At 39.7% G+C, this 144,179-nt stretch overlaps 1 protein-coding gene across 2 annotated transcripts; it reads right to left on the bottom strand.

The window, feature by feature from the left end:
* Window positions 1–12,485: 12,485 nt before the first annotated feature.
* Window positions 12,486–87,906, bottom strand: KLHL4 (kelch like family member 4). Of its 2 annotated transcripts, XM_077826593.1 has the most exons (12): window positions 87,488–87,906; window positions 60,224–60,240; window positions 42,605–42,767; window positions 42,035–42,171; window positions 37,532–37,728; window positions 31,427–31,639; window positions 27,383–27,569; window positions 21,067–21,291; window positions 19,079–19,241; window positions 15,878–16,090; window positions 14,102–14,273; window positions 12,486–12,614 (listed from the first exon to the last, which is right to left on the bottom strand). In XM_077826593.1, the coding sequence occupies exons 1-12, from the start codon at window positions 87,904–87,906 to the stop codon at window positions 12,555–12,557; spliced, it is 2,166 nt and encodes a 721-aa protein (XP_077682719.1). In that variant the 3' UTR covers window positions 12,486–12,554. The 2 variants fall into 2 exon arrangements, with proteins under 2 accessions (XP_077682719.1, XP_077682718.1); XM_077826592.1 differs by lacking the exon at window positions 60,224–60,240 and having other exon boundaries at window positions 42,605–42,778.
* Between the last annotated feature and the right edge of the window lie 56,273 nt (window positions 87,907–144,179).

Consider the following 144,179-nt stretch of genomic DNA (forward strand, 5'->3'; position numbering starts at 1 on the left):
GGGACTGATTGTTGGCATCACATCTTGCAAATTTTTACAGGAAAGGAATGCCAAACAGCAGCTGTAGGTATATTAAAAATTAGAAGTGGGAGGATGAGCGAGTCAGGGCATCGGGGTTGGGGCATGGCATTGGTTGAGTTAGAGGAACAAACTGTGGAAGCAGAAAAGTAAGAAAATTAGGTGGGTCTGAGGGCAGATGTCTTTACTAATTGAGGAATTGAGCAAAAGAAAACCCTAACCCTAACAACCCAAGAGTTGTAAGAGATGCTGGTACCATTGCTTTTAGTTGATAAGGATGGAATGCTGACTTAAGCGAAACCTTGAGATAAGGTAGGATCTGGAGGGAATTTGTATAAACAAAGGATAACCGTTAGCCGTTGATGTATGTAACGGGAAAGTAAATCCTTATCTTATACTTCTTGTAGGGGGAAGATCTGCCTAAGGTCAGGGGAGCCCCTGTCCGACTGCAGTCTTCCCTTGCAATTGCTCATAATAAACTCTCTGGCTTGTCGCTAACAAACGCAGAGTGAGGACTTGTTTTCTTCCACAAAACCTTTGAGGATTGGAGAGTTGGTGATAGCTGGGGTAGTGTAGGGAAAATGGGGCTTTCAGGTTTTGGAGAAAATTGGGGGAGAGGTCAAAGGAGGAACAGGTGGAGCTATCTCTTTATTGGGCAGTCTGATAAGGGACTCCTAGAGGAAGGAAGGCGTGAGCAGGAGAAATGATTACAAGTTTAATATACTCTTTAATATTTAAACTGCCGTGAAAGGTTTATGTACCGAGAGAAGCCATGCTGTAGCTTTCATGCTGTTTGTTCGTTGTTCTGAGATCTAGGGAATTCTAGTGTCTCAGGATCTAGTCTCAGAAAAAGAGAAACGCATGTGAAGGGCTGCAACTGAGGAAAGGAGCTTCTTTTCTCTCTCTCACATGCACATTTAGTTATTTATAATACACTTTTTTCTTCCTACCTTAACAGTTCCCTTTTCACCTAGAAACATCAGTTGATTTTGAATGAATAAGCACTCTAGAAACACAAGATATTGTACCATTTTCATTCAGTTTCTTAAAATGGTCCTTTTTTGAAAGATGTCTGTTTACATTATACTTTAATGAATGCAGTGGATTCTTCTTCACCATCTGTAAAATGCTGTACATCTTAGTTTCTTAAGTTATACTGAATATGATTGAAATGTTGATTTTTTTTGGTGTTGAATTGAAAGGGAAATCTTGTGTTTCCAAACCAATTTCCTTCAGAAATCAAGGGCTTGCAGTGATGTTTTTGCCAGTTTTGCTTGACCCAGGTGTGTGTTTTCAGTATCTTCTGAAAATACAAATGTGGACTGTGCCATAGAAACCTAGTAGTATATGACAGGACTTTTATATATTTAGCTATGATTTTTAAACAGATCTAGGTAAAATATAGGTCATGTACTTCAAGCATAGTACTGTCTAAATTTCAAGCATTGAAGGTAAGAACGTAAGAATGGCCATACTGGGTCAAATCAATTGTCCAACTAGCCCAGTATCCTGTCTTCCAACAGTGGCCAGTGCCAGATGATTCAGAGGGAGTGAACAGAACAGGGAAGCTTATCAAGTGATCCATCCCATCATCCAATCCCATCTTATAGCTTTTTTAATGTAAGCAAAGCCAATAATGTTGTCCTTGAATAATAATTTTTTGCATTTTTAGTATTGTATTAAGGCTGAATAAATAGTTGTATTCAGAGACGACCCTTCATAAAAAATAGCATAACTATTATCATCACTGAAAAACTTTATGATGTCCATTTGGCCTCTGCTTTTTGAGAGGAATGTATTCCTGCATAAGCTGTATTGTTTTATGTTCAAATACTTTCTGAATTTAATCAGCATTCATGTTCAGTACTCAAATAGGCATGTATGTTGTTGTTAATGAATGCTGTGAAGATACCCTAAGTGCGCGTATGAGCAAATCCTGCTTCTGTGCACGTAGGGGTTACCTGATGTACCAGAGCCAATATGGTGGTTTATGTAGGGATGAGATGGCAGTATTTGGGAAGTCTATGCACAACCATTCTGTAAGTGGTGTCTTTGCTAATTTGCTGTAAAATTTCAAAGCTTATTGTCATCTTTTGTACTTGTAAAGGTCAGATTTAAAATGTAGACTAAATGTAAGAAGTAAGGCTGATCAAGGAAGGACAGAAAGTTTTCTTTGCCTTGTTTTCAGAACTAGCCAAGTTGCCCAAAACAACTTTCCAGTGTTTCCTCCAGGCATGGTGGTCATTAGAGGGAAGAGCAAAGCATCCAAGTTGTCTGTTATGTTTTAGAGGAAACTGACCAGTAGATGTGAGCCTCTCTGGATGTCCTAAACAGTGAAACATAAGTAGTGATTGTGTTTTCTGTACAAATGGTGTTGTGGGATCTGGAAGCAATGGAGACAGAGGTCAAACAAATTAACATGACAGTATGGGAGAAATTCAGATAACAAGAAGAATAACGGCAACAAATATTCCATGAATGGGCCTCTGTGTTAAAAGAAACTGTTGGAGGATTGAAGTCAAAAAGTTTCCATAATATAGACCTGATTAACCACTGAAAACTCCTCTCTTGCCTACCCTTGTCTGTATATAATATGCTGAATGAATCATACGTTTTTGGAAGTATTTGATTTAAAGAACAAATTAAATGTGTTCAACTATCAACCAACAGTTTGTGTGCTTGGTATTCAGGATTGTTATACATTATGTAGTTATCACCTTGTTCATTCTGATGATTTTTATTATGATTAGCCAAACTCGGGCAACCCCCCCCCCCTTTTGGGAAGAGTTCTTTTTACCCTTTCAATTCACAATTTTTGTAACCCTTATAGACTAGTAAAAGGAAAAACTCAAACATTAATTTGCTGAATGTATCATGAAATTTGTATCGAATCATCCATGTTTACTGTCACATTAAGACAATCATGGGAAAAATAGGAGGGTAGTACGAACTTCAGCAGAGCTTGGCATTGTGTCCAAAGTTGTTTGTAAAAATTCAACAACATACCTATGCCAAATATAGAGAAATGGAGGAGATGGCTTTGACAAGAAGGCAGTAGACGATAGTAAAGTATTATAAAATGGGGAAGATAGTTTGTCCATTTATTCACACTTTAAAATAACTTATTACAATACTATATTTTCATGGTAAAAGGAGATTTCATAAAAAACCTTATCATATAGCACCATCTTCTGAGCAAACTTCATATTGCAAAATGTATGACTAAGTTAAAGATCATCTAGTTAAAATATTCTTACAGACATTTTAAACTGCAAAGTTTGGATCGAATCCAAACATGACAAAGTTGCAGGATTTTAGTTTGGGCCCCTCCCTAATGTTTGTGACATATTGAGCTTAAATATCTGTTATTCAGAAAACCTCTAGAACTTATATGTGAAAAGTAAGGTTTATTCTCCATTCATTCATTCATTCATTCATTCATTCGCTTTGTGATAAGTGCAGTATATGAGCACATTCTGAGAGCAGTGCGGAATTTAATCTTGTCTCTTGTACCCTTCCTCCTTTTTTCCTTCATGGTAAGAAAACATTTTATTTTTAAAAAAGCATCCTGATTACACTTGTATAGATTGTTGGACTCATTGGCAGCCACTGGGACATTTTATGAACTTCTGTCCTTTTCTATTTTAACTCCCTGAGAAGCAGTCACATTAATATTAGGGACCAGAAATGGACTGAATCGCTGCAGAAAGTCTTATAGTCTGTTACCTGACATTTCTTTAAAGTCCAAGCAGAGGAAAGGGACCGTGGTCAGTGAGAAAGCTTCTCAATTTGCTCAAGCCATTGTTGGCCATCTTAAAATGGGTACAAATCTTCTCAGGGAACTAACAGCTGAGAGAGAGTATAGAAGGAAAATAAATGGGATCTATTGTGAGCATCTTTAGTAACCAGTCTGCAGGCTCAAAACCAGTAACCTGCTTATCCAATCCCATAGTCTTGAGTATGGGTTCATAGTGGGGTGAGAATATGACCACTGATGGAGAAATATCCCACTATTATCTTGGAGAATGAGTCTCAGACACGTACAATTTCACTTGATACCAACAGTATTTTAGAACAGAAAATATGACCAGAACAAAATGATTCTACCCATTCAGGTGTAACTAAAGACCTACAAGCACGACAGTGGCAGCTAGCATTTTTAGGTGCTGACAGCTACATGTGAGAACACAAAAGCAAAGCATTTTTAACTCCTGTTAAAATCATTGCATGAGCTGAGTTCAAAGATAAACTAATGCTTTAGGTCAACAAACAGGCTCTGTTATTTGCTATGACTGGATAAAAAGCAGAAAAATAGTTGTTGAATCAATTATTTGAATTTTGAAATGGTTAAATAATTTCTTCTACAAATACTGCTCACCCAAGAAGATTTGGCTGAACACCACAAAATTATGTGTTGAATAAAATACCTAATGAAAAGCAGAAAAATTCACAGAATATAGTATTCAGCCAAGTCTGTTTATACTATTTAACTTTCATCCATGTATATTGTCAGTGCCTGAGATTGGGAAACCTCCCAAAAAACATCTTACAGTTCTAACCTTTCCTTTAACCCAATTTTCTAATTAATAGGTGTTAGGGGGCTTATTCCTTCACCCACTTACTTCCCTGGTCCTTCTCGCATGAACAGAGAGCAACAATACCCGAAGTCCAAAGGTGCAAACAATTCAATGTTTATTGGGGTGAACTTCCAGCAAGCATGATTCCAGTTTCCTTCCTTAGTATCCTCCTTCCCAGCTCTGACACCACAGAGCCTTACACTTGTGTCCCTGTTCCCATTCCTACCCTTAGCCAAACATGATTCCAACTTCCTTACTCCCATTCCCTGTTCCCATTTCACCCTTTAGCAAAACATGATTCCAATTTTCTTACCCCCATTCCCTGTTCCCATCTCACACACCCACATGCCCACCCCCACCCACACCCAGTCACTTCCTCATTGACTACAGATTATATAGTAAAACTTGAGTTCTGCTTAGCTATACCTTAACCAATCATTTTCCTGAAATTTAACTAACCAATCCTAACATATTGTAACATGATTATGTAACCAATTATATCCCACCACCTCAATTAGTTTACACCCAGCAAAATTAATTATACAGCAGACAGGAACAATCACAGAACCAGACAGAGATTATACAGACAAACAATAGCGAAGTGGGAACTATAATGACAAAACAATACAGAAGCGAGGATTTCACATCCCAGCTATTGATAAGTGAGTTCTTGCCAGACAGGATGCTATCAAACTAAGTTTCCTTTTACATTTTCTAGGCACTTCCCTTTCTCTGGAGGTGATAGGAACTATCAGGACAGGATTGTAATTCCTAACAGCCGAATAGCACCTTATTTCAGTGTGACTAGTTTGGAATGTGAGGATGTGACCGGTCGCTTCCCAGCTTATGGCTGCCTCTGCTGCTTAGCCAAAGGCCTGAGCCTAAGCACAGGGCCACAAACTGTCACAGTAAGAGAAGGCCCTTACACCAGCAGACAGTGATTTTGATTCTTTCTTTTATACCTCTATCACTAGCCAAGTGATAAGAATACACCTAAATTCTTAGAGTACAGGCCTTTGCAGACAGGCCTGAATATCTATATCCTAACAATAGGTAATACTTGAATGAAGTAATCTTTAATCCTTTGATATTGTTGAAGTAATCAAGTGGTGGAATTCCCCCTTATTTAAGTTAGGCTGGACAAAACTTGAGATGATACAGTTAAGAACTATCTAGTCCATCTAGAATCTTATACCAAGCTCATCATTGTGCTGTGTATTCAGTATAGGAACAACTGATGTAGTAATGGCCCAGACCTCACAAATGGTTGATTCAGTATCTAATTTCTCAAAAAGAAAAGGAGTACTTGTGGCACCTTAGAGACTAACCAATTTATTTGCGCATGAGCTTTCGTGAGCCACAGCTCACTTCGTCAGATGCATACCGTGGAAACTGCTAACACGGCTGTTACTCTGAAACCTATCTAATTTCTGTAATTCTAGAATATTTGGTACTGTTTAACTGGCCTTGGACTTGGAGGAGGTTCTTAAGCTACTGCTCCCTCTCCAGCCACATCACTGTTTTATTTTCACTGTTTAAAGTATAAATTAAAATCACTTTTCTTTTTGGATTATGAATGACTCTGTTAAACATTTTGTGATGCTGCATATTAAGGACATTACATAAAATATCAAGTGTTGTGTATTGTATCTCCTAGGAAGTAGAATTCTTAGACTGAGGGAGGGGAGATTCAAATACCAAACTTCACATGCACCTGCAGTGTGAAAATCTGTGTAGCATCAAAAATTAGCGATCACATATGCATGTTAGCCTCGATCACTCCTGGACTCAGTTCCCTATCAGTAAAATATGGATATTCTTTCCCTTCTTCAGAGGGGTGCTATTTTTTGTTTGGCACACAGTTATGAGGGTGATGAGGGCCTAGAAAGGTCCATGAGAAAATTTATAATTCTGTATTTAGTGCAGGGCTTGGATGATGAGCAATAAATAAAGTATGAGGCCCACTCATTGAAAGATGGGGTTAAAAAACAATATTGAACTGAGGCCTCACATAGAATTGTCCATCATGACACCTAGGGAGCCAGAGGTTATGTGGAAACAAAATAGTTTGTGATCACATAATAAAAATCTGCACCATAATGCAGTGAGGAGGGGGGAAGAATTTAGATTTATTGGTTTCCTCTCCCCACCCAGTTCTAACCTATTAATAAATAACATTCACACTAACTCTTTGCAGAAGCATCTTTGCCCTTTTTGAGAGGGCTGAAGTTAATGAGCATCTGGAACGTTCTTCCTTTCTTAATGTTACACTGGACAAAGCCTTTGAGACTATAAATGTAGTTGCAGACCCTCTAGCTGCTAACACTCTATGACTTTAAATCATGGTGAGTCTCAAGACACGCTCCTATCAGGGCCCTAGACACCCTATCTCTGTTACCCATTCTTCCCAACTTTCAGCAACTAATCATAAGAAGAAAAGAGAAGCAGCAGATAAACCGTCTGTGCTCAGCCAATCCATCACATTCTGTAGAGAACTATCTGTTCTATTTAGGTTCCTTTGCCAAGCCCATTATGGGCATCTAAACAACAGAGAAACAATCTTATACAACATGGTGGGGGAGTGAACCAGTTGAACCAATCGTTCTCTTATGTCTCTAATTACTCTGATTCTGTGACCAGTGTTACTGCTGGTCTGCCAATGGAAGGCCTGACATGGGGAGATACTGTCTTTTTGAGAAATGGTGTATTACACATACTGTACACTGAATTTTATATAACATTCTTAATATGCATGATCACAAACTGCTTTACAAAGAGGTTCACTCAAAATCCAAAGAGAAAGGGGAATTTTCAAGACAAGTCTTAGAGAGGAAAGAAACTCAGTGATTTGGACAAAGAAGGAGGGACAGCATAAGTAGCAGTCACTACAGTGGCGAGAATCAGGTTGAAGGGGGATAATGCAGTACTGGGTCAGAGAGGTAAGAGAAGATCACTTTCTGTAGAACCTGACTCCAGAAAAAGAGTTTGCAGATGGAGTAGCAGGTATGAGCATTGTATGGGCTGCTGCCATATAGTAGTTTGTAAACGATGAAAGCCAATCGTCACTTCTGCCATCATTGTAGATTCCACTCGTGCTTTTAAAATGGGAAATCTGAAGTGAAGAAGCCTCATTGTAGGGGATATCTATGTTCTCCTCTCACCTTAGGATGGTTTATAGTCTTCTTCACGCTCCCCACTTTACATTTTTCTCATTTCTGTCTTCCTTTTTCTGGATTTGGGGTCTCAGTACAACCTCTTCCCAATAGACCCTAGCGCTTATGTTTTCCTTGATAATGGTCCTTAATTCTCCAACATTTATCAAATATTGTTAGTTACAAATATTGTAGAACAACAGAAGACAAATATCTTCAGTCTGAGAGAAAATGGTGATTAATGTTCAATCCGTTCCATCTGTTACATACTTTTATAATTTTAATTATACCATTTTAATATTGGAATCCAGGCTTGACCTCACTGCCCTTTTTGATTGTCAAGACTTCTAGATCTAGATTTACAGTAGACTCTTTCATCCCATCACCTTAAAAAAAAATCCTAAAAAATAAATCAGGATACAAGTGTAACCATGATTTCATCCTTAAACATTCATTTCAGTAGTCTCTCAATCCTTCTTTTTTTTAAAGAGGTCAATATTTTCTTTATCTTGAAGAGGCATTTTTAAAAATCCATTTTTACTGTTTACTGTCTGAGCATGCTAGAGATTTAAAGGAGTAGGCCCGGGGAAATCTGATTTTGTTTGATTAGAGTACACATCCGTGCCAGTAATATGTGGCTTGGGAAGAGGGAGAATTCATGTTTCCATTTTAAAATTTACCGGCCAGTGGCATTCATTTAGTTCCTTTGTAGTGCTTACATGTTATCAAGAGACAGAGCATGTTATATGTAGAGGCACTTGTGGCAACTCTCATAGTTAAGGTTGTGTTAAGATTTTCAGTTAGAACAGGAATTCTGCCACTTTTTTTTGGAAGAGGAACACAACATGTGCACTTTGAGTAATATTAGAATTTTTTGAGGATTTTCAAGAATTAATAATCGGTCCTATTAATAAACTTGTCCTGGTGAGCCTCACCTTGTTTAGTATCCCTTTCGCAAAAAAACTTTTCAAAATCAGATTTTAAAGATATATATTTAAACAAGTTATTTCCCCTCACTTACCATGTTTCTTTCTCCATTGTGCTTTTTGTCAATGAATATAGACCAAATTTCCCCATCTCCTCTCAGCCATCCTCACCCTTATGCTCTTTTCTCCACAACCAGGCTCATCCTTCATCCCCATATTATGTTGTCCCAGTTTAAAGTGAACTGGCAAGCAGGGTTTTCCTCTGGATGGGCATGGGGAGAGAAGGTCTTGGAGTCTGAATGCCATCTGGAATGATATGTTAACCTTTGTGAAACTGGAATAATGCCCTAGTAGGACTATAGCAGCTGGCATCTAATGCAGCTGTAGAATTGGAAAAATCATAAAATCCATGATGGGGATTTTGGTCAATAGATACTGTTAGAATAGAATGGAACTTGCCAGAATCCACTAGCTGCATTTAGTATTGAGAATAACAAATTAGAGTTTTCTCCTTTGGAAAAAATATACCTTTCCCTCTCTGTGTCTGTATTGAGAGCTTTGCTTCATGGAGAGTGCCTTCTAGTACCTTTTTCAACCCCCTCTTAACTGGCTTACTTTAGTTAGTTTAATTTAAAGATATATCAGTATCACAATACCATCCTACTTTTTGTTTTTTTCTTTCTAAATATACAGTGTATTAATAGCTGGAACAGTGGTATCTTGAAATGAGGAAGAATGAAAAAGAGTGCACTTCTCAATGGTTATGTAGTTCCTAACAAAACTGGGAATTGGAGGAGGAGGGGAAAGAATATGCAGAAAGACTGGAGAATTGCCCTTGATAAATTCTTACTATTTTATTCCTAGGATTATGTCATCTGTACTCTTTGAATTCCCTCAGTGGCTTCCCTGGTCTTCTACATTAACCTTTCACATTTCCCTTTTCAAAGGTCTTTATAATTATCCTCATCTTCACCTCTGCCTTAATTTCCAGAAAAAAACATAGGTTTTGGCATTGACCCTATATTCCTGTATTCATCCTCACTTCTCTCTAAGGACTTTTTTAGATCCTCCAATTTGCTGCTTTGTGCCTTCTTTAACCCCATTCTATATTCTTGGAACATCTTCCCATTCCTCGTAGGAACCTTCCTCTCCATCTGAGCCCCATTTATTTTGCTAAAAGTAGTGATTTCATCAATGTCTCCCAACCTCCCTTCTTGCACCGGAGCCCTTGTTGCGTGTCCCACATTTGACTTAGTTTTTAAATTGTGGAGAGAGTTTATCCTTGGTTGTTGGGGTTTTTTTGTTTATATAAAGCTACGTAAATATACATGTAAAAGAAATACTCCATGAATAGTAATAAAACATAAAATGTGGAAAAATACAGATTTCTCTTTTGTTGCTTGGATACTAGCCAGATGATTGATTGATTGATTGATTGAATAACTCCAAAGTGATTTGGATTTAGAAACCCAAAAGACTTGAAGTCTGTTCAAAACTGGTAATTAGTAAGTGAGATTCCATGTGCTTCATGGACTGTACTGTACAGTGGCCCCTCTAAGTAAACTTGTCAAATAGCAACCCTCAGCACTTTGCAAGTGAGCCATCTGGTCTTTCTGTAGAAGGATTGGGAGCACCTGAGTCTTTCTGCATCCATAGAAAGGGGATTCTCATGTGACTGCATTAGCATTGTAATAACCTTCTTAGAGGTCACACAGAATAGAGAGGTAAGATGCTGAAAGGATTTGGACATTGAGGGCAGGGGAGTAGATCTTGGTTTATTACCTGAACCTGTTATGTCAAGAGAGTGAGATTAGCTCAAGAGAAGAGCAGGATGAACAGCACAGATATCTGGTGGAGAGATGGGTCTAGTGTGCTGAGGGCTAGGTAAGATTTTCTATTCCTCTTAAAAATGTCATTTCTCAGCTATTGGAAGGAACACATGACCTATATTGATGCAGCATCACCAAGAAAGGAGAGAGACTTGCTACTATGAGCAACACTGGGTCTTTTATATAAAACTACTTTAGGAAGAAAATGTCTTTTTGTCACTAGTACTGTTGGAAATACATACAAGTTAGGAATCACACAATTCTTGAAATACTGTTTAAAATTGCATAGAGACTTTCTTAGCAGAGAAAGTAAAATTTATTTTAATTCAGCATGCCATACTATAAACATAATTTGTGTGAATTGATTTGCAAGTTTAAAAACATTTTATTTTTATAAATAATCCCATGGTTGCTGAGTCTTAGAACTTTTCTACACAATATATAGTATAAAGCCTGTTAAAACAGCATATTGAAGAGTTCTGAAAATGCAACATTCCATTCCCAAAGTTGTCTACATATTCATAAAGCACATTTGTTACTATTTTACCCTGATTTTTTCTCAGAATGAAATGATGATGAGTTTTAAAGGCTAACATAGACACTATCCAAATATCATGTTTTACGGTATAGAACATTTTACATATATGATAACATTCCCTAATGTATAATTCCAGCACACAAAATTATCAGAAATGAAAAAAAAAATCCTTCATATAAACTGGCACATGAAAGAGATGTAATGCAGTTGAATATTATGTGCTGTTTTTCAAGTGATCCTTTGATTCAGTGAAGTTTATCTTCATTCTTAGCATTCTAGCTGGTTTCAGATAAAATGTAAACATGCTTATTTTAATGGTACATAATGTTACACAGTACACATGTTCTTTGACTACATTATTTTATACTGTACATGTGAGGAAGCTGGCACTCTTCAGCTGAGGTCATAGATTGTCATATCAATATGATATACATTTTTCCATTATGTAAGCTATATTTGATGAATGTAATTACACTAACATTTTACCAGTGATAAGTCTAATGCATGCTGATTGTTCCAAAAAAGCCAAATTTCTTTAAAATATTTTGACAGATGGTTAGTGGGCAATAAACTGACTGTGTGATCAGGGTGCTACTCGTGCATATCAATACATTATCAAATTACCAATTTTTAGATACTGCAAGTTACATTAGCAATCTTTTTTTTATAAATGAGATTTCATTTCAGTGGCAGAAACTTAATAAAAGAATGATTTGTTCAGACTCGGGCAGATATTTTAAAATGTTAGAGAATTTAATCGTCTGTATTGCTAAAAATGATTATTCTGTCATAGTGTTTAATAATAAAAGGTTAGACAGTATCACACTTATTATTAGTAACTAGGTTTTGTAATTTGGCATAGAATCAGTTCCACAATTTTCTGATATAATTTGCTTCTATATGCTTTTTAAAAATCCACTAAATATTCTCATTTGTGAAATTAGATGTCATTAAATGTAAACTTACATTAAAGGAACTTTTACTGTGATTTTCAGTTGCCAGTGTTAGTTCTCAAACAGCCTTTTGCACAGTTACCTATCATTGAAGATTTATTTTATCCAGTGTCTGCTTTTCACTTACTTAAACACAAATTTCTTGTTTTCGAAACATATAAACATTGCTGCTGATACGGACAAGAAAATGTCTATTATGTCTTATTCAGTGACACACATCTATCACTTTAGCTGCTGTTGTATATTATTAACAACAACAAGTAAAGTTTTATAATAGACTTGAACCATTTAAACATTATTATTGTATTACTGTGTATCAGGTGTAACAAAATATTGATATTTGCATATGATTCATGTTTTGCAAAAACCTGTCTGTGCAATGGAGATAAACTTCAGTTTTGTGCTCAAACCACGTAATGGCTCAGATCTGAGTCTTCCTCCAGTAGAGAGCTGCAAGAATGTATGTAGTTTGTAGTATGTTCTGGAACTTGTCTCTTCTCCTCCTGTCACATGGTTTTTATGGAACTGTACTCAGGGTTTATTTCACACCAGGGACATCCGTCATGGCAATTTCACCACAACAACACAAGCTCCAGCTCTTCCAATATTGACAGGGACTTCCTAAAAGGAGGAAACACATTTCTCTGTTTAGTTAACTTCATGTAATCTGTCACTTACGGACTCAAAGGAAAGCAGGGTTTTTTTTTCTAGTATGTAAAATCATTAAATATGTTTAAATAGAACTATGCAAAAGAGTAATTTAAAAAAAATGCAATGTTTGCTGTTAGCAGAATTTTAATGAACGCTGTCATGATTTCGTGGCCATATGGGGCTTTTCAGTTAGTGGAGAGAAAACTCAGTTTCTTGTGCTCCAGGAGCATGGGTCATGCTACCTACAGGAGAATCTCTGACAACTATAAGTAATAGGAGGTGGTCCAGAACACTGGTTCTCAACCCCTTGGGGGGGTCACAGAGGTTTTCCAGGGGGTACATCAACTCATCTAGATATTTGATTAGTTTTACAACAGGCTACATAAATTCAGTACAAACTCAAATTTCATACAGATAATGACTTGTTTATACTGCTCTATATATTAAACACTGAAATGAAATAAATCAATTGGAATGTAAACATTATACTTACATAACTATATGGTAAAAATAAGATAGCATGCTATTACATAAAGTTGAGCAGATCTTAAAATACCTGCCAGTAGAGGGCGGTGGTGACAAACATTAGTCAAGGCAATACCAAATCTATGCAAATATCAGTATTTTGATCAACATGTAAAATTCCACAGAACGGGATCAATCTATGTGAAACTTTATTTTTAGGCAGAAAGAGAGAACCAAAAGAATCGGTAGGTTCATTATAAAGTGAAAGTATTTGCTTTGACCTTTCACTTCTACTTTCACTGTGGTTGACACATTATAGTAGGAGCAAATAGTCTTCATTGATTAGAGCTGCCTTTTTATTCGCGTTATCAAATTTTTACCTTTTTCTTGTATGTTGCAAAATCTTGTAGATTATTACAGCACATTAGAATTGCATAAAGAACTGCATAGCTACAGTACACCATATGTAGTGGTGCAATACAGCTAAATGGTCAATTGCAACTGCAATCAAACAACTATATACTATCTACTTCAGGTGTTCTGCTCGTCAGACTCTGAAAGTGGCTGTGCATCCACTAGGGGAAGCGGGGATTGTGGCGTTTAACATTTGATCAAATACATCTCCGTAATAGTCTTATGCTCAACAGAGCATATCCTGGCCTTGGCATTATAAGTGTGATCAGAGCCCACGGTTGAGGACATTTTGCAAAATTGCTGAAGCTTAAAGTGTGTTACTGTAAATTATTAACATATGCTCTCAGTGTTAATTCCATCTTAATATAGTTTTTGTTTGGGAATTAAGTTGATGTCATATATGAGGCACTACCAATATTTTATACATACGCAAAATAGTATCTTGATTTTATATGTCCCAGTGTACAGCATATATAAATTATTTGTTTTTAATGTACTCACCTCTACTGTACTCACCTCTACTGTCCCTGTAATAATTAGTGTAGTGTCAAGTTTTTAATTTATTTATATGACATTACCTCTGTCCATTCATTATTTTGTGCATCATATGACTCCACAGTGTCCAGGTAACTGTGTCCATCATAGCCTCCTATTGCATATAATCTGTCCCCCAGAGGACAGACGCCAACAGCATCACGTGGTACGCTTAAAGGTGCCACTGTTGTCCAGGTGTCAGTTTTAGGATCATATCTAGGATATTTTATGACCATGATTAGAAAAATAATTGGTCACAGGTAAGATAATGATTATAGCATTTTTAAATTCTAAACAACTCAGATTAGATGAACTACAGTACAGAAGAAAATGAACCAATTCATGGACAATTACAGTTAACAGCAGAGAGAGACAGAAGTAAAATGGTTTAATATTTTATTTAGCCACTAGAGGACTCTTCAAGCACACGCACAAAAAATCTTCTCATTTTACAGGATATAGTCACTGCCTATCATCTTAGATACAATTATTTCATGCTGTATAATGTGAAGTGTGCAGCAATAATATTGTGACAGTAGCTTAATCAGATAAATTGCTGCAGATTTCAATGCATTCTTCTTCCCCTTTGCTCATAAAGCATGCAGCCACTATTTCAAGCCAGAGTTAACATTTAAAGTAAACTTCATTGCAAACGTGAAACATTTCTCATGTAGGTAATATTTATTTTGATTAAAATATTTATCTTTATAAAAGTCAACTCAAAATATATACAGTAAATTTAACATGGGTTTTCAGTTTGCTTCTGCCTATACAATCGCTTCAGGATACACTGGTATAAATCTCAATTCCCGTGGAGTTAAGTTATTCCAGATTTACATCAATATAACAGAAAGCAGAATTTAACCATCCTGTCTATCCCCTCTGGTGTTTTGCATGTTCACCAGTGTTTCCCTTGCCTTTCTCAAAGCACCGCACTGCAGGAGACACCCATCAGTTCTCTCTGTACATACTGCCAATACTGCTAATTAAATGTCCAGACAAGTCACTGTTTAAGCAGGTTATGAGCATACTCTTTTCCTAGTTCATATTGCAAACTGGGATGGTGTGGGGGGCAGCACATAATATAACAATATTATTGTCCTTAAAAAGATGTGTCCAGTGTCTGCATTTTTCTGAGACTCTGTACGTCTGCTGGTAGCATCTCATATGCAAATATGCTTCAATAAGGTTCATTTAAAAATCTTTGCATAAAAGGGTTAATATGAAAGCTTTTCTTCAATAAATGCATACAAACCCAGCAACTATCTTGTAATATCTTGTTGCTGTTCATACTTAGCTCATGGCTTTGAGGGTTTAAGTGGGACTTAAATGGTGCATAGGCCTCGTGTTGTTGGGTATCTGGATAGAGATGAAGCTCACCTTTGAAGAACAGTAATTTAGGGAGGGAATATGCCACATGAGATCAACTTAATGTGCTTCTGAAACAGCTTTGTAAAGGGATGAACAAGTCCTCCATTAGCCATGATAGTTTATACATGCAACCTAGGGGTCTGGTGAAAACATAATTCGTTCAATTGACCTTCTAGAAGAAACACATTAATAGGGCTGATAAAACCTTGCCGGAGTCTACTGCTGCTGGGTACGGAAACCCAAACTTTCAGGTTCTGTTGATTTGTGTTCTATATGAACCCCAGCCTTCAAAAAAATCTATTTAAATTCAGCAGACCCTTAGCATTTTTATAATTTTACTTTTGTAATATATTTTGCAAATGTAATGTTCCAAGCTAAGGGATTTCCATTGTTGTACTGTAAGTAAATTTGTTTCCAGAGATTTTAAAAAAATAAATAAAAATCCTTACCTTTCCACACAATCAGAAAGTCTAGAACAGTGGTTGGAAGCAGGTGCGTCATGACCTCCCACTGCATATAAAAATCCATTGTACGTTGCAACACCAACACCGCCTCGCCTCTTAGACATTGAAGCACACATACTCCATTTGTTAGTATGAGGATCAAAGCATTCCATGGATTTTAAGCAGGAGCTACCGTCCCGTCCACCAACAGCATATAATCTACAATAATCCACATAAGGATAAACCAGTGCTGTAAACATATGTTCTGTCTTCACTCATTCATTTTAATAGAGATCTTATTTGTTTATTTTAAAGCATTTTAAGTGAGGCTAATCTCACAGACTGAAATTTGGAACTAACTATGCTCTAGGGTTCTTTTCCATAATGCTTTTTGGAGAATATGATTCTAATCTCAAAGGGAAAGAATGCTACCATATTTTTGCATGTCTCACTATTAAGTATTATCAGTAGTATAGAAAAGAAAAATAAGATTAAAGAGCCTTTTCACATATGAGCTATTCATTAAACATAATCTGAAGAGACAAAACAGGAAACAGGTAATCTTAAAAATAATATTGTTTTCCTACAGATGCTACAAATGTTTATTTTTGGATGGTTGACTTGTTAAACAAGGTATTGTTAAACAATGTTATTATTCCATTAATAATTTAAAACTTTATTAAACTGAATCTTATATCAGTTAAATTATTTGACACATCATTCCCTGTGTCTGAAAGACCTCAAGGTAGATTTCAGCAGGGACCTGTTATATCATCCTTTCTATTAAACTTGTGTGAAGCTACTGGAGGACACAGTGATGTAGTTTGCACTGTCTTGCCATTAGTATTAAAAAGGCATTTTACTTTCGGTAGTATGGTCTTTTTTGTTTTTTCCAGTGCCTGGCTAATATTAGGACCTTGTTTAAAATGACCTGACTGAAGTTCAATCCAGGTAAGACACAAATGATGCTGACTGGTTGGGAGCAGAGAGAATATGGTGGGGATGGTGCTTGCTCTGTGACTCAGGATATTTTTCAGCCTTTTGTCAATAACTTTTATAAATCCTGGGACCCTTCTGGATTTCCCAATGTTTCTTGGGGGTTGCTCCCAGGCAGCTGCAGTGGCTTGATGGTGATTAGTGTGAGAATTTATTTCAGATCTGAACCTTATCTGTTATCCATGCCTCTTTCGGTTCCAGATTAGACTTGTACAATTTCTACTTGCAGATTACTCAGACATTAAATCCGGTGCAGAAGGGGGCAGTGTATTAAATGGTACCTGAATGGGGAAAATTGAATGTGTTCTTGAAAGACTTCATGAGAGTCCTATTCTCTTTTAGATGTAGTTCTTCAAGGTCACGTTGATCTTTCAAACCTTGCATGATGTTTATCCTACACACCAGAGAAATCATCATCTATCTCCATGAAAACCATCTTTACAGGTGAAATCAGATGATATATTCCCACTAGAGCTGGTTAGGAAATGTTTGTTCAAACCAAACTTCTTACTCTCAGCCCCTAAATTTTAACATTTTGTATGCTCATGGCAGTTTCTTTGACTCTGGCACACTCTTCATGGGTTGGACCCTACGAAGCTCGAGTTTTTGAATTCAGGGCAATGGATAAAGCTCACTTCCCTGCACAGTTGTTTGGCTGAGGAGGTATATACCTGAATGATATTTTTTCTTAATGTAAGAATATATACCCAGGCGCAATGTGATGGGCATGTTTTAGAAATTAAATATAAGATGTACCTCTCCCTTTCTCTGAAGGAGAAAGACCAAATACCACTACAAACTGGTATTGTTCCTACATGTTTCCTTGGGCAAAACACATTGTATGTACTGAAACTCAATTAAAAAGTTTTCTGGTGTAGTTAATAATTGATGGATAAATATTCTAATTTCAGTACCACTGCTTTAAAAAAAAATAGATCCTGGGGAAACAAGGGAGAAAGTCTTTAAAAGTCTACATGGAAGCTTTTCACCAAGTTGAAGGGCAGTAGTAGGAGCTAAATGAATCACACCTGATCTCATCATATCCCCTGTTGTGTAGTAGATTACCTCACAAAACTAACAGACATAATTTAGGTCAGGTTGGAGCCAGGCAGCCTGTTTCAAGAGTGCTTGAGGCCTGAGACACCATGGGGCTGGATTTCCTCTTTAGCAAAGGGATTTCCTGCATATCAATGTAGAAGACACTAAGAGGAGTTTCTTGTAAAATTTATACTGAGGATGTCTGCAAGGTATTTCCTCTGTGATAAAATGGGCTTGAATAGCTAGTTCTGCTTCTCTAAATGTTTTGAGTAAACATATACATGAAACTCTTTTCTTAAGGTCATTTGCCAGCTTCATTCTGCCATTGCATATTTTGGGTTATAATTTGCTTGAATCTGAAAGTTTTATATAAATGGATTTGGCAGCATGGGATGCAGAGGGGTGTGAGCCAGGGGACCTTGTCATGCTCATCCATGCCCCACAAAACATCATACCGAGAGGCTTCCAAAAGCAGCTGTGCCATTTCACCTGGTTTTCCAATTTTCTTCCTGACTGGTGTGTGGGGAATGGAGGATAAAATTGATCCAACCATATACCAATTTAGGAATTGCTCCACTAATAGCTGAAATACTGCAGCCCCTTATTAAATTGGAAAATAGAAGAAAATAAAATGTGCCTCACTACACAACACTGGGAGGAGGGGCAATTTTTAGCCAAAGATGCATGGATGGAATGTCTACTTTTGTGCAAAGTTCCTGGGGATCTGTAGTGTCTCTGAAACGTACACAGAACATCCATTTTAAATTCTCATCAGAAAGATCCAGGAACAATAAACTGCCTGGAACTCAATTTGTCTAGATTAGATGGAAGAAAAGACTATATAAACCCTGACAAGACTAAAAACTATGGCTCTGGGGAGATAAATTATTTCAAACCTGTGGTATCATTTCAAATTAGCATAACTATAAATAGCTAAAATACCATAAAGATACAATTTATGAAGGGAAAATTTGAAAGGCTATTTACCACAATAATTTTTTGAGGTTGTGTGGTCTGTGATGATGTCTTTTTGCTATTCTATAATCTTAAATTCTCTTCAGAGAAGACGTTATTAAATATTGGAAGTAAATGGTCACACATACATAGCTGAGCAAAAGTAAGTAAACAACCCTCCAACCCACCCCCAGTCCTTCAGCTTGTCTGTTTACATACTTGCTATTTAATGGGGCAACCCCCACTGTGCTTCTAGGAGTTGACATGCTAGCAACATAATTCCATTGCCGTGCCTGGGGGTCCCATCTTTCTACTGTATTAAGATAACTCCATCCATCATGACCGCCAACAGCATACATTGGTCCTTCAAGCATTGCTACGCCTTTGAAAAATAGAATTAGGGACAAAATTAGATAGGTCTGACATCAGAACATTTCAGTAACTAATATTCATTGCCTGCTATAGTTATGGCTTTTCATTTCTCTAAAAATGTCTTTACAGAAAAATCATCTCATATAAATCTATATAAAATCTGCATGACACTGAGCAGAATGTAAGTCACAAACACTTAACATGAATACAGTATTTCTGCTGGGAAAACACTGACTTTCACTCAAAGATAAACAGGGAAGCAGTTTTAACATGGACGCTCCCCGCTCCAGGGTTTGGCCATTTCCATTTGTACTGAACCCTTCAGGTTAGTAGTAGTAGTATTTATTAATATGTTTAGGAGTTGCACATAAACTCATTGACGCTATGCATTTAGGTACAGGAACAAGATCATTCAGCTACTATGGAGCCTTTGAGTTTTCTCATTTCCTTTTAGGGATGGATGGCCCTTCATATTGTTTAGTATACTTTATATTATGTTTAGTTTTTGTTGGTTTTGTTTGAATCTGGATGCCTAAAGTTAGGCTTTTAAACCCATATTTACAGGCCTAAATATAAATAGCCTGATTTTCAAAGACCCAAAATCTAATTGAAGCTAATAGGAGCCATAGGTTCAAGACAGCTTTGAAAATCAAGCTGATTTAGGAACCGAACTATAAACATTCAGGTTTTAAAGTTATAGTTTATATATTGGGTGAATCCTCCCCATTGAAGTCAGTAGTAAAACTGTTATTGATTTAATTGTGGCTAGGATTTCACCTGTTTATGTAAGATATATAGAGCTCCTACTTGTCTTATCAAAGCAAATAGTTGCAAAGTTGACAGACCTGGAAGAGCACTAAGCTGTGATGTCAGTACAGAGTACTTGGTGGAAAGGTATTACATGCCATGGGACTGGGGTGATTGAATGGTTATGAATCTAATTTCATCAGTCATTTGACTTTTTAAATTATTATTCTTATTTTGTTTACTGTAACGATTATCTTTGTGAACAGCTTGAAGATTTTCATGAAATACTTGTTTCTAGAATTGTGTCCTTCTCAATTCACATGCTACAATTTATCCCAAAGAAGGATTTTCAGCCTTTTAAAATCCCGCTTATATTGAGCCACCCAGCCTTAAATTTGTCCCTGTTTTTTTTGTTCTGTAATGGGAACACACAATTGTATGTTTACGGTTGATTTCACATAGTTATTAAAGATGTATAGAGGGATATAGTCCAAAGGTACATTAAGTTGTATGAGCTTTCTCTCAGTGGGATAATTGGTAAAGTAGAAGAATATTTTTCTAAATAGAATTGAAAGGACAAATTCATTGAATGTTGTAAAGTGTGTTGATTATAGGATGTAGGTGTTTGTAAATATATTATTCTTTGCACACTTATATTTAATTATATTTACCAGTGTTATAGGTCCTTATTTTCAGACATGCTGAGCACTCCCAATGCTAATTGAAGTCAATGGCACCTGCAAGGTCCATCGTGTATTGCAAACGGATCCCTTAGATAGTCAATGGGATTTTAGAATTTCCTAATAATTTGTTACTTTTACCTTTGTATATATTTTTGCAAATGTTCAGAGCAAAATTAGCATTGAAAGGCCAGTGCAAGTTTGTTAGGATAATAACAAGGCAGGATTTTATAGCAGTGGGAAAGTAGCTGGATTTGAAAAATATCCTGTATAAACATTGCTTTGTATTGGTAAATATTTAAAAAAATTATGGCAACACTTAACTTTTACATTTATCATTCTTAAAATCAGTAGTATTAATCTGTAAATGTGGTGCAATATGTATTGTACAGTAACTCTAACTCTTACCTAAGCCGTGTCTGTGAGTTGACATAGGAGGCATTATAGTCCAAACTTTGGTAGTTGGATTGAAACATTCAACTGTATTAGAGGTTTTCAGGCCATCTCTTCCTCCCACAATATAGAGCTTGTTGTCTATTACTGCTACTCCAAACTGCAATCGTCTACCATTCATGGTACCAATTTGTATCCAACTGTTTGTCCGAAGGTCATATTTCTCAATTGTAGTGGTACCTGTTAAAAGCATAATTATAAAAACTTTAAACTACATCAGAAGGTCCTTAGTGTTTAACATTCAGTAGTTTCTATTCCAAACACATCCAACCACACACCCAACACACACCCAACACATCCCACACCCAACACACCCAACCACACACCCAACACATCCCCGTCATGGATACCATTACTAAATTTGAAGGCTTTGACAATGCTGTGCATGGACTCTTATTGAGATCTAGTTCTTAGGTTGAAAATTGGGGACTTACTGAGACAGCTGCATTAAATGCATTGGTATAGCATCGTCAGGCATATAAAAGTAAACCAAGCACTAGAGACTGCAGAATTAGATGTAAACAAATGTTTTGGCTATAGTTAATTTTGCAAAGTTGTTAAATTCATGAGTTATTTAGGTACTGTGAGGTTCTCTTCTCTTCATTTCCTTATGAATATGGTATCTGGGGGCACTGTGGTGCCTAGCAATATTCGTACTTAAATTGTTGCAACCATAAGAAAAATTGCAGATGCCATGTTTAAATATCTGCCCTTTAATATATTTATGAATGTATATGAGTCCTGCATGTGCATCCAAAACAACGTTTGATATACTTTTTATTTTATTAAAAACAGACAAGGTAAAATTGTGTGGTTACCATGAATTCCAGCCATGTCATGGGCTTGAAATAATCCTATATCTGCAATAATACATGATCTGTATTTTCACTTTTCTTTTTACATTGCTGTGTTTTTTGTAATGCTTTGAGTGAAAGGGTCATTTCTACCTCTATTATTAGAACCCTGACTCCATGCCACTCAAAATTTACACTTTTCAAAGCAATGGCTCCTGTCAGTCATTCAGTAGTTGCTGTTGCTTCCATAATTGTTGATTTAACACATCGGGGAGGCGACTGCCCAGTAACTAAGGTAGGCAGGCGGCGATTGTTAATCATACCTATGAGTCCGAAGATTCTTTCTAGCATGATTGGGTGGTTTCATTCATGTGGTCCTGAAGGCAACCATATGGAAAAACAAATTGATTTTCTGCCTGTCCCCTAATGTGAATAAAATCTACTAATTTTGATAGAAGTGAAGGCAAGTACCACAAGCCCTATAATTAGCAATTAAAGTATGGTTTATGGCACCAACACAACAGCAGGAAGAAACTGGAATGAAGGTTTAGAATTTACTGCATAGTACTCTCACAAATCCAGTCAGGAGTGACTCCACACTATGTTTAAGTATATTGAAATAACCAGAACAATATCTAATGTTCTCTTTTTATCTCCTTCTGGTGGCTGTTGCATGCTTTTCAAAATCTAATGACTCTTGAAATTAATCTGACTAATCCCTACTGCTCTGACTAACACCATGGAACACATCGCTGCCTACCAGACCCTGTTTGGATATACCATTCCAGATACATTGGAGGAATAATGGGGCAATGGAACTAAAGAAATCGAGAAGTTTAAAATAACATTTTAAAATGGTTTGTCTTTTTATATTTTGGCCGCCTCCCCCCCCCCCCCCCCCGCTGATCTTGTCCCTTTTCCTAGTTTTAAACTTTCTTCCTCTTCCCTATTCTCTCCTTTTATTCTGAATTTGTATATCCCTTTCACTACCTCTTTCAATGCTCTCCATTTTGTTTGCCTATTTGCTACTCATTCCTTTGACCCCTCCCCATTTGCTCTGCTCTCCTAATGCGTGAGCTTTCCCAAAATCCTCCAGTCTGATTATTTCAAAAGATTTAAAGAAACATTCAACCCACTAATTTTAAAAGTAGGTGAAATTACATTAACTCTGTAGGGTGACACTAGTCAGCTCTGTGTTTTTGGGGAACCAGGGCGCAGTATCTAGCCTGTTTGACTCATGAAAGACACACCACCCCACAAGTCTCTGATTGAACCAAACTGATCAGAGAAAAGGCTTGCAGAAAGCAGTGAAGGGCGTTGGGAGACATGGCTAGACCTCTTCTGACAAGGGTGACAAGATTAAGAAATCTCCATTAGTATACAGATTGAAGAACAGAGACCACTCCTCTAGCCTCATCTGCTTGAAAGATGGGACAGGGAGACATCTCCATTTGCATACAGAATGGAGAACAGAGAAGCGCACTGAACTCTGGTACCTGAAAAGCAGGGAAGAATTGCATCATGGGGGATCTCTGTTGCAGACGTTAATGAACCTACACCTGCACACACCCAGATCAGCAGTTATCAGGCCAATTCTAGTAATGAATCCTTGATTGATATCCAAAATACTGAAGCAGCCAAGTTGCACTGTGAGTTCCCCGGAAGAAAACACCACCCATAGCCAAGAGTGATCAGCTCCTATAGTCTAGCCTAAAGAAAACCCTTGAGTCATCAGTTTACCCATAAACAAAGCTAATGTTCTCCTTGAACCCTTGTTGTTTCTCTACAAAAACCCCTACCTATGCCCAAGTAAGTGTTCTGATGCATGGGCCCAAACTCTGCATCAGTTCCACTGGGACTCCATCTCCTGACTGATAGTGCTGGGGGCTCTGCCTTTCTCCAGCACTCAGGACACTGAGCTACCACCATCACCTGGGAACCCCGACCAGTTCAAGCCTCATGGAATGGGTGAGATCTCCTTTCCTTTTCCTTTTCCTTTTTCTTTTCTACCTCAGGTATTAACCTTTAATAATATAACTGTTATGTTGGTTTAGGCTCTCCTTGTGTAGTTATCACTATTATTGAATAAGTAACTTTTATGGCTAAGCTGGTTGATTCTCTCTCTCTCTCTCTCTCTCTCTCTCTCTCTCTCACACAACTTTACTCTTTTGTGTTTTTAGCTTCCCCCATTTACTCTGCAGCAACGCTTCTTTTACCTAAGCTAAAGATCCCTACAGTGCCCAAAATACTGTGTGGTTTGCTCATCAAGTGGGTTACTACCAGTACAATTGTGACGTGAAAGTGGGGATAGGGACATGTTAAACCTATGGCACATAAGAGTGGCAGCTGAAAGTGCTGCTTGGCCCAGCCTGATGAGACCAGGGGCATATAAGGATGACAGCTTGAAAATGCTGCTTGACCCAACCCATTGAGTATAGGGACATATAAGGGGGTCAGCTTGAGAGTGCTGATTGATCTGGTCTGCTCAGACTTGCTCTGTGTGTGTGTGTGTGTTCATCTGGTTCTAGGGCTGGAGGATCCCAGTCCTGGGGAACCTAGGTCCTGCAAGATAGCTCCATTGGGAGGGGACTTGCAGAAGGAAGGAGTAGAGCTCCATATGAACACACAAGTGACATAAGCAGTACATTAATAGAATTACAGACCCCCCCCACCCCAGAAGAGTAACCCTAATAAATGAGCATACCCCAAAGGAACGGGCACATCTGGTAACAGTGTATCTGTGCATACCAGCTGTAATTTTCAGAGAAGCCTACAGGAGTCAGGCACCTAGCACCCATTCAAATTCAATGGGATTTGGGAACCTAGACGCCTCTGAAAATTTCAGCAAATAAGCCTAGTTTTGATCTTCCTTTGAGCTGTTTCACAATATCCTCTGATAAATACGAATGGTACCATAGGTGGTTGTGGAGGTTTTTTGGTGGTTTTTTTTGTTTTTTTTGGCGGGGGGTGTTTTTTTTTTGGCGGGGGGAGTGGGGGTTTTTTGTTCTCCTCACAGAATTGCATTATTGGTAGAGGTGATAATTTACTCCCATTCCCCATGTTGTTGTACTAGTGTACAGTAGTTAGGTGTTGATTGATTTTATCTTACAAATCCAATGCAGGCTCAAGATGTGAGTCAGAGTGGTTATGGGAAAGTGGGGAAGTGAGGAAATACTGACTTCCTAACCATCAAAAGGCGAAAGTTCAAACAAATGGACTCTTTCCAAGATAATGAGTAAAAAGAGTCACTGATGGGAAGTACACATGTTCATAAAAAAAGTCCTTTCTTTTTATAGTCCTTGCTTGGAAAACAAATTGCCTTTTTTTTCTTTTGATGGGGGAAAAAAACCCTAGTTTATCTTTAAGCTTACAGTTCTTGGTAGCAGATGATTTACAACAATATCATTTAGTTTGATGAAACTAACTTCAGGAAAGAGGCTCAGTTTCTTTCCTTTATCTAGTGATAGGTGTCATCACGTGTGTTTCACTTTTAAAAGATTGTAGAGTTGCAATTATTTCAGACTCTTCAGGGAACACAAATCAATCATGCTAACCATTTTTCTTGCTCTTCATAACACTGGCTGTTATGGATATTTGATGTTTAGGAGGTGAGCTGTAATTTTTAAAGGAACTCAGTATTTGTAATACTTTTAAAACCTAAAAGTGGAATGGGCAACTGTCTTGAAATGCTATTAATATTCATTACATACAGCAAAATGTAACAAAGGAGCGAATCACTAGTCTTAAACCTAATTATAACATCCTATCTTGCTGCTTATTTTCTGAAGAGCAGGAGCTCTGTGACGTAACCCTATGACATTTTGGAATAATTGTATTTCCAGGCTCACATACTGTAGGTATGAGGGTAAGGTTCCTGCAGAACATTAATTAGTATGTTCCTTAATGTATGAACTATTCCATTTTTAAAGTGACATACATAAAAGTATTACAGTCCATATGAACTTGTACTTCCGGTCTCTTTTTAGTAATTTGAAAGGGCTTAATCACAGAGTGCTGTTGAATGACATTTCTATGTATAATTCTTAGTAAATCATTAAAGAATAGGATGCGGACTGTGAAAAGAAACTGCTAAGTGATATTTCCTTGATTTTTTGGTTGTGTACATGCCATTGTGACTGAACATGACTTCAGGTGTGAGAATGTGCTCACCACACTGTATGCTTTGGGTTCTTGTCCAGCTGGTTGGAAGAAAAGGGTTTGTTGCATCTTGAGGGGATCCTTCCACATCTGGTAGCAGAGGTAGAGGAAGGGGGGAAAGTTTACTTGTGCAGAGCAACGAGGAGCAGGAAATAGCTGGAACAAATTGGGGGAAGTGGAAGGTGGTGGTATTTATATTTCATGCAGTCGCAGAGAAAGCTCTGCTTCACTTGGATCATTGAGAGGCTGAGAGCACTTCCCCCTCTGCCCCATAGAATCTAGAAAAAAGGAACAGTGTCCCTTCGTGATCCATTGTGAGTATCACACTAGTTGCCCTTTCCTCTCAGGGGCTATGATGGATTTTTTCCCTCACTGTCAGTATTGGCTTTTTCACCTTCTCCACAGCAGGTTTGGGACCCATTAGGGTGGGGCCAAGGGGGTTAGGTTGTAATGTTGCAATTTAGTAAGTAAAATTGTGGCATATGTCAAATGAAGGTTCCTGTTATGGAAAGGCTATAGTTAGTTATTGGATAAAATGGATTGGACAAGGTTGTAAAGGAAATCAGCCCTTATGGGAGCTGAGGAAGGGAAATTCATGGCACCTACATCTGTTACACCAGGGAACCAACTTCCTTCCTCCTCTAGCCCCCTTAATCCTCTTATAAGGGGAAGGCAGTGGAGTTCCAACAATGGGATGGCTGGGAAATGTAGAACACCACTGTAACAATTAGTCTTCAGGGACAAGCTGTAGGAATTTTCTTTGCAGTACTGAAAAATGTTATGTATTGTTGCAAGAGTGAAAAAAACCCAAGACTCTAACGAAAGGTTCTCTTTTTTAAAATATGTGATTAGCTTTGTTTAGAAGCGATAATAAATGATACTCTTAAAATGGTCCAATAATATTGAGTTAATTTTTTTACTTTTCTATATTTTCCCTCTCACCTTTCAGGATTTGGTTGAGACTGGTGTTCAAAGTTCTAAAACAATATGCAAAAGATCGTTTCACAGTATTTCCAAACTGGCCACACGTAGGTAATAATATAATTTTCTTCTCATCATTTTTTCAGAAAAATTCTGCTGTAAACCTCTAAATTTTTGAGTGCTCTTCTGAATTGAACCTGAAGTCTAAACTTTGAGAAGTTAATCTATTACTTACAACTGTGGGTCTTCCTGCTAGAAGGCATAGCACAGAGTAAGAGGATCATTTATTCTTTCATCCCTAAATTTCTGTGTTTAGAAACTTTCTAATAACCCAATAACTGCTTTGTCACTTATTATCTGGGTGTTCCTAAAATAACTGAAAAAACTTCCAAACTTGCCTTTAGTAGCATCCATGCCTCCCACAGCATAAAGTGCACCCACTGTAGACTTCCTAGGTTTAGTTCGAGGACTCTGCAGCATGGACCTTCTTTCTGGTAGGAGATGATACTTCATAGCTTCCATAAGAAGTTTCTGACACTCAAGGTCATGTGTGAACATTGGGCTATTTTCAAGATCTGCTAGTAACTGAGAAATCAAACAGATTGATCTATACTCATTTAAATAATAAAAGATAGGATAAAGCTTAATATCTGAAACAAAATCACAAATCTAATTATCTTGGGCCCATCTTTCATGTGAGGTTTGTCATAGTCCAAATAAATTATCTGATGCAAACTAATGTAAATATAAGAAAATAAAATCTTGAAAAGGTTTTTATTTACTGTTATGAACAGCCACAATCTTGCTCCCATTGAAGTCAATGGCAAAACTCCCTTTGGCTTGATTAGAAGCAGAAGCTCATCCAATATAATAAAGGAGGCAACTTTACTAATAGAGAAACTAATTAGAAGTCCTATGTCCAGTGATGAGCTGCCAGAAGCTCAAGAACCAGTTCCTTCACTCGCTCCAGGTCTTTGGCAGCACTGAAGGACTCGCCGCCGAAATGCCGCCGAAAACCCAGAGCGAGTGAAGGACCCGCAGTCGAAGTGCTGCCGAAGGCTTGGAGCGCCGCCGGGTCAGTAAAAATTCTCGTGGGAGCCTCCCCAGCTGAGAGCTCAGGCAGGACAGACAGGACGGTCCCGTGGGCCACATCCTGTCCATCCCGCCTGAGCTTCCCCACCCCTTTAACAACCAGTTCTAAACCGGCTTCAAAATTTAACAACCGGTTTGCCTGAACCAGTGCAAACTGGCTCCAGCTCACCACTGCTTGTCTTTTATTTTTTAAATGAAATATGTGTAATATCGATATCCAGCCTGCAACTGTAGAAGCTTATGCACTTTGGGAACCCACATGCAGTGTTGGAGTCTAGGTTTGATCAGCACTTCATATTCTGACATGCGTACCAGACTGACTAGGGTCCCTCTCATACCCTTTAAAAAAACTAGGAAGGAAAGAGGAATGACCTCCGATTCTGACCAACTAGCATGGTTGAAATGCATAGAGTAAAAATATTAAAGAGAATCAGAAAGCCATAAAATAATTATGAAGTGATATCTAACAATGCATGTCATATAATGCATTGCAACACATTACATTCTGTTTTGATGTTGGGTTGCATTGACAGTCTCATACCACAAATATCACAAAGCTGTAATAAGATGTCAACTCACTACAGAACTGTAAAGCTGTCTCTGTGACTCCCTTTGATAAAGTGTCCATTTCAATGTTAAAGGTTGAGTAATGATGCATGTAATGAAATGTACATTGCTGGTTTCTATGTTGTGTGGTATGCTGCTAAAATTCAAGACAATAAAAGTTTTGGATGTTTTTTAAAAATTATTCAGTCTTCGGACTGATTTGCAATTTAAATTAGTGAGTTTGTAGGATATCCAAGTTTCTGTTACTAGATGAGAAAATACAGCAAAGCACTCACTACATTTCAGATAGATACGCTGTAGACTGGTATTTTAAAAATGGGCAGATTTTCAGCACGAATAACCATATTGGCCTTATGATATCCTTTTTATCTGTTTATTGGATCTTTGCAAATCAATAATATTTACTTGACCATTTACCAAAATATCAAATCTTTTTAGTATAGAAATATGTTCTTTACCAAACTGAAAATACGTACGTCTGTGTGTGTGTGTGTGTGTGAGACAGAATACGCCCCTGTATTAGCACCCAACACATGATTGTAATAATCTTTGTACAAAATATGTCTTTTCAGGTATCATTTAAAAACTCATAATTAGCTGGTCAGTATCATCCTGATAAAATATTTGTGGCAACATTTTATGTAAAGTTATAAGATTTACTTGTATATTGTTGTTAACACATATTTCAAACACCACAGCCCTGCCAAAACAGAAATCAGCAAATAGGAATGTTCTAGACAGAGGAATGTGTACTTACCTTAATTTGCACTTAAGCAATAAACAGAGTCATCAAGCTGGGAGGGAAACAAAGAAGGCTCAACCAGGTGAGAAAAAGCCATCAGGGAACATCCTTCCAAACAGACTCTTTGTCTCTTAGTGCCCAACTTGAAATATTTTTTTCAAGAGGGGGACTGAATCTATAAAAAGGAGGGACAAACACCCCCTGGGGCCTCTTTTTCTCCCTCTGCCTATCGCATTCACTGCACGTGAAGAGAAAAAGGAATCAGGTGCTGGACTCTGGGTGAGGGGTCCTGATCTCAGAGTTTGCTGAGTTTGCAATAATTTGCTGGAGAAACTTTTCTTGAATCTAATATAGTTGTTTGGGCATTAATAAATATCTGTATTTTCTGGTAACCATTTCTGATTTTTATGCCTAATTACTTATACTCAAATCAATTTCTTTGTAGTTAATAAACTTTTTACTGCTTTATCTAATTGTGACATTCCCCTGGTGTTATCTGGACCGATGATCTGCTAGGTCAATCCTTGACTCTGGGATCCAGCCTTATCCTGCTTCGTTATGAGAACCCCCCCTCCCAGGCTGTTCACTCACAGCCTCTGGCATGTAAGCTGCTGCCAGCTACGTGAGTGAGCACTTTTGGCCAGCAGCTGCTTGGATTGTACAACTGAATGACACTAGCCAATATCTCCAATCCCAGACACAACCCTAGGAACCCCCATCTTTCAGCGTCCAGTTATGCCCACTGGATGCTGCAAGCTTATACGAGTTCATCAATTTAACAAAGAAATTGATATGTACAAGGCTTATCATCCCAAGGGGAGTCTCTGACATACTTCAAACCAAACACACTGCTTCAGATAGAATAAACAAACAAAATTATTAACTACAAAAGATAGATTTTAAGTGTTTATAAATCCAAGCACCAGAAGTCAGATTTGGTCAAATGAAATAAAAGCGGAATGCATTCTAAGCTGATCTTAACATTTTCAGTGCCCTTGCAAACTTAGATGCTTCTCACCACAGGCTGGCTGGTTGCCCTTCAGCCAGGCTCTCCTCTTTGATCAGTGCTTCAGTTGCTTGATGGTGTCTGTAGATGGAAGTGGAAGAGAGACTGCACGGCAAATGTCTCTCCCTTTTATCATGTTCTTTCTTCCCTCTTGGCTTTGCTTCCCCACCCCTTCAGACTCAGGTGAGCATTACCTTATTGTAGTCCCAAACTGACCAAGGGAAGGGGGGTGACTCACTCGAGAGTCCAACAGATCCTTTGTTGCTGCCTAGGCCAGTGTCCTTTGTTCCTGTGAGGCTGGGCTGGGTTTGTCCCATACATGCCCTGATGAGATGTGAACTGCCCCTCTGCTCCTGGAGAGTTTTGCCTGGGCTTGTTTTAAGCCATGAGGACACATTTTGAGCCTCAAACTATATACATGAAATTACAACCTATAAGATTACTATAACAACAATGCTCAGTGCATCATGAGCCTTCCAAAGACATCCGACAGGACAAATTTGCATTGGATACCACACAATCATATTTTAAGGATGAACAAGGGGGTGCAGGGTGTTCCCTTAAGGTTCAGAGCATCACACTAATCTAATGTGTTTAAACTGAGGAGTCTGAATAACTATTTGAGATAATAAACTGGGATACAGTTCCCTTAAAGGAATAACAAATTTAAAATATGTGTACTGTCCCAGAGAGGGCTGAGTAGGACAAACATGTCTGTGGAAAAATCTGAGACTGGGGTGTGTGTTAGGGTCACTCTGCAGAATAACCGAGGGTGGTGAGTGCCACAGTGTAACCCAAAGATGGCTGGCAGGTAGCAGTTGCATACAGACCTTCAAGGTGTGGCTTGAAAACTGGAAAGGCTGTTTCTGAGTGGCCCAGGTGGGAGCTACTTCAGCAAGTCATTGCAAGGCTCCCAAGATTGTAAGGCAGGAGTGACACAGACCCCTACTGAGCTGAATTGTACCCTGGCAGCGAGGAAAGGTTTTGAGCAGGTAGTGATTTAAAGCTATTACCCCTTACTATACATTCATATACCTGTGGCGGGAGTAGCGGCAGCCTAATGTAAGAGAGGAGCATTCCTAGGTCTTGTTGCCTGCTTTGCAAATCATGTCTCACCCACATCATTAAAGCCTGGAATATAGCTTCTTCATCTGGTACATTGATGTCATCGCTAGACAGGAGTTTTGCAATTTCACTAGCAGGAAGCAAAAGAAATTCCTGATTCTTTATTACTTCTGTGAAGTGTTCCTAGAAAGGAATAGATTTCAATGAACTCATGTTATTGACACCCTGATACAGTATATGAACAGAGAATGCATCTTTTGCATAGATTGTATGCCTGCTTCCCAATAGAATCTAGACAAATGTTCTACAGATTACTGAATCTAACATGGTTTCTTAAGTACACCCAAAATTAATTTCTTTAAGAAATTGTTTTCCATGCCTAAAAAGAAATAGATAACTTGAAATGTAGAATGCAATTGAAAACCACATAGAAAAGATCTAGAGGATTTGTACTGAGTTTCTATGCCAACCTTTCATTTGTGAATTCCAGAGAGTGACTTATGACTTAAGTGAGATATCAAAGTGAGTTTTGTGGCTTTAGCCTTCTTTAGAGATAGTGTATGAACAGGATAGATCTAGAGGCCAGGAACTGTTTCAGAGCAAAGCACAATGAGCCCCCAATCCAAACTGGGCCTCTGGACACTGCTGTAATACATAAATAATAGTACACCACTACTAACAAGATAGGTTAGAATTCCTCCGGATCTTACATCTTTGTTCTTGGAGACGCTGGCAGTTGGGTATGAGCCATGTGTTCCATTCTAATTACTGTTGCCTCAGCTCCTTCTAGAATCTTCTGTCAGTCGGTCTCTTTATGGTTAGCAAAGGAGCTCCCGCACAGGAACCGTGCACTTGATTTTTTTCCCCCATGACTACTCCAGTTGTTTTGAGGAAACTAACTATTTTTAGGCAGCTCCATCTCTTTCAAGCCATTGGTCACTCCCTCATCAGAGGCATGGAGGGCTAACATGCATGAGAGGTTCGAAACATCATCATAGTTGCCTTGGCATTTCAATACTAGGTAGAAGAAGAACTATATTTTTTCTGCCTTAGCACACTAGCACCTAGCAGGCTCAGGGGTCCTCCTGTGATACATCAGCAGTGGCAAGGAAAGGCAACCTGGTGAGTTGGCAATTTTAGGGGTGCTCCCTCAGGAGTGTATTTAGAAGGTTCTGGCGGGGGAAGAGGCAGAGGTGAGACGGAGCTCAGGGGAGAAGCTCATACCCAACTGTCCGTGTCAACAATCTAATACCTTGGAGATCTCGAACCAGTTTGGCACTAGAAAGCTGAGGCCCCAGGATAAGAATCTTGGGTGGTAACATCTTCAAAGAAACAGAATTACAGGGTAGTGATTTTTTTTTAACATTGTGCTATGTTGTGAACAAACTTTCGAAACACTTTGGCTTAGTTGTCATACTCTGCCCAAAGAGAGGCCCAGGAACAGAAGCACAATGGTGGTGAAGTTCATTAACAACAGTATGGAGAAGATTGTATGCCATATGCCTAGAGAGCACCCAGGTCCAGAGAGAGAAAAATTCCTCACTTTTTTGAGCATTAAACACTCAGATTGAATGATTTATTCTTAATTTATAGAGGGATTATTAAAGATTGTTTTACTATTAATATGATATTTCATCCAAGATTAGAAGTAAAACAACTCTCTAGGTCTCTCAAAACCCCTGAAAGTTGCACCCATTTTATAGAGATTAATGACCTGAGTTTCAGCTGCATGAGGAGCATGGTTACTAAGTACTTCTGAAAATGATTCTGTAAGTGATTTGTCCAAAGTTTACAGTGAATCAGTGACAAAATCAGGAATAGAATCCAGGATTTTTGACTCCATCTTATGCTCTGAATCAAGATGGAGTGATTTAAATCCAGGTTATTTAAATGACTTATTTTTAAAAATTGTATGTGAGCACACGCGCGCGCTTTTCATGAACAAGCTGTTCTATCTTGATTTAACATGAGACTTTCTCTCTGTAATCCATTACTCTATTGTCAAGTACATGTAAAAGAAGGAGGAAATTACCCAGTTTTGGAGGCCTGATGCTGCCCCAGTTTCAGAAGAGGAAGCAGCACTGGCTAGCCCCTACACTCCAGCACAGTCTCTACACAACGACTATATGTTGTTCTAAAACAATTTAAGATTGAAAATCAGAGCTAAATTATACTAATAAACCTGGAATAGAATACATACAATCAGTTTGAATGTCCAATTTATTGCTGGTTAGATATTGATGAATGCAAATGTCTTAAATACACCAAGTTCTTACCTCAGCATTCTTTTGCAGTAAACTGTGACAAGTCTTGACCACATATTTGTACTACTAAGGGCAGAAAAGATAGCAAGAGAAAATACATTTTCTCTTTAACAATACCTTTTGTTAGACAATGGAAATTCAGTCCTGGTTATACATTTCTCCCGCTAAAATCTCAAATACTTGGGGACCCAGGCCTGCAGTTTTTACTCCGGTACAGTTCTCCATGGACTGCAGAATTTTGCCATGAATCTTGGTGTCCTAAAATCTTTCATTCAAAGCAATATTTTTATTTTCCCAAAAAACACTACTTCTGGAAGTCTAATTACAAGTCAGTAGTAAGGAAAATACATTAAAGATGATATTTGTTGTACACATGTAGCCAGGTATGTTTGCATTCAGTGGATGTGCTTGAAATATAAATTAATATCTACAATTACATTAAAGTAGTATATCATATTTGAAAATATAATGCAACCTGGAACAAGGAGATGGAGACATTTTCAAAGTTGAAAATATCATGCGTTTTGTTTGTAGGCAGTAATATGTTATAGACTTCATTATAGTAATGTTAGAGACTTTATTACTATTTAACTTGAAAAGAGTTATTGTATTTAAAATAGATATAAAAATAACAGTATTGGGGGTTTAAAGGAGATGTTCACTTTGGTCCTTAATACACATCCTGCTCTAATGTTGTGATATTCCAGGGAATAGGAACAGGAAGAGAAATCCACTTTAAGTTACAAAAATAGTACAAGCTGTTTATCAGAACAGGCTTCATCTGCATGAGAGAGATACCAGGCAGGAAACTGTTAATACTTTGCATCAATAACTAAAGTAATTGAATAGAAGTTCTCAGGTTTGCTTTTTTGTGGCTGATTTTCTAATCTGTTTACTATTAGCTCATATTGCAAGCAATCTCTCTATCTGCAATATGCCTTTGTAAATTGCTCCCTTAATTTGGATATTTTTACATGTTTGAACTGGTGATGGGCCAAAATCATAATCTTTTATTCAGTTCACTCCCCTGAAGTTCAGGGTGTGTGCAGTATTACCTGACCTTCCCCCAAAACATTTTGTAAGACAGGTTCAATCTACTTTAAAACAAATTTTCTTTTAAATTTATTCCTCAACTGATTCCAGAAGGTGCAGATTTCCTTTCTTGTCCCTAAGCACTTAGTGATTGGGTGATATAAGGCCCCCTTCTGGGACTTGCAGTGTTCTTCTCTGCCTCACTTCGCCAGCACCATGCTTCATTTTGTAAACAAGAACAGGAGCCAGTTCTGGAGGCTGGGATTTGCTCCATCTGGGTAGCAGGAAAAAGGGGGAGTGGGAGTAACATCTGTGCAGTGTGACCAAATCTCATGACTTTACCCTGAGTCTTGATATATTTTATATTCTTCTGAAAGCCTCAGCTCCTGGATACATGTGAGTATTTAAGATGTTAAGGAGAAAAATTTTTCTCAATGCTCCTTGTAACAATCTTTTATGTACGTGGAAACTGTTATCATGTCCCTCCCTCAGTCTTCTCTGCTCCAGACTAAACAAACCCAATTTTTTTCAATCTTTCCGCATAGGTCATGTTTTCTAGACCTTTAATCAGTTTTGTTGCTCTTCTCTGGACTTTCTCCAATTTGTCCACATCTTTCCTGTAATGTGGCACCCAGAACTGGACACAATACTCCTGAGGCCTAATGAGTGCAGAGTAGAGTGGAAGAATTACTTCTTGTGTCTTGCTTACAGCACTTCTGGTAATGCATACAAGAATGAAGTTTGCTTTTTGCGACAGTGTTACACTGACTCACAGTTAGCTTGTGATCCACTATGACCCCAGATCCCTTTCTGCAGTGCTTCTTCCTAGGCAGTCATTTCCCAGTTTGTATGTGTGCAACTGATTGTTCCTTCCTAAGTGGAGTATTTTGCACTTGTCCTTATTGAATTTCATCCTATTTACTTCAGACCATTTCTCCACTTTGTCCTGATCATTTTGAATTTTAATCCTATCCTCCAGAGCACTTTCATCCCCTCCCAGCTTGGTATTGTCCACAAACTCTATAAGAGTATATATGTATTCTAGTAATATTATAGGAAGGGACACAAAAAGTGCCGTCAATCTGTTCATGCTACTTGCCCACCTTAATGGGTGAAAAACTGGATGGGGCCATCAGTGATTGGGAGATCCCAGTAGAAATGAGAAGGCGAACACATACTGGGGGATGCAGAGGTGACCTCTCCAAGTGCTTAGTCTCCAGCCACTCATTGGCCAGATGGGAGAGCGGGGGTAGTGATTGGTCCCTAACACATCCCTTTCATTAACTTAAACCCTAGCCAAGGCCATGTGGAGCCTCATTTTGACCCATTTCAACAGCCCCACCCTTCCCACATTAAACTGGTAGCTTCAGAGCTGTGTTATTGCAGATGCAGTGGGGTTGACCTGTTTTGGGGTCAGGAAGGATTTTTTTCTTCCCATAGGGGCCAAACTAGCTAAGGCCCAGTGGGTATTTTTGCATTCCTCAGGGCATCCTGGAGGAGTTAAATAAGAATAGGATGTAGTGTTTGGTAGGGATGTAAGTTTGTCACCACTTGTAGCTAGTTTCCAATCTTAAAAGGAAAAAAGCAAGAGTTCCCAGAAGTGTTTTAAAAAAAAAAAAAAAAAAAAAACCAACCTGACATTTTGCTGATGGGCCTTGTGCCTTTGGGGGCCAAGGTTCCCCCTTTAGTACCCTCTGTCCCCCTGTCAGAGAAACTGATGCAGTGATAGGATTCAGAAGAGTGATCTGAGTCCTAGGGTTAGGCTGAGGAGAGTCTGTGGGTTATGTGGTAGGAGCCATGTAACCCTGCAGTGAAACCATTTAAAATGCCTGATATCTGAGAGTATAGTTGGCAAGGAGGGTAATACCTCTCTGCTGTGTTAAATTTAGTAAATTTGTAACCTATGACTTCAGATTCATCCCAGCGTTTGTCCTCATTTGCCACAATGTCCAAATTAATTTACTTCTATCTCTGGAATGGCTTTTAGAATTGTGAAGCCTTTACGCTGCTACTAAATTAGTTGATATCTTGTGCTCATAGTTTGAGAATAAAATTGCTATTTGTTTCCTCAGAATGTTTCCTCTTACATTAATTTTGCTATACTTGCCACTTTTTTGTATTTTTTTCTAAATCTCATCTACTTTTTCTTTTTTGCCTTTCTTCCTGTTTGCCTACACCTTGAAAGCAGTGTTTGACTTCTCTTTGCACTACCATTAGTCAATAAAGATGAACTGTTGTCCTTCCTTGACGGCCGCTAGACCAGAATCCTGTTGACTTTTCAAAGGATACAATATAGCTTGCATACAGTATCTTCAAATATAACAAGATGGCTGTTCATACTTTTTCTTTTTAATAACAGCAAGTTATTAAATAACAAGTCAAAAATATAAACAACAAAATCAAATGTTTCTTTCTAATGTTTTTATCAGCTCCCAATTTCATCCCAGTAATTACACCTATTACATTTTCCTTTTGAGGATGGATTGTGGCACATATTTCTTGTTAGGCATTGTGCAGGATACTCCTGCACTGGGAGTTCCTGGACGCATGGTACCTTAGCAAGGCTCAGTGTCTCTGGATCTCAGGTGTGCAAATGGAGAGCACAGCCTCTGCATCAGTCTGTGAAATTACAGCATCAATACATCTCTGCACTCAGCTAGTTCTGCTGCAATAACCCCTGGCCATCTTTCCATCACCCCATTGATTTTACAGATCCAATATAGTATTCATGCCTGCTCTTCATACTGTCATTTCAAAATAGTTGGATTAATAATCTTACCATAGTGTACAGATGTGCCACCTTCAAGAGTTCCATGCAACCCTGTGCGTCTCCAAAGGATCGAATCCCTAAACAGTTTGAAGGATGGAGCTGCTTCATGAGAAAGTTGCAACACACTTCAATGACTTGAGACAGCTGGAGAAGACAAGCTGCAGCCAGCAAACTTTCTATAGTGTCTTCCTTTAACTCTAAAACTCCTATAGTGTGGTTTAGATCAAGAAAATTATGCATTAATTGGTTTAATTAATTGGCACGGGCTTGCCACCCCAAGCATATACCTACAGGGTTCAAAGGGTTTTGTATTTGGCCCAGCTCGCCTGTACTGCCACTGCCTGTGCTACCATGGCTACGCTACTATTTTTGGTGTGTTAGCTCAGATGAGAGCTCGTCCAAGTATGTGTATGCCATAGCTTGTATGTAGATGTACCCCACGGGTCTATTTGTATTTTTTTTCCCCATGAGTCTTTCCTCGTGGGAGAAAAATCTTTGGAAAATCTGGGCAAGCCTTCAGGTTGTATCACCACCCCTTTTCCACTGAATGCATCCAATGAAGGGAGCTGCTTACGAAAAGCTTATGCTCGAATAAATTTGTTAGTCTCTAAGGTGCCACAGGTACTCCTTTTCTTTTTGTGGACACAGACTAACATGGCTGCTACTCTGAAACCACCCTTTTATAGCCACTGTTTCAGTCTAGGTTGCAAATGAGTCTGCTGTCGTCCTATATCCCTTCTGTGTGCATTTGTCAGCAACTGGATCTTATCTAATTGTCAGCCCCTACCGCAACCCACTTCTGATATACCATTCCATGCTAATGACTGCACAACAACTAACGGTGGGGCAAAATTTGTCTGGGCTTACCCAAAGAAAGGCAGCTCTGCTTTGTGGTTCGGGGGCGGGGAGAGAGGAGGAAGGTCAGAAATTGCTGCAAAAGGTGCTTTGTAGCAGTGACTCACCCCTGCCCCCCAGGAATGTGCATAAAGGTACGAAATCTGGGGGAGGGGCAAGTCTCTATGTCCAAGCAGTGAGGAAGCCAGCACCCACCCAATCTCCGCTAGTGAAGGTGAATGGCAGGCTGGTTTAGGACCTGCTGTGGGCATTACGCTAGTAGCCTTTTTAAAGCGGGGCTGGGAAGGAATTTTTCCCACACCACAACAATTGGCTTCAGTGGAGTGTGGTTTTTCAACTTCCTCACAGCAGGTGTGAGGATGGACCTTTTCTGGTGAATAGAAAAGGTGGTAGGCGATTTGTCACAACTTATTTTGTAATATTGGGTGGATGTTCAGTGAATGTATTCCATAGGGAGGGCAGCCAGTGACCAGATAAATGGCCCGGTAAAGGACTTAAAAGGAGGTCCTGGATAAAGGAACAGAACAGTGGAGGGGGTTCGGGGACTCCTATGATTGGTATGGCTGGGAGCCAACCCCCTCCATTCTCATAGCCCTCCTTAACCCTCTTACGAGGCTGGTGGATGGTTAGGTCCAAGCCATGGGTCGGCTGGGGGACCTGGATGGAAACAAATAGGGGCTGGTGGAAGTCCTGGAGAATTGAGTTTAATAAGCATGGATTTGCCTGCACTGTATACTTTATCTGCTGGGTAGGCCCAGACATCTATAGAATAAGGTTGTGGCTTGATTAAAACCCATAACAAGTCTCCTGTCCTTCTTGCGGTATACCCAGACAATTCTGAGTCAAGATACAGAAGGATGTTTGTTGATCATTCTTAGGTTGGGTCAGTACTGCTAACCGGGATATAAAGTGTATCTCTGTAAATAGGAATCAAGCGATTGGGATGGAGGAGGACCTGCAGGGAAAATCTAGAAACAGCCAGTCTGGGGAGAAATCTTAGGCTGAAATTCACGGCATCTTGTTTGAGTTACCCACTAACCCAAACCCCAGAAAATTGGTAATTTTGTACTAGGTAGGGGGTTGGTAGACTCTGTTTAATGTAACATAGTATTGAAGGGGTCAACTAATATTAACAACATGGAACGTTTATTTCATGCTTATATGTTATGCATTTATTTTCAAATAAAATACTATGCCTGTAGATTAATTTAAATTCTGATGTTAATTATGAATTACACTTTTCCCATATCTCATTTTTAAAAGACTTTTACAGTTAATTTATATTAATCATATTTTTCTTTTAATTTTACCAACTAAAATGTGTTAAACTTTTATAAAATTGCATTCATCCATTTTCTTGAATTACACTTACATATTTTGTTCCATAATATCATTGTTGTGAGGTTTATTCGAATATTAGTGTAAAATCTATAGTTGTAGGTTGCACTTTTACATAATACCTGATATTTCTACAGGTTCTAAGACCATCAAAGTGGAAACAGTCTTCTATATTTTTAGCACTTTAATGTAAATATCAAAACACAGTAAATGAAATGAGCACTTGGAAAACATTTTAAATGCCAAGTTCTTGCACAGTAACCTTTTTAAAATTTAATTTTACTTTATATTTGCCATGAAATAATTTTTTACTCTCTTTGAAATGATGCATGGAAAGGTTGGACCCACTCAACAGGTATGAGCCACAGTTTCTCATGTCCCGTTCTGGAGGTGATGCATGTAGAAAATTGTCTTATTCAAAGCAAACCAATGAGTGCATGTATGAGAAAGGGAGAATGGAAGATCAGTCCGAGATAGTTCATCTCTGTACCATAGACTGTGCAAGGGTGTTGTTCTGGTAATTTGTGTGCTGCTACATTCTGGGAGACTGTTTTTTCCCCCTTCTCAAGATTCAGGCATGGGAGAAGGAGCTCCTTTAGCACCTATGGCAGAGTGACCTTTATTCTGAGTTGAATAATCTCCCAAAGAGCTAGTATCTGCAGCCTTTCAGTGCTTGCATAACTTCGAATGCTGTGGATATTTTTAATTGGATTGTACACTAGAGTAACAGAAATCTGTTCTACAACATTTTTTCTCCACAGATTACAGAGCAGCAAGAAAAAGACAATTCACGCTTCTCTGGTTTGGTCTGTTTGGCTATTGACTAAGTTCTCAGAATCAAATTAGTAATTAATGTAAACATTGGGGTGCAATTGTACTGAAAAGAGTGGGGAGAGTAGAATAGAAAAGCTGAAAATACTCTGCTACTAACATAAAATATCTTAGACCAATTTTTTTCAAGTAAACATCAGTGGTTAATTTTTCAAATTTGTGTCTAGTTCATGACATTAAGGAGTACATCTTATTCCCCTTGATCCAGTTCCAAGGACGGGCCTGTGCCTCTCCCCCTGAAGGAGATGAGTTGCTGAAGTTGAACCTGGCCATTTGGTGGGGCATCCGAAGGGCAAAGGTTCTCAGCATGCTCTTCCCATATAACTTCATGAACAAAGCAACAGGCAGAATCTGGCCTTTATTCATTTAAATTACTATTCCTCTTCTTTGTGCCTGAATTAAAAATAGCAGATATTCTAATCATGTATAGAGTAACAGAATATTTTGACATTCGTATATCTGTTGGAATAAGTACTTGCAGTGTTGATATAGCCATGTTGGTCCCAGGATGTTAGAGAGACAAGGTGAGTGAGATGATGTTTTATTGGACCAGCTTCTGTTGGTGAAAGAGACAAGTTTTCAAGTTACACAGAGCTCTTCCTCAGCTTCAGAAACTTATCTCTTTCACCACAGACATTGGTCCAATAAAAGAATAAGCTATTTGTCATACAAGATGTGGAGTGTGAGGGAGTTGTCTATTTTTATATATATCACGTGCACCTCAGTTTATTTATTTGATATTATCCTGCCTGACTGCAAAGAAGTGAATCAAAGGAGGCTTTTTAGAGATGGGGGAGGAGAGAAACAGGAAACAAAACAATGGCAAAGAGAAAGTACAGTCTGAGAAAATATCATGAGGTTCCTTGAGGAAACAATGGGGGTAGTTAATAACCCCCTCACCCTCTGCCTCATTCCAGTGAGGTTTGTTCTTCCCAAAGCCAAACCTAGGATCTAAGTGGATTCTGAAACCTTAAAGATGCTGGCACGGGTAAGAAAAGGGATTGAGTTGGTTGTCAGAAGCTGCCTGAGATGGAGATGCCAATGCAGACCCATGGAAGGAGGGAAAGAATGCAGCAAGGCAGTCTGCTTCTCCCAGCTGAGATGGAAGTAACTGGACTGAATTGAACTTACCACCCAGAGGTCCAGTCCCAGAGGGGTTGAACCATGTTGTTCCACCCTTCAGAGAGATGAATGAAGCCAGAACTTTCACCTTAGGGGTGCACTCAAAGGACACAAAAGGGTCTAAAGCACAGCTTACCCTGTAACTATGACATATTCTTATTTTTCCTCACAATAAGAGCTAGCTAGGGTTGTTTGTGGCTTATTTTTATTTTGTCATCATATTTAGTAAATAGCATTCTACACAAATATATTTTCCAGTATTGGGTATGTATCTAAGCACTAATATAAAATGGATGAGGTGAAAAATTTTGCATGTGGACAGTGTTCACCTTTCTTTACAGAATTAGAGAATAGATTAGGAATTACCTGTATAGGCATAGTGCACCAAAGCTTTCAGTGCATCTGGGTCCACTCCTTCCATTTTGATCTCTTCTTCTTTTGCTTCACGCACATCATTAGTAAACATTGCAGCAAAATAATCAGACACAGCGCTAAGAACCAATCTTGAAATGGAAACAGCCCATTATTATGCAATTCATTTGTGTGTTTAGGAGAAACATATTGGCTGCCTTTAAAAGACTTTATCCTTACAGTGGTTAACAGTGAAGTTAAAAGGGAATTAAGTAATCTAAAGTAATCTAGTAAATTAGAATCTGAACTTTTCTTTCAGAGGGTGTCTTTGTGCTGTTTGCTTCACTCATCTCTCTAAAGTTTGACTGTAGCAAAATAGAAAAAACTGGTTCATACTTGAATTTCTTTCTATTTACAATAATGAATTTAAAGCTGTGATCATATCATTTAACTGTCTTCAGCTGATGTGCTAATTATTGTAACCATTCATTCATAACTAATCAGGGACAAGGTGGGAACTCACATTGTCTGAGCTCTTGGAACTGTCAGGCTATAAAGGCTAGTAAACAATAAGGAAAATTCCACCTGTGAGCTGGAATCTTGTGATTTCCAGCAATGAGAAGAACATCACACAGCTGCTTCTGCTGGAGATAGTTCTCCATCTTGCGAAATGTCTGCTCTGCATGATTTGTAGATTGGAAGTATTCATCTGAGCCATTGGTGTTCATTCCAGTGGGTGAACAGCTAGCTATTGATAATCTGTTAAAGAAAGAGAAAACGAGGTTACTGTAGCATTATCAAACCCGAGAATGCTTTTAACTTCATCTTTAATTGAGCTGTGGAAATTGCAGTATAACTGGAAGTCTTTAAATATATTGATCTGGTGGGAGTGGACTTAATGTGTCATTTTCCATTTGATTCTTTTAATTATACTTCAGACCTTTTGTAAACTATTTTAAAACTTATTGTAACTATAATAAACATTTTATAAGAGAAAAACAAATTAAAAAGAAAGGGTTCATATCTGGCAAATATAAATAATGTTAAGGATATATTACACTATTTTAGTGAGTTCTATGAAGTCAGGCAGAGGATTCTAGATTTGAGTAAAAGAGATTATGAATCAGGACTAGGTGGCGCTGTTTTTTTCCTCCAGATACTACTTCCTTCTCATTTACTGCGCTGATTTTATTAAATCATACAGTAAATATAATTTGGGTATTTCCAATTATTTTAAGTAGTTTTTGCTGCTCAGATGTGTGCTTTAGGCAATTGTCATAAGTATGTCTACCAATTTATTAATATGAATGCAATACTGATAGTTAAAAAACTTGATTTTAGAATTATTTCCTGTGGGTCTGATCCTGCAAAGACAACTAAGTCCACCAATTTCTACCAAGAGCAGTTCTATGGGCATCAATTAGAGGACTATTGATGCTAGTAAAGGTTTACATGGGTAGAGCCTATGAAGATAAAGTGTCATGGTCTAAAAGGTTCATGGCAAATCCCAGACTTCAATACAAAAATAACGCATTATATTACACTCCTAAAAATACACAAAAAACCCGCTGGTTTTTGACCAAACATTTGATTGATAATTCATATTAATTAATCAGCAAGCACATGAGTGTCAATAAATGTAATGTGAAAAGTCTCAATGAATTCATGATTGGACCTCTCCTCTTCTTGCTGAATACCATATTACTCAGTGCATGATTTTTAATTTTTTTAACAAGTAGGTACCTAATCTGCAGGCCATTTCTATGGACTTTAATGGTCTGATATGCATATTATTTTTCCCAGCTCCTTTCATCACCTCTTCAAATGATGTTTTTGTTTTTATTTTTTTGTCAACTTTTAATGGATGTTTACTTTTTCCGAACTCTTCTTGAGTTAAGATGAATCATTTCTTTGGCCATTTATCATGTTGATGAAATCTAGTTTGCTATATTTTTTTCCTGATACTTGGTACATTTAAACTGGAAAATTATCTTTACAGTTATATTTGGATTTACAGTGGGCCTGAAGATGTCAAGAAGCAGCAGCAAACCTTAGTTCTTTTGGGTTCATGCATTGTGCATGTGAAAACTCAAGTGAAAGAAACAAGCAACTTTCATGATGTTAAGGTCTTTCAGCAACATGTTCTGGATTTGTAGAATCAAAGCTTCCATTTTAAAGAAATTTCTCACTTTCACTGTTTTCAAAGGTAGTCTTCATAATATAACACTTTGGTCCTGTAGGGTTGCTGCCATTGTGTGTGTGCATTGGCCAGGTCTGGAGTAGAAGAGGTTTTCAGATATAGCTATACCAGCATGCCTGCGTAGTATAAATGCACATTATGCAGGCAAGAGTTCTGTTGCTGATATAGCATCTACCAGTTCTCTTAGTGAAACTAGCTACACTGACAAAAGCATTTTCATGTTAGTATAACTGTGTCTACATTTGTGATTTTGCCTCTATAGATGTGTTGTTCAAAAGTTACATCCTTCACCGACATTACTATACCAGCAAAGTTTTCTAGTGTAGATCTGGACACTTTGTGTTTTTATTTTGGCACTATCTCAACATTGTGTAAAACCTATTTACTTAGGGGAAGTCTACACTTAAAATGCTGCAGCAGTTGCTCCGCTCTAATGCTTTAATGAAGATGCTCTAAGCCAATGGGAGAGAGGTCTCCGGTGGGCCTAGTTAATCCACCTCCCCGAGAGGCAGTTGCTATGTCAGTGAGAGACACTCTCCCACTGACATAGCACTGTCTTTATGGTGGGGAGAGGGTTAGGTCAGTATAACTGTCACTTGGGGTATGGATTTTTCAGACCCCTAAGCGACCGTAGTTATACTGACATAGGTCTGAAGAGTAAACCAGATATTTGAGAAAGTGTAACTTCAAAGTCTACTTGAGACCATTAATTTTGCACCTAATTCAACTTCTGTTGAAATGAATGGCAGGACTTAAAAGAGAGCAGCCCCTAAAACAACAACAAAATAAAGATTCTACTGGAGTGAGGCAGCATTTTCATGTGCCCTTTAGCTCTTCCCCCTTCCCACCTCCCGCCCGCCCAAACAGAATGAACTCTTTTCTTATTCTTTAAAGTGAGGTTTCCTTGTCACATTAAATAGTTTGGAATGAAATTCAGATTTTCCTTGCCCATTCATCTTTGGAATTTCTTCACTTTATTTCTCATTCTTTCCTTCTTTATAACAACTGCAATTATTCAGTTTGTTTGTGCAATGGGACTGGATACGGTGTGTCTGATTCTGCTTGTTAACCATACAGAATGTGCAAGCCATTATTACATTTAGGAAATAATAAGTTGAGGTAATAAGAAATTCCAGAAGCTTTCACGTAGTTCTTGTTGCTAAGAAACGTCTTCTGTTATCCATGTGTCCACAATGTCTGTATCCTTCACAGTCTAGCTGTCTAGAGTGCAGACCAATTTTTGTGACCCCAAAGGTGAAAACAGAATAATTCTATCATAAACATACTACTCAGATTGAAACAACGAGAAGTCCTTGTTGGACCTTAGAGACTAACATATTTATTTGGGCATAAGCTTTTGTGGGCTAAAACCCGATGCATGGAATGAAAAATACAGTAAGCAGAATATATATTATAGCACATGAAAAGATGGGAGTTGCCTTACCAAGTGGCCGGGGGGGGGGACGACAGTAATGAGCCAATTGAATATATTTTTGTAGATGTTTGGGGATTATGGGAGTATAGATTGTTTTCTGGTTAAGAAATTGGATATATTCCTTATTTATTCCCGTCAAGGTTTTTCTGTAGTTTTTTTCATTTTGTTACACAAAGGAAAATGCCAGTGCTGTAAGTCATTCAAAAAGTATTCGATATCAAACCTGTGTGTCACAAACAATCTTGTAATTTGGGTGCATCATGCCAGATCCAGAAAGCTGATGATAGAGCTTTAATTCCATATGATAGATGTTATCTAGTATGCAATGAAGCAGGTTTAAATTTCACTTGATACATGAAGTGAAACTGAATAAAAATTAAGCTGGTTTACCATGAAGTAGTAACAAGTAAAATTCTAGCAAGATGATGACAAAACAACTAATGACTCGCAATCTGACCAACTAAGGGCCTCTACCTGATGTCAATCAAATAATAGAATCGCAAAAATATGGGGCTGGAAGGGACCTCGAGAGGTCATCTAGTCCAGCCTCCTGTGCTGAGGCAGGACCAACTATACCTAGACCATTCCTGATAAGTGTTTGTGTAACCTGTTCCTGAAAACTTCCAATGACTGGGAATCCACAACGTCCACTAGAAACCTATTTCAGTACTTGACTGTCCTTAAAATTAATGTTTTCCCCCAAAATATTTAGCCTAAATCATTCTTGCTACACATTAAGCTGATTACTTCTTGACCTATACTCATAGGACATGGAGAAAAATTGGTGACTGTCCTCTTTATAACAGCTCTTAACATATTTGAAGACTGTTATCAGGTTACTCTTCAGTCTTCTTTTCTCAAAATTAAACATGCCCTCTTTTTTTAACCTTTCCTCAAAGGTCATATTTTCTAAACCTTTTTCATTTTTGTTGCTCTCCTCTGGACTCTCTCCAATTTGTCCACATCTTTCCTGAAGTGTGGCACGCAGAACTGGACACAGTACTCCAGCTGAGGCCTCACCGGTGCCAGGTAGAGCGGGACAGTTACCTCCCTTGTCTTACATACAACATCCTCACTAATACACCCCAGCCTTAGCCTTATATTAGTCTTATTTGCAACTGCAACACATTGTTGATTCATAATCTGTTTGTGATACTCTCTAACGCCCAGATCTTTTTCCCAATCATTCCCCATTTTGTACTTGTGCAGTTGATGATGTTCTTCCTAAGTATAGTATTTTGCACTTGTCTTTATTAAATATATTTCATCTTCTTGATTACAGACCAATCCTCCAATTTGTCAAGGTCATTTTGCATTCTAATCCTGTCCTCCAAAGTGCTTGCAACCCCTTCCAGCTTGGTGTCACCTGCAAATTTTATTAAGTATATTCTCCACTGCATTATCCAAGTCATTAATGAAAATATTGAATGGTACCAGACCCAGGACAGAGCCCCGAGGGACTCTACACAATCTGTTTGACAGCAAACCATTGATAATTAACTGCTCTTTTAGTACAGTCTTTCATACATTTTACTCCCACCTTATAGTAATGACTAGGGTATATACCCTAGATCAGGGGTCGGCAACCTATGGCACGCGTGCCAAAGACGGCACACACAAGCCAATTTTTAATGGCACGCTGCTGTCTGCTGACCCCAGCAGACAGCAGCATGTCATTAAAAATCCTGCCTGGCCCGGACCACTCTTCTCCGCCCCCCGCCCACCGCTCTCTCCTTGCAGGGCAGGCAAGCTTCCCCCTTCCCCCGCCTCTTCCCCCAGCGTGTTGGGTTCCTGTCCCTCCTTCTCTCCCTCCCTGCAGCCTATCAGCTGATGGCCCTTGCTATGGAAGGGGAGAGGGAAAAGCGGAGCCTCAGCGCGCTCTTTGCTCCCGCTTTCTGCTCCGGGGACCTTGGGGAAGGGGGTGGATTCAGGGCATACCCCTCCAGCCCCCTGCCATGAGCCGCTCATGGCAGGGGGCTGGGAGCACCCCCATGACCCCAGCCCTCTTCTCTGACCTCATGAACCCGCCCATACCCCTCAGCCCTGGCCCCTGCACCCCCCTCACACACCTCCAGCCCTGACTCCGGCACCCCCCACACATACCCAGCCCCCCCTCCACACCCCATGCCCTGACTCTTGCAGCCCCCACATTCTCACCTGCACCCCTCGCACCAAACGGGAGCTGCCCAGGTAAGCGCTCCACACCCAAACCTCCTGCCCCAACTCTGAGCCCTCATTCTAGCTCCTGGCCAGACCCTGCACCCCAGCCCCCAGCCTGCTCCTTCATCCCCAGCCCTGTTCTCAGCACACTCCCACCCTCATCTCAGTGCAGAGAGAGGAAGAGAATGGCTAGAACCGGGGAGAAGGTAGGTACTTACTCTATGTGGACAGGGCCGGGACCCCAGACTGGCAACGGGCTGAGCGGGGCTGGCGGATGGAACCCCGGCTTGCAGGAGCTGGTGGACGGAACCCCAGACTGGCAGCGGGCTGAGCCACTCAGCCCACTGCTGGTCTGGGGTCCCGGCCGCTGGCCCCACTGAGCCCACTGCCGGTCTGGGGTTCTGGCTGCCTGCCTCTTGCCAGCTAGGGTCCCGGCCGCAGGCCCCGCTCAGCCCACTGTTGGCCTAGGTGAACGGAACCCCAGGCCGGCAACGGGCTAAGCGGGCTGGCGGCGCAAGGTGAGCATTTTAATTTAATTTTAAATGAAGCTTCTTAAACATTTTGAAAACCTTGTTACATACGACAATAGTTTAGTTATATAATATATAGACTTATAGAGAGAGACCTTCTAAAAAACGTTAAAATGTATTATTGGCGCGTGAAACCTTATATTAAAGTGTGTCTTCGGCACACCACTTCTAAAAGGTTGCCAACCCCTGCCCTAGATGGTGCTCTCTACACCCAAGCAGTGCATCCCATGTCTACAGTGTAGTGTCCCACTCCCTCCCTATTGCCAGAGCCTCTCCCCACTTCCGTGAAAGACTCCAACAATAGAGAGATGCTCTGGCAGCTCCTCTGTGCTGGAATCTTTCCCCGCTGCCTCCCTCTTGCCAGAGCTTTTTGCTACTGTGTGTAGCTACACGCTGCATTGTGCACACAGCTTGCCTTTCACTGCAGCATGTAGCTACATGTACCCTAAACACCACCACCAGTGTAAATAAGGCCTGGGCTCTTCCAGAATCACAAATTTGTTCTGCTTGGCTATGATTAGGGGGAAATATTTCTGTCTTGATTTGCACGAGTGAAAAGCATCAAAGGTATTATGTGCCCAAAGAAGGGGGATAGCAAGGAGGCAAATGAGTTTGCATCCTCAAATGCTTAGCCTGTGAACACCTGCCAGACACTAGTTTTTAAATAGAACTGAAAACAAATATTTCCCCTTTTTCTCCCAGATGTGCAGAAGTCATGATAAAAATGCATAGAAATGCTATATTTGGTTATTTTTATCATTTTTAAAAATGTATTCATTATAGTTTCCCTGTCCTTCCAAGATCTATACAGACTTGGACACAGTACAATAAAATAACACATCAGAGAGGGAATCTGACACGGACAATAGGGTAATGCTAGTCTCTCACTGAGGAGCAGAGAAGAAAGCCAAGGGACAGGCTGCAGACAGAGTTGGCTGGCTGTTACAAAAATTAAGTCTATGTTGAAGTGGCTCCAGTCTTATTCCTTCTTCCCCTCCCCCATACTAAACCCCACTCCTGTATGCCATTACACTTTTACATTATTCTGACCACTATTACTAAGTAAAGAACATTTCTGCTGTAACTAGAAGTAGTGATTGAAATGCCTTAATTGGTATTTAAGTTGTGTGATAAGTTCTTTTTTTAAACCCTTGGGTCTTTAATATTTTAGCACCTGAGAATGCACATACAGTGATATTTCTCCACCGAATAAATTTCTGCTAACAGAATAGTAATACTGCTGAAGGAATTTAGAAGTGTTTTCCATTTAGCCACTTGTTTTATCCTTTTACCTAAACAATAATCTGGCTATTCTGTCAAATAGCTATGTGAGCAAAAAGATTTGTAAAGCATTACAGTGTTATCGTTCCTGCCATCTCTGAAGCTATGGTGAGCTCTCAGGAATTCATTATGTGTATTGTTTCTGGCTAAAGGAAAAATTAGCTAGTAGTGTTATATGTATGTTCATATTATATAATATAAATGAAATCATTAGGCCTAGTAAATTTTAGATTAGGATGATATGGATCACAAATATCGCAGTCTAATTAGTCTAATTAGTTTTGTTAGAAAATGCATCATAGCTTTAGAAGTGGTGCACGATAAAGAATACGTGACAAATAAGTTGGAAAGTTTTGTAACTCTTTTGAAGTGGCATAATTCATGGAGGATGTATGTACAGAAACCCATTGCGGTGTTGATCTTGAAATGCACACACAAATAAGGGGGAAGGTTACTGGGGCTTGAGAGGGTGGTTGCTGTTATGCATGTTTTCTTAGAAAAATGCAGAGGAGCCTTTCCCCTTTTTAAAGGTGATATGGAAAGTATTCCTTCCTTTTTGGTGTCTCATGAGCTCAAGCCAGCTCTATATTACAAAGTTTTGTTGGGGTAGTTATATTGGCCAGAGTGTGTGTGAAAAAGCTACACCCTTTGCCGATGTAGCTATACTGGCAAAAACACCCATAAGAGTGCTCGTGTCGACATAGTTAATGTGGGTCAGGGAGGTGGTGTTATGATGCTGACTGAAAAACTCCTTCCATTGTCACAAGCTGCATCTGCAATATGGGCACTGCTGGTATAGTTAGTGCTATAGCTATACCAGCAAAGCCTTTGTCGTGTAGACATGCCCTCATTGTACACCATTCTATAAACATTCTTGGATTTATGTCATTTAATGATTTGTTGGGATTTTCTTTGAGAAAATCTGAGAAGATTTTGACAACTCTGTTCTTACAGACATTCTAGTTATATTAGATGACCGTGATTGAAGACAAGAGAAACTTCTAGGTATGGTTATACAAAATATTTTAATTGACACACAAAGACAGAAATGGAGAAAGGTAGACAGGAGGAAAACAACATCAAAATTGTTTGAATTTGTCCCACCCCCTGATTATCTGGTATTGTTTTGTAATCATATAGTAGAAAGCTTCACTGTTTCATAATTTTACATATGGTTGGTTTTGGAATTGGATGCTATAAAATGTTTTTGTTTCATGCAGTAATCCATGACTGCCTAGCAGCTTGTGCGACAATTTGCTTTTGTAAATTGGTATGACACCTACTTCAAGTGCCTTTCCCTCATTTTGCATTTTCGTTCACCTGTATAGAAGAATACAGTAAAAATTCTCCTCTTATGTTTCCAAGAAAATCTTTAGCAAACATATTCTTGTGCATGAATTTCCACTTATCATTTCACTTGGTGGTTTTGTGAGTGTATATACATGTAGGTGTTTCCAGCAGACAGTGTAGACCACAGAGCTACTTAGGTGCTTTAAAAACCCACATTGAAAAATCCAGTTTCTGAAGAGTTTAGTGGCTAAACTGCCTAATCTCTGCAAGACTAGAGCTTCTTTGGATCTGCACTTACACCACACCTTGGAAAAAACACACTGAGACGGAGGAAAAAACTTAGAGAAAATAGAGAAATGCTTCCAAAGAAAGATTTCACGTCACTGTGAATTGCACACAACTTTCCACTTAATTAGGCCCCATCCCACAAAAAGCTATATTTACAAAAATTATATTTTCACACAGTAGAAGCTGTACATTTTTGACACTCCATAATGTGTGCAAAAAATGGCCACACTGCAACTTGGTTGGGGTTTTTTCATTGGTTGTTTTTTTTTTTTGTTTTCTTTTGGTATTTTGTTTGTTCATTATGGAATAATTTGGACCCTCCTGGAATCTTGCTTAAACCATTAAGACCAACAATTTCAACAGCGGCCAATGATTGTCTCCACTTTGTGGTGCAGAGTGCCCTGTGGATCTGCAGATAAAAGTGCAACCATTACTCCTTGTTCTGTGATCCCTTTCAGTTCACTCAAACTACTGTAACAAGCATTCGGGTAGTCAACAGTGAGAGATGCAAGACTGCCAAGTAGGGTGATCAGATAGCAAGTGGGAAAAATCGGGACGGGGGTGGAGGGTAATAGGTGCCTATATAAGAAAAAGCCCCCAAAATCAGGACTGTCCCTATAAATCAGGAAATCTGGTCGCTCTACCAGTGCCAAGTGACTCTTAAACATGCTTATAGCAAAACAATATTATAATTAGAGCTAGTCAAAAATTTTCAGAATGCTGATGAATAATGTAGGCAGATGCAGACAAAACAGTTTTTTTCACAACTCTCTTCACATTTGAGACCAGCGGTGCTAATACTTAATTGTATTCTTACTGAGTGTTAGAGAATTCAATGAGTTCCAGTCTTGCGTCCTAACATTCTACTCATTACATAACCATCACACTGATACTTTTTTCTCAGACTTTTCAGAATAAGGTATAAATTATATTCTGCTTTTCTGATTTGTTAAACCCTCTCCAAAATGAGTCGCTCTCTTCCTAGGGAAACAAATTGCAATAGAGGAGGGGAAAATGAGGGAGTTACACAAGTATCCTACTTCAGTAATCAAAATACAGGTAATTCAAAATGGAGGAGTTTTTTTGAGGAAAATTCAAACGGCTGAATGTGAACTATTGGGGCGGGGACCATGTCATCTTTGTATTTGTATAGCATCCAGTATGCTATGGGCCAGATTTTGCCACCTTTATTCATGTTGAGTAGTCTTTTATTCCTTGAAGAATCCCACTGAAATGACTAAGGTACAACCCATGAAGAAGGGTGGCAGAATCTGGCCATATGGCTGCTACTGGAAACAAACAAAAAAAAATACCTATGCTGATGGCCCAGTGTAACGTGTGCAGATTCAGGAAAATAGAATTCTGCTACTCAGTTCAATAACAATGAATGATTACCTTATCAAACGTGCTGTCACAGACTTACCCCCATACTCCCACTGAGTAGGAGATATTCTGATACGCTGAGATAAAATATTTAATATCTCTATCTCTTTTCTCATAAAGTGTTTGTAACAAACAAAAGGAGAAATAAAACAGTCCAGCAGAATAACATGAGAGTGACATTCGATGTCATGCTTAACAGAAATTAAGAAATGACTCACAGGAAAATATTCTGTCCTTTCCCATTCCTTTGCCCTTTAAACCAACCTCTAGTACTAATCAGCAACATATTCAGCTTTCTTCTGTCTTCTTTATTCTGTCCCTAATTATGCTTTAGACTTGCTTTTCAATCATCTTTTCAATACAGCACATTTAACAAATGTTGCACTATTGGATTTATTATTCACCATTGATGTGGCATACACGTTATATTGCTAATGGCACATAGAACTGGGTGCCCCTCTTCCATTGCTTGTGCCTCAAGCTTCAAATATGCATATCACATTCAACTTCACCTCCGAATTCTAACTTTAAACATTATAGTATGCACTCATCATTTATTCTCTTCTATGTATTTGGATTAGCTTCCACGAAGGGCTTCTAGAAGAAATTGCTCTTAAAAAATGTAAGTGACATTATCACAGAAGAAAATCATTAGAAGAATGATTAATTAGAAAGCTAGTGTGTAATATTTTCTCCAAAAGCATGCTGTGTATTTAGTTAACAAACAGCTGAGGAAATAATTGCTTTACGGGGGTGGGGGAGATTTATAAGTTAGAAACCATCATTTTGTTGTCAAATACTTTTTTGATACAATGATCTCTTTTAACAGTAATGATACCGATTTTCACTGATTGACAGATCAGCTCAGTATCACTTGCATTTGTGTAATATTATAGGAAATTAAAGGAGATAGTCTATGTGTATTAGTATTGTAGGTGGTTTATTACCATCAGTATCAGCTGTTCTCCTTTCTAGTCCTGGAGGAATATCTCACCCTGTTTCCCCCACCACCACCACCACCCCATTTCTCCCAATATAGAAAGAGTATCATTTACTAGTAGATGGCTATATAATTTCAAATTTAATGTTGTCTTTATTTACAATGGTAATCTGTTTAAATTAAAAAAAACCTCAAATAGGTAAACATTTCTGTTAGCAAATCAACAGCTAATATGTGTTGATTAATGCAGTGAGCAAGTTAAATTGCTTTACCAGTGCATCTAGAAATGTAGCTAGGCAAACATATTGAAATATGAGCTGTAAAACACTTACAGATTGATACAAGCATTAAATATTCTTTTTTACAACTAACATTGCTATATAAAAATTTAGATAGCAGTGGATCTAGATTGATGCTTCATGTCTCTTTCTACTGCAGATGATTTCAGTTTCTCTACATTTGTGTATCTAATTATCTCCCTGCAATGCTAACCACTGGAAACAGTGTGACAGGAATGGTAACAAAACCCTGACCAAGGTCAGATGACTGGGTTTAGGAAATAAAGGTCAATACTCTCTAGCAGCCATCTTGTGTTTCAAATTTATTGTAATTCCCATTATAATTCTAGTTGAATCCTATGAGTTCAGTTTGGCAACTCCATCATGAACAGAGCCAGACAGATTTCACTTAGCTCCTGTTTTGAGTTATGTCTAGGACCGTTTTATTCAGAAAACCATACTGGAGAACCAGATGTTATCAATTAATAATTATATCATTTCATTAATTATTTGTATTACCATAACACCTAGGAGCCCTAGTTATGGACCAGAAACCCACTGTGCTGGGTGCTATATGTACACAGAACAAAAACGGTACCTGCTCCATAAAGCTTGCAAACTAAGTATAAGAGAGGAGACAATAGCTGGATACAGAAAGATAGCTAGGGGAGCACAAGGAAATGATGAGACCAAATTGGTCAGCAGGATAGGCATTGGTAACAGTACCCCAGCAGCCTAACCATTCTCTAGTTTTTCTTTAGGCATCATGGCAAAGGACAATATTGAAGGAGGATAATTATGTAACTTTGTGTATGTTTATGGAGAGCTCCTCCCAAGTGTATGGGGCTACATGGAAGAAAGCAGAAAGGTGCTTGTTTAAAAATTTTTAAAAAGTGGATGGTGGCGGTTGGCATCATGGAACGATTGGGGGCAGGAGTCGATGTTTGGATAATGAATGAGAGATGATAGGTAAAATGGGGATAGTCAATGAAAGTGGACTTTGCCTTGAAAGTGAAGACAAGCAGCTTATGTTTGATGTGATAGAGAAAGAGAAGACAGCTGAGGGATACAAAGAGTAGGGTGACATGGTCAAAGTCATGGCCTAGGAGAGTAATCTTAGTAGCAGCATTTTGAGTGGATATTAGTGGGGCAAGATTACACTTGTCAAGAGAAGAGAAAAGGAGGTTGCACTAATTAGGCTGATGAGCATTTGGATGAGAGTTTTAGCTATGTGTATGCATAGAATCATGCGAACATAGAACTGGAGGGTACCTCGAGAGGTCATCTAGTCCAGTCCCCTGCACTCATCACAGGACTAAGTATTATCTAGACCATCCTTGAGAGGTGTTTGTCTAACCTGCTCTTAAAAATCTCCGATGATGGAGATTCCACAGCCTCCCTAAGCAATTTATTCCAGTGCTTAACCACCCTGACAGTTAGAAAGTTTTTCCTAATGTCCAACCTAAACCTCCCTTGCTGAAATTTAAGCCCATTGCTTCTTATCCTATCCTCAGAAGTTAAGAAGAACAATTTTTCTCCCTCCTCCTTGTAACAACTTCTGTGTACTTGGAAACTGTTATTATGTCCCCTCGCAATCTTCTCTTTTCCAGACTAAACAAACCCAATTTTTTCAATCTTTCCTCATTGGTCATGTTTTCTAGAACTTTAATAATTTTTGTTGCTCTTCTCTGGACTTTCTCCAATTTGTCCACATCTTTCCTGAAATGTGGCACCCAGAACTGGACACAATACTCCAGTTGAGGCCTAATGAGCGCAGAGTAGAGCAGAAGAATTACTTCTCGAGTCTTGCTTACAATGCTCCTGCTAATACATCCCAGAATGATGTTCGCTTTTTTTGGAACAGTGTTACACTGTTGACTCATCTTTAGCTTGCGTCCACTATGACCCCCAGATCCCTTTCCACAGTACTTCTTCCTAGGCAGTCATTTCCCATGTTGTGTGTGTGCAGCTGATGGTTCCTTCCTAAATGGAGTACTTTGCATTTGTCCTTATTGAATTTCATCCGATTGACTTCAGACCAGGGCTGGCTCCACAGTTTTGGCCGCCCCAAGCAATGAAAGAAACTGCCACCGCGGACAGCAAAAGGAAGAAGCTGCAAAGGGAAGGGGCTGCCGCCAATTTGCTGCTGTGGTGGGCAGCACAGAGAAGCTGCCACCGAATTGCTGCTGTGGCCGGAGGAACTGCCGCCCCTTTCAAACTGCCGCCCCAAGCACCTGCTTGGAACGCTGGTGCCTGTAGCCGGCCCTGCTTCAGACCATTTCTCCAGTTTGTCCAGATCGTTTTGAAGTATAACCCTATCCTCCAGAGCACTTGCACCCTCCTCCCCCCACAGCTTGGTATCATCTGCAAACTTTATAAATGTACAAAAGGCCATACCATAAAGATGCTGTGCAGAAAGAATCTGCAAGATTTAGACGTAACCTGGGTGTGAGGACATAGAGAGGGATCTGAGTCTAAGATAACATGCAGGTTATGGGCTTAAGTGACCGTCAGGGTGGTGGTTGTGTCTGCAATGATCAAGAAGTGAGGGAGAGTTTAGGGGGAAGGTTTAGATTTAGAATAGCAATTGATTAGAAATTGTTGAGCTTGAACAGATGGCTAGATATTCATGAGGAGGTGTCAGAGAGACGGGCTGAGATTTTAATGTGGACAGAAAGAGACAGATCAGGAATAGAGAAGTAGATCTGTGAGTCATCAGCATAAAGATATGGTTAAATTTGTGTTTGTGTATGAGATTACCTGGAAATAAAGTATAGTGGAAGAAGAGATGACGACCAAAGAGAGAACCTTTGGGGGTGGGGGGAAGGGGATGAAAAGGATCCTCCACAGAAAATCCTGAATGAGCTACTGGAGGTAAGAGGACAACTAGGAGAAGACAGAGTCATGGAAGCCAAGGGAAGAAGAGATTTCAAAAAGAGAAGCATGGATGAGTGTTGGAGGTAGCTAACTGGTCAAGAAGGATGAGGGTGGAAAACCAGTTCTGAGATTTTGATAGGACGAGGTTTTTAGAGACTTTTCGGTGAGAGTGGTTTCATCTAAATGCAACGGGGAGAAACTGGATTAGAGAGGGTCTAGTATGGAATTGGAGGAGAACTCCAGACCACAATTGTAGACCGCTTATTGATTGAGCTTTAGATGTATGGGAGAAAGGAGATGCGGCAGTAGTTGGAGAAGCAAGTGGTGAGTTTTGAGATGGGAGAGAATAAAGCTTGTTTGTATCATGAGGGGCCAGAGGAGAGTGAGAGGTTAAGGAGAAAAGTAAGGGAATTGATGATCAGGTGAGCAGATGTGGTAGGATCATGGGGGCAAGTGGAGAAGTTAGAGGAGGAGGGCGGATCAGAAAATTCTCTCTCTGACAGTGAAAGAGGAGGAGGGAGAGTGTTATAGAGAGGAAAGCAAAGGCTGAGGCATGAGGAAATTTGAAAAAATACTACATGACCTTCTGTTGGAAGAAAACAGGAAGATTCTGTGCATGCAGATAAGTGGTGGTAGGAGTGTGGGAGTGTTTGAGGAGTGAGTCAAAGGTGGTGAAAAGGCAGCGGGGATTTTAGCGTGGAATTCAGTTAAGTTGAAGAAATAGAGTTGTTCAGATAGGAAGGCAGGACCAAAGGAGGAAAAAATGAATTTGTAGTGGAGAAAGTCATTCTGTCATGGAATTTCTGCCAGTTATGTACTGCAGAGTGCGAGCAGAAGTGTATGTTGGGAGGTGAGCCGGGGCTAGGAGTTGACGGGGATGACCTTGCAATGGGGGAGAGGGGCAAAGGAGTAAAAATTGGAGGAGAGTGACGCATGGAAAGAAACAACCGTATCAATAGAGGAAAGGGAAGAAAGGCCAGGAAGTGGCCAGGAAGGAGAGGGATGAATGTTGAATTAGTAATCAAGCCAGAAAAATAAAATTTGAGTTGGATTTTTGTCTATATTTGAGGTGATTTCTCTTCTCTTATTTATTCTTATTGACAGAGTACAAGTTTTCTTTGTTTCATTTTAATGTTTTGTTTTTTTGCTTTTCATTGGCAGACAGAATAATAAGGCTGAGAATATGTTAGAAAACCTATTTACAAGAAAATTAAAGATTGTCTCCTTGCATTAGTATTGTGGTGACATGCCTGCTGGTTATATAAAGGGTACATCTGTGCTCAGATCTTTTGTACATTATATCAAATGCCTATTATACACAGCGGAACTGGAGAGCAAATGCTATAAATACATTGTTAGTAGAGGTTAGGGAAATTATATTGTGGGAAATCTTTGCAGTTTGCCATCTCATCTTGTCTGCACCTGTCAAGCTATACACACCACCTGACCACTTCCCTTTTCTAATAGTGATGAAGAATAAGAATATAACCATTAGAAGTCGTGTGTCTCTGTCCAATATAATAAGAGAAGCATGGATTAAATGTAATATGTTTAATCTGAAAAATATTTTGGGTATGTTATCATCCATTGCCTATTGTGATCCTCCATGCAGCATACAGTAATGGCAGAGCTGATTTATATACACTGATTACCTGCTGGGCTAATTATACTAGATTGTTCAGCCAACTACCTTATAATAATTATTTACTATTTGTGAACATAAGAGCATAAACTTAAAATTTGATTACAGTACACTGGACTCAGGAATGTGACTTATCAATAGATTTATAATGAAATTGATTGAGCCACCTTAAAATCTCTGTGAGAAGACTACAGAGAATAATAATAATAAAAAAAACCTCCCATTTCTAACATATGCTTCACTGTATCACTTTCTTTTTGGCATCAGAAAGAGCCTGCTAGTGATGGTGCCATATATTTTTCTGGTGGTACACATTATTTACTATTTTTAATGATTTTATATTGAATTATTGTGCTGCAGTTAATAGAAGTACAGTAATTGCAACTATTAGCCTCATGATTGAAAGAATGCTCTTCAGTAACTTGGTGATTGCTCAGAAATTGCAAGTCAGTGTGTGTTACTGATAATAGTACAAATAATTCCATAGTCCAGGTTTTTCTTTGCTGTGTAGACATACCAATAGACATTAAGGCCAGAAGGGACCATCATGATCATCTCCTGCAGATAGCAGGCCACAGAGCCTCGCCCACCCTCTCCTGTACTAGACCCATAACCTCTGGCTGAGTTACTGAAGTCCTCAAATCATGGTTTGAAGACTTCAGTTTACAGAGACTCCACCATTTACTCTAGCTTAAGCCTGCAAGTAACCCAGGCCCCATACTGCAGCGGAAGGTAAAAAAGGTAACCTTGGGGTCAGGTCTCAGTCCTGCAAAGTTTTTACAGGATTAGGCATAGGCGTGGTCTTACTCAGATACTAGGGGGTGCTCGACTCCCACTCCACCCCAGGCCCTGCCCCCACTCCACCTCTTCCTCCAAGTCCCCCACCCCGCCTCTTCCCACCCCACTCTGCCCCAGACCCTTCCACACTACACCCTTTTCCCCAAGTCCCCAACCGTGCCCTGCCTCTTCCTGCCCTGCCCCATTCTGCTCCCTCCTCTAACTACCCCCACTCCTCCCCCACCCCAACCAGTGCCTCCTGCATGCCGCTAAACAGCATTTCCACGCCAAGTGAGAGGCGCTGGGAGGGAGGGGGAGGAGCTGATCTGTGGGGCTGCTGGTAGGTGGGAGGAGCTGGGGGGGGAGAGGGGCCTAAGTGAGTAATGTGTAATAGGAACTATAATACTCTTATGGAAAATGACATTGGTTTTTGAAAGTTTCCCAAAACCTTAAGTACAGACACTAAAACTAAAGAATTACAATAGGGGTTATGGGCCAGAGACGATATGACAGATATCTGTTTTTGTGCAAAAAATGCTGGGCCAAATACTTCTGTTGCATTTGTACAAGCCCAATGACCTTAGTGTGAATGCAAATATGCCACACAGCAAATGGGTTCACAGAGGTTTGGCATGTATGTTTAATTCTGTCTTTGTATTTAATTGGGACCATTCCTTTTAAGTTTAAAAATCACTGTATGTTTCTTACCTTTTAAAAAATATACCCTTCTGGAACTTGAGGATTCTAATGCTCTTTGATTCTAAAAGTAGGAATGCATATCCTTGTTCCTCTAGAAAGTCTGATGTACTGCAGACTGCTAAGTCATTCTGGGGGAGATTAGTGAGAGGAGGAACAAAAATGCAATGAGCTTCTCTTTGACAGGAGTTGTCACGAGTTATAGCAAGATGTTTCAATATTTTTTCATTTCTCTATGAGATTGTTGTTGTCTTAATTCCTTAACCATGCATATGGTGATTGGAGAAGGTGCAGAGAGGAAATTGAAGCCTACAGGTTGGTTATTGCTGATGTGGTATACAGGCTTCTTTTTAAGCTATGGAATGTGCTGCTTTTGTGGTACCATCTAGAAACTCACTTGTAGTCCAGTTTTTAGGTATAGCTAAACAGTGTTGATTGGTGATCCTCAAAAATTCTAGAGGTTCAGTTAAAAAAGGGCTTTCAAATGTTGCTGGTTATCCCCAGTCAGAACAATAAAATGTCATGGCATGAAGCAGAATGTGCTCCACCAGGGGTGATATAAGTAGGGAAAAGTGAGTCTGAAATAAGAGGTAGAAGTTTAGAAACAGCCAAGAAATAGGCTGGCCTCCCTTCCACCTAGCTACTTTTGTCTGCCTTTTTTGATCTTCTAAAATCAATATATATAAAAACAATAGCCAAAAATTCACCAAAATACACACACAGGTGAGTAAGGGTCTCGGACTCTCACCTTACATGAAAATATATCCCTTGAAAGTTTTATTTTTAGAAATTGATTACTGAACAAACATTTGATTTCATTGTCAATCTCTATCTTTCACCACCACAGACTCTGAAACTTCCCCAGAATACCTGACTGTCTGGGGCAGCACTCACGGCCCTGCACACAGGGTCCCAGCCCCACGCCTGGGGCTCCCCTCCCACCAGCCCTGTGCCCAGGGCTCCGCTCCAGGCCCACGCGTGGTGTCTTGGCTACTAGCCCTGCACCCACCCCAAGTCTCGACACCCTTACAATGGGTCCCTCCCCTTCCAGAGGGGGGGCAGAAAGGGGTAAGGGGATGGCTTTCAGCACCCCCACTAGTAAAAATGTTCCAGCGCCACTGGACAGAGCAAAGAGAGATTGGTAAGGGGTCTTTGAGAACAATTCCTCCTTCCATTCTACAGCTTGCTCCCTCCAGAGCCTTTCAGTGGCTCAGGGCTACTCCCTGCCAGCTATGTCAGCCAGTTCTGTCTCCCAGAACATTACAGAAGTTGGCAAAGACTCCTTTTCAATGTCCAGGGTTGGAGCCTGGTGTTTCAGCATGGTATCAGCCTATGTCCAGGTCATGGCCTAGAATCTCCCTTGAATAAAACATGGCACCCTAGGAAGCCCACTACTGTACCCAGGCTAGCACCCTGGTGTGAACTACTCTCTTAGGGAAAAGATGCTGCTCAGAAGAGGTCTCACATCACTCCCCACACTCCAAAAAAGCACTAAGAGAAGAAGAGCCTATTGATTCCCTTTATCTTCTGAAGATTCTGGTCCAGGAGATTTCTGTAGGAGTTACTGCAAGAGGTACAAAGGAAACATTCCAAAATCTGTTTCCCTCATGCCATATAAATCTGTAGAGTACAGCAACTCCTCAGCACCTTTTCCCCCTACTCCCCTTCACAGTGTGCAGCATGAGGGAAAATCATCCCCGCCAGCTTCCCATGGTCACCCTCACAGAGTGCAGCATAGCAAATCAATGCAGAAAAGACCAGGCCATAGTGTTGTATTGATCCTCTAGGTGTGCATATGCTCTTCTCAACAAAGGGAATTCTCCCTCCATGGGGAAGGAAGGCCAGCATTCCAGATAAGATAGTAGACTCAAAAAGTAAACCTAAAAAACTCAAACCCTCCTCTCCCCGCTCCAACCCACAAAAAACAAAACTACAGAGAATAGACTTTTTCAGGCAACAATGCACTGAATATTGTAAATGATGTTTAGGAGGTCTGCAGCTGTCTTAGAGAAACTATGTATTCCTTATCATGTACCCTGGGAGGTTTAATAGTGGGTTAGGGATCTCCTGCCACACCTGAGATTGGGAAAGTATTGGTTTGTCTTCCCCAGAGGCTTCTTTGGATCACTATGTCCTAACTTTTGGGCTGTCATTCCCAGGTGGCACCATGGGTCACCAGGCCCTTATGTTCAGGTTATTGCTCCCAGTTCCTGTTTCAGTTTGCTATGCTTCATCACCACCTTGATGATGAGTCCCTGTCTACAATTATATTTTGAGACCTGTCAGGCAGTTTTAATCTCTTTCATGTGTGCCATGTTTATTTTGTATGGTTGTGGGTTTTTTTAACCAAAATGTCATGTGGTTAAAATGTCTATTTGTCTATGACTATGTCAAATGTCTCACAGAAGTCTAAATATATTACATCAACATTTTATCAACCAAATTTATAATCTCATCAAAAAAAGATATCAAGTTAGTTTGACAGGATCTGTTTTCCATAAACCTATGTTTTTTCAGAGGTGGGACTACCCTTCACTGCCACTGATTGACAAGGTTGGTCATCTTCCATGGCTGCAGAGAGCAGAGACCCAGTGTCTGAACCTTATTACTCCAAGAAAGGAAACTTAAGGTAAGGCACAGATAAATTTTACAATTAATTGGTAGTGAAACATTGTGGAAATGTATTGATTTTGATTACATTTCATATTAAGAAAATGGAACTGAATGTTAAGATCAAAACGTTACATTTCAACCATTTTCAAATGAAACATTTTGATTTTCTATTTCAAAATAACTTTGTTTTAAAATTTTATATGGCATAATAAAAACATTTTAAAAATCAAAATGAGACCAAAATGTTTCAATTTAATTGAAACATAGCATTTTAATTGATCCAAAATACTTTTTTCCCAGAACTCTGTTTAATGGTAAATTTCAGCTGTTTTGGTTTTGTTCCTTTTTGGAATGGAACATTTTTTAAAGTTGTGGAATTTCCCATTAAACAGAAAATCTAGTTCCTGCCCAGCTCTAGTCACAAGATCATCTTTCTTTCATGAATGAAACACCAATAGAAGCTAGAATTTTGTTTGCGTTTTGTCATGTTAATCTGCACTGATAGATTTTCATTTTGTCATTTTAGTCCCAGCTCCTTTTCCTTGTCCTTATACTGAATAATTTTTCCATTTAGCAAATATTAGTTTGTGTCCTTCCTCTGAAACTGATTATTTTATGTTAATTAACTAAAGTAAACGTCGCAGGTGATAGAATTGTATTAGAAACATGGTAATTCTCTCAGGCCCTGATCCTGCAAGCTTCCACATGTAAGCACAAGAGTCTGCTGTCCTGTACCTTATTATAGCATCAGGGCCCTAAATTTCTATTATATGAATGATAGATGTCTATTTCCTGGTGGGAATAGAATAATTGTAGTATACTCAGTAGTTGTTACTTTTGATCATAAGAGATAGCAAATTATATGTGTGATTCTCATGCTGCATTTCAGCAACCACTCAACAAAGCAAATCTAAATCAAAGTTTAAAGGGGTAATTTTACAATGCAGTAGTACATGGTGCTCTCGGCTGCCTGTTTTTAGTAATGTTTTTGACTCTCTATTGACATAATCTTATCACTTCTCAGTGTTGGAAATGGTTAAAATAAGTTATCTCCTGTATTACAAGTACAAATGTACTCGTTGGCATTTCTACAGAAATGTTCAAAGTGTGGCATTTACAAAGTATATATTAAGGAAAAAGTACTGCAGTTGTATTTCCTCTCCCCCGCCTCCCCCAAGCACAATGATGTATAAAGAAATGCCGCTATAACTTGCACCAGACACAATTTGGGAAAATCATATCTTAATTCCTCCTATAAAAAGAAGATAATACATTTCATTTCTGGAGTTAGTCCACTGGCAAACAAAGAAGCTGAAAACACAGCAGGATACAAAAACATTTAGAGCTGCTATAAACTGATAAACAGACGAAACAATAAACTTACTATTTATTCTATGAACTATTCAAGAAAATACAAAACTATATAACTTTACCTGAAATGCTCTAAGAAAGTTGTACCTAAATTCTTATACTGAGATTAGGCTAATTGTGTGGTTAATTGTAAAAATTAATGTTCAGGACGATTGTAATGCAGATTATTAATGATTGTGGGCATTCCCATTGTTCAGTTTTCTTTTTATTAAATATGGAAGATAATCTGAAGCACTTTATCTAAGACAGCATGTTGTGGGTTTTTTTGTATTGACATCCTGTGCCTGCCTTACAGTTTGCTTTCTAGGGTATATTCTAGAACAAGGAGGCTTTAATGTAAAATTGTCGCTAGTATCTTATTGAGCAAAATGAAAAAAAATGAAAATAACGTGGTTCAATTCTCCTTTGGCTATGACAACTACAAATCTCTAATAATAATAATACAGTATCAGTGAAATAAACTATTTGTTCAAGTGTCAACATGCACTGTTGTCTCTGCAACTGTAGTGATTTTTCTCCTGCTGTTTGAGGGTTGTCATGAAAGTTGCTGACAACTGTCCCTGATACATCAAAGAACCTCTTTGACATAATCTTGCCACTTCTCAGTGTTGGAATTGGTTAAAATAAGTTATCTCCTTTATTAAGGATATGAGTAGTGTGTTGTCTTAAACAACTTGTGGTTCTGATCCAAAGCCTGCTGAAGACCATGGAAAGTCTCTCGTTGACTTCAGTGGGCTTTGGATCAGACCTCTTGAGTTTAAAGTTAGTCACGTTCTTAAGCAGTTTGCTGGATCAGAGACAGAGTGCTCTGCCCCTTGCAGTTTATAAATAAAAATCTGGATTCACACCTACCAGTATGTTGTAAGGACCATATGTTCAATTCCTATGGAAGAAGATAATTTGTATTTAAAGATCAATGGCATAAGGATATGAAACACTGTGTTGTATTATCCGAGTTCTGTGCACCAAGTTTCTGGTCACATGAGGCAGAGGATGAGACCTGAACTACTTGCATAAGCCAAAGCGTGGGGCACAGCTGATTTGCAGGACAGGAAATGCTGGGGGGCAGAGGACTGGCTCACGGTGCTAAGATGTACAACTGCCTAGGTGACTATTAACTCCTAACAACAATATAGCTATTCCTGTTTTAAAAAAAAACTAGGTAATTCAATGGCAAAAAAAACTATGTTAATACCCATGCAACCTTAACTCTGCCCTCTTTCACAATGCCCCAGTACATCATATTAACGCACTACCTTTGTTCTGGCAACAGTCTTAAGATTCTGACGACCTATGCCCCGATGTACCTTTAAAGTCTGTAGATGGAGTGGAGCTTCTATATGTGGATCTCCTCTTTTTATCATGGACCTGATCCAGTAGATAGGACACAGGACTGGGACTGAGGAGACCTGGGTTCTCTTCCTGGCTCGCCATTGACTTGGGCAAGCCTCTTCACCTCTCTGCGCTTTGTGTTTCCCCTCTGTCACCTCCATCTGTTTTGTCTATTTACAGTTTAAATTGTTTGGAGCAGAGACTGTCTTCCTACGATTGTACAGCATTTAAAACAATGGGGTCCCAAACTTGGTGAGGTTCTTGGACAGACATGTAGAATTTTATAATAATCTGCTGTCCATGCACATTTTTGATCCAAAATTCTCACTTATTCACTGACAGTACTGCTCACCATGTTTCAAGGATGCACCGCATCAGATGATGTGCGATGGCAGAAGATTAGAATGCTGGTGGTGCATCACCATCTCTGATCTCAATAGGAAAGAGCAAAACCTGTTTTATTCCTTTATAGCTGTGAAGGAAGCCAAATTCATTCTTTCTCCATCCAGCTGGCTCTAAATCAGCATAACTGCACTACACAGAAAACTAGTTACATCAGTACAGTCTGTGCTCATCCCCATAGCTGAATACCTCCCACTGTGAGGAGCTGGCTGCCTATTTCACTGAAAAGATCAAACAAATCTGAGATTGGTTAGCTGGTCTCAAAAAGAACAAAGAAGGACAGAGAGAGGTTTTCATTGTGCCTTTTTTTGTTTTTGACTGAGTTTGGCTCAGTCACGCAGGCCATAAAGACACTGAGAAACATATTGTCCTATATATACCAGACAGACTCCACCTCCTCCAAACTAATGAAACCCATTGCAGAACCCTGGATCTACAATGGACTGAAAAGCTTGTTTCAGAGAGAGAATTACTTCCCAGACACTGTAAAATGTGTGATAATATAGCTAGTCCTCATATGACACCAATGACCCTGGCCGTACTGCCTGTCTCAAGTGGTGATCATCCCCCTCCAAACCCAAATATTTTGTTTTCTGCTTCTGTCCTGTTCTAAGCTCAGATGTTAACATGCACTGCATATTATTTATTCACGCTCTCAGAAAAGTCATTTGATGGGTTTCTGTTAGATTTTGTTTATGTAGTTTACTTTACAAGTGCAATAAAATCCTTTCCCTATTTTTTTAGATATGTACTCATTATTCAAGAAATCATATTTTTGTCTTTTTAACAAATTAGGTTTTTAGCCTCTGAGTGCAAGGTAATGAAATAATTATATTAATCATCTTTACAATTTGAGATTACATGATATAGGCTGTCTTTATCTGAGAACATCAAGTATTTAATACTATATTTTAAATAGTCTGACTTATAGAAGCATACCATTCTTGGTGTTAAAGTTGATGGACAGATGTTTTCTGTATCTGGAAAGAATGCAGTGGTAATTGCCTGTTACCTATTTCAATGGGTCTTTGTCAAATGTGCTTTTAAGCCTTCACTTAACTGAATTTGGACAATGAAAAATATAAATAAAATAAAGTCTGAAGAGCTAATATGATGTTGATATGAATGGCAGAAAACCTTGCTTAAAGCCTCACTGCTACTGAAATATCTAATTTCAGTTGTGGTTCCTTGGTAAAATATTTACATAAAGTACTACCATAGACAATTAATATGGGAACCAGAACAAGGTGAATTTTATGTAGGAGAAGCTTAATCAATATGGTAGGGTAGAGATAATATTGCCCTAACTTCCCCTTCCTCCAAAGTGATGTACATAGAAGGTTGGGATAGCCACGGTAACTGCAAACCTTTGCTTCCATAGAAACAGTGGTATCAGGAAATAACTTGTGATGTTGATGTGTATAACCACCACACTCCTGTTGCACCCTGATGACGTAGAAGATTATAGTCAGCACCAAAGGACGTAATTTAGAAATAAGTGGTGAAAGTGAGAGGAAAAACTAAAGAAAAAAGGGATAGGTATGGATGAAGGTAGGGGGAGAAAAACATAAAATACAGTGTATTGAAAGCTTTGTTCTTTAGTCCTGCCATTGAAAATGGTTTAGATTGTAAAATTTTAATGGAGCAATGAAATCAAGGTAATTTCATAAAAATACATATTGAATTGTAAGCTGTGATAGAGAGAGTGAGACTATCAAAGGCCCTTTGTGGTAATGAAAATTTCCCCCACCGTGGAAAAGTAAGCACCGTTTTAATTGCCGGCAGTGCTACCATTGTCGTCTGATATGGTGAAGGTGAAGTGGCCTATTATTCATGGACTGAATAGAGACACTACATTTATGGCTTATTACAACAATCTGTAACCCACTAACAATCAGACTGCCAGCTGCTTCCCTCCCCCCTTACTTTCCTCAATATGACTAAAGGGGTGTTAAACGGCCACTTCACCTTGACTGGTCCCTTGAAATATCTCTTAACTACTTATGCTAAACAATCTGTTCTACCTTGTATTTAGTTAATGACACTCTGGGTTAGTTTCCCAAACCTAAAGAAGAATTCTGGGTAAGGGCTTGTCTACACTGGTAAGTTTCTGCACAGTAAAGCATCTTTTTGCGCTCAAACTGCAGATGTATACACACTGCCAAGCCACTTTGTGCGAGAAACTCCTGACTTGCAGTGCTGCACAAAAACCACCTTGACAAGAGTTGTAAGGCTATTTGTGCAGAGGCTCCAGCTCTCCATTGCCAGTGTAGACACTTGATTGCTTTCTGCGCTGTAATTGGCCTCCAGAGCTGTCCCATAATGCCTCAGGTGACCGATCTGTTCATTGTTTTGAACTCGGCTGCCCTGGAGACATACACTACCACAGTGCACTGCTGTCTTTGCCATTGCAAAAGCTGCTAATGTGGATGCACCCCAGTGTCACAAGCAGCATAGTGTGGACACACAACAATGGTTTAATTCCAGCGTTTTAATAAAAGTACTATAACTTGTGACGCAGAAACTTGCCAGTGTAAACATACCCTAAGCTCAAAAGCTTGCCTATCTCACCAACAGAAGTTGGTCCAATAAAAGATATTACCTCACCCACTTTGTTTCTTTAATAATCATAGTACTCAGTCTGCACTCAGTGCTGGTTACTTTTTAATGTACTGTTAACTAGGTGAGCCAACTGCAATCTGAAGTATTGTTCATGATTTCTATTCGTGGTAATTAGTGGGAAGAGGATGTAGTAGGCAAATTATTTGTTGTGAAGCAATTATCTGATGAATTTAGCCCTTTTTTCTATTGTGAATAGGTCCCAATTTCTATAAATACATAGGTTATTTGCAAGTATTTGACAAGTAACTAACATGAACAATTCTCATAGAACGGTTGACAGTGAAATGTTGACTTTACCTATTCGCTATTCTTTATTTATGGTGTGTGATTGGTCATCTAGGTCACATCATATTGATTCTGCTCCCTAAGCAGACGATTGAAACTTCTAAAATATGAGAATAATGAATGGTGAATTATGAGTAATGATTTATGGGTAGCAATTTTCTAAAATAGTCCTTCGGTTTTAAAAATTGAGCTAAGATTTGCAACATTGTTATTATTAAACTGATTATCAACAGAATATTCATAAATATGATCTATGAATAGTGTCAGAGTGATTTCATTACATTTATTCAAGAAAATATTTATGGCTCTCTTCTTTTACTATTTGAGCAGCTCAAGTTGAGGTTATAGTATCATCATAAGAGAGATTTACCATAAGTAAAATATGTTGTTGTATGATGGTAACTAAGCTTACAGTAAAGAAGAAAAATCATTAGCTGAAAGGAAAACTAACTTTTTTCCTTTGGCCCCTGTAGAAGATGAAATTGGTAGTGTGGATTGCTTAACAACGGCTGTTTCAGCTAAAATGTATCACATAAAATAATTTGTCCCTTAAGATTGCTCACCATTGTGTGTGTCACAGTGCTTCTCTATTCCAATCAGCTTTACAAAACTAATAACTCCTGGTAATTTGAAAACCTAAAGAGAAATAATCATGTATTTAATGGGGATTCAGAACCAACATGAGTTTGAAAATATTATTTAGTCTTTATTTAAATATAAATCTGCCAGCTAACTTTTTTCTAGACAACATTTATGTATTTGATGGAAAAATAGTAGGGCTGTCAAGAGATTAAAAAAATTAACCGCGCTGTTAAACAATAATAGAATATCATTTATTTCAATATTTTTGGATGTTTTCTACATTTTCAAATATATTGATTTCAATTACAACACAGAATACAAAGTGTACGCTGCTCATTTTATATTATTTTGTATTACAAATATTTGCTCTGTAAAAAAACAGAAGAAAGAGTATTTTTCAATTCACCTAATAACAGTGCTGTAGTGCAATCTCTTTATCATGGAAGTTGAACTTAGAAATATAGAATTATGTACAAAAAAAGACATTCAAAAATAAAACAATATCAAATTTTAGAGCCTACAAATCCACTCAGTCCTACTTCATGTTCAGTCAATCACTCAGACCAACAAGTTTGTTTACATTTTCAGGAGATAATGCTGCCCAATTCTTGTTTACAATGTCACCTGAAAGTGAGAACAGGCATTCTCATGGCACTGTTGTAGCCAGCGTCGCAAGATATTTATGTGCCAGATCCGCTAAAGATTCATATGTCTCTTCATGCTTCCATGCTGATGATGGGTTCTGCGTGATAATAATCCAAAGCAGTGCGGTCAGACACATGTTCATTTTCATCATCTGAGTCAGATGCCACCAGCAGAAGGTTGATTTTCTTTTTTGGTGGTTTGGGTTCTGCAGTTTCTGCATTAGAGTGTTGCTCTTTTAAGACTTCTGAAAGCATGCTCCGCACCTCGTCCCACTCAGATTTTGGAAGGCACTTCAGATTCTTAAACCTTGGGTTGAGTGCTGTAGCTATCTTTAGAAATTTCATATTGGTACCTTCTTTGCATTTTGTCAAATCTGCAGTGAAAGTGTTCTTAAATGAACAACGTGCTGAGTCATCATCCAAGACTGCTATAACATGAAATATATAGCAGAATGCAGGTAAAATAGATCAGGGCACATACAATGCTCCCCCAAGGAGTTTAATCACAAATTAATTATTAATTATCCCATTATTTTTTAACAAGTGTCATCAGAATGGTGGCCAAAGCATGAAGGCGCATGCAAATGTTTAGCTTATCTGGCACTTAAATACCTTGCAATGACAGCTACAAAAGTGCCATGCAAATGCCTGGTCTCACTTTCTGGTGACGTAAATAAGAAGAGGGCAGCATTATCTCCTGTAAATGTAAACAAACTTGTTTAGCTTAGCGATTGGCTAAACAAGGAGGAGGACTGAGTGGACTTGTTGGGTCTGAAGTTTTACATTATTTTGTTTTTGAGTGCAGTTATGTAACAAAAAAAAATCTACACTTGTAAGTTGCACTTTCACAACAAAGAGATTCCACTACAGTACTTGTATGAGGTAAATTGAAAAATACTGTTTCTTTTGTTTTTCATTTTTAGTGTACAAGTATTTGTAATAAAAAATAATATACACTTTGATTTCAGTTACAACACAGAATACAATATATATGAAAATGTAGGAAAACATCCAAAATATTTAATATATTTCAGTTGGTATTCTATTGTTTAACAGTGCGATTAAAACTGCAATTAATCGTGATTCATTTTTTTTAAGTTAATTGTGTGAGATTCAAATGTTCTCAAAGTTTGTGATTGCAGCTTTTGCATTTTGATTTGGGGCCCATCTCTTCTTAATACTGGGATTTTCTCCTAAATAGAACTCTGAGTATTTCCAAACCAATCCAAAATGAATAATCCCTGCAGAAATTCCACATGTGTTAGCTAAAACTATTCCAGAATTTCTGACTTTTGCCAGAAGTCCTCAGTTTTTGTACAAAAATCCCTCAAAAGGTTTACTTTGGCAGGTTAAGATGCGGTTCTGTCAGAGATTGACATAGAAATAGTAGTGCTGGAACCAAGTAATAAATTGAAGATCAACTGGTTGTTGGGGCTGGCTGGTTATTAATGAAAGAGTTCTAAATAACTTAATTTTTAAGTGGCTGAACTGCTAACAGAAACCTGCAATATGTCATTAGTATCAACTTCCATAACAAAGGACCGAAGAGTAGCAAATATTGTACCTAGTTTTAAAAAAGAAACCAGAATGAAACTGAAATTACAGATCAGTGAGTCTTCCTTCAGTAATAAATAAATTGAATGACATTATAATTTAAAAGTAGAATTATAAAACACCCACATGAAGATAACTGGAACAAACCAGCAGAACGTCTGCAAAAGAAAACAAGTGCCTCTTCCATAGATTTTATTTGAGCATTTGAACAATAAAAATAGTGATTCAAAGAGAACCTGTTGTAGTTGCTAATGTGATACATAAGGTTGTGGTATAAAGGCCATGATCTAGCTCTCTGTAGGCAGATTACTCCATAATTTGGCACACAAGTTTTCTTTCTCCTTCCTCTGAAACATCTGGTACTGGTTTGAACCTGTATGCCAATGTCTATGTTCCTATTGGTTGTTAGTGTAGGCCAGTCATTCTCAACCTATTTACCATTGTGGGCTGCATATGCAGCTTTTTGTGTGTTATGTGGGCCATAGTCACACAATATATGTACTACCTATATGGCCCTGAGGATGTCACATGGGCCAGAGCTGTGTGCTGATTGGGCTGCAGGTTGAGAACCACTGGTGTAGGCCATATTAAGTAACTGAACTCCCAACTTTTACCAAAACATTGTTATTCCAGAACTGATGTAACTTTTTTAGGGTAGGTCCACAATTTCCTATACACTGCCCCCTGTTTAAACACAGACATGCTTTTGAACATAGTCTACTGGAGAAAATTCAATGTAAAGTGCTGATGTAAGACATGGACAGACAAAGTTGAAACTATTTATATTTTATCTGGGTCAGGACCTTTTTTTTCCCATTGCTTTCCTTTTTATCTTGTGAGTTTTCTACAGACCATTGAAAGCTATGGCAATCCCTTCCTGCTTTGTACCAGCCATTCTTACATTGAAAATTTAGCTTTAAGTATATCATAACACTCAGGACAGGAGTGTTTTATTTTAAGGATCTGCTAATGTAGGACAACACAAAAAATCCTGATAAATGTGATGGGCTGATTACAAAAGAAACAAGTAACAAACAATACAAATATTTTGTCATTCATACTTTAGCATTTTAACCTCTTTTAAGTACATGATATGACTTCTACGTTAAAAGATGACAAACAGGAAAATCAGATCAATGATCACCATCAATTTAGTTTATGAAATGTCACAGTAGTATCCAGCAGGAATGAAATAATGGCTTTTTCCTCTAATTGTCTCAAATGTGGCGCACAACAGAGGATGTTTTATTAATTGTACAGAACTATGTTTGATTCAAGAGATCATCCTGTATATATGAACAGAAGAAGCATCAATGTGGTGTTTTGCTTAAAAAAAAGAATATTGGGAGAGATGTACTTTGTGCAGTACAAATAGGAGCTTTATATCTGACTAATGAATACTCTTGAATTATTAAACAGGTTGCACAGTTGTTCCAGACCTTACTTCACATTTATTGCCAGTTGTGTTAAATTCAGTTTTTAATGCACTGTAACACTAACTAAAACAGTGTAATGAAGCCTTAATTTAAACAAAGCTAGATAGTAATTGAACTAGATAGTGCTTTGTTCATAAGGGTAAATGGAGAGCATGTACCTGAGTGCTATTGCTTAGAGGACTCTCATGTAAGCTTCATATGGAGCATCTTTATTTGTATATTTTAACAGAAATGAGATCTAAAGCCATTAGTTTTCCTTCAAGGTTCACATAGGCATGGTTAAATGTATGAAAAAAAAATAAGAAAAAAAAACTCTTCGCAGTCTTAAGGTGGTTGTTTTGTTGTCTTCCCCCCCCGCCCCGCCCTCCATAACCTTCCCTGTCTAGAGGGACTGTTATCACAAGCTGAGACTTTGCCTGGTGGACCAACAATAACTGCCTGGGTTACTACAAGAGGAAACCGGGAAAATTGCTATTGCCAAATGTATGGATTTACTGTACAAAATACTGAAGTACACACATGGCAGGATATATTTTAGTAGAGTAGATAAAAAGATGGAATGTTTCTGACAAGATACAACACAAAGAGGTGTGTGTTTGTGTGTCAGATTTAAAATTCTTGGTACTGCTATGGTTTAGTTATATTTACATCAGTTTTGAATGATAAGAAGCTGTCAGAGCTGATGAGCTAGGAAACCAGCAGAAAATTCTCAATCTCAGAATTGTTGGTGCACCGGAAAAGAGAGAATCTGATGACCTGGGAATAATTTGTGTGGAATGGCTGATGTCTGCTTCATAACTAAATGGTGCCTTTCACTACAGCAACTAGATTGCCTCATAGCAAGAATCAATTTCCCCCTTCCTCCCCAATCCAGTCTCAAACTGGTTTGGTAGTTCTGAGACTTTAAAACTACACAACTAGGCGTCTTTCTTTCTCCACCTGCTGATGTAAGACATGGACAGGCAAATGATATTTTAATAAAGGTGTGGTCCACCAATAAACAATTTCTCCAGTTTCTACATTACATAGTACTAAAGATTTGGTGAGTTTTGTTATCATTATAAGTGTAGTTCTACTCATATATATCATCACAATTTTCATTTCAGTGACACTCATCTCATTTCCTTTCTTTATAGGTAAAGAATTTTATATTATAGATTTAACTAACAAACAAAATAAAACAACTCTAACTGCTCTAACAACAACTTCATAACTGCCCATCATGAAATTTGTCAGATTATGGATTGGCAGGACAGTCTTAGATGCACTTTATTAAATTATTACTGAAGGTAAAGATAGGAGCTTTTTTTGTTGTCTCAGAACACAAATCATTTCTAGCTGTTGTCTGAACCCAGTCTACTCTTTCAACATCCATTATAAAATCTGGACACCAGAGGTGAACTTATTTCCACTGTACAAATATGCAAAGATAAGATCACTGCCCCCAAACATTTTATAATCTAAAATGTGAACCTGTACGGATCAGAATTTAAGAAACTCTGAGTGCACACTTTTTTGCTGTGAAAACTCAGAACTGCATCCTGATATTTTAAAAATTGCATTTAAAGCTAAGCTTGTGTCCTGGAAGCAAAGAAATCACAATGAATGTGGCAAACGAGACAAAACACGAGAGATCCCCCACAAATACAGGACATGGGTAAAATATAATTAATCAGATACATATTTAAACAATAAATATTTAAGAATATATAATTCTTAAATATATAACATATAAATATTAAGAAAATATAATTATAATATATATAATTCCTAATATTCCAGTGCAATGTAAAATTATAACATACACAGAGCTTGCTGAGCATCTGTGCTCAATTCATATTGTGTTTATATATAAAAAAAAAAAAAAAAGGTTTCCCTGGCAACACACACCATACGAATGATCTGAGAATAGCTGTTCTTCCACACTTAAGATTTCTTACCTTTCAGTGGTTCACACATCAGTTTTCATTTACATCCAGGTATGTATTGCCCAATTCTGAAAGGTGCTGAATTTCCACAACTTTCGTTAAAATCAACAAGCATTGAAAATACTCAGCACTTTGCAAGATTGGCACCCTCTGCTCTTTATTTCTAACTTGTAAAGGGAACTGAAGCATAGCAAATGTTGACAGTCTCTGCCCTCTTTCTCTGATGAAAACACTCCAATATTGCCACTGTCTGTTACTACTGTTTAGATCATTGTATTGCAATAGAAAATGTAACAGTAATATAGTGTAGCTGAGATTTTTGTGCGAGATAATGTCATGGGAAAAATGACCTGTGAAGCAAAGTGGTATACTGCATCAACATAATTTATTAATTAATATTATTAAAAATACTTTGCTCCTGTATAGCATCTTTGATGAAAAGATGGGTATTTGCAAACACTAATTAAGCTTTACATTGTCCTTGAAAGGTAGGTAATTGATACTTACTTTTAACATGGGTAAACTGAGGCACAGAGAAGTTGGATTATTTGCTCAAGTTTATAGAGGAGGTCAACAACAAAACTTGGAATAGACCATAACAGTTTTGATTGTAGGACCCAAATGTACGTAGTCAAAAGGCATGGGATCCACAAAGGTACATACTCTCACTCTCTCTTTCTCTCTCTGGCCTAATGTCTGTTCCACTCTGGATAAATATTTAAATACAAACACCACAGTTATGAATTGACCAGTTTACCACACACCTCATTTGGAACCGGAAGTACAAAACTAAGGCAGCAGCAGAGGCAGAAGAAACAAAGCTAATACAGTACAGTCCTGTGTTAAATGTAAACTACTAACAAAAATAAAGGGAAAGCAGCATTTTTCTTCTGCATAGTAAAGTTTCAAAGCTGTAAACTTTTGAAAGAATTATAAGGTTCAGAGTTACGAACATTTCAGAGTTATGAGCAACCTCCATTCCCAAAATGTTTGTAACTGAGGTTCTACTGTAGCTGTTGTGCCACAGAGAGAGAGAAAGAAAGAATGACTCTGCAGTCCAATGGTTAGGGCACCCACCAGGGAGGTGGGAAAACCCGGGTCCAGTCTCTCTGTTCCAATCACTCATTCGTTAGCTATGCATTGTGGAGCAGCTGCAAGAGTAAAGATTGAAGAGCCTCCCCACCTTCCCCATCAGAATATCTCGTAGCTCAGTGGTTAGAGCACCTCTCCTGAGAGGTGGGAAACCCCTGTTCAAATCCTTTCTCTCGCTCTGGGAGGGCAGCCCTTCCCTTCCCCCAATTCATTTCCAAAATGTCTGGGTAGTCCTAGCCAAACACTTGAATGTGGGAATCAGGGTCCAGTTCCTTAAAGGAAAGTTAGGTGCCTAAATTCCTTGGAGGATATAGGCCTAGGTGTTGGTGAGTAATGAAAGGGAGCAGGAGGGAGCCTCAGTCACGCCAACAGAAAACTATAACAAGGAGAAAAGAATCTTTAATAAATTAACTAGATCCCACATAGTTATGGACAGATCCATGAAGGGACTTAGGCATTGCAGTATCTAGAAAATCACAAGAACAACAGTACGATTCACAAAAGCTGAGTTAGATTCCTAGGCTCTCTGCACAATGAATAGGAGGGATAGGCACCTTAAATGCAATCCACAAAAGCCAGTATGCTAGGCAGGGAGCTGCCTAAGCTAGCCAATGGGAGATGTTGATGACGGGTATCTCCTAAACCCTGCCCCTCCTATGGAACTAGGCTCCTAAGTCCAGGCTGCAGGAAGGTGCCCACCTCTGCAAGCGATCCGCAAACAGGACCCCATCTCCTAGAGTCAGGTGGCTTAGGTGCCTAAGGCACATCTTGTGAGAATGAGTTAGGTGCCTGTCTCACTCCACACAAACAAGCCACAGGAGGAGGAAGTGCTGGTGGGGCTCACCTTGTAACTTTTAGCGCAGTAGTTAGAACTCTCTCTTGAGAGGTGGGGAGAAGGCTGTTCAAATCATTTCTTCCCCTTTGGCAGAGAGGGGGGGATTGAGCCTGGGTCTCCCACATCCCAGGAGGGTGTACTAACCACTGGGCTAAACTTTATAAGGTGACCCCCACTTCTTCCAGCCAGATTTTGAATAGGATCTGATCTGGTAGGCAGTCTCTGAGTGTGCCTACTCAATCAGGCCCCATTGAAGAGGCAGCTGAATGTTTAGCTTCCCCCCGTTCGTGAATCACTCTGGAGCTTAGGTAGGAGATAGGTGGAGCAAAGTTGGGACTCAGAGGCCTAAGTCTCAGATTTAGGCACCTAAGTACCCTTGTGGATCTGAGTCTTAGTATTTTCTGGTGATGCAGACTGCGTTAACAAGCTGAGGTATGTGTTTTGGTTAGCTGTCTGTTTTTGGTGCTAGCCCATGTTCCCTAATGTAAGAAATGACAGATAAATAAATTAGCTTTATTTTTTATGATTCCCATCTATATTCCAGGCCACACTCCATCACTACTGTATCTGACACAGGTTGTCTATCAAGGGATCTTCAAACACCTGGTAGTGATTCAGACAATATGAGCTAAATGCTCCCGATATAGTTCTATTGATCAGGGACACACTTTCTTCACATCTATAGGACCAAGTTTATCTTCGTTTCTGTACATCCCACTTCAAATGTGATAAAGGCATCTAATTGGAAAATTATTTGCAAGTAAATAAGGCCAAGACTGTTTTTGTACATGAGACAAAGGTATTCTTGCAACAAAAGAGAATTTATGGTATATAAGCCTTTCTTACACATGACTTCCAATCTGCTGACAGCATTCGCATGAGACATTAGAGACAGATAACTGTATTTGCTTCTGTTTATATAATCTGAGATACTGCATAGAGGGGACTCAGAATAGCAGCCCTGTTAGTCTGTATCCGCAAAAAGATCAGGAGTACTTGTGGCACCTTAGAGACTAACAAATTTATTTGAGCATAAACTTTCATGGGCTTATTGCATCCGATGAAGTGGGCTGTAGCCCACGAAAGCTTATGCTCAAATAAATTTGTTAGTCTCTAAGGTGCCACAAGTACTCCTGTTGCTTTTGTATAGAGAGGAAAAATTCACAAGAAACTAGCATTCCCTTGAGTTCTGTCTGTGTGTGTATTCATGCAAAGTGGAAAACTGCTGCTTGCAAATAACCGGTCATATGTTAAAAATGTACTTCCATCTCAGACTCACATGATGCACTTGTTTCATAAAAAGAAAAGGAGTACTTGTGGCACCTTAGAGACTAACCAATTTATTTGAGCATGAGCTTTCGTGAGCTACAGCTCACTTCATCAGATGCATACCGTGGAAACTGCAGCAGACTTTATATATACACAGAGAATATGAAACAATACCTCCTCCCACCCCACTGTCCTGCTGGGGTGGGAGGAGGTATTGTTTCATATTCTCTGTGTATATATAAAGTCTGCTGCAGTTTCCACGGTATGCATCTGATGAAGTGAGCTGTAGCTCACGAAAGCTCATGCTCAGATAAATTGGTTAGTCTCTAAGGTGCCACAAGTACTCCTTTTCTTTTTGCGAATACAGACTAACACGGCTGTTACTCTGAAACTTGTTTCATAAAAGTTTCTTGGGTTTTCCAGACCTTTGTTTGATAGCACTTAGTAGTTTTTGCAAAAAAAAGGCACATATTTCAGATGAGCTGGTTTTCTGCAGTGATTGCAAAGAATGGTTAGATAGGTTAATATTTGTAGGTCAATGGTATTGTGCAGAATTACGCAGGTTATCCTCTCATAACTTTTTTTAGAATTAGGGAGTTTGGTCCCAGAGTTACTGATTTTGAGGAGGATATTTTTAAGTAATTGCAGACACATTTTGACAATCTTTTTTATAGTGATGCAAGTTAGCATGTCTATTTTAATGAAGTGGCAGCACATTACCTTGAGGTGTAGAAGATCTGATTTCAAGAATAGATTTGAGTCTTACACTTTTTTTTGTACGTGTCTACTAATTGTTGCATTTATACACCCACTGGTAGTCAATACATAAGTAGTACACGTTTCTCTCTTTGAAGTTTACCCATCTCATGATATGAGTATCACGCTCTTAATGTCAATGGAATTATCAATCAGAAATAAAGACTGGTGGAGTCTCCTCCTTTATTTCCTTTTTCCTCTTCTTGAGCAATTGAAAACATTCCCTTAAAGGAATATACAAAATTCCAATTAAGGATTCTAATACCATCTTATTAAAACTAATCTGTTAATTAGTGAGACCTGCTCATGGGGTCATGAAATTGTTCAGTGTAAAAATTCTTTTGAGAGGCTTAGCCAATTGGAAGAGTATGCCCGTCTTCGGTTGAACATCCTTTTGCATACGATACATGGAGAAACACTGAAGGCAGTTATATGGCTAAAACACACTGCATCGCTCTGAAAGCATACCCTGTTATGTATGACACAAGCACAGCAACACTGGAGACTCAGGTGAACAGTCTATTTGCGGAAGCAAGCTTTGCAAACCTATAAGAAAAGTTAGATACTAATTCATAAAAAAGGAAGCTTGAAAATCGTGGTGTCAAATTTACCAAATGTGTAGGTTTGTCATTCAGTACTATAGATTTCCCAGAAACCTCCAGAATAATTCTGACCACACACTTCTTCTAATACTTACTTTAATTTTGTTTTTATTCTCAGTTTATAACATTTCAGCCATGCATTTTTCTTTACTTATTTATATTTGCACATAATTTTTAGCAAAAATGTCATATCTCGGTAAGGGAACTTAATATTAAGAACTTTTTCACAGCTCTCGGGGCGGAAGGGCCAGATCATGGCCTTTCATGTGTGCCAGAGCAAGGGGAACTAGAGTGTATAAGTAGGGCCCTACCAAATTCACGGCTGTGAAAAATGCATCGGGGACCGTGAAATCTGGTCTCCCCCATAGAATATGGTCTTTTGTATACTTTTACCCTGACCAGCATTTCTCAAACTGGAGTCCCGACCCAAAAGGGGGCTGTGGGGGGGGGATGGCGGGGGAGAGAATCATGGTATTGTCACCCTTATTTTGGAGCTGGGCAGCCAGAGAACGGCGGCTGCTGGTTGAGGGCCCAGCTCTGAAGGCAACAGTGCAGAAGTAAGGATGGCAGTACCATATCATGCCATCCTTACTGCTGTTGGCACCAGTGCTGCCTTCAGAGCTGGACTCCCAGCCAGCAGCTGCTGCTCTCCGGCCACCCAACTTTGCAGGCAGCACCGCTACCAGCAGCAGCACAGAAGTAAAGGTGGCAATACTGCAACCCCCCTACAATTACCTTGTGACTTCCCCGGCCACCCACAACTCCTTTTCGGGTCAGGACCCCTGCAGCTACAACACTGTGAAATTTCAGATTTAAATAGCTGAAATAACTAAATTTACGGTTTTTAAAATCCTATGACCAAGAAATTGACCAAAATGGACCATGAATTTGGTAGGGCCCTACGTCTAACATACCCTTTATGCCAACGATCCCTACCATTGCTCTGAAATCAGGAAGGGAAGCTAGCTCTGCACAGACCCTATTTCCCACCTCCCAATGCAGCTCCCTTCCACACTTGCAGAATGAAACATTTTGTTTTCTTGTTCTGAAATGACTTCAATTTTGTGAATATGAAATGTTTTGAACCAAAATGATTTTTTTCCCCTGAATACTCCTTTGAAGAGAATTTCTAAATTTGGGGAGTGAGTTTGTTTTGAATTAAGCCACATTTTGAAATCTTAAAATCCTTTGTAAAAAGGAACTTCCATCTTCTGCACAGCTCTATATTTTTTTTCTCCAATATAATAGTTAGACCTTTGGTATAGTTTAGAGTTTCCTTTTTCTCTTAGAAATAATGAAAGCATTGTGTTCAGCATCTTAAGCCCTCAGTTTTATCTATGCTGTTTTCCAAACCTCTTCCTCTGTCTTGCATGACTATAACGTATAGCTTGCCTAACATCCAGTAACCACTTTTAAAATCAGTTTTCAGCTCTTGATGAAGATCAGAGGCAAACTATTTCTTGTCCAGCCACATTTTTTAGCGTTCTTTATTACATTAGTGAGTATGTCAAATAGTGTTGAAAGGTTTCCTTTACAACACTAGAAGTTCAGTGAGACCATGGGATAAAATAAAACAGCTAATGGCTTCATTTAAAAATAAAGATTGCTGCTGGATGAGATCAGCAATAGTAGTTCTAAACTTTGCCTGAAGCATCAAGAAATTGTCTTACAAGTCTGACTCTTTACTCTTGGCAGGGAACTAGTCTCCCGATGGGGCATATTGAACACAGTAGTTGCTCACCTGTTCTACTAAATATACCATGGTCTGTCCATGTTCTAGTTAAGGTTGGAAAATGAGTGCCTTGTCATTTTTATTCTTTTCACATTCTGCACTGAGACAGTTACTAAGTAGCCTGCTCAAATAACTAAAGTAATGACATTTTACAGCCACAATACTGTCTTAATTCCTGGGTGCTGTATACAATTAACTCATTAATTTTTCTTTTTATTTATTCTCAAACATTATTAACTAGTCTAGAAGTTTAAGCTGAATACTCAGTTGTATTCTCAGTAAGGAGAGGATTTTTTTAGCCTGAATACGCTCAGTTTAAAAAACAAAAATTGTATGTTCTCTTTTCAAAGAAATGATCAACTCTCATCCTTTTTGATAGGAACTGATCTTTTGCTCCTGAGAAATTAAAATGCCATTATGTGTCACTGAATGTCTGTTGCAAAACTTAGATGGGCATGAGTGTGTAGTGTGAAAGCTTCCCCAAAAGGGTCCTTTATTAATAAGAAATGTGACAGACTGTGCCACTGGCAAATGCCACATTAACTAAGACAAAATGATATTACTTTGAACTGGCAATTAGGACCAGAGAACTCTCATTGATTCATTTTCCATTGTTTTAATAGTCTACACTCTCCCAACCTGTCAGGATATTGCAACAATCAAACGGATAATTCTTTCATGATGTTCCTACCTGAAAAATGTCAGCTGAGGCTTTTTTCTGATAATATCAGACATTTATTTAAAAAAGAAACAGAACTGTAGCGTTTGTCTATCGTACTCCCCTCCAGTGTGCCCCCTTGTGCCAGGGTGTGATGTTGCAGGGACTTTTGTCTCTGGTGCCCCCGCAGGTCATCTTTCTTTGTGCACCACTCAGCCCTCTAGTTGAGAAGTTGCTAAACTAACCCCCTTCTGGGGCAACAGATGTCCCAGTACAGTCAAAAGTCCTGAAGAGAATCAACCTCTCTTCTGGGTCTGGTGTTTAACCCCTTTCCAGGGGTTCCATTGCCTCTCTCCATCTCTAGAATGAAGCTTCCTAGAATTTCCAGCCTCCAACAGCCTCTGGCACTTCAGCCTTTCATAGGATCTTGTCTGCTCCCTGTTACTTCTCTGATCAGAAGGAACTTTCCTGCCTTTTTGGGGCATCCGTGTCCACTACGTTATCACCTGATGCCTTCCAGTCCCACACCCTGTGATTCAGATGTAACTAATTAAGTAATCTATTGTTTCCCGTTAATAATTATTAATCTCTTTCTAGCCTGTGATTGTTTTTATCCCATCACACCACCTTCTCCTCCTCCTTACTGTGCTGGTCCAAATTCCTGTTCTAGTTCTTCTTTTAGTTCATGCACCCACATAACCCATAGGTCTTTTTCCTGCAGACTCTCTTGATAGTATTCCTCTGGCTGTTCTTTGTCTTGTATGACCTTTCGTATGGCCTGATCAGCAGTCACCAATCTGTGTACCCTGAGCTTTCTGCTCATCCTTTTCTGGTATCTCCCCAAGTTGAGAATCCAGTTCTGAATCCCAGTTGGGATCCAGCAGGCAAGACTCATTAAAACTGTTCTAAAATTATTCACTCAGATACTTTATCCAATGAGTTCCTATCAGGACACAACCACCATGTCATCAAGTCAATTGGCATTGTCCTTTGGGCAAGGCTCTGCTCGCAAGTGGTCTAAGATAGCCTCCTTCACACATAACAGAGTCTGTCTGTGGCTTCTGCCTTCAGACTGAACTCTCCTCCCTTTAATGGGACCAAGGTGTCCATGAAGTTACCGAATGCATCCCATCCCACACTCTGCGGCTGAGATGCATATTATTAGGTACATCTATTGCACCTGTGCTATAATTAACTTTCCCTTTCCATCCTGTGATGGGTTTCACCCCATCATGAGCACCTACAAGAGAGATACCCTCACTGTAATAGATAACATATGAAGGGTCTACTGGCTTACTGTATAGACAGCTGTGTATCGGAGAGAGTGAGGGATAGGATTTGTAATAACGTTTCTCTGTGTGGATGGCATACATAGCTGACATTTAAATGAGTTTTCAGTCTTAAACAAGAAATCTACTACACATTTCTTATAAGATACTTCAGTCTATCCTCTCAACGTTTCCTCAAGTGGAATCTCAGACACTTCAAAATCTTTCAGAATGAATGACCAGATATAACTGAAAATTGTAAGTGGAAACTACAGAAAATACATTGCCTCCATGGAGAAAGGAGTCCTACTGAATATATACTTCACCATACTATACACCATTACTAAGACTTTCAAAACCACCTTATAATTTAGAGGGAAAAATTCTACTCATATTAATGGGAGTTGTACATCTAAATCTCCAAGGCTGAGGTTTTTCAAAAGCTCCTTACTTGGACAGTGCTCACATTTACCCATAGGTAACACATCGTGATATCATAGACACCACAGTTCAATCTCTGCTGAAAAATGGAAATAGCTGTGGTATCTTACATACCACAGTTAATTCTAATTCTCACATACTGTACAATAACCTGGATGAACATAGTGTTAAACAATACGCATGTGGTAGTGTGTTTCCTGGAATAATACATCTCTGCTTTTATAGATACTGTATGCTTCCACAGATCCGGATACATAATCACATCTATCAGGCATCAATTCCATATCAATGTTTTCATAAAAAATATAGCGAACAGATATTTAATATCCAGCTTATATATAGGTTTGATGTGGGAATTTGCCTACAAAATGTTACCTGGAATTTATTTGGTGTTTCAATTTTTTTGTTTTCTATAGGGATCACTCTTCAGTAGTCTATTTTGTTAATTTTAATCTATCTTCCAATTAGTGTGTAATCTAAGCAGCCTTTGCATGTTCCCTTCTCTAGTCACCCCTCTAGTGTATAGTATGTATGTATATTTTTCCCCTTAAAAAACTTGACTTCTATAATGTAAGTAGCCTCCATTTATCAGACTTTCACTTCTGCATTTTATCTCTGTCCATAGTTGACATTAGAACTAAATTTCTGTTAAAATCTGTTCATGCCCTTCCCTGCTAATTTTGCCAAGTTGAAATAAGACTGTCTAAAATGTTCCATATAGGATCTGATGCCAGAATAGATCTTTATTCTTAAAGTACAAGGAAACTTTTACCATGTATTTTAGAGATGCTAACCTTTTTAAAAATCAGGTATTATTTTCTCAGCTTTTTGGAAAGTTCCCTTGTGTTTTTGGCTTATAGTGTCTCAAAAACAGCTTGGCCTAAAAATACCCAGCATTTTATTGTATTTGTCTGCTTGAAGACAGGTGCCTCCATGTACTTTGAAAGAGTTTGCTTATTTAATAAACTAGGGTTCCTGAGGTTAAGAAATGCCAATTTTCAGCTGTTGTAAATATATCTATATAGGTTTGGAAGTATATTTATCTATATGACACAAAGCTGTCTCTTGAGCCCATTCCAGAAAGAGGGAATGGAAAAGAAATTCTGTATGTGTGTCCAAATGTTCCCTTGGGACTTCCTTTGATATCTCTGGCATCAATGCCATCTCTCTCTCAGGGCTTGCCTGACTCAAGGAATTGTGGTCTTTCTGAGGCCCAAGGCTGAAGGTTTGTACTGTCTTTTGTAGACACAGACCTTTACAGCTAGAAGACAGATGAGTCCTTAGGAAAAGATGAAAACTTCAAACATCCTGACAAGATCTTCAGGTTTGAATCAATTTTTTTTTGCAGGGAATTTTCATCTAGATTCCATAAGAGTTACATTGCCAAATGGAAGTGGTTTCAAAAGCCTGTTTATGGTAAAGGTCTTGACCTGGTTTCCTGTCCTTTCCCATTTATCATAGAGTTCTTACTGTCTCTGGTTTGGTCAAAGTGACCCTTAGAACTTCTCCCCTCTTTTTTAGAGTCCAGCTACAAATAGGGCTTCTGAATCTAGAGAGGAGTGGAGGGATGGTTAGAAGCAGCATGGTACTTACACTTTCTGTGTTTTGAATACTGGGATTGAAGTAATTGTGTATACCTCCTGATTGCTACCTACTACAGTATAGTGATTCCATGGCTATGTGACTGCACACTTAGAGTATGGCAGCAAGGCACTTCTATGGAGGCATTACACTCCTAGAACAAGAGCTACTGTTGATAACACCTTTTGTATGGATTCAGGCACGGATGAGAAACTTGGAGTGTATGGCTGTGGTAATCTGCCATAGCTTTAACAGTGTAGTAAGATGTAGTAAGCAGATCCAGAAGACTGAGTGAGACTGATATTTCAGAAGGCCTGAGCACTGGCAGTTCCCAGTGACTCTGGTTGAAATCGTGGCTTCCTAACATCTCTGGGGAAAAGTCAGGCCCTGTGTGGTTTAAGATGATTGCTTTTGTCGGTACCTGAACAACGAGAGCATTAAAGAGCAGAAAACGTATGTGTCAATTTATGACAGCAACAACTTCTATTGGTAACATAGTAAAGGCTTTGTCTTTGTATTTGTTATGAACTGTAGTGCATCTATTATTTAACATCTACTCTTGCAATGACAATATGAATTAGTGTGTGTGGTTTGTGTATGGAGTTGTATGCTATAGAAATAACTTTTTTTTTTTTTTTTTGGTGGAGGGGCGTTGATGGTGGAAATTGAGATATAGGAGCTAAAGTAAGATTGCTTGGATGTATTAAAACTTCTTTTAAGGTATTTCCCCCACCGCCTTGCAGTTAAGTTTTATATTTTCAAGTTTAATAGGCTTTTTAAAAATATAAAACAAAGCAGAATCTTTTCTTAATATTTATGTGGAAAGAGCACTGGCTTGAATAGCTGCATTATTTCATAAGAGGCTTATATTTGTAAAAAAATTGATAGTCTCAGTATAAAACTTTTACAAGAGACACTAAAAGGAGAAGAGTCCAGAGAGAGATTTGTTTTTGCTGTGTGCACATACTAACATATGCTGTATATTTCTATATAGGTTTTTTAAAGCAAGAAGCAGACTCTAGTACTTTTACAGATTCTTGAAATGACTCATTGGCTGAAACGTTAGGACACAGAATTTTGTCAGATTATGATAGAATGTTTATATACAAAAGGGTAAATATTGTGAATATATTGTTTTGAGAGATAGGTCCTTAATAACTTCTCTAATTGAATTTGATCATTTCTTTTTCTTTTTCACTTCATAGTCAAAATGTATAGTTTTTTTTTAAATTTGAAGCTCAGGTAGTTTCACAACAGTCAGTGGACACTTCTCTGATGCAATACAGTTCTTGTTGGCAGTGTTTTCATTCACATACTTTCTCAGCAAATTTATACTTCGACTTAATTTTTAGGAAACGTTGACTGTTTTTTCATAACAGTTCCAAATATCCAGTATTATCTCAACAAAGCATGTTCTGACCTTAGATCTTTCATTCCTCTTACAATTGATTGACCAAGTTAACCTGCATACACCTAATTTTATCTGATCTGATTGCATGTGAGAACTTCAGTGATTTGTTTATATACACTGCTCCCTATTTGATTTTGTTTTGTGATGAATTTATATAATAAACACTGCCTGGTAGGATGCTACTTGAAATGAAATTTCAGGCTAAGAAATTTAAGAATGCATCTTCTTTTGTATAGACATATTTAAGGAATCACAGATGTCCTATATGCCAGATATCACAATTTGAACAGATAACTGCTAAAAATACACAAACTGTCAACTGTGTCTTACTGCCAGAAACTGTCTCTAAGTAAATTAGTCTTGCATTTTTGTTACAGTGTAAAGATCCTCAATTTTCCCGGTAGAGTGATAGCAAATCCACAAAATACAACAAATAAATTGCCATGTTAAAATATACACTTGATTGGATCTAATTTTGTGTGGAATTGTACATAATGTTGGTATCTGCTTATTAAAAATCAGCAAAAATAAAATAAGCATATTACCTGTCACCCTCAATCAAATGACTTATATAAATATCTTAGCCCTCAATATCAACATTTTAAAATAACTCATACCCTGTGCTTCCTGCATTAAGATCTCATAGCTGTAAGTAATGTTTTATTACCTGAGCTTGCAGAGAGTATTTAGTCTCTCTCTCTAGCAAATTAGCTGTGAAGGTAATATGATTTGAAATGAACCTTTTCAAAGCCAGGCCAAGTAGGTCCCTTTCCACATGGTTCAAGGTTAATTATATTTATCAAGAAGGAAGTAAAAAGGGGCAGTGAAGATGCTAACAGACTGGTGGCAACAACATAATGGGTGCGTCTCCAACATTTTACATTTCTCAAAGTTGCAGTTATTGATAAAATCAGAATGAGGGCTGTGTTTTATGATGGATTGTTTTTCATTGTTTTTATGCATAGGAAATTAGGGCAACAAATTAACATGTTTTTTGGAGCTGCTAAAAGCAGTAACAAAGGAAACAGTGACAGATCTTATTCATTAGGAACTAGATCTCAAAAATGAAAAATGTGAAGCATAAAAGATATAAAAAATACATAGCAAGGCTCATGTTCATTTTGAACACTTCTTTGTTTATAAATATTCTTTATCAGTCACATCTGTATTTTACAGTGCAAGTTCAAGGAATCTAGTAGGCAACTCTAGTTAAAAACAAAGACATTATTTAGGAATAATTTGGATAGGAGTATAGTGCAGACATCTAAAACGCCTACCTCTCAGTGGGTTCATCTGTATTGTCGTCTGTGATCATCTGCAACTCCTGTATATTTTTACTTGAATCTTCTTTGACACAATTTTCCTCTGTGCTTGCTTTGGGGATATCCTCATTTGCTCGCAGCTGTTCTATGAGGTTTTGTTGATGCCAGGTTTGAATAGATCGGTGGTGCACAGGGGTTGGACCTGGCACTGGTGCCAGTATATTGTGGTGAACTGGACTGTTGTTTTTCTTTAGCCCATTTCTGTCCCGAGAGTGGCTCTTCAACCTATTCTGAACCGGTGTCCCTCTATGCTCATATCCTTCCTGAAGGCAGCCTCCAGTGCCTGTGGAACCTTGAGAGGGGTGACTGAACCACCTCCAGCGTAGCCTTAGGATCTGTTTCACATCAAACTCTTTCTTTCCAGAAACTGACATTTTTGCAGGAAAAAAGAACAAAAGCCTATTCTTTTAGAAAGGAAATGGATTCTTTGTTATCTCTTGTGTTTCAGCGCCTCTTCTTAAGAAAAGACGACAAAGGAACAAATACCAGTAGCCCTCTTTTTTTCTGACAATATACTGCTAGCACTTCAAGCCGATGCTAAGCTGCTGTTAACTGTATAGGTGGGAATCCATACTGACAGGATGGTGAGGTCAGACCTTAAACAAGTAAATCAGCTTAGCACAGGAAAGCAGCTACCATAACACTACCCAGCTGCTAAGCTTACATACAGCACTACAGCACAGCACTCTCAGATATAACCTAGCCTCACATGATCCTGAGGGATCTTAGGCAGCAACTTAAGATGCAGAGAAGCACATACAAATAAAGTGGTAAGACCTTGTTTCCCATGAGGATTTGCATGTAGTCTGCTAATAAACAATACTGCATTTCACTACAAAATTATGAATGGTGAACTAATTATGTGGATTTTGCGAATGATTCACTCTGAAAGTATCCTGCAGCTCACATTTTCCTTAACAGGTCTACTACATTTGTTGCAGTAGACCTCACTTTACTATGTGAAATATCTATAAATAGTCTTAAGCGTTGAAGTGCTTACCTAAAAGAAAGTGAACATTCTTATTTAAAATACATTGTGCAGTAGTGTATGAAATATTGTCTTAACTAGGGATAGCATTTCTGGTGTATCATTATGACTAAGTGTGGGGACGAGAAAAGGAAGAGCTTACAAAAATTGGAGGAGAAACCCTCCCTAAATGATCATATCTGTGAAAAACACAATGCTTCCTGGCTAAGTGCCTGTGTAAACGCCCTCTTGCCCTCGTACACACTCTGTCAAAGGGTGGGATTTTTTTAAACCGTTCTTTTGATAGTGTGCATCAAAACATGTTTTGAACAAAATTAATGATATTTTAGAGATTCATTATTAGATAAGCATTAAATGTTCAGAGCTGTGTGAAGTGTATATAAATATTAGATAGTAATATACATAACTTTGACACACAGAAACTGGTAGTATTAGAAAAAGACACTCAGTTTGTCTTACTTGGAGATATATCATGTGTAGTTGTCTGTGTACCATTCTTTAAGTACCATTTTAAATAACTGCTAGTAATAGTCAAACCTCAAAAGACTGCGGTTCAGTTTGGATAGGCCCTGAGAGGTGTGGGTACTGATCCAAACTTAATGCAGCACTTCCCCCATCCCCCATTTTTTTTTTTTTTTTGCTCTCTCTCCTCCAACTTACCTATATTGTTTTCCATTTTCCTAACATTTCTCTTTTCTTGATCTCCAAAATTCCACTGTTCAACAACACTCAGGTTCTGAAATCCACTTTCCCTTTCCCATCCTTAGAGTCAGGGATAGTTCAAATCCAAGGATTATGGAGGGAGGACAAAGCAAAATGAATGAAGGATAGGACTGAAGAACAATCAGACTTTATTTATGTTTGGTCATGAGGTTTCATTCCTACTCCCAGTACCCATGCCAAATCTAGATAGTATCATGGGTTGAAGCAGTGTGAAATTAACTGGGGACAGAGGGAAGAAAAAGTTTGAGGGAAGGGGGAGAAGTGAAATAATGAAGGAGAAGCACAAGAATGATTTACGTATATGAGGGAGGGGAAAGTAGTTATTTGCAGGTGTGGTGCTTCGGGGAATCTATCTGTCAACCTGTGAATTCTGGTTGGTATTGCAGAATTGTTAAGAAATGGCTTTATCATGGAATGCCTCTCTGTCTGTATGTCTACTATTGCTGGCAAGGGTGTATTACATCCTTTCCAGATCAGGGACAATGGTATGTTGTTAAGTCTCAAAGACCACCTACTCAAATGGAAACACCTGAATTACAATGGACTGACTAGACCTGGGGACTTCCCCAAACTTGTCTGCAGGGAGCACAGAAGTGCCAAATTCCCAAACCAGACTGAGACAAAGAGGACAAAGTTGGAGTTTTAAAAGGACTCTCAGAGTGGGGACTGAGAGCCACACAGGAAGTTTTGTGCAGGAGAGGAGAAGGGGTGGACTGGCCAGGTCAGAAAAGATAAGCTGAGGAAAGAAAGTTCCTTGTTGTTCAAGTGATTACATATTTCCATTAGACTAGATGTGTGTGCCTTTTGTACTTCAGTGCTGAAGAGTTTTCTTAAGCAGTACCTCTAGGAGTGATGACACCTGTGCCTTGTTGCCCCCCTGATCCAAACTGAAGGTATAAAAGGAGAGGTCCACTCTGCCTACTCTTCAGTTCGTGCTTACCATCCCTGGTCAGTGATGGTCACTGACCAGGGATGGTCATATACTGTCAATTGTTCCTCTGTGAATGTGCAGTTAATGTTTTGCCTTGTTAGTGGTACTCGTTAGGGGGTCCTCAAACCCTCTTTTCTTTCTTTTCCTTCTTTTTTTCCTTCTTTACCTATTTCCTCCCACTGTTTATAAATTGGGTAACTCAAGGCTCTGCCTGGTATGCAGGGAGCCTGTGCCTACATCCCCTGGCTTCAAACCTTGCTCTAGAGAGGCTTGTGAGGAATGGTCTCACTCCCTGAAGTTCTTGAGTGAGGATCATGACAGGGACAGGTGTCTGATTTGCCAAGGCTTCAAGACAAGAAACAAGAAGGTGAGAGAAGAACCACTCAGATACATTGTTATAGAGGCCTCCCTTCACCTTGGCATTGTCTTGTTACCACCTCAGCCAATTACAGGGAGTTCCTCTCTGCCCAGAAGTGTTCCCCTGGCCTAACCAGAACAAAGAGCTCGGAGGAGATCCCCTTCACCGAGGCATTCTTCAAAGAGACATAATTGCTTAAAGCCCTCTCAGCCTCTAAAGCCAAAGAAAGGGACAGCTTCCATGTTGTCGAAATCTTTGGTGTGGGAATCCTCAGCTGCAGAGGCTAGCTATTTCAGTATCAAAGGTAGAGCACGCCCTTTAGCTTGGCACTCTCCAGTACTGCTCCCTACTGGCTCAATCAAGCTATTGACTTTCTGATTCCTAAGTTGATACCATCAAGGCTGGCTGTTTCCTTGGAGCCAGCACTGGAGCTGTTCCCATTGATCACAACAGGGTGACCATCCCAGAGGCCTATGCAGCAGCAAAAGATCTCCTGAGCTTCTCAGTACCCCCAGTGCTGATTAATCAGATCAACACTTTCTTCTCGGGGCTGTTGCATATGATGCATATGTTGCCTTCCATGTCAATGTCCATTATGACACCAGTCGCTTCAGGTCCAGTATCAAATTCATCTATCATGATGTCAGCTCCGATACCAACAGAAACTGCTCTGCCTCAGCATGCAGTACTGATAGCCAGGAAGTCCCTTATGTTGCCACTGGTACTGCAGTCCAGTCATAGATCTTGGTCCTGATCTCTGATGATGCCATCCAGTATCACACCTCCCTGGCCTGTGGCGTACTCATACTGCACCTCAGAGTCTGAAATGGGTTTCTCAGCCTCCAACTACAGGGAATCCAGGGCATCTTCTAGAGATGGTGACTGCTCTTGTAGGAGCCATCAAGACAAGAGCAGATAGAGAGATTGGAGGGTCTGGTCTAGACATAGCTGGCCTCAAGTACTATACCAGCTCCATCACTGGCCCTCCATTGCACTACAGAAACCAACCCCCAAGAAGGGAAGTCTTGCCATCTGATACCAATAGACAGTTGGAAGTTGGTACCAGGCACCTGCTACACTACAGAAATATATCCCCTTGGAGCAAAGTGTCCCGGTGTAATAGTGATAGGCTGCTTTACCCTTCTAGTGCAGCACCCAGGATTGGGCCTGCCTATTGTTGGTTTCAGACAGGCCTTCTATGTCTGGAGTTTTCAACCAGCCCCAGGAGGGTTCTAACCTGCCTCCTGTGGGAGCAGGTTGTCACATTTCCTAAATGTGTGGCAGTCCATCACCGCCAACAAGTGGGTGCTAAGCACAGTGGAATCAGGATATATCCTCCTATTCTCGTGCTCCCCTCCTTACTCCCCACCTTCCCACTCCCTTTTCAGGGACCCATCTCACAAATCAGTTCTGAGGGCGGGCATGTTCTTCAGGAGCCATAGAATGAGGGCCTTCTCAGTGTCTGGACAAGGGGTTCTAGTCCCTATACTTCCTAATACACAAAGCAAAAGGAGTCTTAGGCCCATTCTGGACCTTCAGAACCTAACAAATACATCAAAAAGTTATAATTCTCCATGATCTTCACTACAACTATTATCCCTTCATTAGATCCTGGAGACAGGTGTGCTGCCTTGACTTGAAGGATGTATATTTCCAAGTGCTATTCACCCTGGCCACAGAAAATGTTTAAGGTTCATAGTAGGAGGAGAAGACTTACAGTTTACAGTTCCGTGCTTTAGCCTATCATCTATACTGAAGGGTTTCAACAAATGCATGGCAGTGATGGAAGTATACCTCTATGGATGTGATGTCCAGGTATACCCCTACCTGGACAACTGGCGGCTGTGGGACTGCTCTTGTCAGTGAGAGGAGGAAAGTATCCATCAAATACTCCTCCTGTTTTGATGCATAGGCCTGGAAGTGAACAATGACAAATCAATGCTAGTACCCCTCCAGAGAACAGAATTTATCAAAGCAGTCCTTGATTTAACTGGAGTCAGGATGAGACATACTCACACCTAGTATAATTGGCATATGCATCACATCTTGAAGAACAACAGTTATAAAAATTGAGTAACCATTCTTTTCAGAATACAAGCCATACACTGCAACAGAAAGACCCTGACCCCGCCTAAAGAATGCTCTGGAGTGGTGTGGATATTCCTGTAGGGTTTCTTATTTTTGTGTGTATCTGTTTCTAATGCAATTAAGACAACAGTAATGGTTTTAGAATCCTATGAAAAGTCTGTCTCTGTTATGCTCTTCTCATGTCCTTCGAGGAGCTAAACTATGGGCCCAGAACATCCACATGGCTGGAGGTCTCAGAAAGTGTGATTAAACTATAGAGGGAAACTGAGAGGTTGCCACTGGTTCCCAGCAGTGTGCAGAAGACCACGTGATTCCAAATCTGAGAATGGGGGTACTAAATAAATGATCTATACCCCAAGAGTGTGCTTAGAGTCCCCAAAATATGGCTCTGTTCAGGCTCCAGAATCCCTGGGTGTTTAGTCAAGGTCACATTAAAAGTACTGGCAGTCCTTGGTTAAGATGAGCACTCATCCATCCCATTCTGGACTGTCTAATCTGAGCTGTGATCTGTGCCATGTATTTTGTTTATCCACATTGTAACTATAGACTTTTTTTTTCTCTTGTCAGCCATAGTGTATACTTACAGCAAATTTTACCTGGTAGTGCTGTTAGGCGTAGTCTTCCAAGCTATTTTTCTTTGCATGGTAGCAGATGTTCAGTCTTGCGAAGACATGCTGTGCAATGGGTGTCAGTTTTGTTTTGTAAGGGGAGCCACAGGAGAGTTTACTCTCTTGAGTTAGTTTCTGATCAGATTCACAGAACTCCATGGCCACCTAGCATTCTGAGACTCTTGAAAGAAGGGAGTGCATGCTGTTTGTGACCACCTTTGTTCCAGGACTGGTGTATGGGTGTAAACTTAGTGTACATTTAGAATATACTCAATCATTCCTGGTTTGGGGAATATCATGAGTAACAATATGAAAGGTACTGGCGACCCTAATTTTATTTGATTTTTATATGTTTATTTTGCATTGTTACTGTTTTTAATAGGTTTTATTTAATGTTTACTAACCCTTGTACCAGAAAAAAAACTATCCTAAACTCTGAATTTCAACCTTAATATCTGTACTGTGACATTTTCCGATTACTTTCAAAGAAGCAACAGAGAACACATGAATATATGTCTTTCAACAATCTAACTACCAGTTTAGTAGAGATATTCTTTACATATTAAGAGGTTAATAGACTAATTTATGGTGGAATGTTAAGATGGACAAGGACCATGGTATCTCACTGTATCCTCTTAATCAGGTCACTGAGCTACAGCAGCAGCTCTGTCATTTCTGCTTAGTAGCAATTCTGCTATATTTAACCCATATTTCTTCAATCTTTTCACAAAGCTTCAGCATTTCTATTAGTATTTCCTTTATGCCTGATCATAAGCCATCCGCAATAGTAGTTCAATATATTTGAAGTGATCATAGCAGATTAAAAAGTACAGTAGTTGAATGTTGCTTAAGCATGCACTGCATGTATTCTAGTTTGTGAATTACAAACTACAGATTATTTTCTGCTAACTCAAGCACATTTCCAGACAGAGGTAAAGAGTGCCATGCTGGTATTAAAAAGTTAATAGTGGACACTTTCTGAACAGTCTTTCTTACCTAAAATGCCATCTGGAGGTGTGGAGCACACCTCAGGGCATAAATGGATTATTCATCACACAAATATTGTACACTATATTTTATTTTTGTTTATAGCTTCATATCACCATTCAAAATCTCAAGTCAAATCTCAAAGCATTTTACTAGTATGGTAAAAGTGAACTGATGTTCCTGGCCTTTTAGCATGGAACATCACCTCCATTTTACAGCAGTGTGCCACACACTTGCTTCTAATTAATTAGACCTAAATTTTGATATTTGTGTTCTAAAATGAAGGGTATAGGAATTCTGACGTGAGAAGATGGGTTACAAAAATTTAAGTTGGGATTTTCAAAGGAGCCAATGGAAGTTAAGCACTGAGGGCAAGATCCAAAAAGGTATTTAGGCACCTAGTTGCCTCTTTGCATCCACTGTTTAGGCACCACTGACTATCTCAAACTCACCATTCGCCTGCTGCCTAATCTTGTAGGCACCTAGGTTTCTGCCCATAGCTATGTGCAAATCTGCCTAAGCACGGTCACTGTCCCACAGCTAAAAGTTGCTCTGAGCAGGCACTTGAAACTAGGTCTCCCACATCTCAGATGAGTGCCCTAACCACAAAATATATCAACTTTTGTTTGAATTTAAATAAGCATAACAATTTCAAATGTTTGTTTTTACCTCTTTAGGCTGGAAATCTCAAAAGAATAGGATTTCCTGTGATATGCCCACTATTTATTTCAGGCAAAACCATATGGTCTGTGTAAGAGTATTAGAAAATTTTCTAACAGGTTTATTGAGGATTTCCACCCTCATAAAAGGTTCTAGTTCCATTTGGTTCACGCATCAGGTTAAAGTTTTGAATGGTTTTAACTAGTTTCCTATTTTAGTTGAATTGGCTCATTCCTTCCTTTTGCATGTTAGAAATAATTTTAGTTCTCAGAAATAATATTCACAGTTGTACGAAATACAAATGTAGCATTCTGGAGTTCTAATTGCTCAGTTTTGTATGCATATTATAACAAAAATCAAATAGATAATCACATTTTAGAAACTTCTGTCTATCCAGAATTCTTTAAATGTGCCATTGTTCCACGCTTGCAACACCACTATGTTTACTAGTTGTTTACCATAGGATTAAAACAATTGATTTTTTTCCAATTCCATCGTGATAACTAGTGCTGGTTGGAAAAAACTTTGAAACAGTTTTTCATCAGAAAATGCAGTTTTGTCAAAATATCAATACTTTGGGAATGTTTATTGATGTTTGCTGAAATTTAATTTCACAGAAAAAAAGAGAGGGAGGAGTTCCAACAGTGTAGATAAGTAGCTTGATATTTTTTTAATCAAACATTTTGACTTTTTAGCTTTTGAAATGACTCGTTTTGAATTTTATTTTATAGTATATCATATAAATGTTAAGTAAATGTTGAAAAGAAATTATTCTGTTTTGTGGAAACAAAACATTTCAGTTGACCTGAAACCAAAAAAATCAATTTCCTTTCGTGGAGAATTTGGAAATTTTCAGATTTTGTTCTGAATCAGAACAAAAGTAAATTTTGAGACCTCGAAATCCTCCATGATAGAGAATTTCTGTGCTCGCCTAGCTCTAGTCATAACTTTGTATCAAAGGTATAAAGTGGTAGAAAGATGAGAACTTATATAGGGTATAGCTACATTGCAATTAAACACCTGTGGCTGACCATACCACCTGACTTGGGCTCAAGGGGTTCAGGCTAAGGGGCTATTTAATTGTGATATAGATGTTCAGGGTTGGGCTGGATCCCGAGTTCTGGGGCCCTCCCCCTCATGGAAGGGAATGTCTACACCACATTTAAACAGCCCCTTAGCCTGAGCCCAAACCCCCTAGCACGGGCCAGCCACAGGTTTCTAATTGCAGTGTGGACCTACCCACAGTAAGCATGAACCTCAAATTCACTGATCGTTTGAATTGAAACAAATATTGAAAAATTCAGGTGCTAATCTATATCAGTTTTTAACTCCCACCATCCAAGTCACACAAATACCTTTAGTCCAAAAATGCCCTCCTTCCCCTAACTTATTGGCATATCTTCTTGTAGAGGGACCCTTTTCCAATGTCATCTCCTAATGAGGTAACTGTGTCTCTCTCTTTTTCCAAAATCCATTTCTTAAGGTAACTGGCTGATAGGCCAACCTACTCCTCTTTTCTAACTTCTGGGGCCAGCCAAGTGATCTACGTCTCATGAAAGTTTTTAGAGGGCTGGGCCCGCAAGCCCATTCCTCAAATCTACACTCTGGGGAAAATTGACTATTGGTTACAGCCAGAGTACCATGATACAAGCCTTTCAGCACATCTGGTTCAAGCCAGAAACAGAAATTGGAAGATTGGGGGGAAAAGGATCAGAATTTTTCAGAACCTTATAATTTAATTGGACTTAATTCTATACATGAAAAGGGACAGAGATAGTCTTTTTTGTTTCTCCAAATCAGTCTATACAACCCCAGCTTTAAGTGTACTGTAATAATAAGAGTTATGTAAAGATTTTTAGCAGGACTATGCAGAGATTGTAACACCATATCAGTTTTCTACCACTGCTCCAGGAAACTGCAAATATAAATGCCTTCATGTTAATAAATTGTAAGCTCTTTAGGCTGTGGACTGTCTTTTTTTTCTGAGTTTGTACAGTGCTGTTACAGGGTGACTTGCCGTTAAAGCGAAGATAGCCAGCCCCACTTGAACCACATTTAATTCACCTTCCAGCCTCTTGACATCACTGCATAACTGATCCCTTTCTTGCAGGCCTGCTGCCAGGCTGCTCCAACACAGCCAACTCCTTCTAACATTTATTGGTTACTGCGACCAGGCTGTATACTGATCCCCTTTATCTCAGTACTTGTGCCTACAGTTTTAACACACTCTCATTAGATATTGCAGTGTTTTGGTCACTCTTTCTTGCAGCCAGTTCCCTCTATTGTTTGGTGTCCTTTGCCCAAGCCTGCAACCGTTCTACTTTCCCTATGAACTCTTATGCTTTCTGGCTTTAAACTTCCAGGTTAACGACTCAAGAGAACTTGAGACAAGTTCTAGAACAAAGGAATATGGATAATACTTTCAGTTGCTTCGAAAGGCTTTCTTTTTCAAAATTTGACCATCTGTAAGATCAAATTCAAAAAACCCAAGCCATTAATTAGTATTTTAAAAATGTTGATAGCTCTTTAAGACAAAACTATTGTAGAAAAGTAAGAGCAAAGCAGATGTTGTGAAGAGCCACATAGTTATTTATTATCCCCCAAATTCCTGTTTATCCATCAATATTAGGGTTGTATCTTTAAGTGATACAGTTGCAGCTTTCAAGAAATCCCATTACTGCCTGTCTGCACTTTTAAGTTGATATTTGACTTTGCGGGATACCTTGTTACCTGAATCTGTTGACAAGTAATTGGAAATTGGAGTTAGCAAGGCTGTGTGAATGAATGGTAGTGAATAAAGTATGACTGAACTGAAACAGTTTTAGAAATTTGTAAAGGTCTGTTAATTTTTTTAAACTTGTTTATAGTTTTGCATATGTCTTTACTTCCTGATTCATCTAGGACAGGAAGCAGGAATATAAAATACTCTCTCTTTCTTGCATTATGGCTATTTTTCACACTATTTCTAACAGTCTAAAAACAAGAAGCACTGGAAATCTCAGAGAAGGACTTTTCTCATGAGATTTCCACCCCAGTTACTAGACGAAAGAGTTTTTGTATAAGCTTTTCGGATACTTATGTTAACTGAATCACTCCTCTAAGCTTTTGCTAATTAACTGTCACTAGATAACATGTTGACAACTTCTAATAAAATTGTTTTGAAGACTAAAAGGTACATTATTTTTACAATATAATTGTCTTCTGTTTCCAGAAACTGCAATTTTGCAGGATTAAAAGGAAGGATCAGGCAGATGCAACTCACAAGAAAAGTACATGTTCCCTTTAACTGCAGGAGCAAACTAATAAGGGAACTACATAATTTGCAACCAGGCATAAATAATGATAAATTGGATATGTTTTTGAAAACTGAACCCGTTAATTAAATTTGGTTTTAAATAGGGGTAATTATTTCTTCTTCCTTCCCTATGCAGCTTTCCAGTAAACTAGCTGGAACTGTGCAGCTTGTTATAGTACCAGTGATTGAGCCACCAAAAATGTTAGAATTTTTAAGAAACAGATACTGTAATTTATTTTCCAAGGGTAAAATCTGTTCATGTTCTCTCCGCTTGTGTACACTGACAATCGTCTCACCTAAGAAGTCTGCAGCAGATAAATCACTACTTCAGCAATTTAAATATGATGGATATGAAAGTGAAGATGAAAAAAATTGGCTCTGTCAAAAGTAGTGAAGAAATACTTGTTTGAATATTTTCTATAAAATGTAATCACTTAGCTGCTCTCATTTGTAAGATTTGTTACCCTCTTGATCTATTTGTCTCTCATTCAGCTCTACTTGATCTATTTTAGCTTTGTACACTTCATACATTCAGCATTTGAAAATCTGAATTCAGAAACCAAAGATGGTCATAACGTTTGACTCCAGCAGCTTAAACAACTTAATTGCAGGGAGAATCAGGGACATCATAGATCAAGAAGTGCACCTTTGTCTACTGTTTATAAAATATGCATGCAAATCAAGATGACTGTGCAATGAAAGCCAAACAATAAGTTCTAAAAAAAAAAAAAAAAAGTCTCTAAAATAAATATATTTATTCATGTAGCAAAAAAATCATTTATGCATATAGCAAAAACCTGTGCTTTGTGCTTTACAGTCAGGTATGAAGATATGTTTGCTGCTCATAAAAGGTTTCCAATTCAAGCCTCATGTCTTAATCCTGACATTAAACTTGAGCAGAGCTCTGCAATCTAGATAACCATACTGATTCTCAAAGGGTTAGTTCTTCCCCTCCAGCCCACCGCCACCAATCCCCAGTGGTGCCACAAAGCTACTTACAACTGCCCAGTCTGTGGGGGGAATCTTATGTAATCATAAACTGTATCATAAAACGTATGCACAAGGGGGCTGAGACCTTATTTTTGGACCTTTCTAACTCTATGGTTCTTTTTTTCATAAACATAATGTTTGTTTAACATAGTTGTCTTTTCTTTTAAAAAATAGGAAATTAAATTTAAAAAACACACTGATAAAACAGAAATTCCATCATATGGATCCATGAAGATTTGATGCTTGGGTCATCGCAAACTTTGGACCTTTAAATCCATAGTGTAGACTTTTACTGTTTGAACTGAGTAACTGGTAACAGTAAGCTGTTATTCTCTATGTGAACCAACCACTAGAGGGGGGGACGAGACACACACTTTGCTCTGGATTTCCCAGCTATCTGCTGACAGCAGAGGAATGTAGAGGTTCAGGGTTCCTGGCTTCAATTCCATGTCCTGGGGGGGTAGTGTTCTCTAGTGGTTATAGACTCTCCTGCCTCTGTGTCTCCAATTTGTCTCTGTCTCCTTTTGCTCCTATCCACCCCACCCTAGCTCCTGCCTTGTCCCTCTCTCTTCATTTTCCCCGTTCCCAAACGCTTGGCTCCTGTTCCCATTCCTCTTATCTTCTATATACCCCCATTCCAGTTCCTGCCCCTCTCCCCTTCTGGTCCCGTCGACCCCCACATTCCCTGGCTCTCTCAGGCTTCTCCTCACCCTCTGTCTTCTTGCTGCTATCCCCCATCTCCACTCATCATCTCTTTGCATTCTACTCAGGCCACCTTCTGCAGCTTAGCTGCCTGAGGTCCAACGGCAGGAATATTGAAAGCATTGGAGAGACAGTATCTCTGCTCTCTGTTCACATGTGCCGTGCCATAGCAGCCTCTGGCAGCATAATGAAACAATTTCAGGGAAAGTTCTTCTCAGCTCCTGCAGCCCTGGGCTGGAGCATGCCTAGTACAGACAGTCTCTTCAGAGAACTTAGCTGCAAATTCTAACAGGTCTTTACTGAACATGTGCAAACTGCAGTTTTTTCTGAGGCTTGTAACTTAGCCAAAATTTGTTGAATTTTCATGATGAAGGCAACAGGCATGTCCCTGACACCATGGTGCCACCCCTTGCCAAATTTCAAGTCCCCTCTCCAAAATATGGAGGTACATATATTTCTCTTCTCTTTACTCTTGGAAATGAATTTATTTATTTATTCCAAGATGGACAGTGTAGTAGTGTTCAAGTATATAATAATTATTTGAGCTTTCTAATCCAAGCTCTGCGTATGACTTGCTGTTTATCACTGAACAAGTTACTTTGAATTTTCTGTAACAATTGCTGTGTTGATTTTTTTTTTTTTACATTGCTTTAAAAATGTGTGAATCTCCATATAAGTGAAAAATATGATGACTATTTTATTAACAGTGCTTGAGTTTAGTGGTAGGTAATTAGGGCCATAAGAAAAAGAAGCAAGTGGAACAGGAATTGTATTCTGCATGTTCTGAGATGTGGTATGTTTAGCTATAACTGCACCAGAGATGCTGTTCTACTCTTTGTCATTATTAAAATCTAAGTATCTTTTTTTTCTTACTACCATTTTAGCTAGGAACCTCGGGCCAAATTTTCAAAAGTCATTGGACATGTAACACCCAGCAGCTCACATTAGAATTATGTCCTTTTCTGAGTGGGGAGGAAAAAACTAATATAATAAGCCCTATAGAAATGACTATACATAAAATAAATTGGTAACATTCTGCGAATGCAAAAGGCCCTGGAACTAAAATATGATCATAGGTTTGCAATAACTTGTGGAAAGATATTTTTTTTCTTCCTGCCCCACAGCTGTATGGCATATCTATTTCATTCTAACTTTGGCAAAGCTCTAAAATATGTGTGTATACTACAGCATTATAAATAATGGAGTAGTCAATCCATTTTGAATAACTTAGTACTCACCTGAGCCTTCTCCCCCCTCCTCAAAATGATTTTTAGGTTTGGGAGTAGTTTGGTTAAGTTTTACGACCACTTCCTCCTCCTGCTATTTTAATGGTTGGATCAAGCAGATCCGTTACTGCTAATACTGCTTTGTGGCTTTCTCTGTTGTGATATCTCAGGCTATGTGTACACTACAGAGCCTATGCTGGCATAGCCATAGTGTGGGCACAGCATAGACCAGCAGAAGCAGTTTTCCAGCTGATCTAGGAACACCATCTCCCCAGAAGCCCTCTCCTTTCAGCATAGCTGCATCTACATTGGCATAGCTATGTTGGTCAGGGATGTTAGGGTATTTTTTTTTAATAATACCCCTATAATATAATAGTTATGCCAGTATACATTTTAAGTGCAGACTAATTCTGATGGGAGCATCCACCCACCCAGGACTGGAAGGAGTGGAGGTGGCCAGGTAGGCCCATTAACTCCACAGGATGCACCTGGAAAGAGAACCAGAGAGCAGGGAATTAATTGCAAGCAGGTTCAGCTGGGCAGGAACAGGCTGGGCCTTTAAAGCCAAGAAGCTAGCAATAGATAGGGGTTGCTGCTGGGATATGGCAGACACTCCCTGGGAAGAGGGTGGAGGGTTTGGATCTGGTACACCCAGAGCAAGGAGGGGAACCAGAAGTTGAAGGAAGGAGTCCAGGGAAGGAGCAGTGAGAGCTTAGAGAGGAAAACCCAGAACTGCTGGGTACAGGGTCTTGGATTGGAACCTGCAGTATTGGGCAGGCCTGGGTTCCCCTACCAGCCACTGAAGAACTGGCACCTGAGGCAGCGAATAGAAAGACTGCCTGGGTCACTGTGGGAGTGGCAGAGAATTGAAGGACTGTACCCCAGAAGCGGGGAACACCGAGGGCTGGTCTTCACTACCAGAGAGATCGATCCTTCTGCAATTGATGCAGCGGGTGTCGATTTAGCGGGTCCAGCTCCCTGAGAAAAGTTAGGGAAGTCAACCGGAGAGCATCTCCAGGTGAGACAGTGCAGTAAAGACACTAAGTTGATTTCTAAGCTATGTTGATTTCAGATACGTTTTTCCTGTAGCTGGAGTAGCATAACTTAGGTTGACTTACTCGGTAGTGAAGACAAGCCCTCAGTGACCTAGCTGGAGGGCTGAGTCATGAAGAGGATGCTACAATTCCTGGGATGAGCAAGAAGATGCAGATCAGAGTGAGAGATTGGATGATAGTGTACAACCATGGAAAGGGGCATCGACCTTGAGTAGCTAATCTCCAGAGTGACCAGGAGAAGGTGCCAGACAAGTGGTGAGTGGAGCACCCTGTGACACTAAGCCTCAGAGTGCAATTGAGCAGCATTAAATTTTGTGCTAACTGAATTTTCATGGTACTCTGGGGACTTAATAAAGAGGAAATCCTGGTGAGACCAAATTTCACATTTGGCCTCAGCATTGCTAAGCACCACTACCTGCTGCTTGGGAGGCACACATGTGGGTCTGGTTATGGGTGTCTTCAGAACCCCCCATCCCAAAGGGTCCTGACAGATGCTGGAAAAGACACTTCAGCCTGATCTAAAAGGTATCCATTAACCATATTGTTGAGAAAGCAAGCGTAGAGATTTGTCCCTGAAGATTCTTCGTCTATTTAGGAGATTATGTTGGGTTTGGACATGGTGGAAGATAGGAAAAATAGGGAGGCTTCAGATGGGTTGAATAAGCAAATTGAATCTTTGAGAGAAATCTGTTATTCATATTATAAGAGCAGAAAAGAGTTTTAAGAAGATTATAACTGGAATTGTTTAGTATTGCTCTTGAATTAGAAGATGTAGAGCAGGGTTTTTAATATAAACTTCCTCACAACAAAAGGGAAGTGAGTGACTCTTCCTGTTCCCAAGCCATGTTTTAAGCACTTTTCCAAAAGAAATGTTTGTACAGTTTCTGGAAATAGGTAATTAGCATTTTTTTAAATAAAGAAATCTTTCCTGTCCATTTGTAACAAAAATATTTTCAAGAAGCATTGTTTAATTCATTTTGGAACATGAATTTTCTCCGTCAGTTATTGATTGATATTTTCAAGAACAACAATGAGCACCTCTGTATACGGGTAGGGGTTGCTATTAGCAGTTGAAATACTTATGAAAAGATTCAAATTGCAACCGCACATGAATTTAAAACATATGACAGGACTAGAAGGTCTAAATCATGATGTACAGTTTATTTTGCAAACTTAATAAAAAAATCTGCTGTTTTCCATGCATATGTAAGCACAGTGACACATTTCTTCTGATATTTATGAATGTAAAATGAGAATCTGGCAGCCAGTCTGGAAAAATAAGAAAGATTTCCAGAAAGCTGCAGGTTAATCAATTTAAAACTGCTGTCATATATTTACATGTTTTATATTGCCTTTCTCAATGTTGCTGATTATCAGAATATTTTAGAATAAACAGGAGCTTTTCCCTTTTTAAGGAACCTGTCTTTCTTTTCACGTCTTATTCGTCAAGTGATGCCAAAACTCAGGGTCTGTATTATCATTATTGACCCTGTGGTGCTGAATTTTGATATCAGAAACAATGGTCATGGTCTCAGTGAGTCAGGTAGGCAGAAGGAAGAGACTGGGAATGGAGGGGATAGTTTGATTTATAAACAAATATCTTGTTAAGAAACAAATATTGGGAAGAAACATAAGGAAAAAAGATAACCACATCACGTGTTAATACAGTGTAGTGGAGGCGAAGTAAATATGTCATCTTAGGTTTCATGACTTTGCCTGAATGACAGCGGTTAAAGGTATAGTTAAATGGTGGAAAGGTATAGTTAAGTAATGATTGCTTATGATACCAATTGTAGTTCTGATTCAGTATCCTATTTTAAACTTCATTTTTCAGCTTTACATTTTTCTGCCCACATTTGTTTAAACCATGATAATAGGCTAATGCAAGTAATCTTTCCTGATTTCAGGTGTACAAATGTCACAGGTACAAAAATAAGGTTATCTAGATTTATTGTGGGTAATGCCAGACATCACTTGATTAAACCTGTTCGCTTTCATCTTCTTAATACCTAATGTGATTTTCTTGATATTTCAAAGTGCTCCACTCCAGAAAAATATATACAAAGCCTTTTGTTATGAATGACGTTTCATTGCTTATTGATATAGAAGATCAAGTGTCATAATACAGCATTCAAAAAGTGGAAGGGAAAAAAAGACTTTACTAAGTTGCTACCAGAGGATTTGCTAAAAAGCAACAACAAATGTTAGATATGCCATTAAACAGTCACTGCAATTAAATTCACATATAGGAAGGAGACATGCCATTACTCACCTAAATTATACAGTAGACGTAACCTTGTTAAGTCTCCCCAACCTTTACCACCAAAACTATCACCCACAAATTACCTGTATAACTGCATATTGTAATAATGTTTCAAAAGATCCCTGGGAAAATAACTTTACTGGCACTAAATATATGCTGGTTCCAATTACATAGATGGAGCTGCAATATTCTAATATGCCCAGGGCTGATGCAGCAGGATGGAAGTCGCTTAGCAACACAATAGTTGCATGCAAGGAACTACTGCATTAAGTCCCTTGTAGCATCCATATTTCTGGTCCACATAACAATGTTAAATCAGTTACTTAAACTGACAAGTACTTTAAGTCCACAAAACAGTGTTCATCGTTTGGATTTCACACTCATGGGCCTATTGCCACTTCAGAAAGGGTGGTTAAATTCCAGTACCTGTTCATAGTGACAAAGATTTTGGTCTCCAGAGCCAAGATTTTCCAAAATGACCTATGATTTTGGGTATCTAATCTGACACATCTTGGAGACTGGTTTGCTACTGAGAGAAGAAGTTCAGCACTTTCTAATAATCATTAAGTTGTTTTGAGTTGGGTACCTAAAATTACTGGTCATGCTTGAAAATCCTTCTTCTCCATGCTTTTTTTCCCCTTAAAATTTCACACTTTTGCTACAACATTCCAAACTCCAACAGTAGTAGTGATCATGGAAGTGTGAGTGTAGACAGGCAGCCAGATTCAGAATCCACTGACTTAATTCACAGGTAAGCCAGGGAGCTGCAATACATTCCTATCTGTTGGAATAGTGACCATTATGTGTGTAGGGAGGAGTGTACATGGGATTCATGTAGGTGATCTCCCTTTCCTCATACTGGCCTAATCTAAGCCAAATGAGAGACCCCCTTGCACACATTCCTTTAGCCTCATACACACATGAGATTTAAGCAAAGAAGACTTGCACAGACCAGCTGCAAGTAGGTGAATCTGGCCCAATATGCAAGTATCCTACTCCTTGTGGTTAAGGAGATTTGCACTATCCTGATAAATAAGTGATCCGTTAAGCTTGATGCTTTGCTACTGTGTATAAAGGAGAGGATAAATGGGTGCATTTTGGCTTCATTATATTTAACAATCTACTGTCTTCTTAAAACTATTTCACTACATACAAGACTTAAATTTCTTCTTATCTCTTTGTTGTTCCTTTTTTTTGCACTGCTAGTTGAGATTTTCAGCCTGAACTTACTGACCCATTCCTGAGAGATTCAATGCCATGATTAGGAGTTGCTGTAGGGGCTCAACAGGTAGTGATCGACAGCTCAATGTCTAGTTGGTAGACAGTATCAAGCAGAGTGCCCCAGGGGTCGGTCCTGGGGCTAGTTTTGTTCAACATCTTCATTAATGATCTGGAGGATAGTATAGATTTCACCCTCAGCAAGTTCGCAGATGACACTAAGCTGTGGGGAGAGGTAGATATGCTGGAGGGTAGGGATAGGGTCCAGAGTGAACTAGACAAATTGGAGGATTGGGCCAAAAGAAATCTGATGAGGTTCAACAAGGACAAGTGCAGATTCCTGCACTTGGGACGTAAGAATCCTATGCACCACTACAGGCTGGGGACCGATTGGCTAAGAGGCAGTTCTGAAGAAAAGAAGATGGAGATTACAGTGGATGGGAAACTGGATAAGAGTCAACAATATGTCCTTCTTGCCAAGAAGGCTAATGGCATATTGGGCTGCATTAGTTTGAGCATTGCCAGCAGATCAAGGGAAGGGATTATTCCCCTCTGTTCAGCACTGGTGAGGCCACATCTGGAGTATTGTGTCCAGTTTTGCTCCCACCCACCCACCATGTGGGCAAATTCGAGGGAGTCCAGTGGAGGGCAACAGAAATGATTAGGTGGCTGGGGCACATGACTTATGAGGAGAGGCTGAGGGAACTGGGCTTATTTAGTCTGCTGAAAATAAGAGTGAGGGTGGATTTGATAGCAGCCTTCAACTACCTGAAGAGGAGTTCCAAAGATTTTGGAGCTAGGCTGTTCTCAGTGGTGGCAGATGACAGAACAAGAAGCAGTGGTCTCAAGTTGCAGTCGGGGAGGTTTAGTTTGGATATTAGGAATAACTATTTCACTAGGAGGGTGGTGAAGCACTGAAATGGGTTACCTAGGGAAGTGGTAGAATCTCCATCCTTAGGGGTTTTTAAGGCCCGGCTTGACAAAGCCCTGGCTGGGATGATTTAGTTGGGGTGGGTCCTGCTTTGAGAAGGAGATTGGACTAGATGACCTCCTGAGGTCTCTTCCAGCCCTAATCTTCTATGATTCTATACTCCTCACGTCTCAGAATCAGACTTTTTATTTTATGACTTCACAAAAATCTTCCTTTTACTTAGGTGTAGTTCTTAATAATTAAGTAAAAGCTCTGTCCTATACTTTGTAGGGACATTAGTCTGAATTTAATTACTGTTACAGTTACCAATGTTTTTCCTCTACAATATTTTAATTGTATACTGTCAGATATGATCATTAAATTATTTTTCCCTGGCTATGAAATTGCTGGGGTTTATGTGGAAAGCAAATAATTTCTACAAGATATTTATGATCACCAAAGAGAAAAGCAGGTTGGAACATACAATATGTTTCAAGCTGGAACCAATGTTGTTAGCATGCTGCTTTATAAGAATAATCATTTTATTTTGGAAGCACCCTCTACAATATGTCAGAGTGCTGCACAACATATTGAAATGTAGTTAAATACAGTGAAAACTTTATTAAACTCATGCTCAAATAAAAGCCAGTGGGTTCCAATGCAAAATTGAGGGGGAATTAATTTGATATGGAGTCAATAATACAATAATAAAACCAGATTTCTAACAGGAAAGTGTTAAGTTGAGGAGAACAAATTTGTGATGGAAGAAGTTCTACATCCTACTGCCTACTATAAAAAAGGCATGTTCATGGGGCAATTTAGAATGTGATTTTGGGATAAAGGATATGTCTGCTCAGCTACTGATCAATGGGAGGCTTGAATATATATATCTGGCTTACAATATTTAGGGTTTTAAAATAAACTGGATCAAACTAGGCAATTTGCCACTTTATAGACAGTCAGTGTAAAGAACATAGATTAGGGCCAATGACTAAATATGCTGCTGTATTCTGAACAATCTGCAGGTAAAAGTGATGCCCTGGGCCACGTGGCAGTATGCAGGCACGTGGTCAGGCATGCCAGACTGAGACTCAGGACTCTGCAGGCGTGGCTTGCTCGGGTGCAACCCCCAGGCAGGAACCCCCTGGACTTGGTAGTGACAGCCCCAAGGGACGTGCTGGACTCCCTGCTGTGGTGGCAGTCCCATCCTGTGGTTTGTGAAGGCTTCCCCTTGGCCGCCCCACAACCGGACCTGACGCTGGTGACGGACACGTCAGAACACGGATGGGGGGCTCACCTGGGGGACCTCATGATGCAGAGGTTGTGGTCCAGAACAGAGCAGTCGCTCCATATCAATGTGAAGGAGCTCAGGGCGGTTCGTCTCGCCTGCCAGACCTTTCACACCACTCTGAGTGGTCACAGCGTGACAGTTCTGACAGACCACACTACTGTCGTGTTTTATATAAACAAACAGCTTGTTCCTTGCCACTCTGTCACGAGGCTCTCCACCTCTGGGACCTTTGCATAGCTCATGCAATTCACCTCGAGGTGTCCTATCTCCCAGGGGTACGAAATGAGCTGGCGGACTCCCTCAGCGAATCTCAATAATCAGACCTTGTAATCAGTCGTATGTAAGTTTTGCAGGTCATCATGTGATAAATTTGGGTGCAGCCTCACTAACCCATGACACAAAAAAATATTTTGTACCATGCAGCTTTTTAAGGCAAATTCGATTGTGACATTAAGATCTTTACCTCAACTCCTTGTAAACAAGTCCATTCAATAAGATAGAACATGAAGAAAATAAGAATATCTTCACAATGGCAACTAACACCATGCTGCAAGATCTGTTTTCCGATGGTGAGGATATGAAAGCTAAGACACATTAGTTAGCACTATTATCTAAATAACCCACAGGAGAAAATTGCAATATTTATAGGACAAGATATATGGCATCTTGATAATACTCCATCATGTGTTTACAAACTACCTTGCCAAGAGGCCTCAGATGTTTTGCACGTAGTGGAAGATGGACAGATCCTTGAGATGCCACATACCAAACCCCCAGGTTGTGGTAGACAGATATCAATCAGTGATGGACTCTTACAATGTTTTCTACTTATAACATGAACCACTGGACAGCAGTTCAGTCATATTTCTTTGTCATCAAAACAGCACCCATGTTCTTTCGTATCAAGCATAACAGCTAACCAAAATGTCCTATTGACCTTCATTTAAAATCAGCAGAGCATTCTCAACTGCTAAGCAAAACCAGAACCCTACTAGTGTCTGACTGCACTTATAATCAAATAGCCACCACATTCTATATCACCTTCCCTAAAAAGGGGCAAGACACTGAACAACTGGAGGACAATTCCAGAAACAGCAGCAATTTCCTTTGTCAGTGAAGCAACAACACCCTCATCAAGAGATGTCTTCTCAGAAAAACAAAACTTCTGTCCATTTGAGGATGGTTGGCATTCTCTTTTCTTGACATAGTTATTAATGTATGTTATAATGTGGCTATGATACTGTTACTTACTATAAGCAATCAAGGGGCAGAGTCTCAAGGAACTCAGAGAACCATAAAAATCATTGTCAGAAATCTAAGTTTAATTCAACTAGAGTACCACAGGTTTCAGAGTAGCAGCCGTGTTAGTCTGTATTCACAAAAAAAAAAAAGGAGTACTTGTGGCACCTTAGAGACTAAAATTTATTTAAGCATAAGCTTTCGTGAGCTATACCGGAAACCTACTGACTGCTATTCCTACCTACATGCCTCCAGCTTTCATCGAGACCACACCACACGATTCATTGACTACAGCCAAGCTCTATGATACAACCGCATTTGCTCCAACCCCTCAGACAGAGACAAACACCCACAAGATCTCTGTCAAGCATTCTTACAACTACAATACCCACCTGCTGAAGTGAAGAAACAGATTGACAGAGCCAGAAGAGTACCCAGAAGTCACCTACTACAGGACAGGCCTAACAAAGAAAATAACAGAACGCCACTAGCCATCACCTTCACCCCCAACTAAAACCTCTACAACCTATCCTGAAGGACGACCCATCACTCTCACAGATCTTGGGAGACAGGCCAGTCCTTGCTTACAGACAGCCCCCCAACCTGAAGCAAATACTCACCAGCAACCACACACCACACAACAGAACCACTAACCCAGGAACCTATCCTTGCAACAAAGCCCATTGCCAACTGTGTCCACATATCTATTCAGGGGACACCACCATAGGGCCTAATCACATCAGCCACACTATCAGAGGCTCGTTCACCTGCACATCTACCAATGTGATATATGCCATCATGTGCCAGCAATGCCCCTCTGCCATGTACTTTGGTCAAACTGGACAGTCTCTATGTAAAAGAATAAATGGACACAAATCAGACATCAAGAATTATAACATTCAAAAACCAGTCAGAGAACACTTTAATCTCTCTGGTCACTCGATTACAGACCTAAAAGTGGCAATTCTTCAACAAAAAAACTTCAGAAACAGACTCCAACAAGAGACTGCTGAATTGGAATTAATTTGCAAACAGGATACTATTAACTTAGGCTTGAATAGAGACTGGGAGTGGATGGGTCATTACACAAGTAAAACTATTTCCCCATGTTTATTCCCCCCCCACCCCCACACACACACACTGTTCCTCAGAAGTTCTTGTCAACTGCTGGAAATGGCCCACCTCGATTTTCACTACAAAAGGTTTCTCCCCCCGCCCCCTAATCTCTCTTCCCCCCCCCCCCCGCTCTGCTGCTGGTAATAGCTCATCTTAAGTGATCGCTCTCGTTACAGTGTGTATGGTAACACCAATTGTTTCATGCTCTCTGTGTATAAAAAATCTCTTCACTGTATTTTCCACTGAATGCATCCGATGAAGTGAGCTGTAGCTCACGAAAGCTCATGCTCAAATAAATTTGTTAGTCTCTAAGGTGCCACAAGTACTCCTTTTCTTTTTAGAATACCAATGTATCAGAGCCAATGATGCTTTCAGTCAGAAGCCAGAAAGACCAGTCTAGACCTAATCTGTGTTTATGGTTGAATAACATAACTTTATCACACTCAATGAACGTTGTGCTGAACAAAATGGTATCAGTGGCTCTGTCTCTACTTAGGCCAAAAAAGGGGACGTTGGTTTTCAATCAAGTTTCCTTAACTCAATTGAACCCATCCCTTAGGTTAACACCCACACAAACATGGTTTAACACCTTAACGAACACAAACTGTCTTAATGTTGTAGCTTGGGTGGGATCCTAAGGTATCTTAAATCTCTCGAGAGGGGGAAAAACCCATATGCGCACACCATCTCTTTTACCAATAGGCAGACAGGGCTACTGAATACCAGACTTGAATCATTTTTGTCAAAATGAGCTTGATGGCATTGTTCAAGCAATCACGCTTTTATTTTCACTAGAACTACTTTATATTTTATAGCATATATTTCCTGCAAGATGCATGAAGTGCTTGAGAAACTAACATTATCTTTCTTTTTCTGAATGTAGGAAGTATCTCTTTATCCCTGTTAACCTGACAAGAATGGAAATGTGAAATCACCCAGTACTAAATGTGAATAAAGGTGAGTTTCCCTCTCAGATGAATTCATTGTTGATAAATCAGTTTTTGCTTTGGCAAGTATGTACTTAATGTGTTCTAAGAATTTCAAGTAATCCAGAACAAATTCACTGCCATCTCCCTTCAGTGATCTGTAATTATCTTTTCATAAAGCTCTCTTGTATGCATTGTTTTAAATAATTTAAGCCACCTCTTTCTATTACAAAAACCAGTGTGCAAATCACTAGCTTATAAACACAAGAATGCATCAAAGAATTAGTTTCTGATATATTGCAATAAGTTTGAATGCTAATTATCCTGCTGGGGTCTGAATGTATTTTTCTTTCAATGCTGGAAATATAAAAAGTTATGGCTCTAATTCTGAAAACAAATATAGTGACCAGATAACTTCAACAGGAGATGAATATCTGAGACGTAATTGTTGCAAATGGAATTTTTTAAAAGTGTGTTTCTGTCCAATTTTTGTTGAGTGATGACATTTTCCTTTTTGGTGGTTGTGATTTCAATCTACAAAAGCAGTTTTCAGGGAAGCAGATTGGAACATTTGCAAACATACCCACATTGGTTTCTTGTTAAATGTGTCAGCAGTTGAATTGCATTGCCCCTGCTTGAGATTCTTAGAGGAGCTGGGATACTTCTTCTTATTTCATTGCTATTCTGAATCAAAGGGGAAAACAATTCCCCCAAGGCTGAGATTTTGAGAACTTGGCATTGTTAGCCATGGGGAAATTCAAATCAACATACTCTGTTTACAGTTTTATTTTTAACCTAACATACACTGTGTCAAAATAAAATACATGGTATCAACTGTATCTTTACTGTTATTGGAACTGGTAAGTAATAAGATGGTCTGCTTAACTTTTAATTACGCTAACAAATCACATGCAGTTAGTATATGATAAATTATGCGTTGTTAGTACTGACAGTATATATTCTATAATAGATTTTGATTCATGAGAATGATAATCGATTGAGACATGCATTCTTATCTCCAAACTCTCCAGTATTGAGAGATGTGATTGTTTTTCAACAATTTCATTCAGTGTTCATTTGACTTGCTTTTTAACGTGTCTGCTAATTTAATTTTAAATATGACACTCCCTAAAGAATAAATAGGATGAGCCTGCTAAAAAGACGATTGTTATTTTCCATCCTAAGAAAAGCCATAACTCATTAATGTCTACCACAACAAAAATGTATTTTTAGAAAGACAGAAAAAATCATTCCTCATGCATGAGTTCTACATATTTCTAAGCATCTTCATTACACCTGCAGTGCAATTTAACCTAGCAGCTGGTACATTGAGTAGGCATTTCAGAAAATTATTCAACAAAAGTAAAAGCCATAATCCTTTACATTGCCCTAGGTAAACGCATTAGGTAAATGTATATCCTTTTATATCTTTCAGAAAATGTTTAGTTTTTTTTCTTTGATCCTTGGCTATGTGCTTTAACGTTCAACAATTTTTATCTATCAATAGCACTGATAATTTAAAGGTAACAAGGTGTGCTTCTTTTGCTGGTATATAATGATTCAATGATTTGGAAGAAAAATATAAAATCATTGCTGATAAAGTATGCAGATGGCAATTTGATGGAGCTGCAAATAATGGCAGGTCATTTCTATAGGGCAGTCTGGATTTCATGGTAAAATGTGGCCATTTGAACAACATACCTTTTTAATACAACCAAATGCAGGCTCATACATCTAGGAACAAAGAATGTAGGTCAGACTTCAAGGATGATGATTGTATTCTGCAAAGTGTAATAGGTGATTCTGTGAGGATTTAGGGTTCATGGTGTATAAGCAACCAAACATGAGCTTCTGGTGTAGCTAAAAGGGTTAATGTAATTCTTGGGTGGATAAGTAAGGGAATATTGATTAAGAGTAAGGGGGTAGCATTACTCTGTTCAGAGTAGAGGCAATGCTCTATATAGAGCATTACTGAGACCATTTCTGGAATACTGTGTGCCATTCTGGTGCAAACACTTCAAAAGGATGTTGACCAATTGAAAAGGATTAAGAAAAATCCTGCAAGAATTTATATGAGGCCTAGAATAAAAATCTTACAATGAAAGATTTAGGAAGCTCCATCTGCTCATTTTATCCAGGAGAAGATTAAGAAGTGACTTGATAATGGTCCATAAGTACCTGCATAGGTAGAAGTTTTCTGATAGGAGGGAGCTCTTCAGTCTAGCATGAAGAAGCACAATATGATCCAATGGCTGGAAGCTGAACCAACACCTGGAATACTACAGGCTAGATATATGTATATGTTTAGCCATGAGAGTAATTAACCATTGGAACAACTTGCCTGGGAAGGTGCTGGATTCTCAGTCTCTTAAAATCCTTCATACAAGATTGAAGATTTAGGAAAAAAATGGCAAAGTCCTGTGGCACCTTATAGACTAACAGACGTATTGAAGCATAAGCTTTCGTGGGTGAATTCCCACTTCGTTGGATCAAAAAATGTAGTAAAAATGTTATTCTGTTAGACAAGTTATGGTCCTGATGCAGGAATCACTGGATGAAATTCTTTTCCCTGTGTTTATACAGGAGATCAGAAAAGATAATTATAATGGTCCCTTCTGGCATTAAAATCTATTGGTATCTTGGCTCTTGGAGGACAATGAAACCTGTATAGTGTACAAAGTTCCCCAAGAAAACATTCTGCTTTTATATGTTTTCTTCTCACCAGGACTGAGAGTCTCAGAAAGCTGCAGTCAAACCTTGATTTCAGCCTGCAAGAAAGCATCCTCCCAGTATAAATTGAATTGATAAATGAAATGCATAATTTTTCCCTTTTTTCAATTCTTTTATAAAATTACAGTTCTGACATTGCTATTGTTCATAGATAAATTGATACAGACATTAAAAATGAAACTGATGCTCAGTATCTTGGAGGAGAGCTAAGCATCTTGCAGAATCAAGCTCCAGTAAATATCCAGTTTGATGCTATGACACACAGATGCAATAATCTAAAATTGGCATGACTCCACTACCTATCTCATGCTCCAAATCATAAGACACTTTTTCAGTATAACCCATGAGAAGGGACTAAGGTCACATCGACACTTCTGGCTAAATCAGCACTGTTGTGTTCGATGCAGTGCTATCAATTTAGTGGGTCTGGTGAAGACAAGCTAAGTCGATGGGAGAGCGCTCTCCCATTGAAGTCTGTACTCCACCTCCCGGAGAGGGGGAAGGTAAGTCAGCAGGAGAGTGACATAACACAACACAGCACGGTATATACACCACTGTAAGTTGACCTAAGCTACGTCGACTTACATAACAGAAGTAAAAAGAAAAGGAGTACTTGTGGCAGCTTCGAGACTAACAAATTTATTTGAGCATAAGCTTTCGTGAGCTACAGCTCACCTCACGAAAAGCTTATGCTCAAATAAATTTGTTAGTCTCGAAGGTGCCACAAGTACTCCTTTTCTTTTTGCGGATACAGACTAACACAGCTGCTACTTTGATAACTGAAGTAGCCTAACTTAGATCGATTTACAGCGTTACTGTAGACCAGCCCTAATTGTCTAAAGAATGTTGTGAGAAGGAGCTTTTTACCGCCAAATCAAACTGGGTTGGATTTTGACAGTTGACAGCAGGAGAGTGTCATTACTTGTGCATGGTAGTTCAGTGGACTAAATTAAATGAGTTAATTTCATTATAATTCCTACTGGAAACACCGCTATATAATTTAGCACTCTACTTTGCTTTAGCAGATTAAAAATCATAGAATCCTAGAATATCAGGGTTGGAAGGGACCCCAGGAGGTCATCTAGTCCAACCCCCTGCTCAAAGCAGGACCAACCCCAACTAGATCATCCCAGCCAGGGCTTTGTCAAGCCTGATCTTAAAAACCTCTAAGGAAGGAAAATCCACCACTTCCCTAGGTAACCCATTCCAGTGCTTCACCACTCTCTGAGTGAAAGAGTTTTTCCTAATATCTAACCTAAACCTCCCTTACTGCAACTTGAGACATTACTCCTTGTTCTGTCATCTGGTACCACTGAAAAAGTCTTGATCCATCCTCTTTGGAACTCCCTTTCAGGTAGTTGAAAGCAGCTATCAAATCCCTCCTCATTCTTCTTTTCTGCAGACTAAATAATCCCAGTTCCCTCAGCCTCTCCTCATAAGTCATGTGCTCCAGCCCCCTAATCATTTTTGTTGCCCTGTGCTGGACTCTTTCCAATTTTTCCACATCCATCTTATAGTGTGGGGCCCAAAACTGGACACAGTACTCCAGATGAGGCCTCACCAGTGCCGAATAGAGGGGAATGATCACGTCCCTCGGTCTACTGGGAATGCTCCTACTTATACAGCACAAAATGCCATTGGCCTTCTTGGCAACAGGGGCACACTGTTGACTCATATCCAGCTTCTCGTCCACTGTAACCCCTAGGTCCTTTTCTGCAGAACTGCTGCCTAGCCATACGGTCCCTATTCTGTAGCGGTGCATGGGATTCTTCCATCCTAAGTGCAAGACTCTGCACTTGTCCTTGTTGAACCTCCTCAGATTTCTTTTGGCCCAATCCTCTAATTTGTCTAGGTCCCTCTGTACCCTATCCCTACCCTCCAGCGTATCTACCACTCCTCCCAGTTTAGTGTCATCTGCAAACTTGCTGAGGGTGCAATCCATGCCATCCTCCAGATCATTAATGAAGATATTGAACAAAACTGGCCCCAGGACTGACCCTACACTACAAAGTGCCTGATCCTGTCGGACAGTGGTTTTCAACCTTTTTTCATTTGTGGACCCCTAAACATTTTCAAAGGGAGGTATGGACCCCTTTGGAAATCTTAGACATAATCTGCAGATGCAATGGGGTCTGCGGACCACAGGTTGAAAACCTCTGTTCTATGGTAATGAAAACATTTTGAGAATCCCTTAGAAATAGTCTGCGGACTCACAGGGAAGTGCGGACCACAGATTGAAAACTACTGCTGTAGGGAGTTGAGTACCCTCAACTCTCAGTGACAGCACTGCAGATTGAGGCTACTCAATAGTTTGCAGGGAGAATTCAGTCCCTTTCAGGTTGGGGTCCAAATACAGTAACCAAGTTGTAAAAGCAACGATGTATTAGCACTGGCTCTGTGAAAAGCAGCTCTGGTTTTCCTTTGGCTGTGGATAATACATCACTTCTTATTGGTATGGAATGAGGAATTTAAAAGATAATTACCACATTGAGTACCAGGCAGGATTGCTTTTAGATGTAGTAGGTTAAAATTATTCCTTATTTGTAAGCAAGATAACCCCAATTAGATTGGTTAAGAATGTCTGCAGATGGCATTTCACATGCACAACCCTCAAATTCAGTTTTGTACTTCTATGTCAGAGTAATAATTTTTAAGTGACAGGGCAAGCATATGTTCTTATACCAGGGCTTCAGTGTGTTTGGACTGTAGCAGTTGGAAGCAGTGCCTTGGAAAAGAGGCAATGAGAGAAACAGTATGGCTGGAGATTTTGGGCACAAGCTGTATATTGTTGGAGAGAGAATATTTTGTATTTGTATTGTGACATGTTAGATTCCCCCATCCAGGATGCCACCTGATGTGCTGGGGTCCCATTGGTTCCACCCATTCCATCAGCCTGGGTTTCCTCACCCTGTCTTAGTTGTGCCAGGCCCTCAAGCCTTCTCTAGCATGCACACAGGTAAGGCCACACTGAGCTGCAGACACAGACTGAAATCAGCACTGTGTGGGAAGTATCAGTTCAGAAATTTACTAAGCACTCACATGCACACCCACTTTGGGGAGTAAACCCAATATAATATTGTCTTGTGTTATGTAGAAAAATCTGCACAGCGCAAGCTCATAAAAATCACCCTCTCCCTCAATGTGGAGAGAGATATGCACAGCTTCTTGCGCCCCCCGCCCCCCAGATATGAATTCCACATGCTGGGTTATGTTATGAACAAGAAATAAGTTTATTAACTACAAAAGGTAAATTTAAGTCATTATAAGGAATAACAAACAGAACAAAGCAGATTACTGAGCAAATAAAACTAACTAGACTTAATACACTCAATAAAACAGGTTACAGAATGTAATTTCTCACTCTCAATGTTGTTTTAGGCAAGTTGCAGAGTTTCCGTAGCTTAGAGTTCCAGTTATTTCTCTTTATAGACTGGACCCCTGTCTTAGTCTGGACTCAACCCTGCCTTTCCCTCTAGTTGTTTTTAGCAGTCTTCCTTCCTGGCAGCAATGGAGAGAGATATAAGATTAACCCCCTCCCCAGCCTTAAAAAAGGATTTACCTAAGGTGGGAATCCTTTGTTTGATCCCCATCCCCGTACGTGGAAAAGTACCAGCAAGTTAAGATATTGTCCAGTACCAGGTGACATGGTCACTTGACCCTGCTGTGTTAATACAGCATCCCAATAAACTTCTCAGGAAGGAGTGAAATTAGCATTTTCAAAATTCTATTGTTCTCCTTAATGGCTCATCCAGGCTCTTTGCCTACTGTCTGGTGGGCGCTTCCCAGGTGAAAACATAGTTGTAATTGTTACATAGTTAATATTGCTAACTCCAGATACAGAAAAGATACATGCATACAAATTGGATAAACACATTCAGCAAATCATAACCTTTCCAATGATATCTCACATGACCCATCTTGCATAAAACATATCTTAATTATGCCATATTCATATCATAACAATATTTATATGAAGAACATGGAGAGTAACATCACAAGTATGTTTTAAGTTTTCTTCTTTTTTCATTTTACCATCACTGCTCAAAGCAACAGGAACAATGTGCATAATGGCAATAAAAACAAAATAGGAAAGAATGCCTCACCAGTTTCTCTATCAACATGAATTAACCACTCCCTGATCTAAACCCTCTTTGACACCTCAGAAGCAGAACAATACATTTTAAAGGTGACCTGAAATAAGGTTTTCCTTCCAAGACATGACTCCAGATATATTTTCCCCTGAAAGTATCAGTGAAAGCACAAATACCTAAACAATGCAGAAAGCTTATGCACTGCCTTAGTGTTAGCAATGTCACCAACAAAAGTGGTACATGGACAGTCAAATATTGCTCAACTACATCAGTGTAAACATCTACTTCATTGGCATTACTCCAGAACATGCCAGTGTAGCAGAGCAGAATTTGGTCCAGAGCCTTGAACTCAAGGCTTACCAAGTAAAGAAAAATTGCTCATCATTTGCTGTTTGGACAAAGCGAAGGACAATTTCTACCTGTGGTTTTTCAGTGTCCTGTGGCTCTCTGGTGAGGAAATTCAGAAAAGTCATTACTTTTTAAATAAAATTGAATTTTAACTTTTGATCAGATACATTAATCTTATGTTGTACAAAAGATAGTGCTGTCCATTTTTCCATAATGCGACCATGATCTTTGAAAATACTTTTTTTTAAGTTGCAGAAGTTCCCAATTAAAACATAAAATTTGAGAGAAGAATATGACTAGAATTAATAGCTGCATTTTTATGCAGCTTCCATTTCTATGTATAACTGCACGTTAATAGTGTGGCTGGTAAGAAATCTTCACTTCTTCTTCGAGTGCTGTCCCTGTGGGTGCTCCACTCCAGGTCATGGTGTGTCCCAGCGCCATTGATCGGAGATCTTCGGTAGCAGTGCCTAGTCAGGATGCTCGCGCTCAGCTGCTGTCTCGCGGTCTCGTTAGAGTCTGCCTGAGCACGCGCATCTCACGCCCCTCTCAATTCCTTCTCAACCGTCCTCTGCTGAAGACTGGGCACGGGGAAGAGCTGATCCTCTTCCCTGGTCTCTGAAGGAAACAATTACAAAGAATATAGAAATAGTTAGTTAGTAACATCCCAGTTGTTTCCCTTCCGTTAGAATAGTTACTTAGTTTAAAAAACAGCAACCCATATTTTCCTCAAGCTTGTCTCCCGCGGAGACACTCTCCCCTTACACTCCAAGTTCAATTATGCCAGGGGCTTCAGGATTTAAGAAGTGTGCTTCCTGTCAGAACTCCATGCCAAGGTCCAATGGACACTCACGTTGTGTGAAGTGCCTCGGCCAGACACGTGTCCCTGCTAAGTGTGTCCATTGCATGAGCCTCAAAACCAGGGCTCGTTGTGAGAGGGACCTGAGGCTGAAAATGCTTCTCATGCAGAAATCTCTGCAGCCGCCTCTGGAGACGGGTACTGTCAAACCCTCTCCCTCATGTTCCCTGGCCAGGTCAGAACCAGTTGGGAGCATGGCTTCACTCTCTCAGGCAGAGAGGCAAGAAGTCCAACTGTCTCCAAGAAGAGACTTTCACAAGGGTAAATGGTCTCCTGCGAGATCCTTATCCTCAGTGCTGTCAGCGCTGAAGGCAGGCACCTCTGACTGTCCTGGCATCTCAGCCATGGCTCTTGCGGAGCACAGAGGCAGGGACCCGACTTCCCACGCGGGGAAAATCTCCTAGGCACCAGTCCCTTCAGCACCAAAAATAGACCCAGTGCCGACAGCGCGCTCTACCCTGGTGCCAACAAGAACGTCAGCGGACCTCCCGCAGGGCGCATAGCAGCAGCGAACCTCCCTGCAGGGCGCATACAAGAGACCTGTGGCTCTGGGAAAAGCGAAGAAAAAGTCTGTGCATGCCTCTGAACACAGATCACATGCAGCGGAGTCAGACACTAGGGAACAACAACAACAGTTCCTCAGTCAGGACGACCTTTCAGTGGCACCTGAGCCTAACTCTCCACTCCTGGACACGCAGTGCTCACTCTTTGACCAGCTGCTCTCCCCACCTGACCTGGCCACCTTTACTGACAGTGAGCCTGATATGCAGCAACAGCAGGAGTTCTCCCCATCTACCTCTCCTCCTCCACCAGAACGTTTTGCACCTCAGGTCACGGCTGACAACCACCAGCCTTGGTTTCCCTACTATGCCCCCCTGTGGGCAACACCTAACTTCTCTTATCCCATGCCTTGGCTTCAGTGGTACCCTTGGCCAGCTCCTACTGCCACTCACCCTCATGTTTCTTCCACCAGACCTCCTTCTGTGCCTCCAGCTCCAGCTCTATCTACTTCTAGAGCACCTGAACCCCCCTCTGAAGAGGTGGGCTATGGACCATACCCTGATTCGCCGACTCCTAACTCTCCATCAGTTCCAGATGGAGCCCTCATGCCTCCACCTCCACAGAGTGTGGACAATTTCAAACAATTCCAGGAACTTTTCAAGAGGATGGCACTCAGCCAAGACATCCCTTTAGAGGAGGTCCAGGAGATTGGTCATATTATTACACAATACAGACTCCTCAAAATCCTCCAACCCTCTGGGCCCTCAAATATTGCGCTTCCCATAAATGAAGCACTCCTAGAACCGGCTGACAGTCTCTGGCAGACCCCAGCCTCTATCTTAGCAACTTGCAAAAAGGCTGAACGCAAATATTACGTTCCTGCTAAGGATGTAGACTTCTTATTCTCTCATCCACAACCAAATTCTCTGGTAGTGGATGCAGTGACTCACAGGACCAAACAGCCACACTACCAGCGCACCCAGCAAGACAAGGACCTCAAATGTCTTGACACCTTGGGCTGCAAGGTTTATACCTCCTTCACTCTGCAATTCAGAATTATAAACTATTCCGCCCTACTTGAAGCTATGACTTCGTTAACTACAATAAACTCTTTGATTTTTACCTCCCATATTCCAGAGGACAGGAGAGCAGATTTTAAGTCAGTCCTTGTCAAGGGCCAATTTGTTTCCAGAATGGCCCTACAAGCATCTCTGGACATGTCGGATACAGCTGCCTGCACTACTGCAATTGCTGTGGTTATGCATAGATCTTCCTGGCTGTCTGCATCAGGTATCCCCAAAGACTTACAGACCAAAGTGGAGGACCTCCCCTTTTGATAAAGACAAACTTTTTTCCAAGAAAACTGATGAAGTCCTTCACACCATGAAAGACTCTAGAGCGACCCTGCGCGCCCTGGGCATTTACCCATCCCTTCCCAGGAGACAACGGTGTCAACCTTACCAGAGGCCACACACACAACAGTATCACCGACCTCAGAACAGACCATACGTTATGCCCAGGAATCATCCTAGACTTCCTAAGCGCAGACAAAACCAAATGCAAACAGCTATCTCCCAATTTTGAAGTGTTAGTCAAGAGTCTGCATGACCACTCCTTGACTCCACCGCCTACTTGCCCATTTGGCCACTGCCTCCAGGTTTTCCACCATGCCTAGCAGCAGATTACACAGGACTATTGGGTCCTAGAAATAGTTCGATCCAGTTACTCTATCCCTTTTATATCCTACACTCCCATCCTTCCTCCTTCCCCATCCCTCTTCAAGGACCCCTCTCATGAGCACCTACTTCACATAGAAGTGGATCATCTTCTATGGACAGGTACAGTGGAACCCGTTCTGACACAACATCAAGGAAAAGGGTTCTATTCCCACTACTTTCTGACCCAGAAAAAGACCGGGGGATGGAGGCCTATACTAGACCTACACCGACTGAACAAATTGGTAAAAGTACAGAAATTCAAAATGGTCACCCTGGGCACAATAATACCTGCATGGGAACAAGGGGCCTGGTTCACAGCCCTTGACCTACAGGTCGCCTATTCTCATATATCCATTCATCCAGCCCACAGACACTTCATACGGTTCACAATCGGACATGACCATTTCCAATACAGGGTACTCACTGTTGGACTCTCCACAGCACCGAGAGTATTCTCCAAGACCCTAGCCATAGTCATGGCCCACCTCCTCAGACACGGGATCATACTTTTCCCCTACCTAGACAATTGCCTCATCAAGGGCAACTCATACAACGAGACGCTACAAGCTACCCATTTCGCTATCTCCCTCTTCCACAGCTTGGGCCTGCAAATAAACATCCAAAAGTCTACCTTGACGCTTACACAGCAGATAGAATTAATTGGAGCTCACCTGGACTCAATTCAAACCTCACTACCACACAACAGATTCCTCGCTATCATACACCTCATACGCACGCTCTGTTCGTCCCAAGATACAGGCAAGAATTTGCCTACAGCTCCTTGGCCACATGGCAGCCACCACCTTCATGGTTAAGTACGCCAGGCTGCACATGAGATGTCTTCAGGGTTGGCTCAACTCCAACTACAAACCCAGCATGCAGCTGACTCCTCTAGCAAATGTACTAGCTTCTTTGCAGTGGTGGACAAGACCAGAGAACCTTTGCATTGGCATTCCCTTTCAACAACAACCCCCACGCTCATGCTCACCATGGACTCTTCCCTGATCAGTTGGGGAGCGCTTCTGGGGGGACACATGGCACAAGGCCGCTGGTCCATTCCAGAGACGCACCTACACATAAACCTCCTAGAGCTCAGAGCAGTGAGACAAGCCTGCCTTCACTTTCTTCCCCTCATAAAGAGCAAATCTATCTGGGTCCTAATGGAAAATATAGCATGTGTGTTTTACATCAGCAGACAGGAGGGAGCACAATTGCACTCCCTATGCATGGAGGCCATCCGATTATGGAATTGGTGCATACAACACCACATACAAATTATTGCATCGTACCTACCCAGCTGTCACAACACTATCACCGATACACTCAGCAGACACTTCTCCAAAGAACATGAGTGGGAATTGCACCCCACGATACTACAACAGCTCTTCTCCCAATGGAGCACCCCGTCAATAGATCTCTTTACCACAACACAGAACCGCAAATGTCACCTATTTTGCTCCAGAGTGGGATTCGGGACGGTATCCCTAGGAGATGCATTCCTCATCCCATGGAACAACTCTCTCATGTATGCCTTTCCACGGATCCCTCTGATACACAGGGTCCTGCACAAGATCAGAGACGACAAGGCCCATGTCATACTCATTGCCCCAGCCTGGCCTAGACAGACGTGGTATTCTTACCTGCTCCACATGTCTGCCCATCCTCCACGGACTCTCCCCAACAGACCAGATCTGCTTTCTCAGGACAACGGACAAACTCTTCACCCTCAGCTCCAGAAACTCCACCTGACAGTGTGGTTCCTTCCTGGTTCCAGATCCACGAATTAGCCTGTTCTGAGCAAGTCCAATACGTCCTCCTGCATAGTAGAAAAAACTCCACTCATAAAACTTATGTGCAGAAGTGGAAGCGCTTTTCCCTGTGGTGCTCAAACAAACACTTATCACCCCATATCATAACCCTCCCTAACATCCTAGACTTCCTCCTGAAACTAAAACAGGACAGACTCGCTCAGCTCCATCAGGGTACACCCAGTGGCCCTTGCCACCTTCCATGATTCGTTAGGCGGCTATTCACTCTTTGCCCACCCCACCATAAAACGCTTCCTCATGGGCCTACAAAATTTCTACCCCAAGATTTATCCATCAGCAGCTGCATGGAATCTCAATGGTCTTATGAAACCTCCATTCAAGCCCTCAGCTACCTCACCTCTTCTTCATATGTCCATGAAGGTAGCTTTCTTGGTTGCTATAACATCAGCAAGGAGGGTAAGGGAAATAAGCGCCCTGATGGCCTACCCTCCCTACACAACCTTCTCTAAAGACAAATTTACCCTGCGACCGCACCCTAAATTCCTCCCTAAGGTGGTGTCCACCTTAACCAACCAATATACTTACCTACATTCTATCCCAAACCTCATGAGACTCCACATGAGGTGCCTCTGCACACCCTCGACGTCAGATGAGCAATTGCCTTCTACTTAGACAGGACTAAAACCATTTCGTAAGTCCTCGTGATTATTTGTCTCCACTACAGAGAGATCAAAGGGTGCAGCCATTTCTAAACAACGACTTTCCAAGTGGATCTCTGACTGCATCAGATCCTATTACCACATTCAGAATGCTCAACCGCCCGAAGGCATCAGAACTCATTCTACTCTAGCCATGTCAACATCTGTTGCCTTCTTCCATAATGTACCCTTTCCTGATATCTGTAAGGCCACCACGTGGTCATCCAAACACACATTTACTAAACACTATGCTATCACACAGGATACCACGGCAGACATCATAGTAGGCCATACAGTACTGTCTACAGTACACACTGCTGCAACTGCAAAGTCCCACCAGCCTTAGGGGTACTGCTTCACATTCACCTGGAGTGGAGCACCCACAGGGACAGCACTCGAAGAAGAAGAGAAAGTTACTCACCTTGCAGTAACTGATGATCTTAGAGATGTGTGTCCCTGGGGGTGCTCCACTCCTCACCCTCCTCCCCTCTGCTTTGGAGTACTATTCTGACTTCTCCACGGTAGAGAAGGAACTGGGAGGGGGGTGCAGAACACGCACGCTCAGGCAGACTCTAACGAGACCCACAGGGACACACATCTCGAAGAACCTCAGTTACTGTAAGGTAAGTAACTTTCTCTTCATGCAACACAAAACAGTGTTCATATCCAATGTCTTTAAAAAGATAGAATCAGCCACAATTCAGCATGTCTGACAGTTTGTTTTCTAAACATGCTTTTTGCACTTCATCTAGAATATTTCTCTTATCTAACTTTAGAGGGAAGTGACTAAATCAGAGGTAAGGATAAGCTTAGCAAAACAAAAGAAAAAAAGTAAAAATTGGAAGCACAATAGCAGCATCAGCATCCTGTAGTTTAGAGGTAACTGAATTGTGAAATTATTGTTCAAACAGTTTTCTTCTGCTCTTATAAACAGAGTTATTTCTGTATTAAATATTTGCACTTTTAGCTTCTTTCATCTAACAATCTCAAAGCACTCTAACATATTCTGTCTTGTACCATCACTTTGAGGAAGTTAGTTACGTTTTTTTATACTCTCTTTACATATGGCTAAAATACCTCACTTAAGGTCAAAGTGGCTGTGCGAATGTTGGGAAGTGAAGTTAGACCTGACTCCCAGTTCCCTCCTCCAACCACTAGGCAACTGACTCTCCAGTTCTTTGGCAGGGCGGCAGCAGCAGCTATAACCAGCATATCCGGTCTGAAAGGACAAAACAGGAGGTGTCATTTAATAACTCTTTTTTAGGCAAGAATGCCACTTGCATACATTTGAGTGTGCTTCAGTTAGATGTTTTTGGTCCCCCAACGTTATCATCATGGATTGACAAGAATATGACCGTTAGTATCTTGGTCTATAATAGAATGAGGAAAAACAATGTTTAAAAGCACTAAATACTAAAACAAAGTGCACAAGCAATGAAAAATCCTAGCTGAGTCTTCTCTATCTCAGCCAAATAACCTCTTGTTCTACAAGTGGAGAGTATCAAAAGCATCATGAATCCTGCCAAGTGAGAAGGTGTGGAAGGGAATGCTGATTCCATGCTGTGCTTCCCTCTTTCTTCTGACCCCAGAGAAATAGCTTTATGAATGTTCTATGGGATCTTGTTCCCCGCTGCTTAGGGAAAAATCTTATTAGATAGAACATCAATATAACACTAATCACCTCTAAATATTCTGAAGACAACTTCTGTTAAAATCTAAACTAAATTATAAAATGTATTGCTAATTATAATCCTGCTACAAAACCTACAGATTAGTTTAAAATTTCTGCAGAAATTCTGCAGAAACTGTTTTCTACAAAATATTAGAGGATTTAGAAAAATTATAGAATTTAGAAAAATGTTTTCATAAGACGTATACTATGCTAATTTAAACAAGCTGCTGATCTGGCTCACAATTTTGTCTGTTTATTCAAATTTTGAATGTATAAGATATATATATATTATTGGATTATGTAATTAAAGAATTCAGTGGATGTGGTCAAGCTAATGGCTCCTGTGGAGTGATACCAAATTTACCATCCAGCTGATAAAATACACTTGTTCACTACATATCTAAATAAGCCACAAATATGTATGTGGAACAGCCCACCCTCACTCACAATATTTGGAAAAAGTTCTAAAATATCATAGCAAATCTAAGGCTAGAACCTATGAATCTTCATAAGAGAGCTACTGCATAGTCCAATAAGACATCTTGTCTCCAAGCTCATTTACTGAATCTTTGAGTCTAAATTACTGCATCTGAAAAGTATGGTTAATATGGTTTTATACTTAATATCAACTATGTGTCTCAAAGCATTTTACAAATGTGAATAAGTATTATTAAAGACATTTTAAAGTCAACCTAATTTAAACCTATTTCACAGACTTTAGGACCAGAAGTTGGCCTGCTAAACCCAGGGTTCTGAGTTCAATCCTTGAGGGGGCCATTTAGGGATCTGGGGGGAAAAAATTGGGGATTGGTCCTGCTTTGAGCAGGGGGTTGGACTAGATGATCTCCTGAGGTCCCTTCTGACTCTGATATTCTGTGATCATCTAGTGTGACCACCTGCATAACACAGGCCATAGAATTTTACTCCCTGTATATAGCCTAGTATCTTGTTGCTGAGTCAGGACCTATGTTTTAGAAAGACATCTAATCTTGATCGGAAAGACTCCAGATGACTGAAATTTTATAACATCCCTTGGTAATCTGTTGCAATGGTTAATTACCATCACGGTTAAAAATCTGTACTTGTCTCCGGTTTAAACTTTGCTGACTTAAACTTTCAGCCATTAGATTCTAGATTAAAGAACCCACAAGTATCATATCTCTTTCCACTATAGGCTAACAATCTAAGATCAAATCACACCTTAGCCATCTCTTTGTTAAACTAAATAGATTGAGCTCCTTTAGTTCACTCATTGTAAAATCATGTTTTCAGCTCATGAATGATTCTTGTAACTCTTCTCTAAACCTTTCCCAATTTTTCAATATCTTTGTAAAATTGTGGACACCAGAACTGGATGTGGCTCTGTAGAAGAGGTACTAATGGAGAAAAGATGACTCTACCACATAAGATATGAGGTTGCACTCTAGTTTTCCACAAAGTTTCTGTGGAACCGTTGTAAAGTCTCTTCATTTTCTATTTCTCATTTGCCCTGTCTGTAAAATTGTCCAGTGCTCATTGCTCCAAGTCCAAGAGGTCACTTAGGTGATAATTTGAGGTGCAGTAATTTTACTAGATCCTAGAGTTTCCTTTTACTTTTGCGCTGGGTTAGGATCAGTGTTAATGATGAAAGTGTTCTTCATTCCCATGTTCTTTTATGGGGAAAAATTATGCTCCTTAACTTACTAAAATGTTTTATTTTAACCAGTGTAGCACTTAGATAAATGCATAAAACTCAACAAAGCAACTTTTCTGACATTTGAAAAAGCTTTGACTGCTCTAGTTTTTTAATTTTTCACATACCTTGCATTTTCCTTGTTTGGGGGGTACTGCCAGAAAAGCAGTACCTCCTACTAGACCAGACAAGTACTGGAAGTACTAGAAATATCCCAATTAGAGTTGTATAAACAGTTTGTATAGAACCCATCCAAGATGAGGGTATTCATGAGTATCAGTCCACATTCAGGATTACTCACAAATATAGTCTGATACTATTCAGATGGCCCTAACACCATTTGCCAGTGTTTCAACCCATTCCCCTCTCCCCAAAACACATGTTCTGATTTTATGTCTATGGGGGAGGATATGGTGGCTGCTCTCTCTATTTTGGCACCTATCTCTTGAGAGGGGATGCCAGGATGACCCTTTCAACAGGGTTTTCAAAATGCACCAATGCCATTCCGAAACTGAAAGATGAATTATCCTGGTCATGGGAGGCTCCTTCCCCCACTGCAATGCATGATAATTTGAACTCTCATACTCCCACTGCACCTGCTCTAATGAATTATGGAGCAGATGCTCTGTGATCCCTCCCATTATACCTGGGAATGCGTTAAGTCTCCCCATGAGTTTATTAGAGCAGCTTTGGGAGTAGAAATGTTTTCCCAATTGTGGTGCCCTTCGAGTGCACTAAATTAATGGAGAATAGTGAATAAATACAGTAGGTGGTTGAACTCTCTGAGTAAATGTTGCTCTTTTAAAGAATGAACAATATGTGATACATTACATTGTCTTGAGATATTAGAATTGTGTTTCCTGTTACTTTGCTCTGTAAGTGATATGACTTTCTCAAATGAAACTAACATTAGCAAGCTACTGCAGCATCAGAATGGTGACAAAAATTATACAAAAGTCTGGTAATTTCATCAGATAAAATTACAGTAAAATAAGAGTCAGAGAAAGACGGGTATTTTTTGTTATTATATGTCACTAACTTACACTTCAGATAGTTGCATTTTCTTTATAGTGATTTTTCTTCTTGGCAATATTCAATGTAATGTCATTTCTCTACTTTTGAGACATTTGCTAAGACACGAAACTGAGGTTGGTCAAAAATTTTCTGACAAAACTGTTTTTCAGTGGGAATTTTCTTTCGAAGAAAGTATCTGTTTGCCACAGAAAATGTTGACTTGCAGTCAAAAAAATTAAAGTTTTCACTTATTGGATGAAAATCAGAAAACTTTGTGTGGGAAAGGGGGGAAAAAAGCACTTTCTGACCAGTTCTATATGAAATCGTTGTAGCAAGTAGAGCAAGTCAGGAATTTTTCATTGGAATTATTTTCACATGCAAAATGCAGTTTCCATCTGAAAATTTTGATTTTGCTGAAGCTTCAGTTTTCTGACAGGAAAACCAAAATTTTGTTTCAGATGAGTCTGACCCAGATTGGTATTTTTCGGGTTGTTGAACTGAACCAAAACTTTTCATTTTGAGACAGTCCAACATTAAACGGTACATTACCTTCTATGAGTTATAGTTTGGGCCCCCATTTTCGCCTATGGGCTGGGCTCTTTGATTGGATTTAGTCTCCCATGACACAATGCAGTCTTCCCTCTGATGGAGCAGTTGTCCCATGACTTCAGGTACATCATGGAAGACCTAGTTGGGCCAGGAATCCTGGTCAATATGAAAGAATGGGTTCATCAGGCAACTTGATCTACAACTCCCATGTGGCTATGTGCCACAGTATGATATTGTAGTTTAATGATGAAATGACTTAACACAAAACATTTCAAGTTAGTTCAACAAACTGCAATGAAACATTTTAAATATCTCTAAACGTTTTGTTTTTGGTTGGAAATGCCAAAGCAAAATGTTTTGGCATTTGAGTTTAAATGTTTTGATTCCACAGAAAATTTAGATATTTCAAATTTTTTGTTCTGGTTCAGGGCAAAAACAAATGTTGAAATAGCAGAATTTTGCATGGAACAGAAGTTTCAATTTTTGCTCAGTCCTAGAAGCAGCACTGCTGGGGTCCAGTCCTGCAAAGTGCTACATTTTTAACACCCATTGTGTTCTTTGTGAGTTTATGGCACTCAGTGCCTCACAGGCGGAGCTCAACCTTTTGCAAAATTGTTACATTTATTCATTACCTTCCAGTCCTCCAGAATAGAAATTATTTTTAATGAGAGCTCACATATTTTTTGTTCAATAGTACACATGACTTCTGATATTTTATTGTGTTTTCTGAGTAGCATCCATATCCCACAGACTGTACTTTCTTTACTTTTAACTTCAGAGCCTGTTTCAGTGGCCTCATAATTTTAGTCATTTTATTGAACTCTCTTTACTACCTTACATCCCCTTTGGATGTTGATCCTGTTGAAGTGAGTAGGCTTCTTGTCAGAGATGGTCAACATATCTAGCGTGATCAGACGCTAAATGTTTTGCAATCATTCCATTGTCACTTCCAAAGACATCTTGTTATCTCAACATCTTGGATGACTTTTAAGGGTGAACAAACAAATGTAAAACATGAGTGGGTAGAAACAAGTGTCTGAGAGGTATGGTGATATTTTCATTATATTTTCATGTTGATAAATTTCTGTCTATGTTTTATATGTACAGTAAGTTAATTTTATCTAGTTTCAGTGTTATTTCATGAAGAATATCTTTGATTAATGACCACGACAGTGAAAAGTCTCTCTTAAATCTTACTCAGGCTCATGTGAAGAGAGGTGAGGAATTCACATTAGTAGCAGGTGAGAGGTAAAAACCTACAGTAGGATCCATCTAGACAAACGGTTGAAGAAAAAGAGGTTACTTACCTTACAGTAACTGGAGTTCTTCAGGATGCCTTTATCCACATGGATTCCAATGATCTACCCTTCTTTCCCACTGGTGCAAAATCCTTTACCTGGATATCTGTATTAGCAAAGGAATTGATTGGCAGGTAGGTCTGTTCCACCCTTTGTGCCCTTGAAGGAGGGTGTGCAAGGGTGTTCAGGGTGCATGCTCAGCCTCACTGGACACTGCTGACTAAATGATTCCAGGTTTATGTGAATAGGGTGCATAATGAGGTCTGTGTGGAGAAAAGCATCTTGAAGAGCTCCAGTTACTCTGAGGTAAATAACCTTCCTATTGTATGTTTCTCAGTAAGATTGTAAGAAATGCATTCTTCTGCATAGCACCACATGCACTGTTGTCATCCAACAACTAATTAATCCATACGTTTGTAATAAGTTTTTGACTGAAGTATGAACTATCCAACCTTTTGGCAGCAAATAATTTGAGCAGAGGGATTCAAACATCCATGGATGGTTTGAATTTCCATGTGCAACATATTTGGAATTTTTCATTTATTCACTAGTGATAAAGAGTGCGTGAGGGACCGGGCATGCCTCTCGACACAGCTAGGCTTGGCACTCATCAGTATAGATTTCCATTAAATGACATCTCAGGGCCTTGACAGAATAAGGACTTATGCCTAAGGTCAATCTTTCATTCTCTGATAGTTCTCATGTTAATATTTCAGAGAGTAGCTTTTGTCCACTGTCACTTAAAACACAATGAACAACGTTTCTAATCTTCAAAGAATATGCCCCTGAGGTGGTTGCATTTCAGTGACGGGTGAAATGAAATGATCCCTGGATTTGTACAGTTTTTCAATCAATAATGCACTTTTGAGACTTTTGAAAGGTGCTATATAAATCAATAATTAATAATAATGAAATATGTGGAAAAGCAGATAGCTCAAAGCTCCAGGGATAGCGGTAGCTGAGGTTCTGATATTGGTCATAACATACATGCCTAAGAGTGAGAGTTTTGTATGGTTTGATGCCATGACCTGAGCCAGCCATTGATGAATTTCTTAAACTGGAATGTTTCTTCTTAATCTCCTGACTCAGTGTCCCCTATGTATATTGAGTAGTACAGGGACACACAGACATGCACACCAGGGCAGGCAGGACAGAAAAAGCCAGGGACTTATGCCATCTGATTTCACTGCTAGAAGTAACCTAGGAATCTCTGTTAGACTCTACACTCATGCAGGCATGCAGCTTTAAACCAGGAGTAAAAGAAAGAAGTATGAGGCTGTGATGGTTGTTCTTTTTTATAGTGTGGCAGTAGATTAACCACAGCTTTTCCTATCAAGATCCCATCAGTGTTCCCATCCGATTACCCAAAGCATTATGGATTCTTATTCCTATACACTATCCTACAGGGAAAGTAGTAACTTTCAAAAAACGGTTGCAAACATCAAGCATTATAGTAAAAGTATGTGTGTGAAAGAATGTTTTAAACCACCAGCACAATACCCAAACTATGTAAAAGCACACTATGGACAAGCCTCAGTAATATTACATGTAAAAGCACAGCCTAAACCGGCTTTTGTATTGCTAAAACTCCATGTCAAATCACATTATTAACCAGCCCTCATTCAGTCAAACGCCATGTCAATTTATTGCTGGGGGAAACTCCAAAAATTTCAGAGTTTAGAGGCTTACCTAAACGGAATCTGTGGGAGATCCATCACTTCAGTCTGTCTGTCTCCATGGAGTCCCCTTTCAGCTCTACATTACTAGCACTGTCCCCTTCTGTGTGAGGACTAGTGTCCTTACACTACTGTTGGTGTATGGGCAGCTCTCCCGTCCATTGTCTTCAGGGGCTGCTAAGCAGTGTCATTGCCCTCCATCCACTCAGCATCTTGGGCAGTCACTGAAGAAAGTCACTGCCTTCCTTTGCCCACACTGCAACAGGGGGCAGTGCATTCTCAAGAATTCAGCTATCCATTACCTTCCACTCATCGAGGCATCACCAACAGAGATGTCTACTATCTACACTACTCTGAAAAGAAGTATCTCTATAGCTGAACAGCTTGAAATTAAGCATGAAGTCTTGGTCATTGACCAAGCAATATGTGCTTTAACAACAACAAATCTGATGGAAAAACAAAGATGTGATGCTTCACAATGACAAGAAACACTTTGCAAGACTTATTGTATTCAGTCAAAGTAGGAAAATTGATCTCTGGGAAATCTTGTTGTATTCTTTGGGAGCAGTTTCCTGCCCTTTTGCTCGTACTCTGTCAAAAACCAACAAATCAGCTCTGCTTGATCTGTTTCAATCCAGAGGTGAAGACTGCTGTATTGACCATGTTCCAGCAAATGGTGCAATAATTTTTGTTGGAATGTCTGTCATCCAAGCACTACATGATGTTCCTTCAACATCTGGTGAGCTTGCAGACACCATTTTACTGTACATGATCAAGATAGCAGGAAAGTACAAGTGTACTCATTTGGATTTTGTCATAGATCAGTATTCTAATATGAGCATCAAAAATGTGAAATGGTCACACTGAGCATCTGGTTGCTCCCAAACTCTACATAGCCACAGAAAGGACTAGAAAACCCCCAGTTAGTAGAAGACGTTGTTTTTTTTTTTCTGATGACAACAATAAGAAAGCACTTCAGATATTCTTGTACACAGTGTGAAGAGATGCATATTTCCAAGCTGTAGGCTTGTCACTGCCTGGCTGTGCAGCAGGGTTCAGTGACAGCCACAGCTGTTCATGAAGTAAATGGTGACCATGAAAAATGTGACACATGTATGTTTCTTCACATGAAACATGCTGCCAAGGACTACCAGAATGTGATCATTAGGAGCCCAGATACCGATGTTGTAGTCTTAAACATCAGTCTTAAGTCACAACTGCTAGTTAATTTGCATTTCATCACTTGTGCTGGAAATCAAAGCCGCATTATTGCTTTGGAGAAAGTCCCTTCAACTCTAGATCCAAAGGTCATTTACCCGCCTTATGGGACTCCACACATTCACGTGTGCGTTCTATGGGGAGGGAAAGAGGCATTTGCTGTGGCCTCTGAGTGTGAAGATGCTTGATGCTCTCACAGACCTTGGAAAAGATTTCACACTTCAAGACTCAACATTCCTTGTGCTTGAGAAATTTGTGTTTATCTGTATGGCCAACCTTCACCGCAGGATGTCAAGGATGCCCGATATAAGATGTTCTGCCTAGCATCATTTTCACTGCCTGAACAGAGCCTGCTGCTAACATGTGATGCTCTATACCAACGCAGTAAGCAGGCAAATTATCAGGCTGCTATTATGAGGCACTCTCTCTTATCAAGTAGATGGATGCTCCTTCCCCTGTTGGCCATGGATAGCATTTAGAAAACAAGGAACTTGCCATCAGCTGGATGCCAGGAAGTGTAGTACCAGACAGTATGTTGCAGGCAGTGCATTGGGAAATGTGTTCCTCTCTTGCTGCTCAGCTTTCTTGCACAGACTTGTGTAAGTATCAGAAGTGCAAGAATAGTGACGAGCTACTGAACCTGTCATTCACACTGACGACGTGTCAGACTGGGAAATAAAAATGTATTTTATTTGCGGAAGAAGTATCACAGTGCCAATAGCAGTATACATAATTTGTAACGAACAGTGGATTTGAACAAGGAAATAAAATTTTGATTTATATCAGTAATTATGTCAATTCATAACAATCCAAATAAGCTGTTACTTATAAATATTTGAGAAATAAATGTCATATACAAGGGGATTCCAGTTAAAAGGTTTGTGTTTTACTTTTTTAGTGCTGTTGCTGAGGAAACTATGCTGATTGTCAAGGAAAATAATATTTACATAGAAAAATGTTTCAGATTTATTCAATTTTTCATGTCACGTAGTTAGACTGTTGTACAAACGTTTCTCTTGAGGGTAAATGGTAACAGAATCCAGTCTTACAGTGAAAGTATTGCCAATAAAAACAAATTATGGGGATGAGGTAATACCTTGACCTATACTTACTACCAAAAGATGAACACTTAGGAAGGAACAATCAGTTGCACATATATAAACTGGGAAACGTCTGCCTAGGAAGGAGTACTACAGAAAGGGATCTGGGGATCATAGTGGATTACAAGCTAAATATTAGCCAACAGTGTAACGCTGTTGCCAAAAAAAGCAAACGTTATTCTGGGATGTATTAGCAGGAATGTTGTAAGCAAGACACAAGAAATAATTCTGCTTTCTCCACACTGATTAGGCCTCAGTTGGAGTATTGTCCAACTGAGGCACCACATTTGTGGTCCAGTTCTAGGCACCACATTTCAGGAAAGATGTGGAAAAATTGCAAAAAGTCCAGAGAAGAGCAACAAAACTGATTAAAGGTCTAGAAAACATGACCTACGCAGGAAGATTGAAAAAATTGGTTTTGTTTAGTCTGGAGAAAAGACTGAGAGGGGACATAACAGTTTCCAAGTACAGTAAATGTTGTGTTATCCAGTCCTGTACCAACCTGAAAGGTCTAACTGGCATTTCTAATATTCATAGAAAGTCCAGTTTATAATCGGGTTGGCGCGGGGCTGGTAAGATCCCTACCTGGCTCTGCATGGCTGCCTGGAAGTGGCAACATGTCCCTGCTGCTCCTAGGGGGAGGAACAGCCACAAGGGGTTTGGAGTGTGAGAGGTCGTGTGGGACCCAGGCTCTAGGAGGGAGTTTAGTGGAAGCATGGCAGGCGGCTCTGTGTGCTGCCTCCACCCACAGGCACCGCCCCCACAGCTCCCATTGGCCATGGTGGCATGGGGGGTGGCAGCATGCAGAGCTCTCTGCCGCACCTCCATCTAGAAGCAGCAGGGACAGGCCGCCACTTATGTGGAGCCGCCCAAGGTGAGCACCTCCCCGGATCCAGCACCCCAAAACCCCTCCCAAACAACCCCCTGACCCAAGCCCCCTCCTGTACCCAAACCTCTCCCCCCAGATCCAGCACCCTGAGCCCCCTCCCACAGCCAAACTCCCTCCTTCTTAGTTAACAGGAATTTTTCACTTACCGGCACCCCACATTGCCCCAACATGCCGGATAAAAAAGTTTTTCATGTATATAAAAGGTTTTTACAAGGAGGAGGGAGAAAAATTGTTCTCCTTAACCTCTTTGGATAGGACAAGAAGCAATGGGCTTAAATTGCAGCAAGGGCAGTTTAGGATGGATATTAGGAAAAACTTCCTAACTGTCAGAGTAGTTAAGCACTGGAACAAATTGGCTAGGGAGGTTGTGGAATCTCCATCATTAGAGATTTTTAAGAGCAGGTTAGACCAACACAAATTTCATGGACGGTCTAGATAATACGTAGTCCTGCCCTGAGTGCAAGGGACTGGACTAGAGGATCTCTCAAGGTCCCTTCCAGTCCTATGATTCTAATTTGTTGCATATTATCTGTTAGACTTATGATTGTAGAAAATATTAATGCATAAAACACCCCAAGAGGGCAAGAATTTTTAGTTCTTTAGCACATTTTATTGTCCATAAATACTTAAAAAAAATAAAGAATTTTCAACAAAATTGACTATTGCAATATTTTTCTTGTGTATGACTTTTGACTTCATCATTCTACTCACTTGCCTTTAGTATACCTCCATATGAATTTCAATCATTTTCAGCCAACTTGGGCCTTTAGGGGGGAAATAATAATGATGTTATGGGAAAAAATCCTTTATCAGTATGGTGTCAAAATTGGTAATTTCGTATGTGCTGTGACAGAACTGCAGGGTTTCTTGCAGAGAACTTTTATCATAAGGTGTCTCAAGTTAGTGGCTATCCACATCTGAAGAGAGTAAGTATGCCCCTGTTGCTGACATAAAACTCATTTTCTGAATACAATAGGTCTCACTGTACAGCCTACTGGAGATGGAACACTTTGGGATACTGGACGGGGTGGGCTAGTGCTCTGAGGTGGCACTAAGCATTCTCTCTTTCTCAACTGCTTGTCTGGCTGGTTTTTGCTCACAGGTTCAGGGTCAAACTGATCACAATATGTAAGGTCAGGAAGGAATTTTCCTCTAGGTCAGATATTTTGGGGTTTCACCTTCCTCTTCAGTGTGTGGTTGTGGAACACTTGTCAAAATTATCTGGGTATATCTTACCTAATCGTTATCCTGCCATGGGAGGGGCTTCAGGCGCTAGTGCACCTCGATCCCTCCTATTCTCTCCCTGTTGCACATAATAGTCTAGTCTGCCATAGGCCATAAGGCTTTGATCTAATTTTGGTTGTTGAGTTCAGTGTGCGGGTGGTGGGTGTTTTGGTGGCTGTGGTCAGGAAGTCAGATTAGATGATCTAGTGGTCCCTTCTGGTCTTACTGTCTATGATGATTTGAGAGCTTCAGTAACTCAGCTGGCAGTTATGAGTCTATTTCAGGATTGGTTGGTGAGGTTCTTTGGCCTGCAATGTGCAGGAGGTGAGACTAGCTCCGGTGGGAACTCAAGGGCTGGATTAAAAGGTCCGACGGGACAGACGCAGCCCACAAGCCATAATTTGCCCATCCCTGGACTAGATGATCATGATGGTTGCTTCTGGCCTGACAGTCTGAAGTCTATGAGTAAGAGATGTCAGAGAAGATCAGGAATGTAAGGGAGAGGGAATACTAGTGATAGAAGAGCAGTCCAGTTTATAGTTGAAGTTTCCAATTAGATACCCACATTTTGAGGTGCTTTAGGTATGCAGAAACTTTAGCTACTCAGGTTTTCACATTTAGATGCATGTCCAAAATCTTTGGAATTTTATCTATCTTTGCTTTCTGCCTGGTATTTACTTTGAACTGCTTGTATTGTCTGAGTATATAAGATATAGATTTAATTTCTCTACTCCACAGGCTTCTAATGAAACTTTGTCATAGCTTTTCACACATGTCCTTGATTTGTGTCCTCCTGTATGTCTGGTATGCCAGGGCAGACTCCCCTGCACTTCTCGGCTATTGATTCACATGTAATATGTAGAGCAAGCTATGTTTTAAACTTACAAAATTGTCACCAGGTCAGTCTGGCTCTGCAATGCTTGTAACCTCAACAAAAGACTAATTAATTGGCATTAGGCTGCTGATAATTTCTTTGAAGCAATTGTGTTCAATATCACTGTTTGACAGAAGTCATTAAGTCAGTTCTGTGATCAGCCAACAGCAATGAGAATGAGACCCATGATAGAAACATATAGCCAGAATTAGAGTTCCTTCTTTCTCTTACATGAACTGAAGAGGCTGGATAAATTAGACGACCTGGATTATTATGTTCCTTGTATCTGACTAATTCCACTTCACCTCTCGCATGGGTAGAGAAGGGTAGGAGAGTCTCTCCAAATTGGGGATGCGGGTCAGCCTGTGTGGAGGTGGAACAAAAAAGGACTTTGGACAGAGCTATGTCAAACCCTAAATATCTAGTCAAGTTTTCATTAGTGAAGAATTTTGTACGACAAAATAAATCTACAGTTAAAGCTTGTTGAAAAGTTCTGTGCCAACAATGCTCCCAATCCTGGTGTTAAACTGAGAAGGTGGCTTGAGGCAAGTGGGCATGGCTACATTACAATTATGTTCTGACTGTTATCAGCTACCAAATAGCCTTGAGGCTACTCTACTTTACACTAGGTGGGGCAAACCCAGATTATAAAGAGGTGCCAAGGTGCAAACCTTTGCCCCTCCCAACACCATCATTTCTGTGTCAAAATGGAATAGATTATCAGGTTCAGGATATTTGGATTTTAGTAAAGTTGTTGGTATTGTTTCACAAAATATTATTCTCAGAATTAAAATGAATTTGGATATGGGTGTGGTCACTTAAACTGAGAACTGATGAACCTTCTGATAAAATGCAAGATACTGAGTAGGGAGAAGAAGTATCTAGTGACAACAAAGAATCTGTTCTCGTTTAATGGCTTCATTAATTATCTTTTAAAAGGTAGTAAACAGCCCAGAAATTAAATTTACAGTTGATACCAAATTGCAAACACCATATGGATTGGGAAATAATACAAAGAGTTCTAGAAAGTTTAGAAGCATGGACAGATACAAGCATCTGAAGAAAAATAATCACCAAAAACCCAGATTCACAACAAAAGGGAGAAATCTGGAATGCTGAAAGATATCTAGGGATCTAGCCAGCAAATTAAACATAAGAATGTAGCTTGAAAAGAGTTTTTTTTTAAAAAAAAATCCAGTTTTGGGCTGCATACCCTGGAGACATCAAATCAGAGTAGAGAGGCAATAAGCCCTGGGTGAAATCTTGATCCCACTGAAGTCAATAGCAAAATTGTCACTGACTTTGATGGGGCCAAGATTTCATCCCCAGTGTATAACTGCATGTGGAATATTGCATTAATTTCTAGTTATTACATTACCAGAAAGATCTTGACACATTATTAGGGAATTCAGAGAGGAATAACAAAATGATTTGGGCTGTAAGTATTGATTTACAAGGAAATATTCAAATAAGATGGATATCTATTGCTGGGGCAAGGGATGCCTAAAGGGGATAATTAAGAGACCTAAGTTTAAGTGTAAATACCAAGGAGGCATGGGAATTTAGGATAGCAAAGGTATAACTAGAACGAAGTCTTATAAAAACTGAGTTCAGTGGATCCGGACAGATGTGTATATATTTTAGCCATGGTACTGCAAACACTTATTTGTGTTTTTAATTTTACTTATGTATGTAATCAGTCCCATTAAGGTCTATGAAAAGTGTATGCAGGAGCAGGGGCCTCTTGATGACTGGATGAACTAAGGTACCCATCCTGAAACATCATGCATATAGTTGGATCACTGCATTGATTTCAGTGAGACTCCTCAGTGGTGCAGCATTCCACTGCGGGCTACCAGTTACAGAATTGGGGCCTTACAATTGCTTAATCTTCATCCTGCCTTCTGCCACATTGCTTATTAAACAGGCTCATGGGTCATGTCTAAAATTAGACCCTGATCAGAAATGAGGCTGTGCCTGAATGCATGAGGACTTCAACTAGTAGGTGTAATGGGAGGCCATAGTGTTTCGCCACTAGGTGGCACTGTGTGTAACATAGCTTATTTGAGCATACAACAAATATGCGTGGCTACGCATTAAAGGATCTCATGGAAGACACGTCTCTAGTGTCTGTCTCTATGACTGAAGCTCTGTAGTCCATTCATATCTGGCCCAGGGGCCTGACCTGCTAGTAGCTACCGTGTGCAAGGTGTACATGACAATAGGAGCAGCTGCAGAAGCAGACATAGCAGAGACCACTGCACTGGAGGCAAGAGGTTAAACTGGGCCCAGCCAGGGCTATCCCTCCCCCTAACATGCCTCAGATCTAGAACTGTGCAGAGGGCACCTGCCATACTCTGGGGGCACTAGGACCCAGGTGGAGCTTTCCCTCCTACCCTATGGCCTTGGGGAAAAGCTGCAAGCTGGAACCTAGCCAGCCATAGGGTTCAATCTGGTGGCTGCAGATACAGCCAAAACAGGTACTTTCAGACATTCAGAGAACTTCCAACATTTTTGACTGGACTTAATCTGCCCTGTGCCAATTGGCTGTTTGTTCCAACTGTCTCCCTCCGCATCCCTCTGTCTCATTGCCTCAGCTTTACTACACACCTGCCCTAGGGTTGCCAACTTTCTATTTGCAGAAAACTGAACACCCTAGCCCCACTCCCTGCCCTGCCCCTTCTCTAAGGGCCCCCCCACTCACTCCACCCCCTCCCATCACTTGCTCTCCCCCCTCTCTCTCACTCATTTTAACCAGGCTGGGGCAGGAGGTTGGGTTGCAAGAGGGGGTAAGGGGTCCGGCTGGTGGTGCGGACTCTGGGAGGGGGCAGGATATGAGAGATTTGGGGTGCAGGAGAGGGCTGGGGGTTGGGGCTGAGGGATTTGGAGTGTGGGAGAGGGTTCCAGGCTGGGGCAGGAGGTTGAGCCATGGGAGGGAGTGTGGGCTCTGGGCTGGTGTTGTGGGCACCGGAGTGAGGCCAGAAATGAGGGGTTCAGAGTGCAGTAGTGGGCTCTGGACTGGAGCAGGGGTTTGGGGCATGGGAGGGAGGAGGGCTCCAGCTGGGCGTGTGGGCTTTGGGGTGGGGCCAGGGTCGAGGGGTTCAGAGTGCAGGAGGCGGCTCAGGGCTGAGGCAGGGGAGGTGCAGGGTATGGGCTCCAGGAGGGGGCTCAGTGCTGGGGCAAGGGGTTGGAGGAGGGGTGAGTAGTACGGGCTGTGGCTGGCGCTTACCTCAGGTGGCTCCCAGGATGAGACAACATGTGTCTCCAACTCCTAGGCGGAGGCACGACCAGGCAACCAGTTCCCAGCCAATGGGAGCTATGGAGACGACGCTCAGGTTTGGGGCAGGACATGGAGCCCCTGCGGCCGCCCCTATGCGTAGGAGCCAGAGGGACGTGCTGGTCGCGTCCTGGGAGCCGCGCAGGCACCCTGCCTGCCCATTGCAGGTGGCCAACCAGACTTTTAATGGCGCAGTGAGCGGTGCTGACTGGAGCCGCCAGGGTCTCTTTTCGACCAGGCGTTCTGGTTGAAAACCGGACACCTGGCAACCCTAACCTGCCCCTTTTACCTTCTTCCCTGCCATGCACCCCTCTTTGTCCCCTTATCTTTCCATTTAATTTATCCCCTTCTAACAACCCCCTGCCACCCAAAAAATCAGAGCACTAACATGATGTTTGCCACCATCACATTGTTGACTCTGCTTGTGTGTTATATCCCTTCCCCACCTTGTGTCTGTCTTGTCTAGTTAGACTGTAAGCTCCTCAGGGCAGCAACTATCTGCTACTGTGTGTTTCTAGAGTGCATAGCACAATGAGGGCCCAACTTTTGGTTGATCTTTAGACACTACCCTAATAAACATGATTAATAATATTGATGGGATCTAGTCTTTAAGCCCTGACTTCATTGTGGCCAGGTGTATTGCTGTACCACTGACTTCAGGGGTGCTTTGCATGGATATAACCTTTAGAATGGCAGGTTCAGGGCCTCACAAAGCAAGGCCTTCTAGGTTTGAACTTATAGTTGTTTTTGAAACCCTTAGCACACTATTGGGAGTCTGAGTAATATGCATATACATATTGAGAATTCAGTAATTCTAGGAATATGATTACATCCAGTAGTCCAGTGTTATTGCTGACACTGACATACAGGTACTGTAGGAATAGATGATGTGTATAAGTGCCCATTAGTAATAGGGCGGGAATACCTTGCCAAGGAATTGGCAGAGAGAGAGTTAGTTTTCTTTCATTTTGAGTAAGGAAAATGCCACAGCTGCCTGCCATAACTGCAGTGATTGTCAGTGTACCAAAGCTGGACCAGCTGTGATAGATTAAGTCATTTCCCTAGTACACTAGCCCTAGTGCTTGAGGGAGCTGAGGCTGGTTGGCATTGAGAAGTAGAACCTCCTTGAAGTAAGTACACTACATTAGTTGCAAATGGTTTATTTCAGGGGGTGGCTATAAGCACAGGGAGCTGCCCTTTGTTGATTAAATTCATTTGGAAACCAGGCTGAATTAAGCCTTCAGTTCTCAGTTTAAATCACTGACTGTAGAAAATATTTGACCATGCACTAAAATGCCTGGCTAAATCAGTCAACTGGACTTGTTGGTATTTGTCCCCTAGCTGACTATGCCTTTCTTGATTTATTGCACCCCATTCTTTTTGGGTACCTTGAACTTCTATAAGTAGGTGGGTATCCTCAACATCTCTAAGTAAGAGACTCGATTGACTTTAAAGAAGAAGTTCTTAAAATCTGCTTTCTTTGTGGTGGTGGGATTCATGGTGAGGAAAAGACCATCATTAAAATATTTCCTCCCCTATTATAAATGCAATAGGCAAATAACCTTTGAAGTTTAAAAAAACAAGTGTTTGCTTTGACACTTTTAGCTGCTGTAGGTCATATGATATACCTTCAATCATTCATTTTAATTAAATGTTCTGTCCCAGGATTTTATTGTGTGTTTATGGAAAAGGTATGGGGAAGCCAGTGCCTAATAAAAACTGCTGGACTTCACTTATCTTATAAGCCTTTTCTCACTGATTCCTCTGGGTATTTTTCCCCTCTGTAAAACTGCATTCTGTATGCTGGAGCACAGCTCATTGTTTTTTCTGTCTGACTCAATTTCATCAGGTTGGATTGTAGACCTTTTGCCCACATAATAAATAAGTGTGTGAATGTGGCAGAAACGATTTTCCCATATTAATACGGTGTATACTTGGTATGGAAATTACCCTAGAAAATAAAGTTTTTGTTAAGAATGCAAAAAGTCTTACAAAGTTATGAATGAGATTCAATGTGATTCAAGAAAATCATGTTTGTGATTCAAATGATTCAAGAACCTTTTGAGTCAATCTCTATTGTGGAACTTGGTTGCCACAATGCAGAAATAATAAAAGGGTGAATTACACTTACGATACTTATACCAATATAACGGGTTCTTTTCTTTTTACATTAGTCTCGCAAAATTGTGCTTGCTTGTTTACTGAGGGCAAATAATTTTTTTGATTAGTAAGTGAATCATCTTAATTTTTCTAAACATTTGATGGAAGGGTGAGCAAATCTATTTTTTGCTCAGCTACTAAGAATAGTTTTCATAACTTTTTTTTTGCAAGTCTTCTGTACAGTGGCATAAAAATAAATTAGTAGTACTATTTTAAAGAAGGACACAGCTTCTTCCTTGCTTTCTAAATCCCAATCTGTGCTAAGCAGCGTCAGACTAAGGCATGACAAAGAAAACTTTATAACAAAAATTATCTCGTGATAAGAACAGGAGTACTTGTGGCACCTTAAAGATTAACAAATTTATTTGAGCATAAGTTTTCGTGAAATACAGCCCACTTCATCGGATGCATAGAATGGAATATGTAGTAAGAAGATAAATATATACATACAGAGATGGTGGAAGTTGCCATACAAACTGTGAGAGGCTAATTAATTAAGATGAGCTCATCTTAATTAATTAGCCTCTCACAGTTTGTATGGCAACTTCCACCATCTCTGTATGTATATATTTATCTTCTTACTATATGTTCCATTCTATGCATCCGATGAAGTGGGCTGTAGCCCACGAAAGCTTATGCTCAAATAAATTTGTTAGACTCTAAGGTGCCACAAGTACTCCTGGTCTTTTTGTGGATACAGACTAAGACGGCTGCTACTCTAAACCTATCTGGTGATAGTCATCTTTATCAGATTGCATTTGTCTTGCATTTTAATTCTTTGACACGCTTAAATAGCGTTAAATTCATCACAATCTACAATCAATCATTCATCTTCTATATTAAAAATGATGGTTCGGCAACTACCTTAGTGTTTATTTGGCAACACTTTGCACTTCAATTCTGTTGATGTAAATTTGATTGATATATATATATCTGTGCAAATGGAGATAGCTCAGGGGTTGACAATGAGAAATTGAGCCTTTGGCTTACCAGTCAAATGTCTAAATTAATCTTATTTTGGAATTAGCTAACAGTTGTTGTTGTGACAAACTGCCACCAGTTAATGACCTTTTTCTCTTGGGCTTTAGACTTTCTTGGGGCTTACCCCTTACCTTTGCTAATAAAAGCCAATGTCCACAAGAAATCCTGATTCTTAAACTGGAACTTTAATTGTAAGGAATCAAAATATCGTGAACGTGATGGATTAATAATCACTTTTCAGAGGGTTAGTTCAAGTTGAATTTACACTCCATCAGACTCTGAGCTGTGACACCATTAAAATTGCTACTGTACCATTTTGACTTTAAAAGATCCAGTAGCCTAGGATTTATTAGCATGCTTACTATTCTTGCCACTCTCACATCTGTAAAATTAAACTCCTTGCCCATCTCATTGGGCTGTTGTAAGTATTAAATGGTTAATATTTGAACAGCTCTTTGAAGATGAATAGTGCTTTAAGTGCTGTTTCATTCCTGCTTTATTTGAGCCACCATGTAATCTCCCCACCTCATCTAATTAGTTTTGATTTGATAACAAATCTTTCTTCTATTTCTGTCTGTATGCTCCTGCCTGAGCATAGAATGCCCTGCTGTTACTGATTTTAAATCTCTTGTGTGGGCTACATGTAAGTAGTACTTACTAATAAAACACAAAGAACTTTAAGGGCACCATAAAGAGAGGCATATTCTGTAAATGAATTATCTTGTGATATTACTGTAACATCTGTCCTTCCTTAC

Source organism: Eretmochelys imbricata, chromosome 9, assembly GCF_965152235.1.
Source record: "Eretmochelys imbricata isolate rEreImb1 chromosome 9, rEreImb1.hap1, whole genome shotgun sequence".
Taxonomy (NCBI): Eukaryota; Metazoa; Chordata; order Testudines; family Cheloniidae; genus Eretmochelys; species Eretmochelys imbricata.

Excerpts from the sequence above, each read along its gene's own strand:
- KLHL4 (XM_077826593.1), bottom strand. The coding sequence starts at position 87,906 with ATGTCAGTTTCTGGAAAGAAAGAGTTTGATGTGAAACAGATCCTAAGG. Across the intron at positions 37,729-42,034 it reads GGTGCACTATGCCTATACAG|GAGTTTTAGAGTTAAAGGAA; the intron begins GTAATTCCTAAT and ends ACCACACTATAG. Across the intron at positions 19,242-21,066 it reads AACTCACAGACACGGCTTAG|GCGTAGCAATGCTTGAAGGA; the intron begins GTAAGAGTTAGA and ends TATTTTTCAAAG.